Source organism: Canis lupus, chromosome 4, assembly GCF_048164855.1.
Source record: "Canis lupus baileyi chromosome 4, mCanLup2.hap1, whole genome shotgun sequence".
NCBI lineage: Eukaryota > Metazoa > Chordata > Mammalia > Carnivora > Canidae > Canis > Canis lupus.
This window is the reverse complement of record NC_132841.1, coordinates 30,363,527-30,507,705: the sequence shown is the minus strand read 5'-3', so window position 1 is coordinate 30,507,705 and position 144,179 is coordinate 30,363,527. Positions and strand designations below refer to the sequence as shown.

Genomic DNA, 144,179 nt, shown 5'->3' with positions numbered 1-144,179 from the left:
GACTTCAGTTGTTCTGACAAATGCTCTGCATCTTCCATCTTGTCAGACATTCCCCCCTTCACATCCTCCCATGACTTAGACTACAGAGGTCTAAGTTAGACCTTCCAAACCGCCTCCTCTCAGCCTTACTGCAGCTGATTGCCTGGTGGGATGAGACGAGCCATAGCAGAGTGGGGGTTTTTTATGCGTGACACCCCCTTCTCTCTGGAGAGTCTGATCTTAACAACAGTAGGGAGTGGACTCCATGTGGTGGCCTTTGCTGAAGCCCACCTGGCTCCCACAGTGACTCAGCACAGGGTGGACACCCACATTCATTGTGATCACCAAGCAGGGGGGCTTTGGGGCCTCCTTAGCCAATACATCTCTTCACATTGAATTCTGCATGAGTCTCATGATCAAAGTTCAAGTATGTCTGGCACATATGCTCACAAAGTGGCATGGAGCTAAGGAAATAATTGTCTGTGTGGGTCTCTTCCCTTCTGAGGACCAGCATGAGGACAGTTCTTTCAAGACTGAGACAAGGTTCCAAGTATCTTAGGAGGTGATAATTAGCTTCCTGCCCCCACAGGTTCGGGCCTGTGAGAGCAGAGGAGGGGAAGGGCCGCTCCCACTCCCTATGTGACCAGATGGAACCTGCCACACATTCTAAAAGAAAACAGCTCACAATTCTTTAATGCAGCACTGACACACTCCACACACAAGTCTCTTACTCTTAAAAAAAAAAAAATCTAAACTTCTCTAAATCAGACATAACTAAATCAGAGAAACTTTTCCTCCAAGACTAAAAAAAAAAAAAGCAAGATTAGTCAATACAGCCATCTCATAAATACACATCATCTACAGATAAGCCATATATATCTGCATGCGATTATTCTCATCCTAGTAGCTGAGAAGATGGGATCTCTGACAGACGAGGATCATACACTGAAAACATCAAAATTTAGAACAGGAAAGATCATAAGAGGTTGACCAGTCCATTTCAAACTGTTCTTATTAGAGATGGGAAAACTGAGATCCTGGCCTGCAAGACATAACTAAAGCCCCAAGTATATGGAGATAACATGTTTTTAAGATTTAATTATTTTTATTTTAGAGAGAGAGTGCCCATGCGCAACATGGGGAGGGACTGAGGGAGAGGGAGAGAGAGAACCTGAAGCAGACTCCCCACTGAACACAGAACCTGACCTGGGGCCCAATCCCAGGACCCTGAGATCATGACCCTGACTGAAACCAAGAGTCAGATGCTTAACCAACTGAGCCACCCAAGTGCCCCAAACAGAGACAACATTTTTGAGGAATCTCTTTCCATTGTCATACTCCTGACCATGTAGGGCTTTGGAATGATTCTAGAAGTTGCATCTAAAGAGCCACATACCTAGAGTTTTGTAAAGAGATTCATTCCACAGTATATTTTGAGGGGCTGTTGAGTTCTGAGCAGGAAGAGTTATGAGGAAAAGTCCTCACCCAGGCAGATGAGATCCTTCTTTTGCCGATGTGATAGTCTCCTAAAGAGCAATAGCCACTATCACAGCAAAGATAATTTCAGATAATCAGTTATCTAATGGCCATAGAAAAGATGATATTGCATAGAACACCAAGGGCAGGAACGGGATAGGGATGCTACATATAAGGGCCAATCAAGCAAGGTTTATTTGAAGAAGGAACATTCAAACAAATCTGAAGAATGAAACAGATCCAAATATGTGATGAACTCTGCAGCCAGAAGGAATTGCAAGTACCAAGGTCCTGAGGCAGGGAAGAACCCATGAACTAGTGGAGGGTAGTTTGAGGCAAGGATGCAACTGGAGGATTTTAAGAGGCATGGCCTCATTTACAGGATGCTTGCTACAGAGTGGAAAATGGAGAAAAAGAAGCAAAGCCGTAGCTGTCAGAGAAATCAGTTTGGGTGACCATGCAGTGACCCTAGAAACAGAGGTGGCTTGGACCAGAGTTGTAACCATGGCAATGGAGAGGCAGATGTGTTCTCCTAGAAAGTGCCTGCCGAGGGAAGTCAAAGCCTGTCTACCCAGTCTCCAGTGGAAAGGAAGCAAGAGCTCCGCTTCCAGTGTCTCCCATGGAGCCATCCAGATCCACATGAAGGAGGTCCACTCCCACTGAGGCTGTCCCTCTAGTGACAAACATTGGTCTGTCCATTCAGCCACATCCAGACACCAGCAATTCTCCACATTTTAAACATCTACCTCATTTGTGTACAACCCACTCAAGAATGGCCAAGGAATAATAACCAATACCATCTGGACTCCTTCAGCGGGGAGCAGATGTGATAGTTCTCTGATATTTCATAGAGCACTGATGATTGGACAGCCATGGCAGCCTCGTTCCTGCTCCATAAGGTTCTGCTTTCAGCTCCATCTCAATCAGGCAACTGGTCTTCCTGTCCACAAGTGGCAGAGAGAAACTCCCATCACCCTATGAGGCAGACAAGGGAGCACCCCCAGGATCTAGAGAGCAATGGCCAGAATGAGTTGGTAGACAGAAAGAGCGTATATTCAGGGCCAAACCAAGGACAAAGGTAGCAGTTCTGAGGTCTCCCAAAGGGTGTAAATAGGGAGGACCTGATTTAAATGATGTCCTACTGGACCTGAAGGGGCACTGCTCATTGGGCCAGATCTGTGTGATGGTTCCCCCCACCTGGAGTGAGTAGGAATTGAAGGCTGGCTTCAGATTCCCTCCGTGGCCCTCCTTATCAATCGCACACACATGTGGAAGGGGAAAGGAATCTGCTTTTCCTCTCAGGGTATGAGAAACACTAGAACCAGGAGATATAAGAATAAGATGGCCCTCCAGAAATGAAACCATCACAAACACTATGACAGGCCATCCATGTCCCCTGTCTCGAAATGGGCTATAAACAGCATGAGATGAAAGCTCAGAGCATTCATATTAAAAAGGCAGAAAAAGAGAAAAAATCCCCAGGGAGAGGTTGTCCTGACCCACAACTACAACCTCCTCAGGATGAGTCATAATCCGTGTCAACGGAGGGATGGAGACTCCTGGGTGACTCTAGACACCACGTCTCACCTTGAGATGATCCCACACTTCCCCCCACACCGTATTCAAATGCACCGCCTAGACAAATGGAAACATGTGGCGTGCACAGTGGCAGAAAAGAAAAAGAAGCCTGTAACCAAGAAGTGATTTAGGGTCCCAGAGTAGGCCAACCGCCGTGGAGGAGAGTCAGTCTTCTGTGAGGAGCTCCACTGGTACCTGCCATCTCCCAAGTGTCTGAGACTCACATCAGGAGAATCCTCTGCGCTCTTGATCCTGGGCTTAATGTGGAGCAGTGACCATGCAGGGACTCATCCATGGCTCTTGCATTAATGGAGGAAAGTGACAGCGCTTCCAGAGCTCCGTTTGGCTAATTTATCACACAGCGTGACCCATTGACAGCTACAGCTGTGTGGCATCTACTGTAAGCCTACCGAAAGCAGAGGTTTTAAAACATACCATTAATCATGTGGAAAATTTCTAGAAAGGATTGGAAGAAATGGCTAGTGTAGACAAGCAAGTATTTTGAAGCCAGTGGACTAAAGGAATGAGTAGAACATCACTACACTGAGATCTGTGGAAATGCAGAGATGCAGAACAAAGGCACTTTCCATCTCAAACGTGGAAAAAGACACCTCCCCAGGCCAGGGACTTGCCATCACCTTCTCCTCTTTATGCCTTCTGGTCTGTCTCTATTCTAGACTATAAGCTGTTTGAGAGAAAGTTCTTGTTTTAGTCATTGTTTCCAGCTTCTAGAGCAGTGCTTAGCCTACAGTACGGGCTTCATAGACATTTGCCAAATTGAAATAGATTCTGGTGATGAGCCTGCCCTAACTAGATCCATACAAACATCCAGGCCTCTGCCTGATAGCCTTCAGTGATTCCAAGAGGAGAGAAATTTATTACTTTCTGAAGATGTGCAGACATTCTGACCCTGCAGCAGAGGGTCACGAGAGGAGCCCAGCTTGGCGCCGCGAACCACAGGCGGACCAGCAGCAAGCAGACTTGTTCCCATCAGAGACCTACCACTTGCTCCTGGTATGACTCAGCTGAGTGGTTTCCTGACATGAAATCTCAGTGTCTCCACCTCTCAAATGAGGACATAGAAATCCCACTTCTTCCATTAAGAAAAAAAAAAAAAAATCTTCCAAGGACAAGCACTAGTCAGAAGGTAAAAAAGCATAGGTTTTGCTCCTAGCTCTGTTCCTACTTGGCCTCGCGGGGCTCCTATTTTCTCTTAAGTAAAAGGAGGGCCCCTTACTACTCTACTCTTCTGTGCATTACAGATATGTAAGTAGCTATTTTAGAGTTGATGTCATATATATATATATATATATATATATATATATATATATATATATATATTGAAAGTTGTTTTATAGGCGTTGTAGTAAGCTTTCCCATTTAGCACCTCAAAAAAAAAAAACTGGGTTTGTAAAAAATCCTAATAAAATGTTTATAATTAGACACACTTGTGAACACAGTATGATTCCAGCACTGAGGCAAGATGATTTCTCCACTATTTCAATAATAGTTAGAAATAATTAAGCACTATAACACTGAAAAGTATAGTTTTATATCTCAAAATGCATATACTTTAACAGACTAAAACAGATTGTTGCCCCTTGGAGTCCACATGTTAAATTATTATTATTCTGATTTTCACACCATGATTATAATGCGTTCCATTTAGCGCTGCAGATTGTATTTGCTAGGTAGTTCTAGATAATTTATTACTTACCCACTCAGTGGCTCTCACACAGCACCTGAGCAAAAGCTAGGGACAAACTGTAAGCCTTGACTCTAAACAGACTTAATTTTCAATACTCGAAAGCAGAGCCTTATTCGGCCTGAACAGAGCCGGCATGGCTTAATTCCTTTGTCACAATCTCCCTGGATAATAATTCCTTAATTGCTTCTTAGATGGAAATATTAATCATGGGGCAGCCTTTAATAAGACCAAAATTATGGTGTTTCTTATCCCCAAAGGCTAATGGGGAAAAAAATTGTTCTTCGCTTCCTTTCTTCTCTCTCCTGATACACAGCTCGTGTGGCACCAATCAGTTTCCCTCTGAATTACATTTAAGCTAATGTGTCATCTATCCTCAGAAATTCTGAGTTCCTTGAGGAAGGGAATCATGTCTGATTCATCTCTGCATTTGTCACAGAATATGGATCCAGTTACTGGGACAGCCTGGCTGCAGACAAACACAACTGATTTAAGCAAATTGGGGAAACTGCCTTGACAATCCTGTCACTGCTTCTAGTGGATTGTGTGATGGTGGGTCAGTGGGCTGGTTGGGCAAGGTGGGTTTGGGGGAGAAGGTGGGGCTTCGGAAGGTTCATCATTCGCTGATGAATGGTAATTAAGCCTCCACCGCAAGGAAGCTTCTGTGCTCTGCACTAGAGACGCAGAATTAAAGGTATGTATTTCCTGCCCTCCAGCAACTCATTATGTTAGGGAAGAGAGGCTCATGCTTATAAAGATAAATTAACAGAGCAAATGATTAAACACCATAATAGAGGCAAGAACAGTCTGTTTGTCCTACAGATACTGTCCAGACTGGCTCTAGTGGTGTGACACGTGTGTGGAGAGTTTACACTTGGTGTCCCAGTGTAATGGTGTTAGAGATCCTTTTGTGACCCTATCCTGCAGATGCTTAAGATCTCTGGGGTGAGAAGTGTGTTCACAGAGGAGGGGAGCAAATCAGTTTGCATACTTGAGCGGCTAATCAGTCTCCCAACCTTGCTGCCAGGGTAAGATTGGGTGCCCCACACAGAGACCTTTTAAACAGAACTACTTCCAGGGTTCTTGGTTAAATACGGAAAGCAACCACTTGATCTGCTATTAAATTTCAGTTGGAAAAACGAATGCTGTGACTGGATTTTTGCACTGTATGTGCAGAGACTTCGTTGAAACACAGGAAACGTAGTTTGGAAAAGGCTGATTTAGGGAACTATCTCACTGAGACGATCCATGCGAATGGCAGAGCAAGGGGCAAGTCCTATATCTCAAAAGTAAGAGGTCAAAAGATGAAAATAGGCGTCTGAAAAGAAGACAAAAGAAGTCAGGAGAGAGAAAATGTGTGTGGGGGTGGTTATCAGAATTTAATATTTAACAAATATAGGGAGAACTTGCCAAAATTTGTGTTGGTTATGAATTTGGGGAAAAATTAAATGAGTTTCTCCTTCGAGCACATACTAACTAAACTTTTAAATGAATTACAGAGCTACCTGTTAAGATATTAAATTCCAATTATAGGAAAAAAATAGACTATAAACTTGATATCAAGTATGTAAATTTAGAAGTAATAGAAGAAATCACAAAGAATAGATCATCAGATTTAATTACATACAATTAAAGTTTCTGCATAGTGAAAGAAACCAAAATAAAGAGGCAGATGAGAAAAGAAATGCTTCTGTAAATATATCTTTAGAAAAAAACAAAGAGGTAATAATTTTATTCTGTGCGGAACAAAGAAACACCAATTTTAAAAAGAAAACAATTAAATTGTAGATGAATAAGTAAAATGTTCTCAATAGAGTAAAACGTATGATTATCATTATTCTATTATTCTATTTATGATTATTAAATAGTATTTAACAATGATCACTGCCTCGAATTATGGTAAGTGTTGAATATATGACTCTGAGCCCTTTTTGCAACAACTACTTGATAATGGATTTGACTCCCAAGAAGTGATCAAAATTAAAAATCACACATGAAAGGGTGCGTGGGTGGCTCAGTCAGTTAAGTGTCCAACTCTTAATTTCGGCTCAGGTCATGATCTCAGGTTGTGGGATCGAGCCCCGTGTCAGGATCCATGCTCAGTGGGACATGCTTGAGATGACCCCTCTCACTGCCCCCTGTCCCTCCCTCTACTCATGCACGTGCACTCTCTCTATCTCTAAAAAATAATAAAAAAATAATAATGTAATTTTTTAATCAGATATGAAGCCGTGGTGAGAGATGAGTGGTAATTATGGGATCTATTTAAACATAAAACTAAAACTCCATTATTTTGGAACTAAAAGACCAGAATACAAATGTCAAAAGTTGAGACATGAAGGAAATGGAGACAGAAAAAAAAGGGCTCATTTTTCTTTTGCCGTAGAGCAAAAATAAAGGGCTTACAATTTAAAAGACATTTTAAAAACTAACTCCCACCTGTTAATATTTTATAAGCTGTTTCTTTCTTAACTCTGGAAGAGCTTTTGGGAAGGGAACACTGGCATGCAATAAAGCAACGGTCATCTGAATTTCAGCCCTTCCTTCGCGTTCAAGGAATGTGCTATCACATTCAAGGAAAATTAATTTTAATGCTTTTAATGTAAAGATGGCCATTTAAGACTGGCCCCTATTTCTCCCCATTCTTCAGAGTCAGGGCACAGCCTGGCAGGATGGGGTCCTCTCACAGAGCAGCTCCTCTCCTAAGAGAGGTCTTGAAATAAGCAGACATGCAGTTTGGGAAAATTTTATATGAAACTAAAATTATAAGTTATTGAAGCTGCTAAAACCACCCCGGTTGTTGGAGAAAAACAGGAAGAAGTGAAGGAGAGAGGTGGCAAATGAAAGCACCCAAGGGAAGGGAGCGTTATCATCTCCCTTGCGTAGAGAGAGAAAGCCAGAGAGAACATAGGGGCATCTTGGGCTTTCCTAATTAAAATAAAGGAACAGGAGAGTAAGAAATATACTCTGTTGCATCAGCAGAAATAAAGACTGAGAGAAACAGGAAAGAATAAAATAAAATAATGGCAAGCTTTAAATAAAATGATGGGTAGACGGTGCATCTGGGTGACTCAGTCAGCTGAGCACCTGACTCTTGGTTTCAGCTCAGGTCATGACCTTGGGTCATGAGATCGAGCCCCCGGCAGGCTCTGTGCTCAGTGCAGAGTCTGCTTGAGATTTTTTCCTCCTCCCTCTCCCCCCACCCCCCTCCTCCCCTCTCCTTGTCCCTGTTCACGTGCATGCTCTCTCTGTCAAGTAAATAAATAAATATAATTGTTTTTAAATGACAGGGATAAAATCAAAGCCATCACCCACCTATCATCTGGCATTTCCAAATCGACACACAGACAATTAGGTTGTGTTAAAAACAACACCATATCCTATGTTATTAAGGAGAAACCCCTCGAGAAGAGTGGCAAATGTTGAACACAAGGGAGGCAGAAAGTACTGGCAAATGAAAATATGCAAGCAAACAAGAAGCAACAACAATCATCTCAGCATCACAAACAAACCTCAATCTCAAGCCATAAAGCATCTACCTTACAGGAGAGATGGCATAAGGGTAAGAGATACAATCCATGAGGGCATCGTACAGTCACATGCAACTTACAGCAAATAATAGCATTGAAAACAAGATCTCCTATAAATATGTTAAAATTTGAGTCCGATGCAATTTGAATTTAAAATATAAATATGCTTTTGAAATGTTACAGATTAAGCTGGACAAAAAATGACAAAGGATGAAGATTTGGTTAAGGATATCTGCATGGACTGATGAACTGATTGGCTGACTCCTGTCTTACAACCAAGGAACTTTTAAATACTGATTCCATCTTTAGCTAAAGGAAAAGCTTGGTGAAATTAAAAAATCTATGGGGTGTCTGGGTGGCTCAGGGGGTTAAGCATCTGCCTTCGGCTCATGTCATGATCCCATAGTCCTGGGTATCGAGCCCAGAGTCGGGCTCCCTGCTCAGAGGGAAGTCTGCTTCTCCCTCTCCCTCTTTCCTATTTATGTCCTCTCTCCCTCTCTCTCAAATAAATAAATCTTTAAAAAAAATTAAAAACCTACAAGCTATAGTCTGACCATGACTCAATTGTATTAGAAAACAACAATTCAAGTATCATCATAAAAAATAGAGTTCTTGAAAGTTACGAAAATCTCTTGGGCTAGATTAAAAAGGAAATTGAATCCACAAAATATTTTCAAAATAGATGCAAAGAATAGGGTTAAATCCAACTGATATGGGAATATAACACCTGGAAGTCACTACTGGTTGAGGGTGAGTCAGACTGCCTGGACCTGTGTGATCCTGAAAAGGGTCCTTAACCTCTCTGTGCTCCAGAGTTCTCACCATCGCCAAAGACTGAATAACAGCCTTCCCCATAGAGCTGTGGTGAAGATTAAATAAGTAGGCACATAAAATCCCTAGGAGTCTAACCCAAGAAGTTCTTGAATGATTTGAATGATTTGTACCTAGTTGTCTTCATTCCTCTCTCTACCTACCTTCTTTCTTCATCCCTCTCCCTTCCCACTTTTTAAATTCTCTACAATGTGTTTCTATTACTTTTGTCATAAAAAAAATTACATAAAAATGTCTGATGGAACTATTTCATTGCTCATCACACTATTAATGAAATTCAAAGGAAAAAAAAAAAAAGACTCCGGTTAAATCAGATATACGATCATCCCTTAGGTCAGCACAATCTGGTAGTCACGCTCCCTTCTGCGGCAGAGGTGGGTCGGGGTGGGGAGTGGCTGCAAATCAGCCTAGAATGGCTTAATTTGTGGCCACTCCAAATAGGGGAAAGGGCCCTGGTTTCTGAGAAGGCTCCTACTGGGACAGCCCATGATTTCCATCAGGAGAGCTAGTCTTCTTTGTTGCAGGGAGAGATGTAGCAGGATAGAAAGTAGAACTGGCCAATGAGCCTTCCAGATGTTTGCTTCCAAAAGCTTAGTTTATGAAGCAGGAAGGGAAGATATTGGGGTACGGTCTTCCCCCCAAACCCCTTATGACCACCTCCAGACTGAAAACCGAGTCTGCAGAGGATGAACAGTGAGAAAAAGTGCATGATCTGTGGGTCCCAAGGCAGGAAGCATCCGGGAAGCACGGCGGGCAACTGAAAACACTCTAGGAAGACCTGGCTTTGGGCCAGAGCAGCCAGCCTCCAAGATGGCCCCACGCACCCAGGGGCGCAGAGGGGCACAGAGGAGTACAGGGCCCAGAAGGCCATGCCCACTGGAAAGGTCAGTGACCAGGAGTACCCGACCTCTAACAACAAACCATGCAAGGACCAGGGGGGCACCCACAACCAGACATTGGTCCTACGGAAGCCCTGGGATTCTGACACATTTCTTCACGTCAGGCAACTCCCAGCAAAGAGTGAGATCAAGGTTCCCAGTTGCCCAACAGGGGCTCGAAATGAAACTTATTTTGGAAAAGAAAGCAATACTTCCTTGCACACCTGGGTTCGCAGAGTGAGACCGACTCTTGCCGCAGGACTCCTCCCCAGCCCCAGGGCACACCCTATGCCACACCGTGGACCCTTGTGACCTCCTACCCGGCCCGCACGGGAACTTCTGGCATCTGCAATCAGCATTTCTTTCTCTTTTTTTTTTTTTTTGTTTTTTTGTTTTTTAGATTTTATTTATTTATTCATGAGAGGCACAGAGAGAGAGGCAGAGACACAGAGAGGCAGAGGGAGAAGCAGGCTCCCTGCAGGGAGCCCAATGTGGGACTTGATCCCAGGACCCCAGGGTCACACCCTGAGTTGAGCAGATGCTCAACTGTTGAGGAGCCCCCCAGCGATCCCCATAATCAGCATTTCTTAACAGCACGAATGGCCCCACAGGGACTTCTCTCCAGTGTGTTCTGCAGACCTTTCCAGGAGACAGGCCTCAGAGGGTTAATTAAGTTGGACTTTGCTCTGTGATGCGCCGTGAAGCTCGGGTGCCTCTGCTCCCCTTTCCCTTCTCCCACTTTACGGGCAGGGCTGAGAACAGAAGCAGGTCCTGCGGCCGCCCCGTGGGCCATGAGTGGGCTGGTCCTCACCCTCCCGGGAGCTGGGGACACCTGCCCCCCAGGACACACAGCCCGCACTGCGGCCCCACGCACGCTCGGGAGTTGGGCCCCCAGGCTCGGACCTGCTCGAGTTCTGCCGCTGGTGGCCCGAGAGTGACCTGCTTGTTGAAGAGACACAGCTCCCAAGACACAATCACAGACGTCCACGCTCTTCCCCCCCCCACCTCCCCCTGCATCCTGCGCACCGACCTTCCCCCTCTGCACCTGTTCTCGGGCTTCACATGCAGCCCGGAGCCCACCGGGACTTACCAACCTCTCCCCCGTCCCCGTGGAACTGTCGCATGAACACGACAACCCGATTTATTAACCATCGCATCTACGATGGGTTACACGAAGCGCCTTGTGGGTGTGGTCTCTCTGACACAGCGACCTTCTAGAGACATCACCCAGCCGCGGTGCAGGTGACAAAACCGGGCCCCAAGGCTGCCTGGCACCCAGAGTCCTGGATCCACGCTCTGTCTCAATCCAGATCAAAACCTACATAAAGCCGTGACTGCTTCCCCTTAACTAAAATTGTCTAATGCCCTTTAAATTTGCTCAGTGGGATTAGTTTTTTCATCTGCCCCTAGGATTAATTCTCGGGCCTTCCCTGGTCATTTCTGCTTATTGTGAAGTCCCGCAGCCACCTGAAGTCACAAAGCTCAGTCCCGATGTTGAAATTAGAAGGTCCGGCTCTGTAAAATAATTAACACTTCGATCTTAATTTGAAAATCACCACCTAATCCTCCCCCTCTGCTAGAGTCTCCTGCGGCTACAAAGCTTCTCTGGTCTGGCTCACCGCTTTCCCCACATGCTACCCACTGGGTCTTTCCATCTCGGAATATTTTGAATTATGGAGACTTCCGAGCACACATGACTAAAGGAGAAGAATGGAATGAATCCGTTACTCGCCTTCAGCAGTTATCGCCTCACCGGCCAAAGGCAAGTCCTGTTCCGACCTCCCCCCTGCACCCCAGTGATCAGATCCAGATCACTGGGGTGCAGGGTGGGGTGCACCCACACCAGAGCGTCTGCCATTGGACCCCGGGGTCCCAGGATCGATCCCACGTCGGGCTCCCTGCATGGAGCCTGCTTCTCCCTCTGCCTGTGTCTCTGCCTCTCTCTGTGTCTCCACCAACCCCACCGCCAGTGGCAGCCCTGACCCAGGGAGAAGGGACTAGAACAGGAAGTCCTCCCTGAGCTGTGGGCCGCAAGCCCTCCCGCGGCCTGGCCACAGGTTACAGCAGGCCTCTTCCTAGATGAGGAGCTTTGGCGGCCTCTCCGGGGACCCCTTCCGTGAGCAGCTCCCCTCCGCTGCTCCCTCCATGTGGATGGACACGTCCCTCTCCTGCCGAGTGGCTGGATCCTCCGGCGGGACCCCCCTCCCCGGGAGTATGGGGGTCCAGGGTGTTTCCTGCTCAGATCCTGTCAACTGTTCAGGCAGCCCCGTGGCGCAGGAAGGGCCATGGCCCAGACCAGCTCCCTCACTGGCAAGGCCTTCCCCGTTCTGCGGAAAACGCCCAGCCCAGCCCCCACAAATCCTGTTCATCACCTCTGGGCCGCCTCCAGCTGGCCCAACCGCGGGGAGCCTACCTGACACCCCCTAATTTCTCAGCAGGTGCCTCAGGAAGCGGGCACGGTAGCCCACAGGGGTGTGTCGCACTATGCTTGAAGTGAGGGACAGGTGTCCCAACACCTTTCCGAAAACTTATTTCTCCTTTTCGACCCTTTTATGTTCTATTATATCCTCAATGTGAAGAAAATCGGCAATACTTACCGTGTGGTCCTGGAAAACTATTGAAGGAGCTCTAAGCCAGGGCTCTGCTTCCCTCATCGGGAAAGCCTTGCCTTATTATTATTAATAATGATGGTTTTAAAAAGTCAGCTGAACTGGGGCACCCCAGTGGCTCAGCGGTTGAACATCTGCCATTGGCTCAGGTCGTGACCCGGGGTCCTGGGATCAAGTCCCATGTCGGGCTCCCTGCATGGAGCCTGCTTCTCCCTCTGCCTGTGTCTCTGCCTCTCTCTCTGTGTCTCTCCTGAATAAATACATAAAATCTTTAATTAAAAAAGTCAGCTGAATCAATAATGTGCTTAGGGATATAGTTGATTTACTTCTGGGTTCAAGTTCCTCAGGTCCTTGTAGACAAGGTACATACTGCTTCTAGACTGGCCTTAAACGGTTCTTGGACATTTACATTGGAATTCAGCTGTGGTGTAAGCTCTGGGATACAGCATCCATTGGTTTTGCCAAAATTTGGTTCCTCAACCAAAACTGAGACGGAAAGGATCCTATTGGAACGCCGAGGCGTGTAAGAAAAGATCAAGGACCTACTCGGACCTACACGAAGAAATTACGAAGATCCAGGTTCTAGAAAGTTTCAAGAAACAGGTTGCCTGGGCTCGAGTTTTTGTTCCTCTGAGACGGTCATTTGCAAACCCTGTAAGGCCTCTGCTGCCCTTTGAGTGTTGGCCCCGGCCGGGCAGCCTCACACTCACCACCCGCGCCCCCCCGGCTCCTGCCCGTCAGAGCAAGCAGGCCTGCTGTCCAGCCTCACAGGCTGCGTTCCCTCACTTTGTCACCAAAGTGACAAAGGAGTCACTTTGTCCTTCACCCAGGCAACAGATGCCTGAGGAGTTCGTGTGTAAACACCCTATGCCCCTCGCTCTGTACGGGGGTCGCACGGAGATGAAGGTCCCCCATTGGCTTCCCAGTGAGACACAGGCCAAAACCCCCTCCATGGCCCATAGGGAAGCTCCTTCCAGGTCCCCTGCAACTCCTAAAGAGAAGGCTGCCACGGGGACACCTGGCGGGCTCCGTGGTTGGGCGTCTGCCTTTGGCTCAGGTCGTGAAGGGCACGCGATGAGCAAAGGGTCATTGGAAGCCAGATGAGGAGAGGCCTGTCCCCGAGTCAGCGTCACACCCTTTCAAAGGGACTCCAGGTGGGCCGTCAGAGACTCTCACCCAACTCTTCCCAGACCACACACTTGGGCTCTCTCTTATTCATTGTCTAGATCATTCGCCTCAGACCCCGACCCGCAAAGAGGTGCTTGAAGGCTCTCAGGCCTGTCCCCACTGCCGGGGTGACAAGGACGCCATGGTGCGGGTGCTGCAAAGGCTGCGCCCGTCCACTCCTTGCTCTGGTCTCACCCTCCAGGAGCCAGCACAGGGGCCCAGGGCACCCAAGCACCTGCTCGGGGGATGGGGGGGAGGCCAAGACGCCAGCCCAGTGCACAAGTGCCATAGGGCAGAGGCCGTGAGCTCAGAACACTCGTGACCCAGCAGGGAGACGGGCAAGAAAACCAGTGACAGGCCAATGTGGCTTCAAGGCTTCGGGTGAGCACCCTGACTCTACGGAACGAGAAGGACCCCTGAAAATAAAAAAATAAGGTAAAAATAGGTGAGTTCGCTTGGGAAAACCATTTCTTCTTTCCAGACTTCCATCCCCCCACCTTGAAAGCACAAACTCCAATCTTCTTCATGGGGTTCGGAGGACACAGCAAGCACATCTGTGAAAACAGTTTGTAAAATGCGGAGTGTGATCCAGTGAAAGAGATTGGGTGATACTTGACTAAATGACACGTTCATGGTATGTAGTCCTCACTATACGTTAATGGTTATGCTAATTACATGACATTATCCTTCCACCATCATATATAAAGTTCATCACACGCCAAACCCGATCCCTCCGTAAATCCTGCCGGCCATGACCTCGGAACACCGCCAGAAGCCCCCCACATGTCTCCACACCTGCGTACCCACCCCGGCACTGGGCCCAAGGCCTCCTCACTCCCTGCTCCCACCGCCCAACAGCAGCCTGTTCCCAGCAGCTGATTTTTTTTAATCGCGATAAAAATAGTAGATGATCATTTAAACATAAGGCAACCATGTCATTCAGCGGTGGGAATGTGATGGGGGCCCGCCCCCCACGTTTCCAGAAGAGCCTCTCGGGCTGTCGCCTGGCCCCCTGCCGCTCTCTGACCACCCTCCCCACTGGTCCGTCCCACTCCAGCAAGGCCGGCCTCCCATGGCTCAGAGCAGGTGGACTTGCATGTGCCGCTGGAACGTTCCGCCCCAAATACCTGATAGCTCCGTCCTCCACCTCCTTCAGGGCCCTGCTTGCCCGCCACCACTGGAGAGGCGTCCAGCTCCCAGGCCTGGGACCGAAGGCAAGCTGCCACCTGCACTCAAGCCCTCGTCCTGCCCCCTGGGCTCTCCTTCATCTCTGCAGAGCATGGCCACCATCTCGTCGGGCGGAGAGCCCGTTGCTCACGGACGCCCGCCTTCCTCAACTAGACCGTCGTCTCCTTGACGGCATGAATCTTGTTTTGTTCATCAGAACAGTTCATCGGATTATTAGGTAACGGCTGGATGAACAGGTTCCCTGGGAGCCTCGTCAAAGCCACCTTAGGGATCCTCTGTGTGCCGCCAACACCGGCTGGCCCAGTGCCCTGGAGAGAGACACATCTCTCAAGGGTCTCCTGGACAACAGAAGCTTCCCAGGGACTGGCCCTGAAACCCGCCCCACCACCCTCTGTGTCCATGCACCAGCTTCTGGAACCGTTTCAGCTAGTTCCCTGCCAACTCCCATAGACTCCCTCGGTTTGCCAAAAGGCAGCCTCCTCCAGGCAGGCTGCCCTGCTCTCCCCTGTGCTCTCTGCAGACCTCCCCTTCAGAGTGAGTGACTTCTCCAGCTGCCTGTGCATCGTCTGCCCTGCACTGAGGGCACCTGCTGAGCAGCGTCCCCGACACCCCTATTTTGCATGGGGCTTTTGCAAATCCACAGCCCTTCCGTGCTGGTGGGACCCGTGCCGCACTCCCTGTTTGCGTGAGTGAGTGAACGAAGGAAGGACAAAGCGATCAATCAACCAAGTCATCAGCACGAGTCCACGTAACCCCTGAGCGTACAGTCTCACAGGTGTCAGATGTAACATCAGCCAAACCGGAGGTTTCATCCTTCGCCTGGATGCATAGACGTGGCCTGCATCATTTCCTTCAAGTGTCCTCATGCACGGGCTCCCTCTGGTCCCGCAACAGCTGTGCAGCAGCACAACCCAGCCCACCCCCGGGCTCTGCTCACCCTCCTCAATGCCCTTTCTGCAGGTTAGAGCGCTCGGGAGCTGAGAGAGGCACAGCCTGTGGGCAGCGCTGCTGATCGCCCCACCCCCCGGGCCCCACTGCCACCCGGGGCTGACCAGGGGGCTGAGCAGGCAGGCTAGGTGGCCCGGCAGGCGCCCCCCACGGCTCTTCCCTCCCCCCACCCCCTGCACAGCCACTCGAGAAAGCCCCATCTCTCTCTCCCCGGCCGCACACCTGCCGCACACCCAGCCGCAGCCACCAGCCCCGCCACCGGCGGCCACCAGTCTTCGCCTTCGGCCGCTGCTGCTCCCAAAAGAAGAAATAAAAGCAAATAAAATTCGGGCTGCCGCTATTGATCTCAGCCATTTCTGGGCGTTGCTACAGCAACCAGGGGCTTGACAGTCAATACTGTCCCTCCTCCCCACGCCTCATCGTGCGGCCGAGGACGGGGACCATGCAGCCCCGGCACCAGGTGCTGGCACGCGGCCTCATCCAAGGCCCCGGAGGCTGGAGCCACCGGGGGCCAGAGCCCGGCCATCGGCACCCCGTGGCCCGTTAACAGCAGCCCCCACCCCGCCCGGTGGGCCCCACGGTGCCACATAAGGGAGGCTGAGCAAGGGCCCTGCTATGATACACTCGTGGAAGAGAGGGGAGAGGAGAGGAAAGTGACCTGGGACATTCTCAGGTCTTACAACCGGGGCTGTGCCGGCTTCCTTCCCAGGGCCTGGCTCAGCCCTGCAGCCCCAGCAGAGAAGCCAGAGACCTTTGATCAGGGTGGCCCTGCCCTGTCCCTGCTCAGGCTCCTCAGGGACCTGGCCCCAGCCCCACTCCATCTGGGGACTGGCCTCCCACTTGTCCCGTGCTATCCTTGGCCTTTGCTGCCGAGGATTCCAGAAGGAGTCCGGTTAAAAGATGCATGCTGAGTTGTGAGGCACCAGAGGTCACTCAGGGGCTCGTGGGGAGCAGCGCTTTAGGTGGGACAGGTGGGCTCGAGGGAACGCGGCGACCCAGCTGGAGCCCCAGCTCACAGCCAGATAACAACCGCAGGGATGAGAACGGTGCAGGCCAACTCCAGCTCACGAGGTGCGGGTTGGGGTGCAGGCCTGGGTGTCGGTCTGGGTGTGGGCTGGGATGGGGGCCAGGGTGCAGGCCTAAGTGGGGGCCGGGGTGGGGTCCAGAGTGCAGACCACATACAGACTGGGGTGGGGGCCAGGGTGCAGGAAGCGTACGGACCGGGGTGGGGGCCAGGGTGCAGGCCGGGGTGGGGGCCAGGGTGGGGCCAGGGTGCAGGCCGGGGTGGTGGCTGGGGTGGGGGCTGGAGTGTGGCCGGGTACAGACCAGGGTGGGGGCCAGGGTGCGGGCAGGGGTCCCAGCCGGGGTCAGGCCGCAGCTCAGCAAGGCACAGTCGAATCCCACTGGCGTGTGAGCACCAGATGGTTAAAAAGCAAACCCTGGGCTGCGGCTGGAATACACGGTTGATGGTGCAATAAAGGGCATATCTTTAGGGGGAATGACTTCCGGGGAATAAGTAGCAAGCTCAGAGCTGTTCTGTTTCCACCGTGCGGGCAGGGGCCTGGATCTCTGCCACACAAAGTCACCACTTTTCACAGAAGTGTCTACGCCTGCAGAAAGGCCGCCACCAAGGGGGAACACAGCAGTGGGGGTCCCGGGCAGCCTGGTGCGGCCCACAGCCCAGCTCCCACCAGCCCTTCCACTTCCCTCCTCCGATCCCTCAAGTCTCAAGATAAATGCTTCTCCCTGAATGTTTCCTCCAAGATGCTCTCCCTGTCCATTTCTGGTCTCCCCTCCCCTCGGAGGCTGTAAGACCTTGAGAAATAAAACCATGAGGACTCGGGCCATTTCTGCTCAGTCCTCTCTCAGCCTTGGGGATGCGAGCCCAAGCCTCCACTTGCAGGAGTCGGGGGGGGGGGGGGCTGGATCCTCCCCCACGTGAGCCTCTCATTCTCGCGGCCTGGGCCAACCCCCTCCCTCTCTGGCCTCAGCTTCCCCGCCTCATATGCAGGGCCTGAGGGCTGACACCGAGTCCACAGTTCCTCCGGAGCACAGATGTGTCCTTAAGGCCAGAAACTATGGAGTTTGGGATACGATGCAAATGCAACATGCACTTAGTAATAAACATTAACGCTTCCCGAACAGTTGTACATGTTACAAAGAACTGCAAGTGTTCCAAAGGCAACGCGTGCCTTGTTCAGTTAATTCTCCCAGCATCTTGTGGGGGAGGCCCCTTCACTGTTCTCATTTTACAAAGAAGGAAGCTGAGACACAGAGAGGGCAAGTAACTTGCCCAAAGTCACACAGCTTTGGAATCAGTGGAACCTAATGCCCCAGGCAGACCGAGAGCCACCAGGTTTCATCTTCAGGCCCCTATGCTCGCCAAGACCCACACTCCAGACACCATGGGAATAAGATAACAAAGCAGAGGTCAGGCAGGCCCTGTCTCCCCAGACTCTCCCAGCCACCACCTCCTCTGCACCCTCAGTGGAACAGTGAGGACCAGAGGGCTACAGGGTTGGAGAACAGGAGGGCTAGGGCTGGGGTCCAGCCAGGTCACACGAGCACAGACCAGCTGGAGTGCTACATTTTTGGAACAACTTCCAACCTGACCAAAAAAAGTCACTGCCCAGCCCCCTGCCCCCACTAACACTTGAATCTTGAGTCTCGGTGGCCTGAACAGCAGGTCCCTCTTGGAAAGCAGGGCGGGCACCCCTGCGGCCCTCCAGCCACCAGTATGAGCTCTCCCACTCCCCACTCGCTGCCAGGAACTCCTTTTTTCCCCCTATTTAAATGCAATTCTGCATTATTGGGAACCAAGCGCGTGCCAAGTTAGTGTTACGTGACCCAGTTGAGAAAATTGTCCTGTGCACAGGCGACGGTAGTAACAGCTGCTTAGATACGGTGCATCAGACCCTGGCCCTAGTGCTTTACATTCTTCAGTCCCCAGAGTAAACTCATGAACAAATGATGAATCGCTACCACCTCCAGTTTACGGAAGAGGACTCTGGGGCACAGAAAGGAGAAGAAATTTGCCCAGGTCACACCCCTAGTTTTGGAAGAGTCTGGATTCCATCCGGCACCTGTACCTGCCATGGCCATGCTGCGGCCGATGCTCTGTAGCACACGGGGAAGAGCGCCAGCACAGGGAAGACCTGAGTCCTCCCCAGACCTTTAGACATAGGAATTCAGTCCAAATGGGCAAAATTCAGGAAAATGCTTGCAATGGATTGGCTTAGCCCGGGACTCCCCGCATCTTGAGGACAGCTTCAGAGAGGATGCAGTTGGCCAGCTGCTGGGAGAGGGGCCAAGGTTTTCAGGCAGAGGGTTTCTTTATTGGCTCCTGTGGAGCCTTTCACCCTGTTCCAGAGACAGCGCTGGGTGGGGAGAGAGCAGAGCCTCCTGGTTGGCCCTGGAGCCCGGCCCGCTGGCCACCGCTGACCCCAGGCCCAGATGCCGCACCGCAGCTTGGCCTCTGTCCAGCATACCCACGGGTGGAGGCCTGGCTTCCAGGTGAGGCCAAATCCCCTCTTTCCCACTCCCCAGGAGGGACGGCGCCAGGCGGGCACCCTCACCCTGCCCTGGAGACTCCGCAGGCCCCGCAGTTGGGGAAGAGCTCAGGCCACATTTTTCCAGCCGGCGCTGCTCGCATCACCGGAGGGATGGTGCCACCTGCTGGAGAAATGGAAAGTCTTCTCTCCGGCCGCTGCACCTTCCTGTGGCCACCTGGCCCCTGGTCCCCTCCTTCCTACCTCCTCCACCCTGACCCTGACCCTGGCCGGAGAGGAAGCTTCAAGGGAAAGCTCGGGCAGCGGGCATCTGGGTCTTCCGTGGGCTCAATCAGCTGGACTGTTCATTTATTCATCTGCTTTTCTTGTTTCTGCTTCTCAGGGCTCCGACACCATCCTCATCATCACCCCTTGGTCAGGGACCCCAAGCCCTTAACCTCTGTGAACCTCAGGTTCCCCATCTACTAAGATACAGGGCTGTTGCAATGATGCACCTGTTTCAGGAACTCAGTGAGGTGGGAAAGGGGACTGGTGATGGTTGCACACCCACCCCAGTAAAGCCATGTGCTGGCTGCACGTGCCATGGCAGGCCCGTGACAGCGGGGAAACGTGTGCCTGTCGATAGGCTCAGGTTCTCAAATATTCCCGGAGATACCGTTTCCTCGGTAAAATATGTGCGGGAGAACAAAGCCCTTTTGAGATAAGGGTTTATTCACCTTAATCACATATGAGACTTGCAGGGCCTAAGACTCAAAGCAAAGCCCAAGCGAAACAACAAATTACTGCACAACATTGACTCTCAGGGTTTTATCAGAACCATGAGGTTATACCTGAGATGCCAAGCTCTGCTCTGTTTCACTTAATAAATGTTCTTTTTCTTCCTTTTCTCTTTGGCCCTGTGCTCCCTAATGAGCCCATTCTTTCCCATCTGCTATGGGCTGAATTGTGTCTCCCCTCCCAGAATTCACATGTCAAAGCCCTAACTCCCAGTATCTCAGAATACGCCTGTATTTGGAGAGAGGGCCTTCGCGGAGGTCATTAAGCTAAAATGAGGCCATTAGTCTGGGACCTAATCCAACCTGATTTGTGTCCTAGGGGAAATTTTTAAATCCCAAAGGTAAGCCACAGGCTAAAAACGAATTTTTCAAAACAAAGGGTTTGCGTTCAGAATATATAAAGAAATTTTTTAAAAATGAGCAAAAAAACTAATTAAAACATGGATGAAAGATTAGAACTGGCATTACCCAAAAGAAGATATACAAACGGCTAATAAGCCCCTTGTTCAACGTCGCTAGTCCTCAGAGATATGGCAATTGCAACCACGAGGGGACTCCTACACACGCGTTAGGATGGCCAACGTTAAAAAGACCGTCAAAACCAGGAGCTGGTGAGCTGGTGAGGACGTGAAGCCACTGGAACTCTCTCCTACGTTGTTGCCACCGACACAGACATCTTGCAGAACGATGTGACATTGTCTTGTAATAGCAACTATTCCTTCCCCGTACCGTCAAGCCATTCCATTCCCAGGCATTTACCCTAGAGAAACTTCTGCAAGCCTATGTCCCCCTGAAACGTGGATGCAAATATTCATGACGGCGTGGTTCATAAAGGACAAAAACTGGAAGCAGATCATATCCATACCACGGAACGCTATGGAGCGATAAAAGGGAACAAAATATTAACACAGACAACAATAGGAATGACCCTCAGAAACGTTATGCTGAATAAGAGGAGTCAAAGAAGGCCACGGATGGGATGATTCTATTTGCATGACATTCTAGAAAAGGCAATATCACTATAGTGACAGCAGGTCGATGTCTGCCCGGGACTGGGGAGCTGGGGAGGGGGCAGCTGGGGGTAGAGGAATGGGATCAGTGGGAGCCAAGAGGCTCCAGGAACCTCGTCACGGTAAAGGGGCCGCTCTCAATACGGGGTGGGATGGTGGTGACAGGATTGCATATACTTGGCCAAATTCATGAAAGTGTGCTTTGGAAATGGGTATTATTACATATAAGTATTTCCATAATAAATAAAAAGAAGAAAAAATAAAAAATAAAATAAATAGATAGATAGATAGATAGATAGATGATAGATAGATCACCCTTCCCCCATCAAAAAAAGAGGAAATGTGGCCTCAGAAAGTGACAGCAGGGCTGAAGCAGAGGGGAGACCATGAGGGCAAGAAGGCAGCCACCTGCCAGCCCAGGAGAGAGGCCTCAGGAGAAACCAGACCTGCCGACATCCTCCAGAACTACGAGAAAATAAATTTCCATGGGGTGAACCCCCCCTACACTGCCACCCTGTGCTCCTTTGTTAAGGCAGCCCTAGCCGACCAATACAACCACGTTAGCACAAGGAGGACAGCTGCTGCTCAAGGAGCCAGGACTTCTGTCCACAAGGAGGTCGGACAGGTAACGTGACTCGCCCCAGGGCGTGGACAGCAGGCCAGCCGGGGCCCACATGTCTGCTTTCTGGCCTCAGTTCCAGGCCCGGTGTGGGGTACTGAACCCTGCAGTCCTACAGGACCTGCCTGAGGCCTGAATCTCTGCTTCTCTGCATCCCTATCAGAGAGCCACCACGTCCCCCTGCAGAGGAGGCGTCACATAGAAACCACAGGGCCTAGAGGCAGGGGTCACAGAAGGGCAGGGTCACCCCTCCACGGGGCTCTAAAGAGAGGCTGAAGTTTATGGCTGTGTGAGATGTTTACAACAGAAACATTTGTTTCTCAAACTGCTCTTGGGTTGCTAAAGTGAATTTCCTCTAAAGCTGAAAAGTGCCCATCCATCTGCTTGATGGTACCTTCCCCAGAGGCACAGAAAGCAGAGGCCGGCCAACCGAGCATAAGGCCAGGCCGGGAAGGAGGTGACAAATCAAGCCACAGCTGGGGTGGGTGCTGTGGCTGTCCCTCCACAGGCAAATTGGCTAAATTTTTGAACTGAATATAGTACAAAATAATAATAACAACCACAATCATGGGCTCTGATTTGTGACTTTATGCCAAAAATTCTACAAAGATTTGCAAAATCAATCACATTTGAAATATCTGATACTGATAATAGTATCGTTTCGTTAAAGCACGCCAAAATCGTTCCAGAGTCTGCAGCATTGAAATCAAGAGTTGCCAGATTGCAGCTGGAGCCTACGCTGGGTCCAGATCCGGGCACTGGGGGCTTCTAGCTCAACAAACGGGGACCTGGGCAGGGCGGGCCGGGGTCACACACATACTGCAGGGGACGCCCTCAGGCCAGTCCCGGAAAGCCACAGGTTCCTAAAGGGAACAGCAGTCCCATCGGATGACAGCCTTGCTTGCCCTTAAAAGGGCTGATGCTCCAGAGCCAGGCGTGGGCCGCACGTCTGCGGGTCCTGAGGCAGGTTAGACCAAAGCATTAGCAGGTTTCTTTCCGGAAACTTCCTGCCCTTCCCCGGCTGCCCAAGGGCACCCCAGCTGAGCTGGCTCCAGGGCAGGCAGGAGCCCATCCCGGGGAAAGACAGCAACTCTCCACTGCACTTTCATCAAAGCAGGAGGTTTTATTTTGCTCCGTGGATGTATTGGAGACCGAGGGAGCTGGAGGGAAGGCAGACAGTGGCTGACAGGAACAGTCTAGAAATGGGAGGAGGAAGCTAAGTCTTTGCAGAGGGAAGGAGAAGAAAACCCAGCAAGTCAGAGGGTCTGGAGCCGATCAGAAGGACCCAGGCTTGGGGCACTTGGGGGGCTCAGTGGTTGAGCAACTGCCTTTAGCTCAGGACACGATGCCCAGGTCCTGGGATCGAGTCCCACATCGGGCTCCTCATAGGGAGCCTGCTTCTCCCTTTGCCTGTGTTTCTCATGAATAAATAAGTAAAATCTTAAAAAAGAGAATGGATGGATGGAAGGAAGGAAGGAAGGAAGGAAGGAAGGAAGGAAGGAAGGAAGAAGAAAGAAAGAAAGAAAGAAAGAAAGAAAGAAAGAAAGAAAGAAAGAAAGAAAGAAAGAAAGAAAGAAAGAAAAAAAGAAAAGAGAAGAGAAGAGAAGGAAAGAAAAAAGAAAAGAAAAGAAAAGAAAAGAAAAGAAAAGAAAAGAAAAGAAAAGAAAAGAAAAGAAAAGAAAAAAAAGAAAGAAAAGAACGAACCCAGGCTCAAGCAGCCTCTAAGGCAACCCCCTCAGCAACCAGTCCTGCAGACAGGAGCCCTGGACCCTTGCAAATCCCTGTGGACTGAGGGGCAGGGCACCTGGCCACCATCGGCCCCCTGGTGGGGATGGGAGTAAACAGACAGAGCCTTGTCCCTGAGCACCTTGGAACGTCCCTCTTGTCCAGGCCCCGGGGGTCCTGCCCCAGTGTTCCAGGGGGTGTAAGGCCTGGTAGCCAGAAGGAGGAGGAGCCATCCACCCCATCCAGTCTTGCCACAGACACCACAGTGCTGGCTGGCACCACGAGGCCCTCAGAACACCCCACCCCCCCACCTCTACCCCCCACCCCCCGGTATGGGGCCACAGTGCGCAGTGCCCAGTAGGAGCTGCTGGTTTATGGTGAGGCCTAGAGGGAGCAGAGAAGCAGGGAGTTCCGGGGGGTGAGCCACACTGCAGTAAACGGCCTGAAGCAGAGGTGCTGGTGAGCTGGGGGGAGCTCCAGGGGGGCCGGGGTGAAGAGGGGAAGGCCCAGACCCCGGGTGAGCAGCTGTGCCGGGGACCCTAAATGCAGAGGGTCCCTGTCAGCATCACCCCATGTGTCCCCCCGACCACACTAGGAAGGAACCGGGCGCCCTAGGAACTGGGCTGATCCAAGCCATGGGTGAGCGTGCACTTGCCCGTGTGGGAGAAGTCATGTGTTAGGGTTACAGCACGTCTGATGGGAGTAAGACTAGTGTCAGGCACATCACAAACCATGCAAGCGACAAAGGAACGTGTGATGTTTAATTCCAGGAAAACGAGAAGGTGCACAAGGAAGACACTGCCATCATCGGACCAACTTGAACCGCCGCGAACAGTATTTTTCATTAAATTCAGAGGATTTGGGTGGCTGAGGAAACAAAAAAGAGGGTGGGGACAGGCGACAGGACAGCTGACTCCAGTCTGTAGATGATTCCCTTACGCCGAGAAATCGAGAAACAGTAGGATTGAACTTGTAATTCAGGAAAATAAAGCTAATACTAGAAAGAGCAGCTAAAGAATGGAGAGAGGTTGTGTCCGGGGAGTGGCATCGGGTGGGCAGAGTCAGGGGGAGGCAGGGGCCCACTGGGTCCTGCACAGTCCCCGGCATGATCCTCTGACCTATGAACTGTCCACTCTGGGTCTCAGTTTCCCCATTTGTACCATGACGGTGCCAACTAAGTGGTCTTTAGCGGCCGTGCAGTTCTCTGGGGTTGAGTCTTGGGCTTGTGGATGGATCACACTGGCTGTGATCATGGGAGCCTGAGTGTCACACACACCCTGGCCACACCTGCCCGTCCCCCATCCCACATCTCAGAATGGTGCTCGAGCTCCAACAGGCACATGGTCTCCCCGGGGCAGCCTCAGCCTTTCCCTAACTCAGCCAGAGGGAACCCTGCCCACCTGCTCCCAGGCTGGGGGCCCGGCCACAGGAAGGCACCTGTCGCCTGGCACCAAGGGTACTAGCGGAGGCATCCCGCCACGCGGGGCAATCGCGGCCCATAGACACCAGCCATCACCCCTCAGGGGGGGGACTAGTTTGTGTCTGCAAACTCCTCCCTGCATTCTGAGGGGCGTCCTCGAGCTCCCCCATCCTGCGGCCCATGTTCCACCCCGACAAGCAGACCTTATGAGAACCTGTGGACGGAACGTGCCTATCAATGTGGAATGAATGAACACATTAGTGGATGAATGATGAATGAATGAATGAATGAATGAATGAATGAATTAAATCCCATCCCAGTTTGTTCTCTGGGCACTGAATGTCCTCCCCAGGCTCCAGACTCGAAGGAATCCAGGCAACGAAGAGATGCAAGGCAGACGGAAAGCGACATGCGCACCCCACTCAGAACGAGGAAGAGACACTGAGAAAGAGCAGAGTCTCCTTTGTGTGGCCTCCCCCTGGTGACGAAACAGGTGTGGGGAAAGTGAGGCAAGGGGTCCCTGCAGGGAGGTAACTCTCTCCAAGCCGTCCAGGGAATCTCCCAGCCTGGCACCCAGCGTGGCTGCATGGAGCCATGTGGCCAACGGGCCCTTTCTTTTAGCCACCCAGCCAGCTGGCGACCGTCGACACTTGGAGGCACTGGTGACGCTCTGAGGGCGCATGCACCCAGCTTATGTCACCGACCTCTCATATATTTTTTCATTCAATCCTGGGAGTGGCCTCATGACACAGGAATCATGACCCTAACTTGCAAATGGGGACACGGGACACTGTCCGGGCTGGCCTATCTCCCCTCTGCTCACACAGCCAGTGGGCGTCACTGAGGGGGAGGGGGTCAACCCAAAACCCCGGTCCTAGTGCAACGCTCTCGTCCTGCCCATCTCCTGACTTGCACAAGACCTGCTTTGCACGGACCTTGGCCTGGCAGAGGAGGGACACTGGGGGGTCGGCCCCCGGCAGGGAGTGCGTTCCTTAGGTGGCCTGTCTGAACCCGGCCATCTCCACCTCCCAGGCTGGGAACTGGAGGGAAGATTCCAGCAGTTTGTTGGTCAAAGGCGGGGGGGTGGGGGGGGGTTGTTGAGAGAGAAGCCTGAGAGGGGGGACCAGTGTACCCACATGCCTTCCAAATGGGGAGCTCGGGCACCCTGCCTTTACTCTGTATCCTTATGAATGGGTCTCTCCACTTTTTCCTGTTTCCGAATATTTTAAATGCACTTAAATAAAGGGATTGTTTAACAATTTCTGCCGTTTTTTTGGTATCTGTTTGGAGGGTTGTTTTGTTTTCCCCCCCTTTTAATTTTGTTTTTGTTTGACAGTGTTGAATCACCAAAATATTGTAAAGCACTTTTCTGGCTCACTAATTGATACACCCCTGCCTAATTGCCTGCTGTTTCATTTCTTCCTTGTTAAAATGACACGCGGTTTTCAGTGTTGTTGCTTCCAAAAAACAAACGGTGTTGCTTCACTGCCCCTCCATCTGCGCCTCCACCAGGATGACAGCACGCAGCACAAACCCCACCAGTCACTGGTCCTGGGCCGAGGGAGCAGGAGCCCACAAGGAGGGGGCAGGGGACAGTGGGCTGCCGAGAAAGGTCCCCGCATTCCCGAAGGCCCCTCCCCAGCACCCCTGCCAGACATCATCTCGCCCATCTCCTGACACCCTTGGCAGGTCTTACTTGTCTGTGCCCCGAATTGCCAAAGGATTTTTAAAGCTCCTAGGAGACTCCAACCAGGAAGCACAGCCTTCAACCAACTGGCCTCATGCATGCCATAGTCCTGCGCCCCACAGGCCCCCAGCACAGATGACAGTCCCCCCGACTCGATGCTAGTAGATGTCTGCACCCTTTCCAGCATCCTACCCTGCTAACCTCTAGCTTGGACCTCACCTCTAGCTGCATGAGCTCACCTTGAACCATACACAGTGTACAGCATAGATTATGGCCACAGCCTTTGTCGGCCTCGGGATGCCCTAGACCAATCTTGTCCGGCTCTGTCCGGGGCCTTATCCATGAGCCCTGCCTCTCCTAGCCTTACGCAGGTCCCAGAATAGGGAAGCAAACCCCAGTGCTTGGCAACATGAGAACATCCACAGAGCACATTTTTCTGAGCACACCTCTGCCTTTTCCAGAGCACCTTGCCAAAACCAGAGGTTGATTGGGAGCCAGCGTTACGATCCTGACCTCCTGCACCAGAGAAGAGAAAATACTGAGGCCCAATGAGAGGAAAGCAGAGTCCAAGGCCACAGCATGAGTCAGTGGCAGAGCTGGGACCAGACCAGGAGCCAGACTTCTACCGTGGTGCTGCACTAATTCCAGGCTTTATTCTCTCCACCTCTCCCAGAACATCCATCTGTTCTCTCTTTCGGCGGACCACGTTGTTGCATTCTCCAGAGTCAGGCTCATGAGTTCAGAATTTATCCTGCAGTTTTCTCAAGTTTTCTTGAGCTTAAGAATTATCTGGAGTGTTTATTCAAAGCACTGGATTGCTGGAGCCTAAGCCAGACATACTGGTTTAGAATTTCTGGGGGAAAGTCCTGATTTCCCAGTACTCCTTGTCATCAAAAAAGCTTTAAAAAAAAACTTTGTAGAGGAAACTGAAAGTCATCGAAATTTTTAGAGCAGGGTCATAACAGAAATAGTTATGCTTCTGAAAGATTAACCATGGGGCCCCGTGGAAGCCAGAAGCATCAAACTGTGAAAAGGTGCCTGGGAAGGCATCTCCAAGATCTGAGTGGACAGAGAAGTGCAGCCCCTGCAGCTCATGACCCCACCTTCTTGGCCCCCGTTGAGAGGAACAGCATGCACACATGACTCAGTGGGGGACAGTTGGGTTGTCCCTCACAAGGATTCAGAGCCAGTGTCTGAATGACTCTCCTTCATCAACTTGGTCTAATCTGGCCCAGATCAAAGCCCGCCCCTACCCTGATGTCCTGAGCCAGGTGGCATCTCATCTTCCTTTGAGTACTCCCATCAGCTGTCCTTGGCTTCTCTTCCAATCCTAGTTGCCCCCTTCCACTTTAAATCAGGGAGGTATATATCTATTTCACCATTAGACTATAAAAGCTGGTAGGAACTGAGACTCCAGCTCATTCAACTGTGTTTCTATTCAAGACTCCTTGGACACAGACTACAGCACAACTGCCTGGGCATCCAAAAGTATTTCTCTGACAACGTCTTCACTTTTTTCATTGAAACTCTGAACTCTCTAAACTTCCTTTCAGCCAATTTTCTAAGTGGCCAGGAGGTTTCCTATATGAGCTTTGTGAATGAGACCTTGCAGCTACCGTGAGACACCTGCAGGCTACCTCTTGCCCTCCAGAAGCTGTTACAATATCTCTTTTACCTACTGAAAGAGTGGGGACATGGCCCCGCACCTGGCTTGGCCCAGTTGCTGCTCATTAGGTGCTGAAGCTCAATGCTGGGTGCATGGCAAGTCAACGTTGCTGCCATCCCCAATTCCAAATCTATCTATGCCTTATCACTTCTATGTCCCACAGAGACACACTCAACACAGTTATTCGTTCAATATAGATTACCGTGGGTCTGCTTGGTCCCAGGGCCACTGCTTGGTACCAGCGCCATTAAGATACAACCCATTCAGACTCACTTCATTTAAGGTTCAAACATCTGCTGAAAGCATCTGGAGTGAAGGACTGTCTTTCTTGAAATCCCACTCCACCCACCCCCCAAAAGGACTCCCTTGGCATGAAGTCATGCATATGCACCATGATGCTGTATTCCCCTCTCAAAAGTCCATGTCAAGAGAGACCCAACACCTTCCTCTGAATTAATGCTAGGGTCAAGTCCACCTCCAGACCGTCCTCTAGACATACTAACTCCTAGAGTAGACATAGCTTAAGCCCACACTAACAAATACCTCTTGAATATTGAGTGACTGTCTTTCCCACACAAATCCTATACAGACCAAGACATTCCCTTCAGTCTGCTTGTTGACGCTTTACACACATCCTCCTACATCACAATAACTAAGAAGGCTTCGTGGCTCTTAAAAGACTTTCAACAATATAGTTGAGGGCCTCGTGGCATCAGGAAGAAATAATTAGGGAGGACAATTACATTAATCCTCTTTTACAGATGAGGCAAGTGAGATTCAGAGAAGTTAAGAGCTTCTCAGAGCTGGAAGGATTAGAGGTGGTATTTGAATCCAGCTTCTTTGCTCCTAATTGCTGTGAGTTTCCAACCCAGCTTTTCTAGGAAGGAGGAAAAGGCACCTGATAAGTACATGCTCTGTTTCAGGTCTTACATCTTGTCTAATCCTTGCAGTAGCCCCATGAGCCAGAAGTCATCACCCACATTTTGTAAGCGAGGTGACTGAGATACAAGGAGGTCAAGTGATTTGCCAAGATCACCCTACAAATAGGTGATGGGGACATGGTTTCCAATTGAGGTCACCAGGATCTGAAACTGATGACTTTGCCATTCACCACATTGTCCTGTCACATAGAAAACTCGATATCTTATGACTGTTTCATCAGAAAACCAGCCCTCATGCTACTGTAATCCTCATAAATTACCTCCCCAATCAATTAAATAATAAGCAGCAAAGGGTGCTTTAATTCCCAGGCTTCCAGCCAGCCGAGTAGAGCGCTCGTAGCTGATCTGCTGTTCCCGTGTAATGTCCCACAAATTCCCAGCTGAATAACCACAAAGTTTTAAAAGCTAACAAGCACATTAGCCCAAACAGAGACATCTTGAAAGAGGACTTGAAAGCCCTTCCACGTCACAAAAAGTACCAAAAAATCACCAAACTTGTAGGAGTTTGCCTGGAAATGGAAAGGGTCATTGTGCAATCATATTTGGAGAAACTTTATTAAGACACAAATTATATCAGCTACAAACTCATTTTTCAGATTAGGCAGTGGCACAGACTTACTTCGACCTTCCCTCCCCTTGTCTTCCTTTCCCTACTGGGAAGAGAAACAGGGGAAGGGAAGTGGCCGGTGAGGCAGACTTGAGATCGGGGTATATGCAAAGTATCTGGGCCACAGGATAGAATGTGCCAGGACCTCATCTGGAGACCACAGGAACCCCTCTAGGGTGGGTCCTAACAGACACTGCCTCGCTCTTCTTCCCAGGTTTCCACCGCTCATTCCTCCCACCACGGTCCTGTCCTGTGGGCCTAATGGGGCAGTGAGAGGACACCCAGGACACCAGCCCACCGGGCGGTTGCGAGAAGTGACTCCTCCAAGCCCCGGGGCCGCCTCCTCCAGGCCTGGAGCACAGGCCCGGCGCCCCCCCACTTCCCAGTCCCCTCGTGCATGGGTTTGGCCACGCTTCCCGCTTCATCTCTTCCGACGTGCCTTCCATAATTCAGAGATTCTTGGGTTTTGCCTCCAGGGGGTTCACTTACTTTCCCTGCAAGAGATTCCCTGAGGATTTCAGCCCAGACTCCTAGCGCACTGAGTCTCCCTTCTCAAGCTCCCAGGCCGTGTCTCCAGCACCACCCTGACGCCAGCTTTCCCCTGGGGAGCGAACTACTCCTCCTAAAACACTGCAGGTTTGAAACCCAGTTATGTGCCAACAACAGAGGCAGGTAAAAGGACAGCTGGATTCAAGAGGGACCCTATAAAAATCAAGACAGGACTTGAGTGGCCAGGGAAAGTTTTCTGAAAAGGCAGCAGCATCTTATCATGTCCCAAATGGAGCTCATTGTCTTCCCCAGCCGTCTTCTCCTCACCGATGCTCTGTCCCAGTTAATGGACTCATCAGTCAGGTAGTCACTCAGTCCAGAAAGCAGGGGGCAGCCCCGAACTCCTGCATACAATCAGCAGTCACGTGCTGTCAATTTTGTCCCTTGGTATGCCTCAAATGTGCCCCCTTCTCTCTGTCGCTAGATGACATTGCCTGACTCCAGCCCTTCTCATCCTCCATGTGGATGATGGCAGTGGCTTCCTCACTGGGCTGCCCGCTGTGGTTTCCCCCTGAGTAATCCAATCCTCTTCAACTCTGCTCCCTCAGGGGTTTCCAGGGAATTCAGACTCTAACCTCTGTAGCTTTGGGTCCAGGCAGCCCCTAGAGCTGCACAGACTCTAAGCATGTTCCCATCGATATTCAACGAGATAGAGCCACTCCCAGGTGCACAGACAGCCGTGCTAGTTCGCACCCATATTCCTCAGTGGAGTCTGTCCCCTTCATCTAAATTCCCCTGTTCACGTCCCCCTAAAACCTTGCCAATCCCTACTCCTCTTCAAAGTCCACTTCAGGTACAGTCTAACGTACGAACACTCACCTACCACCTCCAATCTCTCCTTAGCACCAATTAGTCCTTCCTCTATAGGCTTTATAGACTTAAGCAAATGTGCTTACCTCCTGGCTGTCTTCCTGTCAAGAGTCAAGGGCTTGCTTTCTTTGTCACGCATCTGGAAGGCCTGTCCCACTGACTGATGGAACTCAATTCAACTAACCAACTCACTGTAGAAAACTTGAAGTTCATCAGTTTATGGAAAGAGTCTGAGTATATACTTCTCTATCATCCCCAATAATGATATTTAAAGGTAACGGATGATGACATATTTGAAGTTATGGTAAAATAACTCACTCCCATTCTAGATACTAGCAAATGGCATAAGATACCCTGAGATGAAGGGGAGAAAACTATTGAATGGGGCAGCAATCATGGAACATGTTGGCTGGTGCCAAAATGTGACAAATTTTTATGGGAAATATTTTTGAATATTACTCTGTGAGACAGGATATGATTCTCCAACATGGGGAGCAAAGAAGACAATGACCATAAAAGTCTAAAGGTAGGCAGGCCAGTGCTGGGTTGGTATATGCAGAATCATCTATCACTACCATTCCTAAAGGACAGCCCTCATGCTCATGTCCCAACACGAAGCTCCAGCCATCCCATCCACATTCCAAGAAGGAAGGAAAGAAGGAGAGGCAAGGCACTCCAGAAGCTACTATAAAACAATACCATTAAGCCCAATTGCCTGGAACCTAATTACATGACCTCACCTAACTATAAAGGAAGATGGGAAATGTAGTCTTACTCAAGCAAAGTTTCTGTGAAACAGAAATGGATATTAGGGTAAGCACATACTGCCTCTCCCACAAGTACTTAATATTAAGTATATTATAAATACTGTTACTGTATAAATATACCACCATTCCTGCAAAAGAAAATGTATACATTTATATATGAATGTATGCTCATTCAGAAGGACTCCAACCTTTATTAACAAGCCTGGCAAGTGAAAAAGTATGAAAATGAATGACCATTAAATTCCTCATGTCTTGGAGTCAAGTGAGGAGGGAGGAAGTGAGTTTTATCATTAATCATGATAATCACGAAAACATGGTTATTTGGAGTGCACATTACATTTAATGTGGAATTGCTGAAGGCATTGAGTCTACAGTTAGACACAAGGCAAGGACACCCATTTTCACAACTCTTACTTAACACTACAAGAGATGATAGTCAATCAATTAGACAAAAGGAGGAATTCAAAATAAGAGAAAAATACGGCTTTTACATCAACAGAGGAAAAAAAAACCCTACTCAAAACAGAAAAGAGAGAAGAACATGTAAAACAAATGGAAAGTATGACATAAGATGGCAGAGATAAGTTCTGATCTAATAATAACCAAGGAACCAAATTGGTTAAATTTACCAATTTAAAATGAGACTCTCACATTGGATTAAAGAAAATAATATCCACCAACATGTTGTCTTAGACATATTTCAAGCCAAAACAGAGAAAAGCTAAAAAAAAAAATTTAAAGGGGGAGAAATACACCAGGCAAATATGAAGCCATAGAAAGCTGGGAGAGCAATCTCAATATCTGACAAGATGGAATTCAAAACCCAAGAGTGACATTACATAATGATCAAAAGAAACAGTAAATATATATATATAATTATGAATATTTCTGTACCTTACAATATAATTGTAATAATAATTCAAAATATATAAAGCAGTAACTGACAGGACTGTGGGAAGAAATATATAAATCAACAATTACAGTTGAGAATTTAATATCTCCATCTCAGGAAGAGATAAATAAAGCCACAAAAATTGAGCAAAAATAGAGAATATCTGAATAATGCAATTATTCAAGACAGAGGACTTCACCCCGGATAAATACAGATTATGCATTCTTTCCAATTACATATTTAACCTACACCAAGAAATCATCATCTAGACGACCATGAAATGTCAATAAATTCTAAGAGGTATGTTCTACTATCATAGAGGCATATATGTTCTCTACTCATACTCCAATAACATCCGAGAATACCAGCAAAAAATTAAGCTCAAAATTCTATGTACCAAGAAATAGAATTGCATACAACTATTACCCTTTGAGCTAGCAAATCATAACTGAAGTTAATAAATGCTCTAAAACACAGTAACAGCTAAGATGCTCCACTTCAAATTGTGTGGGAATAGCTGAAGCAGAACTTTTCAGATACTCATAAATTCATCAAAAAAAATAAAAACAGAAATTGAAAACATTCAATTCAAGAAATTGCAAAAAAAAAAATAACAGAGCAAATAAAACAAATAAAAAGCAAAAAGAAGGTAAAAATAAACGAAATTGATAATAAAAACAGAAGACATTTTACAAAACCAAAAGCTAGTTCTTTGAAGAAATTAACAACATAGAACTTTGGCAACACTGAACAGGACAAAAGGAGAAAATTAAAATAAACCAAAGACAGAACAAAATAGGAAACACCTACAGGCACAATATAAATAAAATGATAAGAAACAAGACAACTACACACTAATAAACCTCAAAAACAGAGATAAAAAGAGTAGATTTCTTGGTAATGCTTCTGTCAGGAGCAGAACATGGGTCTGACCCAGTGAGCAGCATTGCCCACCTCCCCAAACACCTGCTCCACAGACTAAGGGTCTGAGCCCAAATGCCAGAAGCCCACCTGTCATCCTTCATACCCCAAGGCTCATGTCTGGGAGGACGTCCACCCTGCATCACTCCAGTCCCAGAATTTTCCAAAGCTCAAATCTGACCGGATAGTACCCTCGTTTAAAACCCTTTGGTGGCTCTGAGAAACTCACAGCCAAGGGGAGCCCATGGAGACATGAAAACTAAATGTAACATAGTATCTCTGATAAAATAAATCCTGACACAGAAAAGGAACCTTAGGTAAAAACTCAGGAAGTCTGAATAAAGTATGGACTTTAGTTAATATTTCAATATTGGTTCACTCATTGTAATCAATGTACCATATTAATATAAGACGTTAATGATAGGGGAAATTGCGTTATGTGGTCCATGGGAATACTCTGTTCTATCTCAGCAATTTTTCTGTAAATCTAAAAACCACTATAAAATAAAAAATATTTAAATTAAAAAGAATGTGGGAGGAAAAAAAAAAAACCTCCAGTGATTGAACTCAATTCCCTTATCTTGGGAAATGTAGCCCTTCGTTGTGCACTGGCATTCCCGGGCAGATGGAGACCAGGGGCCAGGGCAGCACTAAAGAGAGGTGAGAAACCTGCTTCTCATCATTACACGGGAATGTGGATGGGAACACTTCAAATACAGGGCTCTGGAAAGAAAGAAAAAAGAAATGGCTTTGGCTTGGGAAGGGCCCTAATTTTGATCAGCAAAACATTCCCCAAAGGGAGCCTTGGCTTGCCTTAGGAATATGGAATCACAGCTGTAGGGACATCTGCTGATCTACACCCTAAGCTTGAGACCCCACAGAATTGTAGCAGCCCAAGCTGGAACCCCAACACTGGCCCAGTAGGGGCCCCCTCCACCATCCAGAACATCGAGACACCATCAATCATGGTTTAGTCGTCTCTCAAGAGCCTACCTGGCTCAGATGCTGCTCCCCATGGCTGCAGCCCCAGAGCATTTTCAGATCCCCCCTCAATCCTTGGGCCAGTCTTACCAAACGTAGACCATAGCCCTAGGTCTTTGTCCAAGCTTGCCCCTTTCGGGTCAAGTTCCTAAGGCTTGGTCCAAACCAACTCAAAGATTGCCACAATTTTATAAGAGAGTGCTAGAACAGAATAGATGACTTCTACCAACCTTTCCAGCTCTAAAAGATCCTCTGAATTTCTCCATCAACTCTACAAAGCTGGACTCTTAAATCCTCTTCTCCTTCCTCTTCCAGGCTCCTCATTTTCAATTCCTCTGCAGTTCTGCTGGAAGTGAATGAAACCCCCTAAGAGCCTCCTGCTTTCTCTCTACCCAGACCCCATACATAAAAAAGAGAATTCTATGCCTGAAAACCCAGTTATGGACTACAGGAGAAATGCCAGGTGGCCACACATAGAAGCTACTTTGGCAAGTTACATTTCATCCACATCCCCCTCATTCATCTTTTGGCAAAGAGCAGAGAGAGAGGATTTAGAATGAGGAGGATTCCATCAAGTCAGGCAAAATTAATTAGCTGCAATTTCACTGCTGAGCTGCCAGGTAAATTTCACAGTGTAATCACTCCAAGCTCCTGCATTAACACGACAATAACACCTTCTAAGCATTCAATATCCCATTTCCGTCCATGCATGGTCAAGCCTAAGAATTAGGTACTAGCCCAGCTGCCATGCTTGGTTTGGATCTGAGAAGAATCAAATTTCGTAGAATGTTTCTCATAAAGAAACACAATAACTGCTATCTCTGCTTTTCCTCCTCTCTACTCACCTCCCCCCTCTGGAAGGAGGTTGGACTCCTGTCTCCAGGCCAGTGGCAGGCAGGGTGCTAGTGCAGAAAGCACATGGGAGTAGACCATGAACCCACCATGTAACTTGGGACTATGCCACTTGGGACTCTCCAGGCCTTAGCTTCCTCACCTGAAAATGGGAACAGTAGCGCAGTCTCGTGGGCCTCCAAGCCTGATAGGAGGTTATGGAGTATTGCTTACACTTTGCTAGCTGAACAGTGCTCTAGTCACCAAGCGTCATAACGAAAAACAGCCCGAGTGGGAAGACTCGGTTATTTAGAAAAGAGAGCTCGCACACTCACCCGCCACATCCACCTCCCAGCCAGAGGCCTGGCTGAATGGCAGGATCAGCATGAGTACTGGCAGCTGTAGATGTGCGTGGGGCGTCTATCCCCCACTGCCCAGAGCTGATGTTCAAGGAAAACCCACGTTATTCCTCAGCTAATATTCCTTAGCTGTTATTCTTCAGAAAGAGCTGACCTATCTGTCATTGGACGTTCACCAAAACATCGATAGCTAGTGTTTTTCTCTAATGGCTTAAGGGAAGAAACACGGCAACCCCGTAATTAACCCAAGAGGTTGACAAGATAGCTTGCACGGTAGCCTAGACAACCACAAGGAATGTAACCCCAGGATCGGGTCACTTATACACAGTTACACACAGTTACGGGGACAAGCCTTGGGGCCAGGCCAGCCAGAGTTTGAATCCAGGCTCTGCAACCTCATTTTCCTGTGGTCTCCTCACCCTTATATGGGTGATAATAGCCACGTCGTCATTGAATTATTGCGATGCACTTAACACTGCGCCTGGCCTATCATTAGAGCTCCGTGTTAGCCTTATACAGCAATAACCCCATGGCATCCCCCCAACTGCAGCTTATTGATTACGTGATTTCCATTGAAGAACATGGAAGATACAGGAAGAAAAACTTGAGGTGATTAGGGGGCTTGTAGCATTTGGATTATACTTAATGGCCCAGAAAGCATAGAGAGAAATAAAGCTTGGACCCCAGTAGTAACCTCTCACACATGAGAAGAAGCAAAATGAACTATAAAGGGGACATCCCCCCACCCTGACCACGGCTCACCAGCCTGAACAGGTGCCTGCCTCAGAGAAACACTAGCTACTGGGGAATCTTCCCTGTGTCCAAGGAAATCTTCTCAGGAGACCAGTGTAGGCTCGAGGGCTGCCCTCTGTTGCTACACAGAGCAGTTCTACATCTGCTTCCAAAGGGTAGCCCTACAGAAAGTACCTCTTGTCTCTGCTAAGGACTTTCCATGTCTTCCTCGGTCCCTAGTGACCAAACAGAAACTGTGTGGCCCGGTACTTAATTGCAACGGCTCTGAAGCCAGATGGATGTGGAGTAAATCCAGTTTGGCCCTGGACCAGCTATTTTGTCTTCCTAAGACTTAACACCTCTACAGTAGTGAGGAGAATTTAATAGAAAAGACACCTCATAGAGTCTGTTGCACAACGTGAACAGTGGTCTTAACTCATATTAAGCACTTACTAAATGTTAGTAATTTTTATAAAATGGAGAATTTACAGGAGAAGATAGCTCATAGCGTTTTATGCACAATGCAAACATGTCTTAATGCATATTAAGCATTCCATTAAATACTAGCAATTGTTCTTCCTTCAAACTCTTTTATGTTTATGATTCTGACACCTTTAACCATTCACACACATATAAGAGCCTCCCTGTAAATAACTAGTTTCTTCCTACCTCACTGGCTGATAATACTCAGTGTCCTTTGTTAACTCGGGCTCTTTGGAAGTCTCCAAATGGTGGGTGCCTGGGCTTTGTCCTAGGCCCTCAGACCTCCTCCATCCACCCCTGGCATTTAATAACATCCTTATGTCTAAGATTGCTCCCAACCATGTCCACTATAGCTCAGATATTTCCATTGAGCTCCACACTCATATATCCAATTATTCACTAGACATTTCCATTTGGATATTATGTAGTAAAAAAGTTAAGCTTGCCCCCCCCCCTCAAAGGTCTAGTCTTTACTGTTCACTTCTAGGAGCTTACCTCCTTAAGCCCTTGGAATGTCCTAATAGGAGTGTCTTTACTTGCCCAAGAGCCTTGGATCACACCAAATAGTCTAGCAACGTGACTTAGGTTACATGGTATCAGCACAACCAGAGAGATTGGAAATTAAAATCAGCTCCATGAATAGTCACCCGTGCCTATGCCCGTGGAATGCCAAGGCCTGGATGAGCTTCCTGGTTGACAATACTCCATGCGTTTTGTCACACATTGATACTGGGAGAGAGATGCTGTCTTAGCTTCACAGTGGTAAGACAACGGAAGCTCCATGTTGGGCACTCCTGGACTCTGCTGTGAACTTCTTCTGTTGGCTGACTTCAATCTGCATCCTTTCCTTGTAATAAACCATAAACATGAGGATAACAGCTTTCAGTGAATGCAGAGAATCCACTAATAAATTATCAAATGTGGAGGTGGTTTTAAAAGTCCCCAAATTTGCAGCTGGGGTCAGAAGTGAGAATGATCTGCTAGACTATGTGCTTTCTAACTTCACAGTGGGCTACTCTTGTGGCTTCTAAATAGCATCTCTACCCTAATGGATCCAAACCAGAAATCTTGATCTGTCCTTTCAAAAAATCAACAAAAAATATTTTTTTTTAATCTCTAAAACATGGCTCCTAATATCTTGCTCATCTCCAACAAACCAGTGGAAGGGAACGGGACATGGAAAATAGGCACCAGGGTGGCGGAGGGGGCGGTTACAGGCCAGGATGGGAAGTGGCATCTATCACCCGCACTCCCGTGCCATGAGCTAAAACTTAATCACCCAACAACAAGAGCAGCTAGAAAATATACAAGACTTGGGTGCCCAGAGGAAGGAAGAGCTCAGTTAGCCATCCCTGCCATAGTTCCCATCCATTTAGGACTAGCACTCAATTCCTAACTTCTGTTCTTCAAACACGCTAGATTTATTCCTGCCTTAGGTTGCCCACTGCTCTTCTCCTTGCCTGGCTCTCTGCATGGCTGGCTCCTTCTTGTCATCCAGACCTCAGCTCAAATGTCACCTCCTCGAAGGGGGCTTTTCTGGACACTCAGTCTCAAGTGGCCTCTACTCACCAGCTACTTTCTGACTGTTTCAGTTTTGTCATGCACTCATATCAGCATCCGAATCCACCTTGTTATTTCTGCACCTGTTTATTACGAGTCTCTAATGTCACGTTAAGAAATCCGTGAATGGCTGACACTGGCAGATGCTCATGAATATTTTTGATTAAGTGAATGAGTGAACGAATGCTTTTCTTCCACTCTTCTCTCCAGTCCAGTGAATATCGTGATGATCACTACTCTGAACTCTTTGTCAGGTGTATTGCTTATCTCTGTTTCATTTACTTCTTTTATCCAAGGTTTTTATTTTGTTCTTTTATGTGGAGCATATTCTTTTGTCTCTTCATTTTGCTTGACTTTCTGTAGTTGTTTCTATGAATCAGACAGAACAGTGATTCCTCCTAGACTTGAATGATCTTGTGTATGGCCATCCCTTGTGTAGACAGACGGTGCATGCATGGTGACTTTGGCTGGCTGGCTGTTGCTGTAGGTGGTATGAGCTGGGGGGGCCATGCACTTTGTGCTGGGCTCGCCCTGGTGGGATGGCATGGGGGTGAAGCAGGAGTGGGCCGGGGCATCCCAGGGCTCTCTGGATAGAAGGCACCCTGCCAGGTAGCTGGAACCTAGATGGGTCATAGGCGAGGGGGTCCCAAAAATGTTCTGTGCAAGGACAGCTATAGCTGAAGTGAGTGTGAGTCAAGGTGTCCCAGGGTGCTCCATGCAGGGGACACACTCACCAAGTGACTAGAACCTAAGCAGCTGTAAGCCAGGAAGTCCCAGAGTGCTCTGTGCCAGGGGTCCCCTGGAAAGCCATCTGGAGCTGACGTGGTATGGGCCTGGAATATTCTGGGGTGCTCTGCACCTGTGTCACCTTGGCACTGTGGCCTGAGCTGTGATGAGTGCTGACCAGGGATGTCCCACTGTATGTGCACTGGGGTCACTTTGCTGGGATGGCTGGAGCTGGTGGGCCTAGGGGCCACCTGCAGGCTAGGGTGCCCAGGGCTTTCTCCTGTGTGCGTTATCAAGGCTGTGAGTGTGAAGAATGTGAAGCGTGGTGCTTGTCGGCCCCCCCACCGCCACCCCAGAGAGAGTTTCAGCAGTTCCTCCATCACCAGCAGGTTCTGGAGCTGGATCTTTCATGTGCTGGTTGCCCTTTTCAAGCATAGCTTTCTTCCTGTGCTCAGAGTGGACAAACTTGTCCCCCTCAGAGCTACACACTGCACCTTGGGTCGGAATCTGAATGACTGCTTTTCTGTGCTTGCTTTGACCGACCAAACCCCCTCTGAACAGTACAACCCAACCCACAGGATGAGCTCCCCATGGAGCAAAATCACTCCTCTTTTCTCTGGTTCTGCTATTTCTCCTAGCAGAGCCTGTGATTTCATGAGCCCTGAGAAGAAACCTCTCCAGCCTTTTTTGGGGTCGGGCCTACAACCCACCCATCTGACTGCCTTGTACCTGTCTAGCTGGTGCTGAGGGCCGAATAGTGAACCTGGGAGTTATTTGTGCTAAAATAACTTGGGAATAAATTTGTGCTAAAATATTCGTTTTATCTGAGTGATAGTTTGTCTCCGACGGTCTGTTCGATGACCTGCAGGGTTGGTTGTCCCAACCGCACTGGGTCCACACACGAACGGATGGATGCCCCTCGGGGAGAGAGAAAGGGAACTAGCGCTCTCAGTCCATCTCTCCACTTTGGCCAAACAGCAGGCAGATCTGTCCTTGTTCTGGTAATTCCAGACCAACCAAAATAGGCCCTTGAGCCCAGCTGCCCTTGACCTTCGCTGTGAGCCTCAGATTCTCGGGCCCCCGCTTCACCGGGACACTGCCTCTGTGCCCCCCCGCCCCTCCCTGCGTGTGCCCACCCCGTGGAGCGTCAGGAATTTCTGCAGGGCCTCTGCTGTCCGTCAGTGGGCTTTGCATCAAACAGGTCAAGACTTAAGCACGGCTCCTTCATCTGCTGCTGCTAAGGCCTGGGCCCTGTGTACTCTTCCATAAGATGGGGTGCTCGTGCTCATTTGCAGGGTTGTTGTGAGGATCGGGAGGACAAAATGTGTAAAGCACAGAGCCTGGCACAGAGCGGGACCCCAACAAGGAAGTCCACCTCCTTGAAATAATGCACGCTTCATGGGTCCAGCGGGTCCTTCATGGAGCTGGCACCCGGCGCCCTCTGGGGTTAGGGGGGAGCAGCCGACTGTCCCTGCTTAGGAAGGTTCCATGTGCCCAGACCTCACCAGCATCTCGTCACTCGCTACCTAGACGGGGGCACAGCGCAGACTCGTCTCCAGGGATGGGCCTCCAGCCGGTGGCAACACCCTAATGGGGTCCCGTGGGCTCAGGCTCTCCCAACGCAAGGATCAGGGCTCAGGGACGAGAGCTGACCGGAGTGTAGAGCACACCTGCTGACCCAGGGGTTCTCGCCGAATACTTCAGGTTCTGGAAGCTTCCACAGGGTTAAGCAAGAGAACCTGTCAACCCCACGAGACAGGGCCCCCCACCAGGCCTGGGGCCGTGTCCCTGGCAGAAGGCAGGCTGAGCCACAGGGACGTGGGCTGCTTCTTCCTCACTTACAGGCGGGGTGAGGCCTGGGGGCTGCGGGCTGCTTAGGCACAGCTGAGTGAAGTGCAGTCAGCATGGGGGTTGACAAGATCCACTCATGCCCCCCCACCATCTCCACCCCAGGGGGACCCCCTCTGCACGGGCTGAAGACCAAAGGCCTTCCCCACCACGGTGGCATAAATGCTCACGGAGACTTGCTCCAGGAATAGGTAGGTGGCTGGGAGAGAATGAAAGGGGAAAATCTTAGTCTTTTCACGGTAGCATTTTTTCCCCTCTCGTATTTGTAGCTGAAAGGTCACTCTCTGGGATGGATGGCTTCCTCAGGAAGGTGCTTCCTCACCCTTCCTCAGTCATGGGGTCTGCATGTCACCGGACACAGGTGACATAAAAACGTTGCAACGATGCAAGTAGCTAAAATCACACTTGCCAGGACTCCGAGGGTCCGGCCTTTTTAAGAATTGCATGTATAGGTTGCTCTGCTCCCAGATGTCCCTCCAACTCTGGCTTCTGAAAAGAGCCATCAATCCTGAGTGAGGGGCTGGGTCCCCCTCCGACCACATCCTCATCAGGAACCCCCCACCCGTCGCAACACTCAGCGGTTCCTGCAGCGACTGACTGAGCCCCGGGTTCCGTCCTACAAAGTAGAGACGTGGCAGCGAACTCACAGGGCTGGTGCCCGGGCCCCTGGAGCCACCTTCAAGGTAAATGCAGACAAGTTCTCCGGCGTAGCAGCGCGCTCTGCCAGAGTCACGCTCCAATCTGGTCTAGAAATAACTGTCTTATTTCCCCCAAAGAGGGAGTCGGGGCTTCGCGCATGAAGGCTTGGGCTTCCTTTACCCACCAGCCGAGTGCATGAGAAAGCTGCCGCATTCAAAAATCTGGGCAAGTGATCTCACACTGGTCACCGGGGGTCCCCCTGGAGCCAGTGTCTCCAGCCTGCACAAAGCCTTAAGAGACACCTGATCTGGGCGGGAGGGGGACTTACCTTGCTCTGCGACACTTGTCTATACTCAGCGAAGAGGAACTGGGCTGCCAGTAGCTCTCAATCTTGACTGCAGGTTAGAAGCGCCTGGAACTCCTAGGTCCCTATGCTCAGAGTCCACCTAAGCCAATGAAATCAGGAGATCCGGAGGTGAAAGTCGGTCCTCACTCATGTTGCGCGCCCCCCAGGTGAATGCAGGTGAGAATAACGAGTGGGAGATGAGGAGCGGGCCCTGACGGACCCTCGAGCTTGAGACCAGCTGCAGAGGTGGAAGGGCATGGGGATCTGCTCCTGCGAGCTCAAACTCATCCCAGCACACCTCCCCGGGAAGCAGGGACGTCACTAGCAGAGGGGGCGAAGGAACAGAAACAGGCAACCGCTGCGGCTGTGAAAGCCTCGGGGTACTTGTCCATGGAAAGCCCAGAAATGACTGGCCCCATTGCTTTACGAGCTGAATCTCAGAGCTGGATTCTGTGCTATTTGGGAAAATTAGGGAATGTGTCACTTTTGGTACCTGAAGCATCATGTAAGTAATTCATATTTTATATCCACTCGGTGGTCCTACAAGGTAGCAAGTGCTAAGAGGGAGGGAGACGGCTGCCACAGTAGCACAGAGGGTCCCCAAGCTGGCCAGGGCTCCCTTCCTTTTACTGGCCCCCTTGCAGCCATCCACAGGTGCCCTGCTCAGCTCCCAGCCATGCCCCAGCAGGTCATGGCCACTTGGCCAGGGCTGGCAGGGGTACAGAGGGGTATCAGAGCCCCCCGGGGAGAGGGAAGTGGTAGGTAAGAACCTCAGGTCCCAGGCACCGAGCCCCCCTCAGATTATCAGACTATTGATCCCAGGGTAGATGCGCTTGCCCAGGCTCCTCCTCCTCCTGTCCTCTTGCCCACGGTCCTCCCCACCCCATGCTCCAGCCTCCTTCCCAAAATGAGGAACTTTACCCTGAAATGACTGCTCAGCCCCTTTTCCTTCTGCAGAGAGACTCCTATCCCAGTCTTCTGAATTTCTCCCCTCGGCAGCTAAGCCTAGACCCCAATTTTCTCCTGAAGCATACGTATGGCTTTAAGAACCTTCCCTTGTTTACTGTCGGGACCATTGACTGTATTTTATAGAAATAAAAAACTATAAGCTTGTTCTCTCTATTGGCACAGCCAACAAGGAACAGCTGGCAGCTTTGTAAATGACTCCATTAAATCCCAGCTCTGTAGTGGGGCGAACCTCCCCACAGCCCAGCGCCTCTCTGCCTCCACTGCAAATGGGATCACCTGGATGGGTTTTTAAAACTGCGATGCCTGGGTCCCCACCCCCCAGAGATTGTTTTAATTAGTCTGCAATGGGTGAGGAGCGCCATGCATGAGGATTGCCTCTTCAGACCCCCTCCATGAGGCTCTGACACGTGACCAGGGCTGACAACCACTGCCATGGAGCAGATCAACATCTTCTCTGCCAGGAGCCTTGCCTCATGGCCGAGGAGCACATCCCTGAAGTGCCACAGTGGGTGGGGAGGAGGAGACAAGATAAAATCAAGCCATGTTACTCATTATCCTCCGGGGTATCTGCAGCCCCCCACCTGGTGCTTTCCCTGCCTCCGAACCCACCTTCCATTGGGTGCAGACACTGCTGGGCCACCCCCAGCTCTGTAAACAAGTGCAGTTTCCAGGATAAGTTGTCTTTACCTGGTGTGCTGCTCGGTCCACAAACCTCCTCCAAGCAGGCACGCTAGGAGGCCTGCAGCACATGTCAGAGCCAGCCCCGGCCCTTCCTCCAACAGCCGTTGTCCAGCTGGGGAGATGAGCAGCTGACCAGTATGCTCAATGCCTGTGAACTTGGTGGGGTCACAGTGGGCATTCACAGAAGGGGCCCATGGTGTATGCAACAGGGGAGACAGCTGAAGGAGGCAGACCAAAGATAGGATGGGATATAGAGAAAGCCAAAGAAAAGGCCTCTAAGAAGCCTGAGAGCAAGAGAAGGTATAACCTAAAGGGGCGGAGAGGATGGGTGAAAAGGAAAGACCAAAGGATCCTAGGGGTCACCCCCTCCAGCTAGCCCTATGGCCACCTCCTTGCCTGAGCTGTCGTGCTCTCCACTCCGGATCTGTGCATCTACCTCCCGGCTCCCTGTAGATCCCCTACTGTCAGGGGAGGGGGGAGTAGGAGGTGACCGTTGGCTGACCCGTAATTTAAACTATCAGCTCCTCTAGCCGAATTAACAAACCTTCCCTAGCATCAGCTCATCTCCAGACCACATTGAAACGTCCCCTCCCCGTGTTTCACAAATACCTTTCTTTTTTTTTTTTATACAAATACTCTTTCTGTAGGCAATTTGTTCAGCTCAAGATCCACACAGTGTCCAGTGACCTTGAGTTTCTTCCCATCTAAAACTGACTTCCCCACCCCAATTTTTTTCTGCTGTTTCTTTTTTGAAGAAGTCAGGTCATTTGTCCTAAAGAATTCCCCATTCTCAATTTGGAGTACTTTGTTCTTGTATGGGATTTAATCTTAAAAGAAAAAAAAATAGGCAAAGAATCACCAGTCCAGGTGAGAAGCAGGAAGACCTAACTGGGAAATAGTCTCTAGAGAAATAGAATAACCAAACCATGAGCTTCCTTTTCTCTTAATCCTCTCAGTTGTGGTTTGAAGAGCGGGGGAAGGTGGGATGCAACTATTTCCAGCCCAAGCCGACCCACAGTTCTAGACTTTGGGCACGTGGTGAGAAAAATAGTGGGAAGAAAGGACACCTCTGATAGAAGGGACATGACACTGAGGCTTGAACCCGCTTGAAGGAGGTGAACAATTAAAGGTGTAAAGAGAAGCATTTCTAGCGGCTCCATCCTCCACTGGAACCTTCGCTGGGGAAGATCAGAGCCTTGCTCACCCGGAGCCAGTGGCCTGCACTGCTCCCTCGGTGAACTTCCTTCAGCAGTGATGAGGGAATCTCAGCCTGGATTTCATCCAGAGCCTCGGAGAAAGCAAGAGTGCAAGAGTGGCTTCCAGAAGAGTCTACATGCTGTCTCATTAGACATCCTCTCCTGAAGGTGTAGGACCACCAGTTCCATCACGTCGTGGACGTGTCCCGCTGCACCTGCTGACGTACATGGAGAATGGAGGAGAAACAGGTCTGAATGTGCTAAGCCAAAAGTCAATCTGTGAGAAAGTTCTCGAGCCATCACGTGTGTACAATCAGTGGTGGAAGCCAGAAATCTCACTGACATTTCGTCAGAATGGAAGTTGTCTCCTTTCAAAAATATACTCGAGAGCGCAGGCTACGGACTTACACATGCACCATATGTTTCCTCTGTGTTGATGGGAATTGGGTGGAAGACAATTTTTTCGGATTTCCTGCTTGAAAAGCGCCATCCTGCAGCAGTACTACGAACAATGAGCATGTGTGCCCCGCGAGTCACACGGTTGATAAATGTGGATACACCTTAAATCTTGATCGGCTCTGTTAGAAGAAATAATAGATGATCCTTTTAATTCTTTGTATGGAAAATGGAGAGATGATTAAAAGAATATAAAGCCAAAAAAAAAAAAGTCTGAAGATGTGAGTATCACAGAGGTGTGTTAGGCAATTATTTAGTAAATATTATGCCATCTTTCTGGATTTGAGGATGTTTGTGGTATCCGGCCACTTATGCAAAATGTGTTTTGTTGTGATTTCTTTTCACATTTTAAATACTCACTTTTGTACCTGGAAAAAAAAAACCCTTAGGCAAAAAAAAAAAAAAGTGAAAGCTATAAAATAGATGAATTAAGGAGTGATAATTAGCTTTGCACAGTTTCATTTAACAAAAAAAAAAATTCCTTTAAATAGACAGTGTGTCCTCCCGGGGCGTTTTAATTATGGCTTCATAGAACGTTACAGCTTGAAAAGACCTTGCCGGTGATCCTAGGCACCTTAGTCCTCAGATAGCTGCGGCGCTAAGGCGGAGGAAGGGACCAGGAACCAAAATCACACTGTGAGTCTGTGGCAGAGGTGGAGTTAGCACCCCAGACCCCCACCCCCCCACCCCGGACCACAAGCTCTTGCTCCCACTGCTCTTACAGCCTGCAGACAAGCACCAAGCACCTGGGCCCCTTCAGGAGGCTAGTCCCACTGTGTGCTGGGAGACACACACGTTGATACCCCCCCACCTCTGTGGTCCTGCACTGCAGAGACAGCACCCCACCCCCACCCCAGCCCGAGAAAGCAGAGCAAGTCTTTCCCACCCGGGCCTGAGCCACTCCACACAGTACATCCTCCAGCCTGCCCCCCACCCTCCCACCTGTCTTTCCTGCAGTTAGGGACTCTGGCGGCTGCAGCAGGCACCTGCTGCTGGCCAAACCGAGCATCACAGGCCAGCCTGCCCTCCCTCTCACTGATTTGGCCCCCACACCCCGACCCCACCACCCCCGGGGGTAGAAAACCTATACATAAGCCATGGGGCTAACGTGAAACAACTCTCCACATAGAGGGGGAAGGAATGTTCCATGAGACTTTGTTCATGTTCAGTTGAGACTGTGGCAAACAGAATTGCATCCACGAGATCCTGAAAGGATGAGGCCCAGGTAGTGGAGCAGTGCCTTGGAATTTAACGTGGACAGACCTGATCACCTGGGGGTCTTGTTGAAATGCAAAGTCTGATTGACTGGGCCTAGGGTGGAGGCCGGGACCCCGCATTACGAACAAGTTACCAGGTGATACTGTTGCTGGCTCAAGGACCACGCCTTTCAAAGTCGCATGAAAGTGCAAGAACTATGGAGTCAGATGGAATGATCTGAATCCCCATTTTCCCACTTACAAGTTGTATGATCCCAAAGGACTTAACCATCCTGAACTCTGGATTCCATATATGTAAAATGGGCTTATCCACACCTGCCTCACCACATTTTGTGTGGATGATATGAATAGCATATATGTAAGTGCCTAGGATGGTACCTGGCATGGAATGGGCAGGGGTTCAGTAAATGGTGACTAGTACCAGTACTAGTATACAAATTTTCTCCCATCGGGTTCATGTCCTCAGCAGCTCACTGCCCGTGGATACTAGTAAAAAGGCTTTGAGTCACACAGACATGGAAATCATAGCATCTCACACCTATGGACGTCATTGCCATTTATTAGCCCCCTGGCTGCCAAGGTTAGATCCACTTATAACCGTGAACCTTGAGGCTTTGGGTCAGTTCGAGCTGGATCCTTAACAGTGGTCTCAGGCGTCCTGATGGATGTACACCTTCTCTCACATCCAAACTGGAAAGACACAGAAGAAATAAGATTGATGCCTCATGGCCACACTGGAGGTGAGCCGTATTTCACGTGTGCTCCGGGCAGACACTGGAATGTGACCTGCAAACAGAATCTTCAGTGAGCCCGTAGGGACAGACTCAACGCTGTGGAGCTGGAAGGTCCGGATTCACATAGCAGCATTCATGTTCTGTCATTGGGCCACCTCAGAAAACCTTTAAGTCATCAGAGCCTCATTTCTGCATCTATAAAATGAGATGATGAACATAATGCATCCAAATTAGACACAGAGTGTGAACTGCTTTGAAAACGATCATCCCCAAATAATTTTTTTAAAAGAGAAGAAGAAGAGGAGGAGGAAAGAAAAGAAGAGAGATCATCCCCGTTGCCTTGGCTGTGTCAGAGGGGTTGGAATTCAAGATAAGTCAGGACCTTTGCTCCAAAGTTAGTTCTGAATCCAAGGATTCAGGAAGTTAGAGGCAAATAGATGTGATGGAAATGTTTGTTTGAAAATAAAATATACTACAATTTATTTTATGGCTAAAGAGTTTAGGTCACTGAGCATCAAAGACCCATCTCCCCCTCTGGGTTATATTCAGAAGAAAAAGCAACAGAAACATAAGGCTCATCTCCATGGTCGGGCCCATGAGATCCTTCTGCACTGGCCTCTCCAGCTCATCCCTGACTCCAATAAACATCACACTTCTGTAGTTCCTGGTGCCCTTTCCACCTCCAAGGCTCTTCACATGCACCCCTCCCTTGGCCTTTCCCTCCATCTTCCCCAAAGGACCCAAGGGCCAGACGGTGCTCTTGGCTGCAACAGAATCTGCCTCCAGGTGACTTAAGCCTACAGAGGCTGTCAGGGAGCTCCCAGCATCACCAAGCAACCTGAGCAGGTGGTTGGGAACGAAGGAAAGCCACAGTCAGAACCATGGCCAAGCTCACAGTGCAAAACAGTGCAGGGGTGACCCCTCTGCTGCCATCACCAAGCACCAGAGGCCATAGGAGTATGCACCGCCAATGCCTCCACCACCACCACCTCCCACAGGCTGACTCTGCCCCCAACTGCCACCATCACCAATCCAAGATAGGTGACCCATCAGCTGCAGTGCCAAGTTTCAGATAGATCTGTCCAATTGGGCAAGTCTGGGCTTAAATTTAAATTAAATTAAATTGGACTTAAATTGGGCTTTTCAACTCCCATGGTGGGACACGCATCCTGCGTCCTAGCCAGACCCACTCAGGTCAAGTCCTCAGATGCAGGCAGCCGGAGAGGTAGCGGACTCTGCAACCCTTCATGATCATCACAGTGGTGCCAAAACTTCCCTGACGCCCTTTTCTCCCCGAGTGTGTCACACGCACACATCCACACACAGTCCCTGACCTGGGCTCCCAGCACCCCTTAAACTTAATCATATGGTTTTGTATTTTCCTAACTAGTTTTCTGTGACCGCCTTAGGACAAACTGCCCAGCAGCAGACCTTAAGAAGAATCAGGTGATTTACGAAGGCAGTTCTCCAGGGGAGATCAGTGTGGGGAGGAGGGGGTAGCAGAACAGGAGGAGGAGGAGCGGAGCAAGGACGAGATCACAGGCAAAGGTGAAGCAGAGAGTGGTTTCAGGGGAACTCGGGATAATCTAAGCCTCAGAGTTGTCCCAACCCAAGACTAGGACCTGAGCTCTCATACCTCCTGCCCCACAGGCACTGACTGGCTGCAGCCAGGTTGGGAGAAGGAGAGTGGGAATATAAACTCCAAAGCGCATCCTTGCAAAGTGGCTCCAGTTACCTAGTAGAGCAGCAGCGGGTACCTGGGTGGCTCAGTGGGGTAAGTGGCTCTTGACTTCAGTTAAGTGTCTTGATGTCAGGTCAGGTCATGATCTCAAAGTCCTGGGATGGAACCTGTGTGGGGGTCCGTGCTCAGTAGGATGTCTGCTTCTCCCTCTCCCTCTGTCCCTCCCCCCTGAGCTCTCTATTGCACGCTAATAAATAAGTAAAATCTTTAAAAAAAAAAAAAAAAAGAGCAGCAAGTATAAGCTTTAAAAAAATGACATTGAGAGCAGTGATGGTAAAATGGGGTCCAAGGGGTAAACATGAGCTCTGACACTATGTCCTCCAATGACTCTACTAGACCCCAATGATCCCAGCTAAACCCCCTCAGAAGCACTGCCTGTGGTTGATTTGTCACTATGTTCCCAGCGCCCTAAGTAGGGCAGCAGCTGAGCAGGCATCCAGAAAATGTCCAAGAAGTGGATAAATGTTGGCCAGAATGGGCATATTTCTTTCCAGTGGGCAAAATGAAGCGACAGGGATGTGCACAGATCAGTTGGGGGGGTGGGGGCGTCGGGCAAGCAAGCACAGATGAGGGATTCCAATCTGGATTCACATTCCCTGTGTTATCTTGCAAGTCCTGGCCACGCTGTCTCTGTGAAAGGAAAGAATTCTCGGAGCTTCCAAGGTCAAAGGACCCCTGTCATTTGGAAGGATCCAGGGTGGAGTGGACGTTTGTGTCTAGAAGGTGAACAAGCATATGGAGTTCTCAGACCCAGCTCGCCTACAACTACCCACCCTCTTAGGAGGACGACAGAAGCTGGAGCTAATGCAGATGGCTTCCAGAAGTCACATAAAATACCCAAAGGACACGGGTGATTTGCTACAGCAGCTCAGTACTCTTTACCTACTAGCAAGTGGAAGGCAGGGCTGGACAGGCCCCTAAGTCCCTGACAGATGTGCTTTCACGGGAGAGCCCCCAGAGGAATTCATCCAGGCTGACTCTGGAAACAGGGCTATTTTTAATCCTATGCCTCTGAGTTGGCAACCTCAGAGAAAGAGCAGAGCCTCGGGACAAGCTCTCTCTCCCATTTTAGGATGAAGAAGCAGGGTGGAGTGACTTAGCAGAGGCCTGATCTGGGATGCTAAAGAGATCTGGGTGCTTCCAGTCTAAGGCATAGACATGCCAGACCACCGAGAGAGGAGACCACACCGTGAGGCCCTCCTTGGGGTCACATGACCCAAGTCATGTCATCAGCAAGTCGATGCCTCTAACACTGCCGTTGGCTTCTGGAGTTAAGGGCCACTGTGACGGGTATGGGTACGTGACAACTGACTGGGCCACAGGGCCAGATATGTGATCAAATATGATTCTGGATCCTCCTGTGAGGGTGTTTCTGGCCGAGATCGACATTTAAATCAGTAGACTTTGAATAAAGCAGACTGCTTTTCATAATGAGGGTGGGCCTCATCCAATCAGTGGAAGGCCTGGATAGAACCAAAGACTGACTTCCCCTTAGCAAGAAGAAATTCTGCAGAAGACAGTCTTTGGACTGAACTGCAGCTTCAGGTTCCTTCCGGGTCATCCAGCCCAGTGACAAACCCTGCAGATTTATGATAGATAGATAGATAGATAGATAGATAGATAGATAGATAGATAGAGGCTACATGGAAATATCTAGAAGGTTGGACCCAGGAGGTTGCACAGTCTCCATGCATCTGGATCTTGAGGGCTCAGAGAGCAGACAAATCTTTTCCTGGGTGCCTTTGAGAGAAGGTGAGCCTGCTGGGGCTTTGAAGCCAGAACAAGACTATCAGTAGGGGGCAGTGTGAAGCTCCCGGGCTGGGAACCGGATAGGACCTTCCACCGCGGTCCAGCAGGAAAGCAGGACAGATAGGGCTACATCCAGTGGATGTTGACTAGGAAAGAACATCTCCCACCAGCCCCATCCCACACCAACCCCCTGATGCTGTAAATCCACCCAACTAAGAAGACAGGATTGTGAATTGACTGATTTTAACCAGAACAGCTAAAGTATTGCGACAAAATACAAAAATTAGCATTCTTTTTTTAAAAAGATGTATTTATTCATGAGACACAGAGAGAGAGGCAGAGACACAGGCAGAGGGAGAAGCAGGCTCCCTGCAGGGATCCCAACGCAGGACTCGATCCCGGGACCCCGGGATCACATCCTGAGCCAAAGGCAGACGCTCCACCCCTGAGCCACCCAGGTGCCCCCCAAAATCAGCATTCTAATAAATAACTAAATCCATAAAAATATCTGTGAACGAGTAGCCCAGAGTCTGACTCTAGCACACATTTTTAGGAACAAATCCTACACTTCCCCAAGTTTGCCTGACAAAATATCGTTTTCCATTAACAGCTTAGCAATTTGTTCAAGAGGCATGGAATCCCTGAGCAAATGGGCCATGGGGAAACTAATTAATGACACTCTGCATTAGACACATTCATAACCTTAAAAAGCAGACGCTAACTCATAGCTGAAACAGAAATGCAAAATCATTTTAGGAGCAACGTCACGTTTATTACTTAGCGCATACCAGGGGAGGAATACTTTGTGTTAAAAGCGCTTACCTGACACGTCTATAAAACAATAGAGCCCAGACTGGTGGATGGAGCCCACGCAGCCCTTAAAGAGAAGCTGTCGGTATTCACAATAGAGATTTATGTTCTCAATTAAGCAATTCAATTATTGGTTTAAGGGAGGGACCCTTTGTCCCAGCAATTTAAAAAGCCCTGAACACCACTTTTTAAAGCCAGTTGTACTCAAAAAAGTATGACGGTGACTCAAAAAGGAGAAAAAGTTAGAGACCCATTTCATGGGGGTTTTTCTCCTGCCTCTGTTACATCTTCAGATGGAATCATTTTTTGGTGCCATTGAATATGAATCTGCCTTTGTCCAGAGGCCCTGAGAGTGGTCAGGAGAAGATTGGGGCCTGCTGGCATCTATCTTAGTTAGAGCCCTAATGGGAGACCCATTAGACCCCTCCCCAATGGGAGGCCCCAGGCTGGGGTCCTTGAGGAGGTTTCAGTCGCAAGGGTGGGGGTGTAGGGCAGCCACACTGCACAATGCAGCGACCCGTGGTGTAGCAGCTTCCCACCGTCGCCCCGATGACACCGCTGTCACCCCGATGACACTGCCATCACCCTGATGACAGAGGGGGAAGCAGTGTGTCTTACTTTTCATAAATCCAGAGAAACTGGAAATGAGGGGAGAGACCTGATTGTTCCCAAAGAACTTTGCATATTTCTGTTCAACAATGAACAACCAGGAGAAAGATGAGGCTGTAAAGAATACCCAGGCCACATATAAGGAGGTGGGTCCCTCCCCTCATCGAATTACCCAGCAGCTCCCCAGGGGGTAGAGAACCGGCAAAGAACACGAAATGAAAGGCAGTCATTTCAGCCAATCAGAAGAAACCAAACAGAAAACCCACCAAAACTCAGTGAAGAGGCGAGAATAAAGGATGAGCACTGGGTGTTATGCTATCTTGAACTCCAATTAAAAAAAAAGGAGAAACTACCCAGAGATGTGCCAACGTAGGACACAAAAGGGAGTCTGCAATACCAGTACCGAGGAAAGGATTCGGAAGAGAGATCTCTGGTCTATACTGGGCTTTTGGTCATCATCCAAGTTACAGTCCCAGACTGCTGTTGCCCCTGAGGCTTGCAGGAGTGTCCGAGGGCCTTGGCTGACGGCGGAGCATCCGGGCAGGACGGGTCCCTGTGAGGAGCTGCAAGGAGCAGGGTTGTGACAAAGGAGGGGCAGAGGACAGTAGGCTGCAGAGCGACTCTCGGGCCTTCAGTCTCACAACACACACAGCCCACACTTGGGTCTGAACGACCCCTGTGGATCACTGTTAGCTCACACACACGGGCGCAGACACTTAGGCACTTTCACACGTCTCTACCTTTGCCTGTGCCACTCGTTTCCTCTTCCTGGCAGCCGCTTCTATTCTTCTGCCATTGAAATTCAGACTTATAGCCATAACCCCAAAGAATGAGTTCGTCCACTAAACTCTGCTTGCTGTCTCCTCCTGCCTGCAGGACAGGGGAGGGGGGAGTAGGAGAGGTGTAAACGCCCCTTACAAATGGGGTAAGGGCCCAGCAGAAATGAGCTCAGCCCCATTCTGCAGGGGGTGGGTGGTCCTGAGGCCTCAGCTGCCCTTCAGGGGGTCCCTTTGATCACAGGGCCTCTGACATTGGGTGTCCCTGGGGCAAGAAATTTCCCTTCGGAAGAGCAGCTGGCACAGCATTTCTGCATCTGCCTCTGGCCCTGCAACCTCACCACCCTCCGCTGTATGCAGTCGGCTAGGGGATGAGCTCATCCTCTGAGAGGAGGCTGTAAATGCATGTACTAGTGGTCACGCGGGGGACTGACGGCTGCTCTCAGCGTGCTCAAAGGGGAGAAGACATTCAGCTCTGACCAGGTGCTTGTCGTAGATCCCACGCTTTACAGATATTGTCCTTTTAAAGCCCACCAGCTGAAAGCCATCCAGAGCACACACGAAGCCCACATTAGGTTTGTTAGCTTGTTGCAGCCAGGGTAGCACGTGTTGGAGGAATCGGGGATCATCTCAGGAGGTGGGAGTTAAGCAAGATTACTTATGGAGATCGAGGATGGCCTTGGCAGGGCTTGGTCAGAGCGTAAACTAGGGAGTTGTAGAGCTCATGAATCCTACAGATGCACACCCATGTGTGTAGCGGGATTATTCTCAATCGCCAAAAGGTAGGGGCAGCCCGCATGTCCACTGATGGATGAATGGATGGAGTAAATGTGGCGCATGCCTGCAAGGGGACATCATTCAGCTTTAAAAATTAGAAAGACAATTGTCACACATGCCACTACATGGGTAAACCTGGAAGAAATGTGCTGAGTGACAAAAAAAAAAAAAAGCCAGATACCAAATTACCAAATGATTTCACTTGCAAAAACTACCTGGAGTTATCGTATTAATACGAACAGAAAGTAGGGCCAGAGGGAGGGGATAACAGGGAGTTACGGTGTAATGGGTACCGAGTGTCAGTGTTGCAAGATGAGGTGTTTCCTGCACGGGTGGAGGTGACAATTGCACTAAAATGGTCAGTTGAGTATTACATATATTTTACCACCATAAAAACGAGCCCTGCAGAGTTCCTGCCGTCCAGCTCGTCTGATGTCCCGTGAGAACCACAGGCCTGCACAAACACTGGAGCTCAGTTTCTATTGAGGGCTCTGGCTTAGCTCAAGGAGTCATAGAACAGCTTTGCCAGGACGTGGTTTCTGTTTCAATTCTCAGTTCGCCCATCTCACACTAGCTGTTAGCAGAGCTATCTCCTGTGTCTTCAGTCTCGTTGGCTTTTTTGTTTGTTCGCTCCTCCCAACACCTGAAAGTAGCGGATTTCAGATTCCAACCCAAAGCGGCCATAATGCTCAGCCCGGGCTTTTCGACAACAGGTTAAAGCAGGTCTTCAAAACCTGCAAAGTCCATTTGTCCTTAATCCAAGTCAACAACATCCACTGTTGCACACATCATAAAACACACAAGTCAGTACGGCTTTGTCAGGCCTCAGGACCACACAGACTGAAGGACATGGCTAAGTGTAAGACGTATGATAAATTCTAGAAAGTAAATGACTCTACGCCTATGGAAAGTATCTATATAACTACAATAGGACCAGCTTACGTTGGGTTAAAATCCTTTGACAAAGAAATGAGCCTCCTTTTCTGTCACTGGAGATGGGGTGAGACATAACCTACATAAAATGGCACCGCCGCCCAAAAATGTAACACATTTACCTCGGCTTCTCTGAAGTATAAACATGGTGTTAGAATCTCTCCTAAGAGTAGATTTAGATAAAGCAGAGCAAGAAAACAAAATAATTTCTAACATATGCACATAATTTAAAGCCAGGGTCAGGAAGCTTTTTCTGTAAAGGGCCAGATAGTAAATAGTTGAGGCTTTGCAGGCCCTGCATGGCCAATGACACGACGTCAACAAATGAGCGTGGCTATATTCCAAGGAAACTTTCTTTATGGGTGCTGAAATTCGAATGTAATATAATTTTCACAGGTCATAAAATATTATTCTTCTTTTTAATTTTGTCCCAACCATTTGAAAATATAAAAACCACTCTTGGCTCTCAGGCTGGAGAAAGACAGGGCAGCAGGCCCAGTTTGGCCTGGGGCTCCCGTCTGCCTCGCCCTACTTTCAAGGCTTGCTTCTCAAAGTGTGACACAGAGTCCAGCAGCATCGGCAGCACCCGGGAGCTTGTTAGAAACACAGAACCTCAAGCCCCACCGCAGATCAACTAACGAGAATCTGCATTTGTTTTTTTAAGATTTTATTTATTTATTTGAGAGAAAGAGAGAGAGAGAACATGAGTGGGGGGGTAGGCATAGGGAGAGGGAGAAGCAGACTCCCCGCTGAGCAGGGAGCCTGATGGAAGACTCGATCTCAGAACCCTGGACCATGACCTGAGCTGAAATCAAGAGTCCAACACTCAACCGACTAAGGCACCCAGGCACCCTGTTTTCTTCTGATTTTATTTTATTTTTTAAGATTTTATTTATTCATTCATGAGAGACATAGAGACAGAGGCAGAGGGAGAAGCAGGCTCCCTGCAGGGAGCCCGATGTGGAACTCGATCCCGGGACCTCGGGGTCACGCCCTGAGCTCAAGGCAGACACCTAACTGACTGAGCCACCCAGGCACCCCAAGCAGAATCTGCATTCTAAGAACACCCCCTTTGTGTCCGATTTGCACATCCCAGTTTGAGAAGCCCTGCTTTAAGGTCTACACAGACTCCAAAGCCAGACTGGTGAATCCCAGTTCTATAATACGCCTTCCTTGACAGCTGACCCTGGGGAAGTTCTAAACTTCCCTGTGCCTCAGTTTCTCCACGCACAAGGTAGAGAGGAGAGTATTGTCTGCCTTGCCATGACGGCAAGAATTACACACACACGCACACACATACACACCGCTTAAACAGTGTCTGTCACTACTATTATAAAATCTCACCTTATGTGACAGTTGACCCTTGAACAACATGGGCTTCAACTGTGCAGGCCCATTTATACATGGATTTTTCCCAATAAATACTGTGCAGTATGTGAGATGTATTTTATCTTCAGCATGATTTTCTTTTTTTTTAATATTTTATTTATTTATTCATGAGAGACACAGAGAGAGAGAGAGAGAGAGAGAGGCAGAGATACAGGCAGAGAAGCAGGCCCCATGCAGGGAGCCTGATGTGGGACTCGATCCCGGGACTCCAGGATCATGCCCTGGGATGAAGGTGGCCCTAAACCGCTGAGCCACCCGGGCTGCCCTTCAGCATGATTTTCTTAATAACATGTTCTTTCCTCTCCCGTCCTGTGTCGTCAGGATGCAGTATGTAGTACATCTCACATACGAAGTCGGTGTTACCAGTAAGGCTTCTGCCGACAGCAGGCTGTTCACAGTTAAGTTTTGGGGGGAGTCAAAAGTTATACGTGACTTTTCAAGTGCACAGTGTGGGGGGGGGGGCGGCACCCCTCGCCCTCACATGGTTCCAAGGTCGCCTGCATTTTCCCAGCCACCATCTGAGTGAGACAGACATGGTTTACTCCATGTCACAAAAGAAACCGTGACCCAGAGAATCAGAGATGCTTGCCTAGGATCACAAAATAAATTCCAGTTTTCTGGCTCTAAATTCAGTCCTGAGGCTGATGAAGGGCTCAAGGGGACAGGAAGGGGGCCACCTTCCCCAGGCGCCTAAGTCTTCATGTCCAGGGCTCCATTCTAGCTCTGAAGAGCCGCTTGCAGCCCGTGCCTCTTGGACCCTGACACCCCATGTGTCCAGCTCTCCAGCTCTGCTATGCAGGGCCCCCTCCCCCGACCAGGACCCCATGCTACCTTTCCATTCAGTGCCATTTATCTTCCATTAACTTGCATGGTGTTTTTTACAACTTTTCTTTCTAGTTATAGACTGTAAATCTTCTCTCTGCTGAGTCTTGTAGCTGACTGACAATTTTTCATTATATTTGTAGGGCTCAGGGAAAAAAAAAAGGCAATCCCTTTATTTGAGAATCCTGACATTTATTAGCATAATAAAACTCTCAAGATGAAATTGCAGTTTTCCAGACAGTAATTTCATTTGCAGGACAACTTACAAGGAATTTATTTTAAGGCCAGGTAAAACCTAAAATATATGAGACATGCAGAAGGTGCAGGCCCCAAATAAAATGAAATAAATGTGTTAGGCATAGAAAACTCAGCTGCTGTCTCTCACATATTAATTAGGGGTGACAGGAACAACAGCTCAGGGGTTCAGGTTCTCAGCCCGGCTTAGTCGCCTCACAGAGCTGCTGCTGGTGCTTGGAATAAGAAGTTTCTTCCAACACCTTGAAAGTCATCACACCACATTCCCCTGCCCCATCACTGTTAAGCCTAAAATAATTGTTGCTGTTTCTGGGGTTGTTATCCGCAATGCCTTCCATTTAGACAGAGCTTTCACACTGCTCATTTAACTGACCCACCAAAAAAACTCGTGGCGGCTACACAGAAAATCCTCTCCTCGGGTAGACTGAGCCTTCACGAGCTTGAATGTCTTGAACAAAGTCATGTAGTTAGTAAGTAGCACGGCCAAAACTAAAATTCGGTTCCTCTAAGGCAACTAGAACAGAAGTCTAATAGAAGGAAATCTGACCATAATCGGTTATGGTTTGAAAGCACCTTGGCAGCGTTCAAGAAGCAGGTTTCTCCTTCCCCTTCTCTTTGTTCTATTCATTCTGGGGCCCTGGGAGACAGCAGACAGAAGCCAGGTTGTGAGGCTGACATTATCGAATGCATTAGTATGATGGGCCCTTATCCTGGCTTCCCTAAAAGGCAGAGCCTGCAGCGAAGGCCAATGTGCTGCCACTTAATCGCTCCTGCCCGGGGAGCCGGAGAGGGAGGCAGAGAGGAGCAGGGATGGACAGGAGGGGGCGGACCTCATCTGGCCACTCCTTGTTTTCTTCACAAGTTGCTCCGTCTTGCAGGACTCTCTTTTCAGAAGTTGTAGAACTGCCTGTCCGAACAGCCCCCCAGCAGGAGGAGGGGAGAAGAGGTAACCTACCTGCTGCTGTCTCCCATTGACCCAAGGTTCACCCCATGCGGAGTTAATCACCTGCTTTTGACGGTTGCACAGGTGTTTTCTGCATCTGCAGCAATAGGAGACGAGGGCCCCAAAGTACCGCATGGGGCAGGGTGGCATTGGCTCATCCGACATGAAGCGGAAGGGCCCCGTAAGAAAGAACAGAGTCGGTGCAGAATGAATTGCAGTTCTGGTGACCAGGGTGAAGCAAGTGGCCAAAGATGTGAAGAGTAGGGGAGGAAAGAGGTGAAGTAGAGCAGAAGAGATGTGGGACATGACTATCAAATGAGGTAAGCCCGTCCACTGACAATGCACAGGGCCCATCCATCCTTTCACTCCCGCCAAATACGGTGCCACTAGTATTAAAAGGCAAGTTAAGTTCCAGGGTGGGGACTTGAACACAAGTCTGCTTGATTCCACTGTCATATTCCCATCCTAACATGCTGCCTCCATGCATATATCCATAAAGGTGAGCACCTGAGTTTGCATGAAGACAGCATCCCTGAGTTACTGCAGAGTCACTGGAAGATTCTTGTTGATATGAAAACCATACTCAGATTCAGTGAAGACAAAGATCAGAATCAAAAGGACTATGAAGGCAGATGTAGTTATTCGGGTAACCTACATAACGAGGGCCAAATCCTAGACAGCAAAGGCTTTCTTGGATTTATAATTCACCCCAGGTTTGGGGCACATCTATGAGAATACACGAAACCGCTGCCTCATTATTGCACAACCAGGGTCAAGATAGGATTCCTAGACCAGGGGACGGTGGCAGAGAAGAGGCAAATAAGGAAGGCAGCGCAGTGTCAGTCACCTATTCTGAAAGGTGGGTCTCAGAAGCCTTGGGCAATCATCCCAATGACAAAATCAATGAGGGCAATAATGTACATCATTAAAGATGTGGCATCTATATTTTCCACACAAATCCTTTGCAATATTTCCTCTATACTTTCCATGACCTTATAGACAGAACAGGTAGGATGTTTCCTTACTAGGAAACTTCGCTGCTGAGTGTTGGGAAACTTTCAGAAGAACTGCATTCATTCAACAAACATTTATTGAATGTCTTCCATTTGTTAAATTCAGAGTTCGGCACTGGAATTATTTTGGATTATTAAAACATGACGACCCGTGTGCTCTAGAAGCTCAGTTTAGGGTGGCGCTGGCAAATAGGCTTCATTCTCTGAAGTCATAACTAAACTCTTCATGAAAGAGTTGCAACAGCTCTTAGCAATTTCTGTCCTGGGCATCGGGACGGGGACCAATAGCACATATGCCATATATTTCATATCCCTTGAGACATACTAATCTACTTGATCCTCTGGATGGTGGGGATCTTCCAGGAGTTCATAGGGATTTGAGCTGGGAAGTTCTTGAGTTCAAAAAAAATGGATGCCCAAAGAAGGCCCATTGATAAGGGGAGTGGGGGGGAATCATTCAAACAACAGATGGTAGTCTGGTGGGCTGTCCCTCTGTCCACAGGGTTCCTGTAGCAGCTCTCCCCCTGAAACAGTGATAATTTCCTCCTAAAAGGAAAAAACAAAAAAGGAAGAATTACTTATAACCAAGCAAGGGAAATAAACATCTACCAGAGAGAGGCCAGTTCAAGATAGAAAGTCTATGAATATGTATCTGCCTCCTCCTCACTCAAATTTATAGAAATGACAGGAAAAAAAATCTGCTTTTAAACAGAAATAAGCCATATTGAGAAATGGAAATAAATCCAATATGGGAAAATAAGAAGGAAGGCCATCAACAAAGCTAAATGTTAAAGAATCTTTGAAGACCAAAAGACCTACAGGATGCGATTGTCAGAGGAGCTAAGGTGGGGCGGGGGCTGGAGTAAGGATCAGAGGGACAGGCTGGCGAACCCCAGACAGCAAAGGTCTTTGCCACAGGCAGACCGGGAAGTGAGGAGAGACACCACCCTTCCTTGGGAGGCCAAAGAGACCACAAAAGCTCAGATATTCCCATACCCAAAAGATTAACTACTCATTGACAACTCCAACCCTTACAGGATGGAGAGAATGGATTTGGGAAACAGGGACTGGACCCATTGATGGATAAATAGGAAATTCAAAGTTCAGACACCACCTCATGGCTCAAAGTTTATACACACTTAAGGAAATCCTATTCATAAAAGAAAGATGCCAAACTCAACAACAGAACTGACTCCCAAGAAAATACCAGGTTTATAAAACAAATGGAAAGAGCCTTTAAGGGATGAGTATTAATCTCCTCAGTAGAATAAGAAGGTGAATCATCCATGAAATAAGAACAGGCTATTATTCATAGGGTGCCTGGGTGGTGCAGCCAGTTAAATGTTGGACTCTTGATTTCAGCTTAGTTCATGATCTCAGGGTCATGAGATCAAGCCCCACATCGGGCTCCACATTCAGTGCATAGTCTGCTTGGGATTCTCTCTCCCTCTCCCTTCGCCCCTCCAGCTCATGCTCACTCGCTCACTCACTCTTTCAAAATAAATAAATATTTTTTTAAAGTATGGGCTATTTTTTTTATTAAAGAACCTATAAATGAAAAGAGTGCCCATTTAAATAAAAATAAAAATGTCAATAGAAGACCTGAGGAGCAGAAGAGACATAACAAAAGCATAATTTAGTTGCTGCAAGAATTGACATGTCAGTAAGAAAGGAGACATCTAAGTAGAAAAAGGACAAAGGATAGGAATGGACAATCCACGTAAGAACTCCAAGTGGCCATTAAACATATGAAAGGATCCTCTGTGTCAGTAGTAATTGGAGAAATGCAAGCTAAACAACAGTGAGATAGAGCATCTGCCCATCTGATGGGAAAAAATTAAAATGACTGATAAGCTCCAGGGTTGGCAGCAGTGTGGGGAAACAGCCTCATCTAGTTTTGGCAGACACAGGAATTGGCGCTACATGTTTGGAGGCCAATCTGGCAGATCTTTTCAAATTAAAATGTGCATAATCTTCCATCTAGCAATCCCAGTATGACGGATCCATCCCAGAGAAATACTTGCACCTGTGCCCAACGTGACATAGACGAACAAATCTCCACAGCCCTATTCGTGGTCGTGGAGACCTGTGTCAGTGGCCATCAGAGAATACCACGGGGCAGGCATGAGGATGCGGGACACGCACCGACTAGAAGCATTTTGGTAACAGCCAATGTCCTGATAACTCACAAATGTCAGGTGTACTGTCTCAGCACGTTGCACAGTGACAGCTCAGTGAAACCTGCCAGTGACCCCAAGGAGGTGAGTAAGATTCTGAAACCCACCTGACAGAGGAAACTAAAACATGAAAATTTCAGGAGTTCCCCAAAGTCACACACAGTAATGAGGTTGGGATTTCAAATTTAGCAGCCTGCTTCCAGCGACCATGCTTGGAACAAAAATACGCCATTTGATATATTGATCCTGCTAAAAAATCAAATTGCTGAGCTACTGGTAAAGAATTGTTGGTTCGTCCCATGCCGCTACCCTTATGTGTTAGAATTCCCCTGACTAAACTTGTACATTTCAGTTTTTTGGGAAAATTCTTTTTTTTTTTTAAACCCCCATCTTCTTGGTGTATTTGTAGGGTGGAGAATTGCATTAAATTTATAGTTTAATTAGGAAAAAAAAAAGAATTGTCCAGCTTATGTGGAAAATAACAAAACTATGCATTTCCTTATGTACATAAATTTCTGTGTTAATGCCCGGGAAACACTTGGATAGTGTTTGGCAAACTAATGGCAAACTAATACTTCAAGGTGGAGGGTGGAAATGGAGATTTGAAGTGAACACGCATTCACCTTGTGTCATACTTGATTCTTCTTCGAATGTAATCATAAATTAATTGTGTGATTAAAACTTTAATTTATACACGCTGGCCACGAGATCGCCACATGTGCATTGAACTCCCTCTTGAGAGGGAGAAACTAAATTGGAAGTCCCCGGCCCTGGATCTGGAAGAGAATAAAGACCTCCAAGGACACCTTTTCTAGGCTTCCCATGCAGGAACCACAGTATGGCATCTCTGAGGGTTGACCTTTTTCCTTTGCTTGAACACTCCAAAGCAGGGAAACCAGACAGCGTGGCACAGAGGAAAAGGCACAATCTTTAGGAGGCAGACAGCCTGAGGATTAACTCTTGGACCGAGTGGTGCCAGTCGTGAAAACTTAGGGAAGCTACCCAAGCTCCCTGGCTTTGGTTTCCTGATGTGTGATATGGGACCAGGATGCCTCCCTCGCGGAGCTAACATGAAGAGGCAGTGAGAACATGGGTGGACAGAACTAGGCATACGCCTGCCACAGAGAAGGTGCCAGTACCCACACATGCCCTCCCTTTGTCTTTCCTAGAGTTATTCGAAAGCTCTTCCCAACACAGGGAGAAATCTGCCCTTACCCCGGTTAGTCCAATGTCCCAGGAGTCCTCTCCACCCAGGGTCTAGGTACTTGTACAAGGGTCATTTTCCATGTGCTTTACTTAGAAAGGAGGTTAAGGACTGTCCCTAGAGCCCTGGGGACACCCAAGAAGAAAAAGCAAAACAAATCCAAGAGTCCCTATTATAGCAAAAACCCAACGAGATGGTCCAGTAATTCTGTGACCCTTTCGACAGCTGCAAAGCTCCAGTAGAGGGGGCAGCTACCAGGGCTCTGTCTCCCAGAATCCCTCTCCGGCCCTGGTGGCTCACCAATTTCCACCTTTGGCTTGTTCCCATGACTCCTGTGTGAACAGCCCCATTAACACAAAAGTCGTTTCTGTCTACATAGATTGTTTGGAAGGCAACACCTTCCCTAATGAGATGTCTACAGTAAGGGGACAAATAAGGAAGAGCGTTCCAGAAAACAAGAACTTCACAGTTCAAGAAACAGCACTTCACAGTTACGGAGTCTGTGGCAGACATTGCTTCATGGGATCCGAACTAAGTATTATCTACACCCATTTGCCTGGCCAGGAAACTAAAGTTCAGTGAGACTAAGGAACCTGCCCAAGGTCACGCATGTACCACACACGTACAGATCCTCGTAGTTGGAACAAGAGACATGGGAACTCTACTAGGAAAGCTTCCCAAGCTGCAGGGTTGACAGCTAGGCTTAGGCTAACTGCGAAGCTGCCAGAGGCCTGCCTAGAATGTCCTCAAGCAGGAGTCGGGGGGATGAGTTGCAGGTGAGCTGCGGGCTTGGACAGAAGGTGGGCTAGCTCTTCCCTAAGGGGTGACAGCAGGGAGCACTCAGACACTTGAGGTGAGAGGAGCTTAGAGGCCAGGGTTGGGGGTGCCTGCATTAGTCAGAGGGCAAGCCAGAGAGAAGAACAGCAGGCCCCGGGGCCTGTCTAGACGAGCTCTGCTCTCATGCACCCCAATGTTCCATATCCTTGTGATCCTATGGACCTTCGGGGCCTGCCTGCGCCCCCTCCACCTCATCTCTTAGAATACCTGCAGTCTGGGGCTCCTTCCCCTTAAGTTTCTACCAGTCCTGTCTCCTGACCAGCACCCCTCTGAAGGATACCTTGTGGAAATCAATGAGGTCGGTGAGCGTGGCGTGGCGATTGGGGTCCACTCCCAGGAAGCTGTAAAAATCCCCAGAGGCATCCACAAGAAAGTGCTTGAACCCTTTCTGCAGGCGATAGGAGAGGGTGTAACCCCAGATTTTCTCACTGACCCGGACCAAAAAGGCTCCCTCCGTCATGTTCTCAAGGAGATCTTCTGCATCTTCTCGGCTAATAATTCCTGGTTTAAAAAAGAAAAAAAAAAAAAAAAAAGTCAGTAGGTTCAGCAAACCCTTCCCCTGCCACTCTCCCCGACTCATCCCTGCCCCGCATCCTCCTTCCAGGGTGTCAGGAAAGAGGGGGCCTCAGGAGCTGTCCGGCACTTGCCTCATCCCACCGAGGACTCATCTTGGTCCAGAGCAACCAGCTGTGAGCCTGGGGGCAGACTTTCTACCAGGACCTGAGTTTAGCACGCTTTCCTCCAAATTAAGCCACACTAATTTGGATTAATTGGGTAAGCAAAGATTTAGCAAAGAGCCAGAATTAGAGCATCTATCGATTACAAATACAAGTCAACAAGCACTGCCCTGCGGAGAACCTAAGAGCCCTGCTTTAATGACAACAGCAGAGTAGCTCACGATGACGGCCCCAGCTGTCCGCCCGGCGCCCGAGAGTGAGCACCTGAACACACTATGTCCTCCAGAGTAAAAGACTTCCTCCATCCATCTGTGGCCGTCAGGAAAACAGCTCAAAGGCACGATTTTCTCAGGCTCTGCTAGTCCTTCACCATCTGCTTGCACCGCGGTGTGAAAGTCGGAGCCGGCCCTAGAGTTGCTTATTTGTCGGTGGGCAATCCCCAGAAAGGTTCATCCAGAGAGAGCCCAGGAAGCCGTACTCGTGGGCACCAGCCTCCCAGGGCAGGGAAGGGCGGGGAGAAGGCAAGAGCCGGAAAGCCTAGACGGCCTGCTCGGCTGCCTTCATCCGGACCGCGTGATGTTCAGCCAACACCTCGACTTCTCCAACGTCCTCTGACGTCTAAGCGATCATCTTCATCCGTCTACATCAAGGGCACATTATGACTTTCTGGTCAGGTAAGGAATTTGAAGGCATTTTGTAAACTGAGAAACACCATGGGAATGCTGGCACCTGTTACCATGTTTGTGGGAAGAGGAGAAACCTATTGTCCTTGTCACACCCCCACTTGGTTGCCCTCTGCAGACATTCGGTGGGTCATTTATCGACAGTCAGGTAGCAAAGGGGTGGAAGGTCCTGCGCCCTTGAGAGTCACTGCACACCTGTGACTTCTCCCCCACTGCACCCCGGAGCCACTCTCAAGCTTTCCCGTAGGTACCCCCTGTCCCCCCACCGCCCCCGTCATTGCTCACCTACTACAGGCCTTTTTTTGTGCCCAGAGGACACAGAGGCAACCACACTGTGACATGTCCCTCTTTTAAAGACAGCCAACACAAACGCAGGCCATCTCTTTCCTCCTTGCCCAGGACTTACCAAGAAGCAATCAAGTGAGCCACCCTCTCCCCAACCAAGCTATGTAAGTAGGAAACCAGGGAGAGGGGAGGGGGAAGGAAGTGGGAACCCCCCTCCAAGATCCGCACATAATCCCCACATAGGCAGGAGGATGCACCCTGGGGCTGCCCACCCCCCACCCCACCCCACCCCCAGGACGTTAGTGCCTTCAGCCAGGGATCAACAGTGGCCAAAGGGGGACCAAGACAGCCACCTGGAATCTGTCGGAAGACTCAGCACCGTCCCTCACCCACCTCCCTGCCCCAGTGCCTGAAGACCTGGACCCCACAGGTGGCTGGGGTGGGGAGAAAAGTCAGGAGAGACAGATGAGACCCAAGGGCCGGGAGGAAGAAGAACCAGAAAATGTCCACAGCCCCCACCTCAAGCTAAAGCTCCGAACTGACTGGAATGTGGGGCGGAGGGAAGTGTTGCATCGGGTAAGAGATCGAACAATCAAACCTGAGCAGGACTCGACTTTCTAATATCTGAAAGTGGCTGGTACACCAAAAGGACAAAGTCCTGTCTCTACCATCTAGAACCTGTGAACAGCCTCCCTGGACTGCGGCTGAGTCCAAGCTTGGGAACGAGGGACACTGGGCTCCGGGGTCCCCACCCCCCACCCCCACCCACCTGGCAGGGCTCACTCACTCACTCACCCACCACGTGCACCATGACTGGCGCCTCACCACAGGCCCTTTGTGCAGAAGCTTCATCCCCAGCCCTCTTCGTCCCAACGGACCCTGAATCCTCCCTCACCGAACCCCTTCTCCTCGCTCCCGGGAGGCCCAGGCTGTGGCTCACCTGCCCTCCACCTTTGTGCAGGTAAGAAACAGAGGTCCCTCTGAGTGGTGGAATTTGAAAAGGGTGCCTCCCTGGGCCAAAATGGCCCAAACCCACATTTCTGCATTTCAATCCCTCCTCCCCACAGTCAGCCCACACGGCAGGGCCCCTTTATTCAGGGTGCAACCTGCTGAACTCTGTCAGGAAGGAGTCAGGAAGCCTCCTCCTACCCAGGAGGCTGCCCAGATGCTGCAGTCCATTAGCAAACAGGCTGGGAAGGGCTCAGGGACAGAGCCCGGGCAGCCGCAGGAGCGGAGCGGGCTGTCAGGCTCCCTCAAAGGAGCCGCTCCTGCAAGGAGCAATGTCCGGAGCTCAGGGCCTCCAGCTACTGCTCAGGATCCAGCTCCCAAGCATCGAAGCATCGTTTCCCCAGGCTGCTTCCAGCACAGGGGGTACAGGACCCAGTGTCCTTGACTCAGGGCGCGGGGCCCACTATTCCCACCCAGGGTGGGGCCCCCCAGTGAGCAGTGGCTGCTGGGGGGGGGGCAGTTCCCATCAGCTAGAGCGAGACTTTCCCTGAGCCAGGCTCCTCCCAACGGCCCTTCCTTCCCACCCTCCCTTCATGGGCATCAGACCTGCACCACGTCCAAACACTCTCCCCACCTTCTCCTGCTCCCTCTCCCCTTTATTCTCCATGGACATTTCTTCCAGTAAATCTCTTGCACTTCTGCTTCCTGGAAGACCCAACCTGCCACACCAAAGGTGGACCTCTGTGCCCCAAGTACCTGGAATGTTGGGGGGCTTGTTTGGAGCAATAATCAAAAGCATGGACTGAAATCACAGCCCAGGCAGGATGCCCGGGGTGGCTCAGTCAGTTAAGTGTCTTGCCTTTGGCTCAGATCGTGATCCCGGGGTCCAGGGATCGAGCCCCACGTCAGGCTCCCTGCTCTGTGCAGAGTCTGTTTCTCCATCTCCCTATTCCCCTTCCCTTGTTCACGTGCTCTCTCTCCCTCTCTCTTGCTTGTTCTTTCTCTGTATCTCAAATAAATAAATAAAATCTTTTTTAAAAAATAAAAATAGAATCACAGCTCAGAGAGTTGTCCCCTCGGTGGCCTTGGGCAGGTTACCTAAGTCTCTCTGAAACCCAACGTCCTCATCTATTAAGTGGTCCCAGTAACACTACCCACATGGTGAGGCTGTTCGAGCCCATGTCAAGTAACGCGTGAGCATGGCCACCACAGTGCCTGAGGACATGATGACTATCTAAGGTACATAACTAGTCTGTGTTGGCTGCACCCAGGGACCCGCTCCTGCACCAGGGATGCATGTCACCTGGTGCAATGGTCATAGCACCACGAGGCTGTGCTGCTCACACCCACGCCCCCAAATCTCCCAGAGAGAAGCTGTCGAGGGTGACTTCTTCTGATGGGGACTGTGTAGGGCCCTGGGCCCCAGCCTGCACTGCCCCTGGAAGACCATCCAGGCATCTGGAACACTAAACATCTGTGAAATCTGCCCCCACTCTTTGATACTTACCTAGAAATCAAAATTATAATCTGGCCCAAGGCCACAAGTAATATAGCCTCACAGTTCAGGATGGTGGAGACCGTTCCACAGACAACCTGACGCCCGGGAGAATTGCTTGGTGGCTGGGAGGCCTGTAGGATACCTACCAGGAGAAGCTGTTTCCTTCTCCTGCCCGTTCACACTCTGCCCTCCTCATCCGTGTTCTGTCTCCCCAGATCGGCTCGAAACCAAGTGTATTGGGAACTAAGCACTAATCATGCCGCCTCCCATCCCACCTCAGCCCCTTCTAAACACTCCACCACTTGTTGGCTAAGGAAACAAAGGGGGAGGTCTCACCTTACCCCTTCCTACCGGGGAGTGAGCACTTGGCTCCCCAGACATCACGGAAGCTTTCTACCTCTGCCAACGACCAGGGCTGGCTGAGGGGTGCGGCCTTAACCACACGGGGCTCCGGGGTAGCTGTTCTGGAATGCTTACTGGAGGACGCAACAGCAGATGCCTTCTGGGCCAATTCTCAGCCGCCAACAATGGGCAATGCAGTTTATCCCATGATTTCTTTCCTTCCTCCCTTCAGGAGCTATGTACGCAGCACTCTCTAGGAGCCAGGCCCCATGCTGGGCACCTGGGAGTCGGCCCTGAATGAGAAACAGTTCCTGCCTTCCAGAAGCTTTGACTCTGGACAGAAATAAAGATTGGCCAATTTTTTTTGTTGTTAAAAAAAAAAAAAAAAACAAAGGCTCATCATAACCGGTGGTGATCAAGGTCACAGGGGCTGTGGGGAGCATCTGGGGGAAGCAGCCCACCCCACTCTGGTGCCAGGGCTGGAAATGACCGCTAGAGCGAGACCAGGAAGGTTAAGGCAGAGGTGCGAGGCAAGGATGTGTCCGCAGAAGAGATGAGCACATGGCTCTTTGTGACAGGAGGGAGCGCCAAAGTAGGAGACGGGACGTAGCGGGGGCAAGATATGCAGGGAGTGGAGGTTGGCTGGGGCCAGGCCCCAAGGATTCTGGACTTCATGTCGTGGGCGATGAGAAACTACTGATGTTCCCTAAACAGAAGAAGAAGAAGGTGAGAATGTTCAAGGATGAAAAGGTGGCCTCGGGGGGTATGAGTGAGAGGCACCCAAGCCAGGGATCTCAAGGCTGTGAGGGTTTCTTCATCTAAGGATTGCTGCATGGCTACATGTGCACAGCGGTGGCACTGGATTCCAGCTCCCAGACCGCCAGTCGGCTGGGGATGGCTTCTATGCAGAGGCGGGGGGGGCGGGGGGGGCAAAAGGACACATCTGGGGTTACGTAAGAAGCCCCATGTCACAGCCAGCCCTGGGCACCGTCTGGGGACCCTGTGGTCCTCATCTCCCTCGGTCCTCCCGACATCCCGATCATCATCAGTCCATACCTGAAGACACGGAGGGTCAGCAAGAAAAGGGACTTACCCAATGTCACAGAGCTAGTGAGAAGTAGAGCCAACATCTGAACTCAGGTCCTCGGACTCCAAGTCCAGTGCTCTTTGCTCTACAGCGTGTTATCTCATGCACAGGACAAGTAAGTGCTGTCAAAGACACAGAAGGAGGAGATTGCTGCGGCCTCTGGAAGTTAGGGCAGGCCTGAGAGCACCAACCAAGGGGGATGCCAAGCAGGGCTCTGGGGGATATCCCGGGGGACAAGCAGTAAGCAGTGCCCATGAGGTGGGGGGAGGACAAGGGGGGTGATGAGTGAGGAGTCACAGCCCAGACCAAGAAGGGGTCCCCTCAGCGCATGCATATAAATGTGACCTAAGAGAAGCTCAATCGAAGTCTCAGGACAGGAGACACGAAGGAAGGGCCGGAAGGGCCAGCGCCTGTAGGATCTGGATCCCAGGGCACACAGGCGAGGAGAGGAGGTGGGATTTAAGGAGAATGACTGGGGAGCCATCGGAGACGCATCACCCTGAAACTGCACAAGGCGACCTCGTGTCAGCCAGAGAGAAAACGCAGATTGTCCACAGAGCGAACAATGAGACTGATGGTTAACTTCTTGGTTGCAACAGCAGAAGCCAGAGGACAACCGGATAAGATTTTCAGTGTGCTGAGAAAATAATAATAATAATAATAATAATAATAATAATAATAATAATAACAGTTATTGAAAGTTATTGAAAGTTATTGAAAGTAGTTAATGAAACGGTCTTTCAAGGAGAAGGACGAAATAGAGAGATCTTCAGAAAAAAAAAAAAAAAAAAAAAAAAAAACAAGAAAATGGACTCCCAAGGATAATCTAAAGGATGTGCTTCAGGTAGAAGAAATTTGATCCCGGACAGAGAATCTGACGGGCTGCAAGGAAAGATGAGCACAGAGCCTGCAGGGTAATTTAAAAATATATACTGACCTGCAAAACAATACCAATAATGGATAATTTGAGGATTTTTAAAAAGAATTCTAATAATGACAACATCGGATCAGTTGAGAATAGAATCACTGGACTTAAAAAATTCAAAAAAATGTTGAGGGGGCACCTGGCTGGCTCCATGCCTCTTGATCTCAGGGTCATGAGTTCAAGCCCCACGTTGGGTGCAGAGATTACTTAAATACCGAAAACTCTTAGTAATTTAAAAAATAAAAATTCCGTGTGTTTAGGAAGAGGGTAAAGACGGATATCAACTTGGAATCGGTGAAATAGGCATGTTAAATCCTCTAAAGTAAACGCTGAAAGATAGGCACTGACAGTGGTACAGCCTCCAAACAACAGAGGTGGAAAAATGCAGTGAGGGCACGTTTGTTTTGTTTTGTTTTGTTTTGTTTTGTTTTTTTCCCAATGAAGCGTGAAACAAGCTAATTATTAAAAAATAACTACACTCTAGTTCCATCTCTATTAAATTGAAAAGCACACGAGGCCAAAGGCCATAGCATTTGGAGATTAATACATAAACAATAAACGAAGCGACGAGCTGCTGGAGAAGATACGCCTTCAGGAGAGGGATCCCGCCTGGGGGAAGGAACAGGACCACCACGGGGAGGAGCACACAGGTGCTCCCAGGATGGGTCGTGCTTCCCCTTCTGAAGCTTCCCTCACGCCCTTCCCATCTGCAGGTGCACACACTGTATATACTCAATATTTAATATTTTAGGTATTTAAATATCACGGCTCTGCACCTCCCCACACATCACGCTATGACATTCATTCAAAGTCGGTCAATGTCCTTTGAGGGATGGGGAGGTTATCACCCGGGGGGGGCGGGGAAGTATCACTAATGAGCTTTAAATGTCAGTGTTGGCTGTTTGGAGTCTCCGGGGCACGGCTCTCAGCCCGGGCCCGCTCTGACAGAGTCTTGTTTAATTCATTTTGGGTACAAGCGTCAGTAATGTTTACAGTCTTTTCAGGTAATCCCAACATGCAGCCAAGTTTGAGACTTGCTGAGCCACAGTGTAAACAGTCCTGCGAGCCAGGGTTGGCAAAGATGCACAAAAGTGATTTTTTCAGCCTATGAACTTCCTCTATATTTAGGGTAAATACTTGGGGGATCTGAACACAGTCCTGCAGACCCGCTCCAGAGGGGAAAGGGGTAGGTCCTGTGAGAAGTCCTCGCCAGGCAGGGAAGAGCAGAGGGGAAGAAGGATTAAAGAGAGGCCCCCGCTCACGTTCCTGCACCCCACAGCCCACAGAGAAAGTAGAAGAGCCCTGTTCCCCTATTTTGGGGCAAATCTAGCAGGTGCTGTGTGCCTGCATAATGTAGCCACAATTAGGTAAAATGATGTATTTGCAAACAGAACAGCCTGAAGACGATGTTTGCCAGGCTCCCCAAGTCCCTGGGAGTCCTGGAGGGGATCCGGGGCTCCTATCACATCCTGGGGGATGGGGGTGTGGAACGTGGAGAGAGAGCAGCCCTCATGCAGGGCTGCTGGGAACCGGGACCCGGCCAGCCTGCTGGAGAGCCACTGGCACCCCTAATCAAATTAACTGCACGTATGCCCTCTGGTCCAACAATCCCATGCCTGTGATACATTAGAAAGAAATCCTCACACAGGTCCATAAGGGTCCAGGGCAAGGAATGTAATTGGCTCCCAGATTAATTTGTGGTGCTGATAAGTTGAGGGCAACCTGGGTGCCCACGACTCCAGGAGAGGATGAGCAAAATTAGGTAGATGCACCCCATGGAATACTGAGCAGCAATTAGAAATAATAGGCCAGAGTTAGAAACAGCGGGGCTCTCCTAACACATGCTCCACGAGATAAAGTGAGAAGCACAAATGATATTTAAAGCACCTCACCTTCCTGTAAATGTCCTTAAGTGCATGGCAGGAGGGGCATCTGGGTGGCGGCGGCGGCATTTCCCAAATAAAAATAAACAGGAGCAAGGGCGCCCAGGTGGCTCAGCGGTTGAGCACCTGCCTTCCGCTCAGGGCGAGACCCCAGGATCCTGGGATCGAGTCCCGCACCGGGGTCCCCGCAGGGAGCCCGCTTCTCCCTCTGCCTGGGTCTCTGCCTCTCCCTGTGTGTCTCATGAATAAATAAATAAAATCTTTAAAAAAAGTAATAAAAGCAGAAGCAGAACAAGTCAAGAACAAAACCCAAAGTCCAAGGACCACGTTTCCAACAAAACCAAGTCGTGGCAAGTCAGTCCCATGAACCCCAGATACAAACGGTGGTGGGAACAAACAATCAACACAAGACCTTCGTGACACCAAGTGTTTCCACAGGAAGAAGAAAGGAGCACGGGTGACCAACAGACCCGAGGACAGTCAACAGGAATTCCCTGGAAAGCAGGAGGCCGGCTTAAGAACAACAGCTGACACTCGGGATTCGCCTTCCCCAACCCCGGGGAAGGGCAAGAGGCCCATGGGGACACCCTCCAGGGCCAACTTCGCTCCCTGGGGGAGGACTCAAAATTGAGTAAAGTAGGGGAACAGAGGGGCCAGAAGGAGAAGGTCCAGACCCACGTGAGGGAGGGGAACCCCAGGAACCAAGCTGCCGCATTTGTGGACACATCACAAACACAACAGAAGAGGAGGCTCCGTAAAATCCAAATCAGCGTCCTGGCCCTTGTGTCCCTTGAAAGGTTCAGGAAAACTAATTTCGCATAAAAATTAGCCACAAAAAAAGCATCAAGGTCGAATCACATGTAACATTACGAGGAGGAAGAAAAGAAAATATAGGGAGCAGGCTCACCTCCCTCGGGTGCTAGACACACAACCTATACACGAGAACCCTTCGGACAGAGACGCGTGGTCACCAGGACAGCTGCGGACGGAGGAGGACCGGGAGTGTGGGTTGAGCATAAGGACAGTAAGAAAATACGCAAAATGCAGGGCAGCCTGGTTTCTTTCCATAAAGATAATAAAGTATGAGGACAGGGGACAGAAGAGGCAGCCAGGGAGCTGAACCTGTAAGACGTAAGGGTTTTTTTGTTGTTGTTGTTGTTGTTGTTTGGAAAATAAACATCATTAAGAACACAGCCCAGAAAAGAGGCAAGGTGACCCCAGAACCTAGGCTTTGGGGGGGGTGGAGGGTCTTCCCTAATAGTTCATTGATGGCAGCCAAGGCAGGCAAGTCAAGTTGGGGGAATGATCAGTGTAAGAAGGGAGCCCCCAGGCCCCAGCTACACTCAGCATCCAACGCTTCCGGGGGTTCCCAGCAGTGGACCCCTAGAGGCCGAGGCCGAGGCCCAGAGGTGAGCGGCCCACCAGGGGCTTTCTTGGCTCCCGCCAAGCCATGGGCTCCCCTGCACTCAGGTGCCATCGGAGGGCGGGGGTGGGGTATTGGAATGACCCCGGGTGCCCACAAGGGAGCACATGGAGACGGGGGACACCGGGCACCTGCTAGAGAGTCACCAGCTCAGGCCGAAGGAGGCTCCTCAGCCGGAGGAACTGGACACGTCGAGGGTTACTTGTTTAGGCAGCAGCAGGGAGCGGAGGCCCCGACAGGCAAGACCACTTCTGAAAGCAGGTAGACAAGAAAGGACACTTGTGTGCCTTTCCCGCAGCACCTGGAAAGTCTGGGGGCGACACAGAGACCAGGTCGTCTCCAGACACTGTCGGGCCACGACATCCCGGGGGAGCTGGGAACCAGGGACCGCAGACAGCCCGACGGATCTGCCAATGACGACCGAGGCTGTAACAGAGAGTCCCAGGGGGCGTCTGGGGCCCGCACCCCGCGAGGTGCGGCTCCGGCCCCCCAGGCACCTCCCCGCGCCCCACTCAGGCACCCGGCTGCTCGCAGGTTCCACGGGTGCTCGCCGCCGCCGGCCCCAGGAAAGGGGGGGCCCTTGGTAAGGCGGCCTCGGCCGGAAGGGGCCCAGCAACCCACACCTTCTGGATTTTCGGTTCTGGCCCCCCTCACCTGCACGGCGGTCCCTGAAATCACTGGCTCCGAGTTTAACCTGAGTCACCAAACGAGCCTGTTTCGTTCCTCTATTAGTGCTTCTCCCCGAAAAGAAAGGCGTGCGGGGGGCCCACCACGCCGTCTACGTCTCAGGGGCCTCAGTGTCCCCAAGTGCCTCTGTCCCAGGGCTGTCACCGCGGCTCTGCCCCGGGCCCACTCCTCGGGACAGGAGCTACTTCCCATTCATCTCTGTCACCTCCCTTCCTTTTTTTTTTTTTAATTTTAAAGATTATATTTATTTATGTATCCATGAGAGACCCAGAGAGAGAGGCAGAGACACAGGCAGAGGGAGAAGCAGGCTCCCTGCGGGGGGCCCGATGCGGGACTCGATCCTGGGACCTCGGGGTCACACCCTGAGCCACAGGCAGATGCTCAGCCACTGAGCCCCCCAGGTGCCCCGTGTGACCCCCCTTTCTTATCTCCAGGCTCTCCAGACGCTGTTCCGATAGGGGCCGAAGCACTAGGCCTCTGTCCTCTGCAGTTTCTCCCAGGCTCCCAGAGCCACCGAGCTTGTGGGGTGAACAGGCTCACAGGCCTTTAGTTTTTGGGGCTCCTGCGGGGCTCCCGTGGGGAGCTGCTGAGACCGCGGCTCCCCTGGACATGCTTGTCGCTTCCAGGTCCAGCCCTGCCTGCGACTGCCGGCCCCAAGCAGGCCAGACAGCGCCCCAGGCCTGGGTAGCACCAACCTCACCGACAGCACATGTCCAGGACTTGGGTCATGCCTGTCTTCCTGACCAGACTGACTGTCCCTAGAGCACAGCCAGGCCGGGTGTGCCCCTCTCGAGGGACCAGGTGCCCTTCTTCCGGCACGAGAGGGCTGCGGGGACCTCCTTGTGGGACGTCAAGTCTGCACGGCTGCAATGGGATGGACTCTGTTCTCCCCCGTGAACGGCCGTGTGCCTCAAGCCTGGCCAGTCAGGGTGACTGGTTCAGGAGCAAGCACGTGACCAAAGCAGACCCGACAAGGCAGGACGTGGGGACGAGCACCAGGGAAGAGCGTGCCCTCCGCCTGCTGGACGTCAACACGAGCAGCCGAGGTGCTGCCTGGAGTGACGTCAACATTAGAGCAACAGAGCTGAGAGATGGAGAAAGGCCTGCTGCTGAGACCTTAAGTTCCCTGGATCAAGCAAAGCCTGAAGCCGACCCTACCTTTGGATTTTTCAGTCACATGAACAGATAAATTTCCTTTTTTGACTCTATCAGGATTTTTTTTTTCCTGTTACTTGCAAAGGAACGTAAGTTCCGTGAGGACAGGGAAGCTGTCTGTCGGATTCACCAGCGCCTGCCCTCTACTTAGCACAGCATCTAACACAACAGGAGCTTAATACTAACGATCAATAGATTGGTTACAGAAATGCCTTATACAGGGAGCCTGTGTCCTCAGGCCCCCGCCCGGGTGATTCGACAATTCCCAGCACCGCTTCACTCCATCCACTGCACGAGGACTTGCAGACTGTCGGAGACGTGAAGGTCACCCTTCAGGGATTCTGGGGGAGGGTGACGCCGGCCTAAGAAGGAGCAGACACTTGCCCCCGCCAAGAGCAGGGCATGGCGGCTGCAACCCCCAGCCCCACGGCCCTGAGATGCCGAAGAGCCATCTCTTCCTCCTGCAGGAGATGTTCTGGCCTGGGGAGGCACTGGCTTCCCTGAGTCCCGCGTGCCCCGGGCCATTACTCAACACTGTCCCTCGCCCGTGAGATGGTGACAAGGCCGCTTGGCCTCAGAGCTGGGAGCCTGGACTCCAGAGCCTGCCCACCAGGGCTTGAACCCCACAGGCCCCACTTACCAACAGTGAGCCTCGGGCCGGTGGCCTCGACTCTCTGCTGCACCTCAGCTTTCTCATCTGTGAAATGGGACCAATGCTAGCAGGAAGCACACGGTGCTGCCACAAGGGCTAAACAAGTTAGTGCATGTGAGCAAGCGTCTGGCGGGCTATGAACCTTCCTGTGTACCCACCTAAGTGCCAGTATTACCACCTCTTCCAGAGAGCTGTGCCAGGAGTCAATAAGGTGTTTACTTGGCATAGCCAGCACCAAGTAAAAGTTTAATAAATCATCTGTTAAGTCATAAAAGCCAGCCTGACTCCCCAGGGGAGGCCAACCAACCATGCCCCATGGAGAGCACCCAGTGTACACCTGAGGACCAGTACAAGCCTAAGTGCCCCCTTTCCAGGGATGCCCCGATCTGAGCAGAGCTCCTGTGCACCTTGAGACGGCCACAGGCCCATACAGGGTATAGGGCTTGGAAGCAGAGCGGAGACCCCGGTGTCGGCCTCTCTTGTCCCTCAGCCACATACCCTCAATCTGCGTCCAGCCCTGCACCTGACAACCTCCTCGTACTGCAGAGAAGCCCAAAATACTCGGACCCCCTCTTGCAGAGAAGCAGGGGAGGAGGGGAGAAAATCCTAAAGACCTAGTCTCCCCCAAAAAGACTACTCCACTGAATAGGACATGGTTCCACAAAATGGACTAGAGTTTATTTTTCCCCTACAACCCAGAAAGGAAGAAGGGGGTGGTGATAACTTCGTGATATGGTGAGAAACGGAGAAAAGTAAAGGAACTCCACTTGCTGTGTACACCGAAGCTTACAACCTGAGTGCGCAAATGTGGGTAAGGCCCCACTGCCTGCCGGGGGCGGGGTACTCGTGCACGTCTCAGGAGGAGCCGTACGCTGGCTGCATATGCCAGCCGCATCGCCTCCCCTCCGGGAAGCGGTTCTAAGCTGTCCCATGGGGAGGAGACACCCCTGCGGGCTGGTGACAGGCAGGGTGACTCGCAACACCCAAAAGCAGCAGCATCGTTTGCAATGTAACGTGTAAGCAAATGCTCCGGCGTGTAAACCTATAAAGAACTTAATTACTGAACAGAAGGCAATTTGAGTCTGATAAACTTTTAATAATGACACATAAATATTAATGAGCCTTCATTTCCAAAAAAAGGCTTCTCCACGACTGTAAAGACTAGACTTTATTCTCTAGCAGGTGTCAGAGCCACCGCCTTGGTTTCTCAGATAAGCAGAGACAAGACGCTCAAGGTGGGAGGGGAGAGGGGGAGAGTCAGGCCGCCCGGCCTCATCGCCATCAGACTGGACTGTCCACGCTGCCACGGTTTTGACCGAGGCCTGTCTGGCTTCTGCTGACACAGCCCAGCAGCGGGTGCTCGTGCCTCCTGCAGGTAGCTTGTTCCTCAACGGGACAACTAACAGCTCAAGAGCTCATCAGACTGTGCCACAGTCAGCACCACGTGCTCCGTGTCCCGACCTCGAGGCGTCTCCCAGGTTGAGGGACATTAGTGGTGTGAAGACAGCTGCTGCACCCCCGACGCCAAGTCTTCCTTCTCAAGCCCATGCCTGCCCTTCAGGAAAATGTGAGCCCAGTGTCACTGGCATGAGCTGGGGCACTGGGTGCCAGGCCCGGGATGAGCTCGGGACTGGGGAACAGGTGGGAAACTAGAATCCGGAGCCTGGAGCAAAGAGTACCCCCCAAATAGCTTGCTTTTGTTGAAGAAGGGTCTAACTCATGATAGGAACCTCCCAGAGTTAGGAAGACAGCAGCATCTTCTGTAACCACCAGCGATATGACGGGACTATCAGAAGAATATGAAATCAATTACACCAACAGGCACCATGGTCTGGGGTCACTCTGCTTTTTTTTTTTTTTTTTTAAATTCCAAATAGAAAAGAAAAATTCTGTTCTCTCAAATCCAACTAGATGGCCAAGCCCTGTCCCTCCCCACATGTTTTAGTTACCCCCACCTGTGCATCAGAAAACAAAAAACTCAGCAAAACAACCAAAATAAAAGTGTTAAGTGGACAAGGCACAAAAGGCTGGAGTCCAAAGCACGGAACTGCAGACCGCCGCAAGGAAAGAGTTAAGGTCTTGAAAACACCACGACGACCTGTGCTTTCCTCAAGCAAAAAAAAAATAATGCTGCTGCTCTTTGTAATCCTTTTTTTTTTTTTTTTGAGACTTTATACCCAGTGCACAATTTTTTTTAAGACAGAGGGAAAAGATTCCTTTATTTCTTAGTTGGAATAGCTTAAGCAAGAACTTAAGAGGAAAGTAGGTCAACTGACCTACTTTTTCCCTCTTTTAGAAATTTTTGCATTTGGGATCCGGGTTGGTGGGAAATTTCCACTCCACATTCTGCTCGGGAGAGGAAAATCAGCCATCTGACTTGACATGATGGATCTGCGACATGCCAACCATCCTTCCAAATGACCCATGTGTTACTCTCACAGCTTTCAAAACACATTTCAAGATGGGGATCATAGTCATAATGTAAAAAAAAAAAAAAAATTCAATTTGTGCTTTTTTGGGGGGGAGGCTACATAAGTATCATCTTTATGCAGTCATTTGATGTCACATTTTTCATTGCTTCCAAGTGACAACGGTGGCACAGCCTCAGGGTGGGAGGCCACCACGGACAGATTCAAATCCTAACAGGCATCTCCAAAGGCTACTGTGTTTATTTACTCCCTATAACAAATGGAAGCCGGGAATGTTCTAAAACACTTAATAAATATTATACACTTAATCCTCATAACATCACTACAAGGTGGGTACTATTACTTTCTCCACCTCCCACGTCTCTTCAGCAACTCCTTGCTTAACATGGATTCAGCGCCTGGGTCCTCGTTGCCCGGGTCCCCCACTCTGGCTGCCACCTCTCGACGAGCTCCAAGGCCTCACCTTTCCCCATCCTCCCACTGACCGTGGACACCACGCCTGGGGCCTCAGCTGGCTCCCTCTCTCCATCTCGGCCCCAGAAATGCAACCTTCTGGGCTAATCCCAAAGGCCAAACAGGATATCCCCAGACTCTCCCTCCAGCGGGGCCGGGAGACTGACTAGCGGCAGCTCCACTGCACAAGATCACAGAATGAGCAGGGGTGAGATTCAGAATAAAGAACTCGGGCTGAGTCTGAAAGAGGCTTGACTGACCATGCAGTAGGGGACAGTGAATCCAGAGGGAAGACCTTGGGCCCCAATCTCCCTCCCTGGGTGGCGGTATATTCAAGGAACCGCCCAAATAGAGGCGGCAAGACCAGGATCCAGAAGGCCTGCCTCTTGTTCCCGCATCTTGCTCCTGGGCGAGCTGGGTGCTAGGGGTCGGGGTCTCGAGCTCTCTGGGCCTGAGCATGGTCACCTGCAGAAAGCAAACCATGCCCAGGTCATCAGCATGGTCACCTGCAGAAAGCAAACTGTGCCCGGGTCAAGAGCCGTTGAGAGTCCCGTGAGCTGGTGGGCACCAGGCCACCCTGCCCGTGGGCACGGCCGCGCGAACACGCGAGGTGGCGCAGCAGCATCTGCAGGGAGGCCCCGACGGCCGCGCCCGCCGCCAGCCCCAGGCCTGCCCACCCAGGGCGCTGCCTCCCCGCGGACAGCCCGCCTGGTGACTGCCGTCCACCTGCCGCTCCTGGAGGGGCCATCGGCGGGGTCTCTGCCGCCCGCCCTCTCCGCTCCTAGACCAAAACCGCCACTAGCAGTAGAGAAGTGCGCAAGGGGAAGAAGGCCACGGCCATGGAGAACACCCTTCATCCTCAGCCCCGGACCCCAGGCACCCACTAGTGGCATGCCCCACGGTCCCCAGGGCACCTGATCCCCCGAGAAAGCCCAGGGAGGCGCAGCAGGAGCAGAGCCCGTGGTCCTGGAGGGACGCAGCAGGCGTGCGCTCGAGTCACGCTGCATCCCAGGGACAGAGAGCCTAGTGGTCCCCGTTCCCCCCCCCCGGGGTGTGCTGCGACCCCAAGTGAACACCCCTTCACTGCGGTGTTCTCTTGCAATGAAGCGCGTTTCTTTGCACATGCTCGCCCGGGCCCCAGCTCTGTCCTCGTTCACATTCCTCCTTTCTCAAGACAGAACTCCAGAGACTGAGGAGCAGCGGCTCTGTCCTCCCATCTATCCCACACCGGGGCGTCCCTTTTCCAAGACACACATCCCCCGGTGTGGTCCCTAAAAATGACCACAGTGACCTCTGTTTCCCCGCCCTCCCTCCACACATTTAGATGTGCTGTGATCAAGAGCAAGCGAATGAGCACGGGGTGTCATGCCGTATGTTGGCAAACTGAACTCCAATAAAAAAAATACCAAAAAAAAGAGCAAGGTGAATAAGGGGTCTGGAGGCGTGGGCCATTCCAGAAGCCCGCAGCTCTAGGACCTTCCACGTTCCTGGCCTCTCAATATGCTCGGCAGCCACAGTGTGGAAAGGTAGCACGCAGCGCCCCTTGCACTTGGGAGCTCAGGCTTTGTGTGTGAGGCCACCCCTGACCGCGGGGCTCCCTACAGGCCGCATGGTCTATGTGGGGGGTCCCTCCTCCCCGATGGAGCCCCCACTTTGTGCTTTGCCTGGAAAGGCATGACCAGAACACTCCACCTGAACGCCGGGCTCAAGACCCACACCCAGGGCCCGAGCAGGGTTTACCAACACCAACCACGTCAGCCACGGCCCAGCACCGTCCCCCAAGCCTGAGGGCAAGCTGCGAGACAGCCAGGGGGTTGTCGCCAAGACAATAACCACGGGTCACACTGTGACCACTCTCCGAGGAGAGAAAACCGGAGGAGAAACAGGTCTCCCTGAGTCAGTGCTCAGACAGAGGATGTTCTTAATAATTTTAGATCCATGCTGAAGTCCAAAAATAGATTTTTCTCCCCCAAAGCCAAGATCACATGCACCAGGTTTCCTCAGGAGTATTTTTGGAGAACTAGAAGTCTCTCTTACAACCCCTGGAACATTTAACAATGAACAAAGGAGGAAGGAGGGATAACTTTACCGTTTTCTCTTTTTAACAGAGGAGACGACTGCGAGGGCCTTGGTCCCAGCGGGAAGCCCGTTCTCCTGCCCCTCTCCCTGCCTCCCCGCACCCCTGTGCTCTGGTCCCCAGCGTGGGCGGGGCCTCGGGGGGACAGACATCAGCGCCCACCCTGCCATGGCTCATCACGGGGGACAAAACACATCTGTTGGCTTGATCTTCACGAGTCCTGCAAAGTCAGGGTTAAAATCCCAATTTCAGAGATGGGGATTGAAAGGACACACCCAAGGTCACAGAGCTGCTAGGTTCTAGAGTGGGCCCGTGTCTTCAGACGCCTTGTCTGCACTGCTCTTTGGAGTGTCGACACACCCCACTGTGTTTGAGGGAAGGAATTAGGAGTCAGAGCGGTTGCTTTTAACCTGCACCCAAAATCCAGCTGAACTGGGGTGCCCGGGGGGCTCAGTCGGTTGAATGTCCAGCTCTTGATTTCAGCTCAGGCCATGATCTTGGGGTCGTGGGATCATCCATTCTCCACTTAGAGTCTGTTTGAGATTCTCTCCCTCCCACACCCTCCTCTCCTCCATGCTCTCATGCTTATGCTCTCTCTTTCTCTCTCTCTCTCTCTCTCAAATAAATATTTTTTTGAATATTTAAAACCCAGCTGAGTTAACTAGGATCATTCTACCCAGGAAAAAACGGATTTATAGTGGGGTTGTAACAGATTACATTATCAGCTCAAACTCTCCTCCGCTCCCTGTCTTCACACCCTTGGACACACAGCGTGGCTGGTCCTTACAGGAGAGAAGCAGGATACACTTTCCCACCCCAAACTCTGTGACATATTGTGGCCAATGTCATGAGGTGAAAGCAATGGGGTCCTGCTTCAAAGAGGAGGTTCACAAGCCGAGAAGGCCACTTGCCCTCTGGCCCCTGGGAGGAGCGTGGTAGATTCAGGGAGCAGAGTTGCCCCTGCTAAGACATCCGGCTGAGACCAGTTGAGAGCAGAGCCCCCAGCCAACCCCCTAGGAGGCAAAGACCCCCTAACAGTAAAAAGGGTGCAGGCTGCCCGTGGGCAGGATGGGCAGCAGACCCATCCCAGGAAGGACTGGTGGGGTGCCGGGTGGGGGGGGCCTCAAGGATGCAGTCAAGGAATGCCTCCCCTGGGGAAGAAGTTGGAGCACATCAGGAGCTCCAGACTTTGGGATTTTGGGGATGAACAAAGTTACTCTCAAGAATTTGGAAACCAGGAGTCCTGGATGGCTCAGCAGCTGAGCATCTGCCTTTGGTCACCATCCTGGGTCCTGGGATCGAGTCTCAAATCGGGCTCCCCATGGGGAGCTGCTTCTCCCTCTGCCTGTGTCTCTGCCTCTCTCTCTGGGTCTCTCAGGAATAAGTAAATAAAATCTTTATTAAAAAAAAAAGACAACTGAAGATATCTTTATAAAAATAAAAATAAAATAAAAAATCACATTTTTTTTTCCATCCAGGTAGAAGGGAAAAGTAGAGATGGAGTTGAGGAGCTCTGCGATGCCTCTCCTGCAGGCCGCCACACGCGCTGCAGGCCCCCCGGGCCCCTGGCCCAAGCCTCCCCCGCAGAACAGCGGAGCTGCACTAAGAGGCTGCCCTCGAGCTTCCAGGATTCCAATGGACCGAGGAAAAGGAAAGCAGCAATTCAGAGGCCGCTCTCTCGGGGCTGCAGGGACACATACCTGGGACAGAGGCGAGAAACAGGGACCCCCCCGGGACTGTCTGGGGATGTGTGGCTCAGCCACCCGGTGAATGGTGACTCTCTTCTTTCTGGGCCCTAAAGAGCCTCTCCATCCTGTAGGATATGTGGAGGCCTGAAGGAAGGGGGTTGCAAGCGGACAGCTCCAGCTTAACCTCACTCGTCAGGCCCTGAGGAGACCCACACACTGACCAGGGACCAGGGCAGAGAAGCAATGGCTGCCCTTTGGGACTGGGAAGACTGGGATCTCATCTGATACTTCATTCCCACCTTCATTCATTCTTCCTGCAGACACTTAACTATGGTAAGCACTCGGGGCAAAAATGAACAAGGTCCTTAGTTTCGCAGGCTTACACACAGGTAGAGCAGAAGACAGCAAATAATAAGGTGAATATCGATTGGGTGAGCACTCTTAAAGAGGGACGTATAGTGGGTGAGAGCCACTGTTAAAGGCTGCTTTAGATAAGGATTCAGGAAAGAACTCTTCCAGAAGGGGATATTTGAGATGAGAAATAAGAATGCAGCATCCATGCAAAAAGCTAGGAGAACAGCAATGCCAAGCAGCTCAGAAATAAGTACAAAGGGCCTGGGGTAGAAAAGAAAATGGCTTGTTTGAGACAGAGAAAAAAAAAAAAAAAAAGCCAAAGCTGTGGAAGCAAGGTGGACAAGGGGAAAATTGTGCTAGGAGGCCGGAGCAGGAAGCCTGGAGTTTGAGATTCCTTGCAAATATAAACAGAAGGAAGCAGTGCATATTAAGCAGGAAAGTAACAGGATCTGATTTATCTTTAAAATATATTCTTAGGATGCTGTGCGAAGAATAAATTGTAGAGGGGCCCGAGTGAAACAGGCAGACCGGTGAAGACACCCTTGCACAACCAGGTGGTGTCTCTGTGACCTCCATGACCTTGGGCAGTCCCTGAACAATGCTACATCTCAGCCACCCCAGCTGTAGGGTGGCTACTACCTACACTTCATGGTTCACAAGCTTTTTGGGCTCCTGAAGCTGTGGATGGAGGTGCACACGGCCTTGCTCACCCCTGCACGCCAGTTGCCTTCTCTGGAGCCGGAGCCACGCCCACAGCTTGCCCATGAAGGCCTCCCCATGAGCCCTGAAGAGTGTGTGGTCATTAGTGCCCATCACAACACTGAGGTCAGCTCTCCATCTGGAGGGAACTGGAAACACCTGGAAGCTGCCCAGGAAGCAAGTGGGGAGTTGACGTTGAAAGGGGAGACAAGACCAAGGCCAGGGTGCAGGCTGGCCAAGCTCCCAGGAGGCCAGAAGAAGAGATACAAAGGCACTCAGGGGTCTGATGGATACAAACTGTGGCAGAAGAGATCAATTCTACCCCAGGGAGTCCACAGGCAAACCTGGGCTCAGCGCTGATAAGGGAGGGACGACTCAGGGAGGAAGGCCGCAGGCAGCTGACCCAGAGAAGCCTGACAGTGTGGCCAGGCTGCTGGGGGACACGAGCCCCTGGGGAGCAGAGAGGAGATGTCTCAGGCAAGTGTCTCCTGGATAAGCCAGCACCCAGGGGACCAGCCCACTGTCTGGGGACACACGAGCAAGCTCAGCTCAGATCACCTGAGCCTGGCCCATTCCCGAAGAACTGCCTGGTTGATTCAAAAACTTACGAATAAACAATACATGCTTATTTGTTTTCAGCTCCTGAGTTTTGGGGTGATTTGTTACATAGCAATAGCTAACCGATCCAGACGAGTCTGGTGGCCGGTAGCGACTCCCGTTTCCCCGTAGCAAGTCTCTGCTGAAATCGCAATCCTGTTTCCCTGTTTGAGGCCGCTGCAGGTTCAGATCACTGGACTGGGGTCAGGAGCTTGAGGTATGTTCTTGAACTTGACCTCACAAGTCTATTGGTGATGTTAGGAAAACCTCCTCCCCGATCTGGACCTGTGTCCTTGTCTGTGAAACAGAGAGTTAGATAGTTCCAGGGAGCCTTCCAGCTCTCATGCTCTATGCTTGGGTGGCTCTGACCTCTTCATTCAGCCATTCGGTCCTCTGATCAACAAGTGTTTGTTCGGAGCCTGCTGTGTGCCGGCCCACGGTCAGGATCAGGGATGCGGGCTCAGACGACAAGACGTGGGCCCTGCCCAGCAGGAGCTCATGGTACACGGAGAGCTCACTGTCTTGTGAGTATAGAGAAGACCTCTGAGGAGCCCCTGACGGCCAAGGAGGCTGTGAGTGAAAGCAGTGGGCAAGAGCGTGGTCCTCCCTCCCCAGCAGAGAGCGGGGAACGCACATTTGGGATCCCCGGCGCCTCCAGTCCCCTGGACTCCTGCTCAGAGATGTTTGCCTGGGTCCCTAAGGCCTTGATGAAGGCCACTCAGTAGTTCAGCTCATGCCCTGGAGGAATCAAAACCTGTGCCTTGAACTCAGCACATTTAACGAGCAAACAGAGGACAGCCATGGGACCTCTCTCCACCCAGGCGACCCCGGAGAGCCAAACCCTAGAGCTGGGAGACTGGCTGGTCTATGTGGGGGTGGCACGGAAATACCAAGGTCCAAAGTCCTCGACTCCCCCTGATGCCAGCACCCCTTCAGGACCTCCTCCCGACCTCAGAGAGAGGCAGACGTGGAAACTGTCTGCTCCAGGGGCCCGGTAAGCCATCCTACCATGGAACCAGGGGGCGATGGATTTGGTGTTCCTCTCAAAGCCAGCTCGGCGAGGCAGCTGCTCCTCCTTAAACCAGCGGACAATGACTTCCCTGGACACGGGTCTCAGTGGGCGCTCCCAAGTCCTGCTGAGAAGGGAGAGGAAGTGTGGAGACTCAGGAAAGGGAGGGGAGGGCAGAGGACAGAGGAGGAGAGGGGAGGGAAGGCCACTATGAGGATGAGTAATGCCCACACTCGTGCCTGTGGCAAGAATGGAGTCCAGGTGCATGAAGCCACTTTGCAGATGATAATACACCAAATATTCTTATTTTTCCCAAAAGAGCATTGTTATCACTTGCTTTGAAAAAAGTCACACAGGTGGGCATGGAGAAGAGGACGGGAGGGATGTCTGAGGGAAAGAAAAGGCATTTTTCCCCTCTAGAACTGCAGGGCACAAGCATCAGCATCCACGAAGGAAGAGCCTCACGTACCCAGAGTAGCAGAGCCACCTGGAGAGGCCACTCCCCAGCCTCCCTCCCGGGGGGCCCGTGTGTAGAATGAATGTCCCCAAGGTTATTCACTAAGGGTACCCTTGGTAATAACCAAAGATTTCAAACAACTTAATGTTAAAACATTAACAGAGTTTCTGATAAATCATTTCTAGCTCATCTGTGGAGTAGAATACGATGCAGCTATAAAAAAGGAAAACTGGACCAGGGTGCCTGGCGGGCTCAGTCAGTGGAGCACAGGATGCTTGGTCTGGGAATGCTGAGTTCAAGCACTGCATCGGGTGTAGAGATTACTTAAAAAATAAAATCTTTTGGGATGCCTGGGTGGCTCTGTGCTTGAGAGTCTACCTTTGGCTCAGGTCATGGTCCTGGAGACCTGGGATTGAGTCCCACATTGGGCTCCCTACATGGAGCTTGCTTCTCCCTCTGGCTGTGTCTCTGCCTCTCTCTCTCTCTCTCTCTATGTCTATCATGAATAAATTAAAAAAAAATCTTTAAAAAAAATCTTTAAAAATAATAAGATAAAAAAGAAAACTAAATAAAAATAAATGAATAGCTAAAAACTGATATGAAAAGACCTCCAAAATATAGTTCAATGGAAATAAAAGCCAAGACACAGAGCCATGTGTATAGTGAGCAACCTTTGCTGCAAAAATACATAAATAAAAAGCCAGGGATATGACTTTTCACGTCACCAACTCCTCAAAGGAACTGGACGGGCGCACGCACACTGAGGACGGTGCCCCCCTGTGGGGCAAGGAAGAGCCAAGGAGATGGAGGCAGGAATGCGAGGCAGTTGTTTCCCATACGTCTTTTTAAATTTCCTGGTTTGTTAATCATATAAATGAAAAGGAAGGAAGGAAGGGAGGGAGGAAACGCAGGTACGGCCAGCCCTCCCTAGACCGCGGGGGGAGGGCGAAGGGGCCTACGAATGATCCTCAGTCCCAATTAGGGCAAAACTCAGAAGGGACTGGCCTCTTCTGCAGGTTCACGGTGGTTCGGGAGGCCGCGGGCACCCACCGCCCAGCCTCACGGGGCCGCAGTCGCCCGGCAGTGCCAGACATGCAAGGGACCAGCCGGGCGCCGGCGGATGGTGGGGGGGCTCCAGGCGGCCTCACGGGCAGTCGCCTCAGTGCCCTGGCCAAGCCGCCCGGGAGACGCCGGTGCGTAAGGCCCTGCACCAGCCACGCTCATCTGCCAACCTGCTAGCAGATCGGGGAATGCATCAGCGCCGGCTGCGCTCGGGACAAGGAGCCAGCCCTGCTTCCCAAGCGGCTGGGCCACTTTTAACCCTCTTGAGGTCTTACAGTACAAGTTCTTAGGGACGCCCGGGGGCTCAGTGGTTGAGCGTCCGCCTTTGGCCCAGGGCACGATCCCTGGGTCCCAGAATCGAGTCCCACATTGGGCTCCCTGCAGGGAGCCTGCTTCTCCCTCTGCCTGTGTCTCTGCCTCTCTCTCTGTGTGTCTCATGAATAAACACATAAAATCTTTTAAAAATTAAAAAAAAAAAACGAGTTCTCAGCCTGGAGTCTGTGATCTATAAGAGCTTGGAATTACATGCAAATATTTTGGGGCATTTTCATGTGCACATCTTGGAGGGTACACAGCGTTCTTTAAGTGTTCAAAGGAACCCTGGACCCTGGATTTCCAGACTCCCAGAACTCCTGGGCTAATCAACATCTGGAACCAGACTCCTCACCACCCGCTCCGGCCCTGTTATGCAGACTTGAACACTGAGGCCCACGGGGGGGGGGGGGGGGGGGGATGACCAGCTCCCAATGTCACAGCAGCTGGAGCAGAGCTGGATGGAGCCCCCGGCCGCACTGCACCTGCAGAGCCCCAGACCCACCTGACAGGTATGGCGAGCGGGGGCGGCGGCCCCGGGCCTGGGAGGTGGTGGTAGAGTCTGGCCTCCTGCTCGTGGCTCTGGCCGAGCTCTTGGAACATGGAGCTGAGGCCGGCGACCGTGCCCTTCTGGATGGCTCGCAGCGAGTGGCGCCGGTACTCGTCCCTGGCTCGCTGAGCTCCGCGGCTCCTCTCCTCGTCCGCGGCCTTGGACCTGCGCACTGGAAAGGGGTGCAGGGCGCGCTCACCCAGACTGGAAGCCCAGGCCGGGCGCCCAGCAGGTCGGGACTGGGCCCGCAGCCCCCCGCACTCACCCGGAAGCCCACGATTTGGCTGGATCCACCCCCACGGGCCGGATGGAGGGCCATTCCTCCAGGTGGAGGCAGTCCCGACAGTGTGGGCTCATCTCCCCGTTCCAGGAGGAGCACGCAACCTTCGGATGGAAATGTGCACCCCTGTATGTATGTCCTCCTGGGAGTACCCTGCATGGAGCGGCTTCTCAAACCACGTGCCCGCCCGCCAGCCTCAGTGGCACCTGGTTAGGGGATCGGCCTCTCCAGACTCCACTGCCATCCCCCTCACTGGGTGGAGGCTCTGTCCCTGCCAACCCTCGTTCCATGCTTCCCCTGCGATATCTCATTACAGACGCTCCCCCCAACCACCGAGGGCAGAGGGCCCGTCACTGTTTCTACATCAGAAACCCGGCCTCCAGAAGGGGACATAACTTGCCCCAAAATAAACAGCCAACGAGGGGCAGAGCCAGGGTGGGAACCCGAGCGAGGCTGGCTCTAGAACCCAAGCGGCTCCCACCACCCCCTGCAACCTGCCTCTCCACCTCTCAAGCCTCCTTCATTTGAAAACCAGGTGTGCCTGACACCAGAGCCCCTGCTCCTTCCTGCAAAAAGCCAAAAGGGCATTTAAGACCGGCCAGTCCGACCTCCTCATGTGGCTCATGTGGAATCTGAGGCCCAAGGAAGGACGGTAACTTGCCCAGCTGGGTCGGTGGCCGGGCCGAGCCAGCAGCCATCCTTCCTGCCATCACCGGGCACGCTGTTGGAAAACAGTGGTGTCCTGGGCCCCGCGCCCTTTTTCTGGGCTGCGGTGACCTTGACAGCTGATGCCTGAGTGTGTTGGAGAGAGAGGATCCTTTGGCAGCTCCTCACTCCCAGATCACAAACTCCAGATGCCCCTCTCTCCGGCCTTCCAGATTTTTCCATCCCGCCCAAGGCAGGGCCCTGTCTCAGCCAAGTGGCCTCGGAAAGACATCTGTGTGGTTGCTGCTTCTGAAACTCAAAAGGGCGTCCTAGAACTGGGGAAACACCAAGAGAAGGAACGCAGCCTGCTGGAGGCCAGGTCTGGAATCAAAAGCAGTTCTTTCGTAGTCTGATTGCGTCCTGTGCAGGCCCCTATCTGCTCCTAACATCAGATTCTTTTTGTAGAGAACTCTCGGAGCCGGGCGTGTTCTAATTGCGCACGACTGCTGATTGCGTGCGGCGCCCAGGCGGGTCGCCTTCCCCTCTGGGAGCAAACTCTTACCCACGGTCTAGTCCTCCTGCACCTCCGTTCCACTCGTGCGTAACAAACACCTACCACCTACCCACACGGGAGGACTGTGCTCTGTCGGTGTCTGGAGGGTACAAGGTAAACAGCCTGGTCCTGAAAGAAAGCACTTCTCCCTCTCACGTTGTCAAAGCCCTTTTCTTGAAACATGATAGAACATCTCCCCAGCTCCGAGGCAGGCAGTGTGAAGTCATAAAGCTCAGAAAGGTTTATGGAATGGAGGTCACGTGCAGAGGATCCAGTAGGCTGAGCAACACCCCCCTGCACCCCATCCCAGGGCCGGTGGGGGCCATCGTCTGCTCTGGTCATTGCTATATCCCTTCGTACGTATGTGTCAGTCACCAGGCGGTACCCGTTCTTGGATGACCAGGCCCGATTATAGGTATTTAAGCCTGAGCTGGGTGCAGATGTGACAAAGACCTTCCCTTCAAGGTGCTCCGAGGCTACCTGGGAAAAGAAGACAAATGTCTCTAACACCATGGAATCTGGGACAGATAAAGTATTGTTAGGGTTTAGGGCGTCGCAGCTCTCGTCTTTGGTGAGGGAGCCAACAGCCATCACAGGAGAGGAAGCATCTGGAAAGGTCAGTAGGAGTTCTCCAGAGACAGAAGCCATCCCAGGGAGGAACCTAGGTATCCGGGGCCCAGCTGGTTCATCGGCACGTTGTGGATCTGAGAACAGGGCAAGGCCTGCCTCGCGTCGCCATGGGAGAGGCAGACGAGGCCGGGATCCCCCCTGGGCCACCAGCCAGCACACTAAACACAGAAGCTGGGGCCCCACGACAGCCAGCGACCCCTGAGAGCTTACTGAAGGACAGCGACCACCCCCCCCCGCTTTGTGACAGGTTGCAGAAAGAAGTCATAGGCAAACTGGGAAGACGGGCTTTGGGGGCTCGACCAGGTGAAGCCCCGAGCCTCCCGACCCACAGACACTCAACCCAGCCTCCTGAAGGCCAGCCCGGATCCGGCCATGCTCGTCCTCGGGAGCCTCGCACACAGGGTGAAGGGCACCCCCTCCCCATCCCCCACGCCCCAGCCCTCAGGAAGCGTCCTGACCGCTCTACTGCCGTCCCCGCTCTCCTTACAGGGTTTGTTTCCGAGGCATAGTCGGTACATGACATTGTGTGAGTTTAAGGTATTGAGCGTGTTCATTTGACACATTTATGTATCGTAACGACGGCCCCAGAGCCTTAGCCAACACCTCCGGCACGTCCCTGGGGCCAGAACGGTTAGATCGAGGCTCCGAGCACCTCGACGTGTCTGCCGGGCCCTGCAGTCGGTCAGCACGACTGCCGTGGCTCCGGAGCCCCTGCTTCCCAGCGGGTCCGTGCACCTCGGCCAGCGTGTCCCCCCCCCCGCCACCCCCCCAGCCAGTGCCTGGACCCCGCCATCCGGGCAGGGTGTCACGCCGCATTGGCCTTCCTCTGGCTCATAAGCTCACGCGGCACATCGCCCGCCAGGTCGGCGCAGGTGGCAAGGTCTCTTTCCTTCCCGCGGCCTAACAATATTTCACCGTGTGCGCGTGCTGGCGTGTGTGTGCACGCACGTGTGCTCTCCAGCCACTCGTCCGCTGACAGCGGGCTGGTTTCCGTACCTCGGCCGCTGTGAACCCACGAGTGCGGGCCTCTCCGAGCTCTCCTGCCCCTCGGGGATACCTAGAAGGTGGGTGCCCGACCCTAGGGGGGTCTAAGCTTTGAGGACGTGCCATCCTGCTTCCCCCGCGGTGCCTGCCGGGTCCCTTTCCCGCCTGGGCCTGCGTCGCCCCATCCAGCTTCCCCGGGCAAGTCCCTCTGAGTCCCCTCTGGGCCTCAGGCTCCAGCTCTGTCAAGCCGGGAATGACACAGATGCCCGCCTCACGGAGCTGTCACGGAGCGTAAATGAAACGCCAGAACACTATAAACTATGAAGCGTGCTGCACGTGCGGGGTCCGAGGCCATCAGGCCTGCGACTTCGGTCCTTTCTTCTGAGCTCCCGATGCCTGAGTCTGGAGCCGGGCCGCCTGGATTCAGATCCCGGCTCCACGTCCCCGCTGCGTGACACCGGACATGTCACTTCATCACCCTGGGCCTGCGTCTCCTCCTAAGAGAAATGTAGAGAACAGCAGCCCCTACAGCGTGGAGTCCCCGTGGGGATCGAGAGCGCCGGCGGTGCGAGGAGCCAAGCCACTGCGCACGGCATCGGGTCCCCGCTGAGGGCTCCCCAACATCGTCCTCTCGGTGAGCCCTGGAGGAGCCGGTGCAGCCCTGGCTCTGGTTGGCGCACACAGGCGCCCCCCACACTGTGCTGCGAGATCCTAAAAGGATTGGATTCACAGAATCAGGAATGGATTCAGACTCCAGCCCGTGAATCTGCCACGGAAAACCTCAGCCAGAATTCGTGGGTTGTTTTCTCTTTTTTTCCTTCTGATCCAGTGAAAACAGCCAAAACTCGTGTAAGAAGCCCCATTAGGAGCAGCCACCTCCTAGCACCCGAGCCAGCAAGTGTCAGATGCTCTGAGTGGACCCCGCACCTGGGCAGGCCCGGCGCCCAATCACCCTCCTCCCACAGCTGCCCTCGGGCCCAGACAACACCCTGCAAGCCCGCACGGCACCCACGACAGGGGCGAGCACAGCCACCCCCACTTCAGGAGTGGGATCCAGAGCCTCCTTCCTCCCGCTGACAGGAGGAGCGCGGAGCCTGCAGGAAGGCACTGCCGGCTGCAGGAGCGAGGCTGACCCAAGACAGCCCTTGGGGGGCCGCCCGCAGTCACACTCCACACCACACCCAGGGGGATGCCTATATATATATATTTTCTTTTTGACTCGTTTAATCAGAAAAAATAGAAAACACGTGTCAGGAAGAGTAGGGAGAAAGTGGAACCCCTGTGCATCGTTGGTGGGCACGGACCACGGAGCAGCTGCTGTGCAAAATGGGAGAGCAGTTCCAGAAAAATCAAACATACCATTGCCATGCAAGCCAGCAAGTCCTCTGCTGGAGATACACCCCCAGAGGGCTGAAAGCGGGGCCACGGCACATTCCTGTACAGCCATATGCACAGAAGCGTGATTCACAATAGCCTAAAGGTGCGAACGACCCACATGTCCATCAAAGGACACCCAGGTAAACCAAGTATGCTAAACACACCCGGTGGGATATTATCCAGCCCTAAAAAAAGAAGGGGATTCTGGGGCACCTGGGTGGTTCTGTCGGTTAAGCATCCATCTGCCTTCGGTTCAGGTCATGATCTCAGGGTCCGAGGGTCAAGTCCCATGTTGGGCTCCCTGCCCAGGGGGCATCTGCTCCCCCCTCTTCCTCTGCTGCTCTCCCCACCCGGGTTCTCACTTGTGTGTTCTCTCTCTCTCTCAAATAAATAAAATCTTTAAAAAAAAAAAAAAAAGGAAGGGGATTCTGATTCCTACTACAACACGGATGAATCTTTTTTTCATTTTTAAAGATTTTATTTATTTATTCATGAGGGACATGAAGAGAGGCAGAGACACAGGCAGAGGGAGAAGCAGGCTCCATGCGGGGAGCCTGATGCGGGACTCAACCCCAGGACCTTGGGATCACATGCTGGGTGGAAGGCAGATGCTCAACTGCTGAGCCACCTCAATGTCCCAATGTGGGTGGATCTTTAAGACATTGTGCTAAGTGAGTAAGCCAGACACAGACACCGTACGATTCCGCTGATACTCCATGCATGGTACTCACAATAAAGACACGAAGTACAATGGTGGCTTCCAGGGGCTGGGGACAGGGTGGAATGGGGGTTTTCTGTTCAATGGGGCAGAGTTTCAGTTTGGAAAGATGAAAAAGTCCTGGAAATGGGGGGCAGTGATGGTAGCACAACACCACCAACGTACTCGATGCCACCAAACCGCAGACTTAAAAACTGGCAAATTGGTAAATTTTAAGTTGTGTATCTCACTACAGTTTTTTCTCAGATGGACATTCTGTACGATTCTGGGCTGAGGATTAAGAATCCAGAGGACCTGGGTGGCCCAGGCAGCTGGGTGTCCGACTCTTGACTTCAGCTCAGGTCGTGATCTCAGGGATGTGGGATCAAGCCCTGTGTCGGGCTCTGCACCCAACGGGAAGTCGGCCTGAGATGCCTTCCCTCTCCCTCCCCCTGTTCACGCTCACTCTCTCTCTCTCTCTAATAAATAAATAAATCTTGAAAAAAAAAAGAAGCCAGAGCACAGCGAAATGTCACCGTCCGCTAGACGTCTACCCAATGGCATCCTCGGCCCTCCGTTCTCTCACATGCAGACAAGGAGGACGGTCCCTTCCAGCTCTGATCCCCACCCCAGGGATGTGCCCACACCTGCCTGGTGGGGGGGAGGGCCAACACCCCAGAACTGAGACACCACCCTCCAGCACTGCCCAGCCTCGAACCCTCCTGCTCAGGAAGAAAGCAGGAGTCCCACAGGTTTGGGAGTCCAACCTCTCCCATATCAGACCTGGAAACCTCAGCCTCGGCGGGCTCAGGGGTGTGGAGAGAGCTGGGCGCTTGCTTGGCTTTACCTCCAACTGTCTGTCTGTCTAAACTGGGACAAGTTTTCATGTCTCTGGGCCTTACCTGGCCCTCCACGGAAAAGTAGAGAGAGCACCATCTTTTACCCAAGGGCCGCCAAAACTGCCAGACTGGTCTGGGATCAGGGCCTCATCTGTGCTCAAGGCTCCTGCTCAGCTCTCGAACATTGAAGAGAAACAGCAGAGGTTGCTATTCCTCCCGGCTGAATGGGCAAGCAGGTTACATAGTTCCAGAAACACAGCCAGGCCAGTCGCTGCACGAGGCAGGGTTCTTATCACTTGAACACAGTCGGCCAGGGCGTGCACATCTGTTCAGCACCCGTATGCTTCGGAGCCACTTTGCGTCCACTCTGTGCCACACAGGACCAAGGCTGTACATTGCACACCTCCAGGGGGTGCGGTCTCTGCAGGATCAGCATAGATGGGTGGGCATGGAGCAACTTCCTGGCAGATGCAGGGAGTGCAGTGCCCTTTTTTTGAATTTTCACAAGGTCAGCATAACAGCTGGCTGCCAGGTGATGCGAGGAGCAACGAGCGAGGCATAGTCCTGCCCTCGGAGAGCTTGCCGTCGAGCGGGAGAGCCACGCAGCAAACCACGGAGCTGTGGTGGAAAAGGACAGCTAGGCTGATGCCTGGTGGACCCGTGGGACTCAACCAACAGAGCCCGAGGAGGGGGTGTTCTGGGCAGAGCAAGAAGCTCAGCGGCAGAGGCCCAGGAGCGAGAGGGAACCCAGGCATCCCTCCTGGAATACGTCAGCTTGGCCAGAGGGAGGCTCCCATACGCACTGGGCAAGAAGTGAGGATGTAGAAACAGAAAAGGCCTTGTAGGAGACCAATAAATACTGGCCAATTAATTTTAATGCTTTACCAACAGGTGATTGGAAGCCACCGAAGTATTTTTTTAGCAGGAGAATGAGGGTGCTGTTTCCACTCCCCAAAGATTGGGTTGGCTGCCGCGTTGGGAATGAATCCAACTGGAACGAGAACGAAGGCTTGGAAAACAGAAAGGCAGGGAAAGAGCCATGGCGTCAAGTTCACACGGTACCAGGACGATGGGGTGGAAGGCTGTGAACCCAAAGAATGTTAAGGAAGTAGGATCCTCACAACTGGGTACGTTTGGGGATCAACAGTGAGCAAAATGGAGACACCAGACTGGCGGCCAAGCTTCTGCCCTTGACAGCCAGGTGATCAAGCCGGCCAGGGCAGGTGGGGGGAGATTGGGTTTTGGGTGCGTTGAGGTAGAAGTGCCCCCGGGATCCCAGGAGGAAAGGTGCAGTGGACGTGAGGTTCTGGAAGACCGTTAGCCGCTGCTAGTCATGACCTAGCCCTCTAGATGACTTGCCCATGGTTCCTTGGGCCCTTCCCACCTCAGCCCAGACAGAAAAGACTCGGTGCTTCACAGAATTCAGATGATCCAGTGACTTCCACAGAGAAACCAAGTGCTTCAGAGCAGCAGCCATTTGTAGTGTCCCCTTGGGTGAATGATACGTCCCTAAAAACTAGTGGATCATTATGTATTTTATATTGGATTTATATTGGGTGTATTTTATATTTTAAAGATGAAAAAGCACCCAGAATGATTTAAACTGTGTATGTGGGCCCTCGTGTTGGCTTCTGCTCCGTTGTCTGCTCCACGTGACCTTGGACAACTCGAATCTACGCTTCATCTCCTCATCTGTAAAGTGGGGGCCTCGTAGGGCTGCGTGCAAACGAGGTCAACGAGGTGCTGCCCAGAAGGGCCTCGGAAGTAGGAGTTGGTTCAGTATCACACCTTGTTGTTGCCCCTGGGTTGGGGGGTACCAGGTGGAGGTGGGGGTTGTGCAGGGCAGGGGCTGGGGATGGGCTGGGGAGGCTCAGGGGCTCTCATCCCACAAATGGGGAAAATGAAAACCTCGTGAAATGGGGAGTCTCCCTCGCCGGGGAAGGACAGGGGCAGCCCAGGTACCAAGGGATACGTGCGGGAGCAGTGTGCTGGGGCCCGATGACCCCAAAAGGAGCCTGCGGGGAGGGAGGCTCACCCACAGCTACACCCAGGCCAAGGGACGGGGCGCTCCCTCCCTGGGGACTCCGAGGCCTTGAAGGTTGCCGCCACCCATGTCCTGCTAGCAGCTGCCCAGGGCTGCGATCGGTGCCCCCTGGGGCCCTGGGAGCGACCTCACAAGTTCCTTAAGACCAGGGTGAGCCCGGGACCGACTCCCCTCCCAGTGTGAGCCCAGGAGTGACTCTGCTTTGGCACAACAGGAAAGCCCCCAGAGATTCTTGAGCAATTCAAGAGGAGAGGGACCCCGGAGCAGGATAGGAATCGAGCACGTGGGGGCTCCGGCTGGCCTTACTCTGAGTTATAAAGCCAGAAGTACGTGGCTTGGGGCACAGCCAGCTGGGACTGGTTTTGTCCAAAGAGAAACCGCAGCCTTTCCCGGGCCACGGGTGCACAGACCGGGCCCTGCCTTAGTGAGGCCCCCTCCGGCCCACACTCCGCTCTGCCCCCCGCCCCCCGCTGTCTCTAGGCCCACGGCGTCTGGCGAGCCCCATTACCCAGCACACGGCAGCGTAGAACCATCCAAGCACAGCCCAGACTCCAGGACACTCTCTCTCTGTGAACGGAGAGAACGGAACCGACACAACCGGACTCCATCCTGGGCCTGAGCACGCATTTTTCTCCCTCAGCTCCAACCAGGCTGCCAAGCATGAGACGAGCAGAGCCCAGGATGAGGGGCCGCAGCAGAGCTCAGGGAGGAAGGGGGTGGTTAATAAGAACACAGTTCCAATATTTGGAAATAGTCTCATTTACCAAGTCATGCTGGCTCTTCTCCAAATCTCCGGGCCACCAGACATGCCCTAACTCCGCACTCCTGCGAGTTCACAGTTGAGAAATAATTAAGTGGATTCATGCCTGGTATATGCAGAGCTGCTCAGAGGCCAGAGCCTGCTCCACTATTTGAACTGAACAACCAACTCTGCAGTCGGGTGATACTAAAGGAAACAATGCCCTTCTTTCCCCTAACTCAGAAAATTTAATTTAGGTGTTTTATCAAAAACTGGCGCTCCCAGTAGATTAATGGCCCACTATAATTTTTCATATTAAATTAACTGAGTGCAGAATGGCTTTGCTGGTTTTAAATGACAGCCTCCAGCATTTAGCTCATCGTCTTTAAGAAAGCATAAGATGAGGAACGAAAACCACGGGGCCTGCATTACGACTTTTTCTCTGTCCTTTTGGAGGCTTTTCCACTGTCCGGTGCCACGCAGAACAGTCAGGAGCAGTCAGGCAGCACCTGGGCCCGTTGATCTCCAGTCTGCATCCCTAACAAAACACCAACCCAGCCCGCCTCATCTTGTCACTACAAAAGGAGGAACACTCCTGAGTGATATTTCGTCCCTCTCACTTTATCTTCCCAACACACCTCGACTCAACACGATTAGCCCCGTTTTACAAATGAAGAGACTGAGCAGCTGGGCAAGAGTTTGCTCATGGTCACACGAGCCAGTGGCAGAGCTAGGGCAGGACTCCCAGTCCAGTGCTCTTCCTCCACACTAGAGTGGCTGCAAGTGACTTCGCTTTGTAATCGTTCACTATTTTTTCAGTATAAACCTTTGTCTTGCCTTTTTTTCCCCCATCTCTTCTTCCATTCTGAATTCAAAGGAATGAATTCTCCTTTAGCTCTTGTCCATCTTACCTGTCTAGCCTCATTTTCATCATTGTTCACCGTGAACCTCAGGCTGCAGCCCACATGGAGACATGTGCCATGTCCTGCACCCACGATGCCCTGGCTTTTGCTCAGTGCTGCTCCTTCTGCTGTGATGCTTTTCCCGCCTTCTTTGCCTCCCCAGTTTTCCCAAACCAAATGCCATTTCCTCCATGGGGCCTCTCCAAATGCTCTATATACACCATGATCACGTGGGATCGGTTCCTGGGATGCCAGAATGGCTCAGCACCACAAATCAGGAATGATGATATGCCACATTAACAAAAAGAAGAAAAAAAATCATATGATCCTCTCAATAGATGGAAATAAAGCATTTGACAAAAATCAGCATCTTTTCATGATAAATGCTCTCAACAAGTCAGGTATAGAAAGAATGTACCTCATAATAGAGCCATATATGACAATCCCATAGCCAACATCACACACAACAGTGTAAGGTTGAAAGCTTTTGCTCTAAGAGCAGGAGCAAGATAAGAAAGTGCACTGTCACCACTTTTATTCACTATGATACTGGAAGTCCTAACCAGAATAATTAAGCAAGAAAAAAAATAGTAAAAGGCATCCAAATCAGAAAGGAAGAAGTAAAATCATCTGTTTGTAGGTGGCATGATCCTACATACAGATAACCCTAAATATTTCACCCCGAAATTGTTAGAATAAATAAATTCAACAAATACAAAATCAACATACAAACATCAGTTGTATTTCTATGCAGTAATGACGAATATCCAAAAACAGAAATTGGTACAACAACCCCATTCACAATAGCATCAGGTTAGGTGACATTTCGTCCCTCTCACTTTATCCTCCCAACACACCTCCACTCAACATGATTACCCCCATTTTACAAATGAAGAGACTGAGCAGCTGAGCAAGGTGAGGGGCATTAGCAAGGGCACTTTTGATGAGCATCGGGTATTGTACGTAAGTGATGAATCACTAAATTCTACACCTGAAACTAATATTACACTGTATGTTAACTAACTGGAATTTAAATAAAAACTTGGAAAGGAAAAAAAAAGAATAAAATACAGAAATAGAATAAAATTTATTCTATTAAATTTCTATTATTCTAAATTTATTTATTTATAATTATTATAAATTTATAAATAAATTTATTTATTTATAAAAATATAAAAAATTATAAATTTATAAATAAATTTATAAATCAATAAATTTAACCAAGGAGGAGAAAGACAGGACACTAAAAACTCTAAGACATGGATAAAAATAAAATTAAAGAAGACACAAATAAAGGGAAAGATATCCTGCATTCATAGATTAGAAGGGTTTATCACTTCTCAGCCTTTTGGCAGAGATCCAGTACACAGATTAGAAGAATTCGTATTATTAAAATATACATACTACTCAAAGATTCAATGCAATCTCTATTAAAATTCCAATGGTATTTTTCACAGAAATAAAAAAAATAACAATCCTAAAATTTGTATTGACCCTCAAAAGATTCTGAATAGCTAAAGGAATCTTGAGTAAGAAGAACAAAGTTAGAAGCATCTCACTTCCTGATTTCAAACCATATTACAAAGCTATAATAGCCAAAACTGGATGGTACTGGCATAAAAACAGACACATAGACCAATGGAAAAGAATATAGAGCTCAGAAATATACAGTCAACTAATCTTCAGCAAAGGCGCCAAGAATACACAATGGGGAAAGATAATCTCTCCAATAAATGGTGCTGGGAAAACTAGATAGCCACATGCAAAAGAATGAAATTGGACCCTTATCTCCTAGCAAATACAAAAATCAACTCAAAATGGATTACATACTTAAATGTAAGATCTGAAACTGTAAAACACCTGAAAAAAAAAAAAACACATAGGAAAAAAGCTCCTTGAACGTTGGCCTTGGCGATGTTTTTTTTGGATATGACACCAAAACCAAAAGTTAACAGGTGGGATTACGTCAAATTAAAAATCTTCTGCACAGCAAAGGAAATCATCAACAAAATGAAAAGGCAACCTGTGGAATAGGAGAAATATTTGTAAACCATATATCCACTACGGGGTTAATGTCCAAAATATACAGGAATCCATACAACTCAATAGCCAGAAACAAATAGCCTAATTTAAAAATGGGCAAAAGACCCATATAGATATTTTTTTCAAAAATATGTACGGATGGCCAATAGGTACGTGAAAAAGGGCTCAACATCATTAATCACCAGGGCAATGCAAATCAAAACCACAACAAGACAACCTCTCAGCCCTGTTAGGATGTCTATAATCAAAAGACAAAAGACACCAAGCATTGGCAAGAATGGGAAGAAACTGGAGCCCTCATATATTGTCTGTAGAGATGTAAAATGGTACAGTTGCTCTGGAAGACAATATGGCAGCTGCTCAACAGTTAAACATGAGTTACCATATGACCTAGAAATTCCACTCCTAGTTATATACCCAAGAGAACTGACAGTTATATGTTCACACAAAAACACACCAGTGCTCACATTACAGGGACTCTTTTGTTGGGGTTCCTCTACCACAGACATCAATCGCTGAACAATAGCTACCTGTCCTGATTGTGTCCAGTACTATTGATGACAGTGTTGAACGGAGCTAGCTCCCGTCCATCACCACGTTTTTTGAGCTTGCTCTTATGTTTTAAGAGGTTCCAGGGGCACATTTCTGCACTGAAATCTAAAGATGTTTTAAAAACTCTAAAAAAAAATCCTATTTACAAAAACTTAGTAAATGCCATTACCTGAGTATTTACTCAGGTGTTTGTACATTTCTGTTAATTTATGAATGATTTTTTTCAGTAAAAAATACACATTCAAGAACCACCAAAGGAAAAAAAAAAAAAGAAAACAATGCTCAGATGAACATTATTCATAATAGCCCAAAAGGGGAAACAACCCAAAGGTCCATTAACTAATGAATGGATAAACAGAAATGGTGGCACATGCCTACATTAGAATTTTATTCAGCCGTAAAAAGGAGTGAAAGCCTGATACACGCTACAATGCGGATGGACCTTGAAAGCATTGCTAAATGGAAGGCTATATAATGTATGATTCTATTTATATGAAATATCCATTATGGGCAAATCCATAGGGACAGGAATTAGATTAATGGCTTGCAGAGGCATGGCGGGAGAAGAAATGATCAATGGGTCTAGAACTTCTCTTTGTGGCAAGGAAATCTCTGGAACTAGTAGTGGTGATGGTTGCAATGTGGTGAGTATCCTATAAGCCACTACGCTGTACATTTTAAAAGGGTGGATTTTATGTCATATTAATTTCATTTCCAATTTTTTTTAAGTCTGGCACATGGTTGAGAAAGGCTGAGGACCAGAGGGTGGGTGAGTAGAAGTCACCCGGCATCTGCACTCCCCGTCCTGCGGCCCTGGCTCCCATCACCTCTCGGCGCCTCCTCCTCTCTCACCCCCCAAGCCCACCTTTACGGGTCTCCCACTGCCCACCTGCGTGAACCATGCCTTCTTATTTTCTCTATGTTTTGATGTTTTGACCTCGGGGGCTTTGCTGAGCCCAGAGAGCCTGGCCCTCCCAGGGTTGGCCGATTGCTAAAGATACTAAAAGACTCACCACCCATTCATGTGCAAGCCAGCCAATCCAAAATATTCCAATCCTTCCCTCTCTCTCTAGCTCTTGCTCTCTGGTGCACACCAGGGCTGGGCTCCAGGCCACTGGAGACACCCCCCCTCCCCTGTGCCCCAGAGCCTGCAGGCATTATTCAAACCAGCCAATCCTAAACCTGCTCACCTTGCCTGGCCTCACCGGTCCCAGGCACACCATGAGAAAGGCTCCTGCCCGCACTGCCTCCAGCTCCCTCTGCCTCCTGACTGCCCTGATGCTTCCCCGTGGAGCCCCGTACGGTGCATGCCCTGCTCCTGGGGGGGGGGTGGTAAAAATTTCTTGGGGCCAGGTCATCATTTTCACATTATCCATAGGATCCAGGTGTTACCATATCTGATTCAAATGAACCCCGAGCACACGTGGAAACCCCACCCTTCAGATCTTGCTTCCACTTTCCCCTTTCCCGTCTACCTTTTCTCCCCCTACGCTCTCCAAGCTTTGGAGCCAGCCCCACCCATCGCCACCTCCCTAAGCACACCACCTCCTGTCACCAAGCCCTCACGCTGCCGGGGCCTCTGTCTCAAACACCCTCTCCCTGTCCTGCCTCTTGGCCTCACTTGTTCCTGAGAGCCCACCACGCTTCCCTTCGTAATGCTGTGCCCTGGAAGCCCATGGGGATGGCCTCTCTGTGCTCCGACAGTGCGAGGCCCTGTCTCCCTCAAAGCCAGTAGCAGCCCGCGTGGCTGTCTCCCACCTGGCCCGTGAGCTCCTCCAACACACGCACCATGATGCCCCATTTCTGGGTGCCCAGGGCTTAGCACCAAGCCAGCAGAGTATTGGTAACTCAGTAAATACAGGGTTTTCTGTTTTAGTGTAAGAAATGTCCTCTTGGGGCATCTGGGTGGCTCAGGCGCTTAAGCGTCTACCTTCAGCGCAGGTCATGATCCAGGGGGTCCTGGGGTCGAGCCCCACGTTGGGCTCTTTGCTTGGCAGGGAGCCTGCCTCTCCCTCTCCACCTGCTTCTCCCCCAGCTCATGCTCGCTCGCTCTCTCAAATAAATGAATAAATAACCTGGGAAGGAAGGAAGGAAGGAAGGAAGGAAGGAAGGAAGGAAGGAAGGAAGGAAGGAAGGAAGGAAGGAAGGAAGGAAGGAAGGAGGAATCTCCTCTGTAGGCCTGGAGGCCCTGGAGGGAGGAGCCTAGCAGGGCCCCGGGCAGGCCATCCTGGGGGGAGGCTTGGCAGCTGGATGGGTGAAGGGGTGACGCCAGCAGGTGGATGGGGGGCGAGGGCAGGGGGGAGGCGGGCTGCTCTACTCACGCTGTTCCTCCCACTCGCGCTCCTCGTGCTCACTGGTGCCGCTCTGCAGCTGGGCCTGCTTCAGGGTCCAGTAGAGCTCCTTGGCCCTCTGCTCCTCCTGGAGGCGAATCTGCTCTTCCCCTCGCTTCCTCTCCTCTTCCTCTTTCCTCTAAAATACCACGGGGACAAACGCCATGAGGTGGGGAGAGAGAAGCACCTTTGTGGGTGGGCGGCGGGGTGGCGGGCACGGGGGCCGCCCGTGGAAGGGCCGCAGTCAGGCCTAGCCAGGGCTGCAGCTAGGACCGAGCAGGTCGACTCACGGATCGGGGCACAGGGGTGGCTCAGAGGCTTAAGCTGCTGGCTCTTGGTCTCAGCTCAGGTCATGATCTCAGGGTGGCAAGACCGGGCCCTGTGTTGGGCTCCCCACTGGGTGGTGGGGCATCTGCTTAGGATTCTCACCCTCTCCCTCTGCCCTTCCCACCCTAAAATAAAGAAATAAATCTTAAAAATATATCTATATGTGGAGCAATCTGTAGATTCTAAAGCTTTCTGCAAAGACAAGCGGACGCTGGGCCATCCTTGGCCACACTTGCCCCCTGGGAGGGAGAGGGCCGGGTACCTTTCGTCCTGGAGGCCAATGAGGCAGGTTATGATCATGTCTTAGCCTTGTGTCTGCATAAGGTATTTCAAGGACAAGCAGGTTTGGGGTTCCCACATCTCCACTTTCAGGCTCCAAGGAGGCTGTCGTGTGTGTGTGTGTGTGTGTGTGTGTGTGTGTGTGTGTGTTCGTCTACCTTTGTTCACAAAGTAACCGGCACATGTCAAACGTGCATAAAATGCCAAAGGCTCACAAAAAATAATAATAAATAAAAAATAAATGCCAAAGGCTCGTTTTCAAAACCAGCAATTTTTCTAAACTGCTTCACCCCAACCTACGCCACCCTCACCCGGTGCCCGGAGGCCACGTGCTCAGTGATCTTAGTTGCTCCTTCGGTGGTGACATCTTTGGCCTGAATCACGCAGCTAATTTTTCAATTGATCGATTCTAGACATTCAACTATCACCTTTCTTTTTTGGGTACGGATTTCCTATTTACCTGTCTCCCGCACAGGTACACGCCCAGATGTTTCCTCTCCTCATCCTTATGATGTCAACGTCACAATGTGTGGTGAGATCAATGACCAGGGTGACGATGGCTCACCACAAAGCCAGGTCAGGGGGCTGTGTTCACCAATTATAAGAAGTACGTTTTGTAACTTCCTAACATAACCTCCGAAACGTGGGTGTCTCTCACAACTTACAAGTTCCTTTTTTAATAGGCAATGGGATTTTATTTCTAAAATAATGATTCACAAGCAAGCGCTTAACTCATATGGCGTCTTACATTCGGTAAAATAGGGTAGTACGATGGCTTTTTCCTTCCTGAGTTCGCAATTGTTTTATTTTGAAGTTGAATATTGAATTTTCCCAAACTTCTCTACGATCAGTAGTAAAATTTCTCTGTGCTTAATATTACAGCAGCTCAACAGCAGTTATCTTTTTTCCAGGGTCGCCGCTGTCCCCAGACGCCAGCCTTCCTTCTTCCCGCCATCTCAGCTGGTTGCTACCCGGGTCTCCTGTCCATCCGTCCATGGGGCACTCATTTCTCAGCCCTCCCTGAGTTGAAGCCTTGTTTCCCTGTTCCATGTTTTTGTTGGTTGGTTGGTTTGGTTTGGTTTGGTTTGGGGTTTTGGGGGGTGGGTTTTGGTCACTTTGTCATTCTGCAGCAGCATAACTTGCAGGACTTTTCAGGTACAGACGCACAGAGAGACACTCTCTGAGTCTTGTCTGAAAACGTCTATCTGCTGCCCTCATATACAGCTGCCAATTTAGCAGAGCATAGAATTTAATTAAAAATCACTTTCCTAAAGCACAGTTTGGAAGACGTGACTTCCCAGCACCCAATGCTGCCATTCAGATTCTCAACCTCCTGCATGAGACATTAATTTTTCTCTTTATCGCGTGTGTTCTGAACATTGTTAAATGGTGTGCCGTGGCGGGGATTTTCTTTCATGGATTGTACTAGGCACTCAGGGAGCTTTCCGCCTGAAGTGTCGGATCTTTCCAGTCTAATACACCTTGGCTTACAATTTCTTGGACAATTTTTTCTCCTCTCATTGTTTTTCTTTCTAGAATTCCTGTTTGTCAAATGCTGGACTCCTTGACTTGATCCTCTAGGAGGTTTATCACTCCTCTCTTATTTTCTCTCTCCTGTTCTATTTCCTGGTTGATTTCACTGATTTTATTGTCTAAATCCGTTGCTATGTTTTGTTTTGTTTTTCAGCATTGCATTTGTCATTCCCAAGCCTTCCTCCTTATCTCTGGTTGTTCCTTTTTGCTTCATCGCACCCTGACCTGGTTTCAAGAGTGTGACGTTTCATTGCTTAGAATTTTAGAGCTTTCCTCCTCCCTATATTCTGATTTAGATCTACGTCCTCCGTTTTTTGCTTTTTGTTTTCTTTAAAATATGGTTTTTTGTGGTGCCTCTTACTGATGTTGGAGGCTTTCCTCAGATGTCTGATGTTTCCTGGCTGTCCGTATTCAAGAGAGAAAATAACTATCTGAAGACTCAAGGGTGTAGACAGGACTTCCTAGGGAGGTGGGCTTCACTCTAGGATGACTGGATGAGGGATCAGCCATTTCACCGAGGAACACTCAAGTGGAAGTATCTAGAGGCCCTTTGTCTGAGACTATATGGGTCTTCTCCTCCATCCCACCTGGGTGAAGTCTGAGCACCAGCAAACCACCTGTCTGTTGGGGAGGCAGGCTGCAGACAGGACAGCCCCAAGACCCTAGCAAGCAGAACCCCTGGCTTGTGCCCCACACTTCACGGGAACACCATGCTTTGAGATGCCTTCTCTGCAAACATCCCCATCAGGTGTCCTCCAGGAATGGCCACAAAGAGTCCTCCCGGGGTTGGCAGTGGCAGCAGAGGTATCCGGGTAGGGTACCATCCTAAGTCCAGAGTAGGTCCTGCATGAGCCCTAGTCTCTTGTTTCTCCTCCTCAGGGTGCTCTCTGACTGTCTCCTTCATGAAAGGGGTTAACCACATGGCCCCAGAAGTTCATATTTCTGGAATCATCCTGGAGCTGAATGGCTAGGCCATGGTTCCAGCAGGGGGGCTAGCAAGGAGATGAACCCTGCCGGGCAGCACCATATGTTTATCGCCTGATCATGAGATTGCGTCACCAGAAAAGAGATAACAGGCTGATTTCCTGTGGCTCAAACTGATAATTTTTTATAAATGAAGACACCCTGCAAAAATATTGGCTGGCCCTTGACATCCCAGAGGCAACCCCCGGCTGCAGGTCCTCGCTGCTAAAAGTAAGACCTGTCCTTAATCCTCCTGCTTCTCACCCGCCCCTCGCCCACTCTCTCCGCTCGGCCTGACACACTGAGCTCTGAGCCTCTGCTTCTCCCCATCTCCTCCTGCTCAGAGGGAGGGAGGCCTAGAAGAAATGGATGGAGAAGGGGACATGAGGGCCCAGCCATCCCACAGAGATACTGGTCACCCACCTGAGATCCCCTCTTCACAGGCCCTGATGCCTCTGGTCCTGAGCCCACGAGGAATCCAGAGTGAACTACCCTCTTCCCGCAGGTGCCCCCCCAAACCCCCCACTCTCACCACTCTGTCTTCCACCCTCCAAACTTTGGCAAACATTTTCTTATCTGTTCTCTTTTTGTTGTTGTTTCTTTCAATTTCTTTTTTTTTTTGTACATGTTTAATTGGACTTTGGTTTGCCAACGTATAGTGTAACAACCAGTGCTCATCCCGTCAAGTGCCCCCTCAGTGCCCGTCACCCAGTCACCCCCACCCCCCGTCCACCTCCCCTTCCACTACCCCCTTGTTCTCATGTTATCTGTTCTCTCTTCTCATTTTCTATCTCCTTGTGCTTTACAAGGTTTTCAGTCCTTTGCTACCATTTAAATGGATCGACAAGAGTGTGGGGTTGGGGGGCGGTGGGTAACTGAGATGTTAATCGCTCATTTGATAAAAAAGGACAAAGTTTTCTGTTTCTTCTGAAACAGTATAGATTAAGGATTTTCTTTTAATTCAGCAATCAATTTTTAGTCTTGAAAAATCGGCAAAATTCCCACTTCCTAATGAATCCCTCTCAAGAGTTGGGCATGAGGACAAAAGAAGCTGTGTGGCTTCACGAGGTCACTCACCAAATACTCGCAGAGCACCCAGAGGCTCAGGCCTGTGTCGGGCTCTGGGGACACAGCAGTGGCCAAGACACACACAGGCCCCTCCTGGCGCTTGCCTTCCGGGGGTGAGACACACCAGACAAATAAAAATCAGGAAATACCAGAAAACAAACAGCGTGCAGAGAATTAAAACAGGGTAAACAACTGGAAGAATTTAGGAGGCTACCTTAGGCCGTGTGACCAGGAGTCCTCTCAGAAGGGGATATGGGATCTGACAAACAGTAGAGAAGGAGCCCATAAGTGAGTTATCGGGGACATGAAATTTCCAGGCAGAGAAAACCACAAGCACCACGGGCCCAGCACTGCAAATGGCCTTGGCCTATTTGAGTATAGAGTCATCCACTGTGGTTGGAAGAGGAGAAGTCAAAACTATATGTTGATGAGTTCGAGATACCATCCGACATCCCGGAGGCCTGCTATTAGCCGCGGGATGCGGGAGTCTAGGGCTTACGGGGGAGATCTGCTGAAGATTCCAGCTCAGGAGTCATCTGCATGGGGAAGATGTTTCTCAGCCACGGGACCTAGTGCTATCTTCACCGAGAAAGCATGCAGATCAAGAGAAAACAACCAAAAATGAGGTACGGAGCTGAAAGTACAGCGCAGGGAATATAGTCAATAAACTGGTAATAATGTTGTAGGGGGACAGATGGTGACTCCACTTACCAAGGTGCGCACTGCGTAATGCAGAGAATTGTGCAATCACGATGTTGCACACCTGAACCTAATACAACGCTGTAGGTCGATTATACTTCAACAATAACAATGAGAGAGAGAACAACCAGAGCATCTCGAGCCACTGCACCATTGAAAAGTTGAGAGGAAGAGCTGGAGCCAGGAAAGGAGGCTGAGAAGGAAGGCCTTCTCAGCGAAAAACACAGAAAGGGTGAGGTCTGTTGGGGAAGCCAAGAAAGAGAACGTTTCAAGTAAAAGGGAGCAGTAAACTGAGCTGCAGGCCCCAAGACATCACGGAAGATAAGGACAGAGAAGTGACAAGGGACGGCAGGCAGGTCATGGCCTCAGGATGTGATGAGAGAGTGGCCCTGGTGGAGTGGAGAGGCAGCCATCCGGCAGTGGGGGGGAGCAAGTGGAGATGACCTCAGATGGCCCTTTAGGGACATATTCTGCAGAGAGAAGCAGAGGCAGGAGTGGCAGGTGGAGGGGACGTGGGGTCAGGAGGGAGATGGACTCGGGTAGCAAATGCTAGAGCTGGGAGTTGACAATGGATGCGAAACGGGAACAAAAACTGGAGCAAAGGGGCAGCCCTGGTGGCTCAGTGGTTTAGCACCGCCTTCAGCCCAGGGTGTGATCCTGGAGACCCAGGATCGAGTCCCACATCGGGTTCCCTGCATGGAGCCTGCTTCTCCCTCTGCCTGTGTCTCTGCCTCTCTCTCTCTGTGTCTCTCACGAATAAATAAATAAATAAAATATTTTTTTAAAAAGACTGAATAACGTTCCATTATATACAGATTAGATGGATACACAGAATGTCTATATGTCAGATTTTACTTATCCACTCAATGCTCAGCAGACACTCAGGTTGTGTTCGGCAAATGGGGACAAAGTTTCAGTCATGCAGGATGAGTACCCTCTGGATTTACCGCATGGTGCCTACAGTTCATACCATCCCTGCTGTATACTTGAAGTCTGCTAGGACAGTAGATCTTCAGTGTTCCTGCCACACACAGAGAAGGTCACCAGGTAAGGTGACGGATGTGCTGATTGTCTTGATTATGGCCATCATTTCGCAACGTGTGCGTATACGAAAACATTGCACATCTTAAATATGTACGATTTTTCTTTGGAAGTTGTAGCTCAGTGAATTGGGGCGGGGGCAGGAACCACCCACAAATGAATAAATCGATAAATGGCAGAGCCGCTGCTCACTCAGGCCCCTTCACGCAGAGCGAACGGCACACTGGGGGCCAGACACCTGCCTCCACCTCCACCTTGGGGGGAAGCAACCGGCCACTTCCAAGTGACCAGGACAAGCTTCTCACGGGGACAGGGGAGGCCGCAGGGGAACATTTCACAGCTCCAGATAAAGAGCACAGCTTCCCGCCCCCCGCGGCTGACATCGCCAGAAGAACGTCTCAGAAGCCGCTGGCCCTTCCACAGCCCTGATGGAAAGTCCACCCAAAGGGCAGCCGCTGGGGCAGAGCGGCCCAGAGGCCGACAGACCAGCGCCCCCTGCTCCTACCTTAGGGAGCCGCGCCCCCCCACACACCCCCAGCCCTCGGCCGCCCGCCTCTTGCCCCTTTCCTGATAAGCAGTTCACCCCACGGACCCCGACGCCCGGGCCCCTCACCCAGAGACACAGGCTTTTCTGGAAGGCCTGGTCATTTTGGTAGTGTCGGGGAGCAGGACTCCCTGTCCCCTTCAAGGGTTCTGCTCGCTGGACAAGGACTCCAAGTGACAGGAGACAGATTCACGGGAGAAAGTCAGGCCGGGTGGCTCAGCAGTTTAGCACCGCCTGGGGCCCAGGGTGTGGTCCTGGAGACCCAGATCGAGTCCCGCGTCGGGCTCCCTGCATGGGGCCTGCTTCTCCCTCTGCCTGGGTCTCTGCCTCAATCTCTCTCTCTCTCTCTCTGTGTCTCTCATGAATAAATAAATAAAATCTTAAAAAAAAAAAAAAGAAAGAAAGAAAGAAAGTCAGCCATAGCAGCGTCTACATACAAGACAGACACATGGATGGGGAAGCCCGGCAGGCCAAACACGGGATGTGCCATCCCGAACTCAGGACAAGGGGGTGGGGGCCTGGGATTTCAAAAGAAAGGGATGCAGTCCGCAGGGGCATAAAGAGAAGAGCAGAGGCCTGGTAAGAAGACGTCTGCCCGCCACACGGAGGTCCCGCAGCTAAAACTGATCCCCATTAGTAATCCCCATTCTGGAAGCGATCCCTCGGTCAGACCCTTCCAGCGAGTTAGAGGAGGGCAGGGCTTTCCCCCGAGCCCTCAGGGTCTCAAGCTCAGAACAGTCCGAGCCAACGTGGCGCGTCCCGGAGGCAGGAGGGCTGCCCTGAGCGCCTGCAGCTGCTCCTGGGGCCCGAAGATGCGTCCTGCTTCTTGAGGTGACGTGCTCTGCAAGGGCAGGGCCACACCTGGGTCACTCATTCCCCCGGTGACAGCCCCAGCTCGGGGCCTAGCAGGCAGCAGGTGCTGCATAGACGCTGACCAGGGCAGTGAGCGAACGGACGCACAAACGAGGGTGAGACGGGGCTTGTGCTGATCGTTGGGAGGGGAAGGGTAAGCCTCGCCGGGTTGCCTCGTGCGGGAGAAGCTCAGGTCACGTCTGCCACGCTCTCATAGAAACCTCGGGAAAGTGGAAGGTGTGCCCACCGCTCATAACCCTATTATGGGGCGGTTTCTATGGTGGTGCGGGTGTCAGCAAGGGCCCAGCTTCAGGGAGGACAGAGCAAAAAGGGAGTGAGTGGCCTCGAAGAGCAAATGGTGCAGAACGAGAGGATGACATAGTCGCATCACCAGTGCCGGGTTCTTGTCGAGCGCACCAGGAGGGGGGAGACCGAGGCAAAGGCAGGGAGCAGAAGTCTTATCATCAGTGTCCTGTGGCTCCAAGTGGAGGCAGGAGCAGCCCAAAGCAGCCTTAAGACGTAAGAAAGCAGAGGAGGGGCGCCTGGGGGGCTCAGGGCTTGAGCCTCTGCCTCCGGCCCAGGGTGTGGCCCCGGGGTCCCGGGTTCAAGTTCCACATCATACTCCCCACACAGAGCCTGCTTCTCCCTCTGCCTGTGTCTCTGCCTCTCTCTCTGGGTCTCTCATGAATAAATAAATAAAATCTCTTAAAAAAATAAGAAATCAAAGAAAATATGCAAATTATATCTGGCCTCCTGCTGCCACTTCTTCCTAAAGGAACACCTTCACGTGCACACACAACGCATTCAAGCAGCGCCAGCCACAACAGAATGGGTTTTGGTTTGTTTTGTTTAACAGAATTTTTTTTTCAGAATGGTTTTTAAAAACCGGTTTCCAACTGTCTGTATCTTGTTGTTTGAAGTTCCCTCTTTAACCTTACACGGATTCTGGGTTCCTCCCCCCATTTCTTCAAGGGAATCCTCACTGTTAGGCACCGGATCACCCCCCCCCCCAACCGGGCCCAGCCACACACCCTCCTCCCCGCGGCCTCCCCATGGTCCTCGCGGCCCAGCTCCGAATCAGCGCCAAGCTCTGCTGATTTTGCCTCTGCCCTCCTGTGTGTCCATCCCTCTGAGTCCCGCCACGGTCAGGCTGCACTGGCTGCCCCCTCGGCCCCCGCAAAAATCTCCCCACTGTCCCCCCTTCCCGGCCTTCAGGCCAGAACATCACACCGTGGCCACCGGGCCTTCTTGTAGGGGTGCACTCAGCCGTGTTCCTCTGTGTCCAGATGCTCACAGGCTGCCACCTCCTCCCCACAGCCCCGAGGGCCCACTGCCCACCCCGCCAGGTTCCCGTCTGGCTTCCCCCACCACGTGCTTCTCTCTCCCCACAGCAGACCAGTCACCATTGCACACACCTCCTGGCCGTGTCCCATGGACACGTGGGCCCCGCTCACGCCCAGACTCCGGCAGGGGCTCCTTCGTGCCCATGGTTGAAAGACCCAATAAAAACGACCTAAGCCAACCTCTAACCCAACGCATAAACCCTTCGGCGAAGCTGTCCTCGTCACCCATTACCGAGTAACAGACTCCCAGAAAACATACTGGCTTAAAACACTAATCATTTTATTTGCTTTGTGGTTCCACAGGTTCATAATTTGGGCAGGGCCTGGCAGGTGGCCCTTCTGCTCCACACAGTTGCCTCTGAGGTCAGTGACTTGACTGGGGTCATCCACCAGGAGAACCAAGGCTTCACTCTCGTGTCTGGTGCCTCAATGGCCTCCACACAGGCCCTGCATCTCTGCCCGGCTTGCCCGGGTTCCCTTACTTTACACAGTGATGGACCAAGGCTGGAGGGCCTCTGGTGGGGCAGCTCCCAAAAGTGAGCCCTGCAAGGGGGGCAGATTCTACAAATCTCCGATAGCCTGTCCTCCAAAGTTAGAGTCCTTTCTACTGCATCTGCAGATCAAAGCTGGTCACAAGGCCACAGCAGACGCAAGGGATGAGAAGTAAACCCACCTCTCGCAGAGGGAAGTGGCAAAGGACTGGCCACCAGCCATAGTTAATCCAGCACAGAAACTTCTGAGATGCTGCTCGGTGCCAAAACAGGTCCTGTGATGAACATCTCATCACAATGCAAGGGCAGTGCATTTACGGAAAATACCCTCGCTCATAAACCTGGACCTTCCCATCCCAGAGTCCTTGAGCCGACGGTCCTGGCAGACACTGCCCCAGGGACCCCCCACCAGGGCTTCCCAGGTGCTGCCTGCATGTCTGAGGCTCCTCAAAATGCAGACGTACCAAGTCAGGATTATAAAGTTTGAACCTTCACATTCATCAAATTCATTTTTAAAACAAGAACAACCTTATCATTACCATAGCCTTCCTTGTAAATAATACCAAAAGCCTGCATTTGGGTCCCTTGGTGAGCCCTGTGGCTTTACGAAGTCCTCCATGACCCCCCACGCAGAGCACCCCACAATTTATCATCTCTGTCTCACTGAGGTTCTCAAGGAGGTCATCAACCAGAAAACCCCTCTGTAATCTCCTCATGAATTGAGCCCCAGGACACCAGTTCCACGGAGCCACCTTCCCAGCATCTGGGACTCAGCTCACCCCTGCAGAGGAGGGAGGCCAGGGATTAGAACAGGTGATTCTTGCTCTTAGAGATACATAAAAGTATTGCTTGTCCTCTCCAGCAGACTTACATAATCCTATGCAAATTCCAACAATATAAACTAAAACATCTCTCCGCTATGGATTGATTGGATTTTAAGACGATTATGGAATCATTGTTCAACAGGTGTGATAACGATTGTTGTGGCTCCACAGGGAAAGGTCCACGGTCCTGGGAGATGCACACTGAAGTGCACAGGGTTTAGTCAGGAGTCGCCAAAGTTAGGCTCCCAGGCCAGATCTGTCCTCTGTCTATTAAAGTCTTCTGGGGGCACCTGGGTGGCTCAGTTGGTTAAGCATCTGCTTCTCCCTCTCTCCCTAACATTCCCCCCTCGCTCGTGCTCTCTCTCTCTTTCTTTGTCAAATAAAGTCTTTTAAAAATAAAGTCTTATTAAAAGGCAGCCACACTCATTTGCTCACATATTATCTGCAGCTGCTTCTGTGCAGCTGATTGAGTAGTTGTGACAGAGGCAGCGGGGCTGAAAAAACCTAATATATTAACTATCTGGACCTTTACGGAAAAGAGTTTGCTAAGCCCTGGCTAGAATTTATGAAGTCTACATCTTTGTTTTAAACTGTTTGGCAAAACCGTTTAGCAGTAGCCACAGAAATATACATGTGCGTGTATATCTATCTGTGTGTACAGATAGATACAGTTATAGAGGAGAGGAGAAAAGAGACAATGGAAATATGACAAGATATTAATAACTGGTGAATTTTAGTGGCAACTCTATGAGTACTTCTTTCAGTTTTGCTGCAAGTTTGAAATTACTTTTAAATAAAATGTTTTGAGAGTAAATATGGCTTCCCTTACAGACTCAAGAGAATCTCATATATATATAGGATATATATATATATCATTAGTATATCATATATATATGGCTCGAGGGAAAATTCAGTAAGATCAATAACAATATAAATATGTAACCAGCCATTGCAATAGGTCTTAAAGCAACAAGAACAATCTTATTCACAATCAAACAAAAAATATCAAACCTACAGTTTAAGAAGAAAAAAAAATGTGGAGCATTTAAGTAAAATAATAAATTTTACCGAAGTCCAAAGGATGGAAGCACATCAGCATATATAAATTATTGTGAATGTTTGGGATTGGGTGGCCAGTGCATTTACAGGTGTTTATTTTTTTTCAGGTTTTTTTTAATAATAAATTTATTTTTTATTGGTGTTTAATTTGCCAACATACAGAATAACACCCAGTGCTCATCCCGTCAAGTGCCCCCCTCAGCGCCCATCACCCATTCACCCCCACCCCCATAACAAAACAAAAACACTTTACCAAACACAGAAAGAAGCTTTGAGTAATAGGAAGATAATATTACATCCTGAGCAAGGAAACTGAATGATTTAGTATTGAAAAAAATATGTCCATCTTCCACAAATACAACTATCACACTGATATAATTCCAATTAAAATTACCATGTATTTTTGTTGTTGTTGTTGTTGTTGTTGTTGTTGTCTGGGGGAGGATAGTGATAAAATGAATCAAATGTACCTCTAGTAGAATAAAATGGGTAAAATCAGCCAAAGACATTTTGAAAATGAAGAGCAATGATAGGTTCTTACCTTAGCAGATGTGAAAACTCATTTTAAAAGCCACAATCACTAAACAAGCAAATGTGGCTCTAGAATAATCAAAGGAGAAAAATCTATGAAGAGATCCAAAGGTATGTGAGAAGAATTGAGGCTGCAAGTGCAATGAGAAGAGAGAGGATAGATTATATCTTTGTAAACAAAGATGGAACAATTTGCTAAGGAATTGGAAGGAAAAAAAGTTATAGCCCTATATCATACCACTCTCCAAAGTGGGAGAAAATGAAGTACAAAAAAATAAAATCATGAGTGATATACAAAACACTGTGGATTAGTATTATTAGAAGCTTGTGGTGGCACAGAGCTTAGCATGAAACAAATCATTTTTTTAAAGCCTGATATAGTTGGCTAATAAAACTTTTAATCTTCTGTACACCTGAAAGCACAATAACCAAAATTAAGAAAAAACAACACCGAGAGACACTTGGGTGGCTCAGTCGGTTGAGCATCTGACTCTTGATTCCAGCTCAGGTCATGATCTCAAGGTTGTGAGATCAAGCCCCATGTGGGGCTCTGGGCATGCAGCCTGCCTAAGATTCTCTCTCTCCCTCTCTCTCTCTGCCCTTCCTCTGCTCATGCACACACTCTCCCTCTCCCTCACTCTCAAAAGAAAAAAAATAATAACTGAGAAAAATATTTGCCATATAAATGATCCTAAGGGGCCACTGTCCCCATGTCTTATCAGTATAGGAAAAAATATTATTAAAATGTTTAAATGAATATACAATCCATAAAATAATATGATTGTTGGAATTCAGCGTGATTATTATTTTCTTCTTTTCACTTATGTATTTTTTGCATTTTCTAAACCCCCCCCCAAAAAATGTATTATTCCTGTAGGAAAAAAAATTGCATAATAGGAACCAGGAAAAAATAATTTTCTTCAGGCAACCTAAGCAGTGTAAAGCTCCTTTACCAGCTCCCAACTGTCCCAGAATGAGTAGGGATGCAAGGTTCCCAAGAACTCCCTATCCAGGGCCAGAAATGTGCATTTGTCATCTTCTTGAACCCTCCAAAATACTCAAGTTGGATGCAGTTATTACCCTAATATTATAAACAAGAAAATGAAGGCTCAGAGACATTCGGCAAGTGTCCCAAGTTCACACAGCACTAAGCAGTGGAATTGGAACTGGATCCCAGGCTGGTCTGACCCCAAATTCCACACTTTCTGGGCCCCTTTCCAGGTCGCTTGGGTTGGGAGACAGCAGGTCTGAGTTCTTTTTTTTTTTAGGTCTGAGTTCTGATTCTGCCCCTGTCCCCTCTGCCACCACGTCCTTGGCAAGTCTCTTCCTCTGTTTAACACTCAGTTTCCTCATCTGTCCAATGAGAAGTGGATTGGCCCAAATGGGGTGTCAGATTCCTTCCTGCTCAGACATGTGAGATTTCTGTTCTTATAAAGCACTCAGGCCTCGCTCTGTGTGTCTCTCATGAATAAATAAATAAACCAAATCTTTAAAAAAAGAATCTTAAAAATAAATAAAGCTCTCAGTACCAACAAATGGCCAAACCAGGGATGGGCGCCAGTAGCCCGGGCGCGAGCGTTGGTGGCCGCTCAGAGATGCCCCGTGCGCGGGCTCACCTTGAATTCCTCACGGATGCGCTCCTCCAGGACTTTGGCAGCCTTCCTGTCCTCCATCTCCACTTTCCACTTCTCCGCCAGGATCCGGGCTTTCTCATTGGCCAGAGCATCCCGAAACTTCTTGGTGATTTCTGCCTCCTTCTGTCTCCTTCCAAGAGAACACCAGGAGGTATAAGCCCGAGTAGGAAACCGAAGGACCACGTAACAACAGAACTGTGAGTAAAAACCATGAGCATCATTTCCCGGTCTTAGACTGGCAGACACCTAAACTAAGCAAAACTCGATGTTGGCAAAGTTTGGGGCAAAAAAGAGTCACTGTCCTGGATGGTAGTGCAAATCAGCTGAATTTTTCTGGAAGCCAGGGAGGAAGAAAGACTCAGAAATCCTTTTTCTCACTCAGTTTCACAAAGGTGTAGGTAGAAGATGTTCAGCAGAGGCTTTTTATAACATAATAAATGGCAAACAACCTAAATGTCCATCAACAGGACCAATAAGTTGAGTTTCTCAGGTAACAGGAAAGCATACGTGATCTCAAATAACACTGGGAATCTCTATCGATCAATTCTTCAAGGTGCTGCCTAAACGCTCACTGTGATTATCTTAGGTGGTGGGTGTTGAGTTGCTGTTACAATTTGACAATTAAAATAGTGTCTTTAGGGCAGCCCGGTGGCTCAGTGGTTTAGTGCCGCCGTCAGCCTGGGGTGTGATCCCGGAGACCTGGGATCAAGTCCCACGTCAGACTCCCTGCATGGAGCCTGCTTCTCCCTCTGCCTGTGTCTCTACCTCTCTCTCTCTTTCTCCCATTAATAAATAAAAAACCTTTAAATAAATTTAAAATAAATAAATGAATAATATATTAAAAAGTAATAAAATAAAATACTGTCTTTAAAAGCTGGGGGGAAGGCAGCCCGGGTGGCTCAGCAATTTAATGCCACCTTCGGCCCAGGGCTTGATCCTGGGGTCCCGGGATCGAGTCCCACATTGGGCTCCCTGCATGGAGGCTGCTTCTCCCTCTGCCTGTGTCTCTGCCTCTGTGTGTGTGTGTGTGTGTGTGTGTGTGTGTGTATCTCTCATGAATAAATAAATAAAATCTTAAAAATAAAATAAAATAAAATAAAATAAAAGCTAGGGGGTGGGGAGTGTTGGAATCAACTGCCTATGGATTTCCAAGTTTGGCAAAAAAAAAAAAAAAAAGTTAGGAGTTGTTCATGAAAGTCGTCTGACTCCACATCGCAGTGGGGGCTCAATTATCCGCATAATTGAAAGAAAGGGAAAGAAACAAGCTGAAAGGGAAAGAAACAAGCAGACGACAAAAGTGAATCCAAACTCATATACTATCCCAGGGATAAGCCACTGAGAAAGGAGAAGTAGGTCATCTGTATTATCTCAGGAAATCCAACTACGTCCAGATGGGAAGGGTGTGCCCACACCACAGATGCCACAACTGAGACCCCAGATCAGCTCACTACTGGCTGGTGGGGCCAGGATTTGAACCCATGAGACCCACCCAGTGGAGGCTCTGATGCTGTGGTCCCCTACTCTTGGCTGAGCCCAACGGGTGCTGCCTGGCACCTTCTTCCTCCCACCCACAACCTATTGTCCTTCAGCTTGGACCCAGCCTAGGCGCCCAGACACCCCGGCACCCATCTGCACCTCTCACCAGAGCTCCTCGGCCTCCCTCTGAGCCTGCAGCCGCGCCCGCTCGGCGATCAGCTCCTCCGAGATCTCTTCATAGGGCTTGTCGCCAGGGCCTTCTCCCATGATCCAGACCCAGACTTCACCGTCTGCCCCCAAGAGCCACTGGATGTGCTTGTCACTCACTGCTTCACAGCAGAAGGAAGGGGGAAGGGACAGGTGTGAGTTCCAATTGGCCCAGGATGAGTGAGTGGGGTTGGCGGATGCTGACCCCACCTGTCTGCAGGCCGCTGCCATCCGCAGAAATCATTCCAGAGGGACGCCGGCCCGAGCGCCGTCCACCTCCCCCCCCCCCCCCAGGAAGCGACACAGCTGCCAAGTCAGCCGGTGTAGACGGTGCCCAAGGCCGGCCTCCGAGATGCTCCGCAGACAGCGCGGCGGGTGACAGCGCCGGCGCCTCCTCTCCCTCCCTGCTGTCCCCTGTCTGCAGACAAGCAGTCAGAGACACAGAGCCCGGCCCGGACCCACATCAGCCTGCAAGGGGAGCAAGGATTAAGCCTGGGGCCTACTAAGCCACTGAGATTTCTCGGTTTGCCCACGGCGACTGATGCCATCGATTCCCAGGACTAAAAAGGAAAATATCCCTGGCGCAGGGTAAATGCAAGCCGGGTGGCATTGCCCTGGCAGGGAGGTGGCCCGAGAAGCTGGCCCAAGGGACAGCCAGGGGACTGTGTCACACACAAGAGCAAGACATTTGACAAAATTGCAGGCGCTGCAACTGAGAAGGCGGACCCTCGCACCTCCCAACCTTGCCGCTCTCGGGCAGGAAACTGGAAAACAGAACCTGGCTCGTGAGGGAGTGTCGGCTGCTAGCAGCTGCGAAGGGGAAGAAATGAGCTCAAGAAAGAACTGAATGCTTTGCAAGTAGAAATGAAAGGGGATAGAGAGAACACAGAAATTTGAGACTTTGTAGGATTGGAAAAACCATCCCCTTCTAGGGCCCAAATTACAAGAGACTGGATTTTTTTTTTTAAGGTTTGCCTGATGGTGCCCAATAAAATTTCTAAGGTAATTAAAGTGACCTAAGGCACCGAACACGGTGAGAATGTGCTCCACAGACATCCACCCACAGGGAGGTAACGGAGCAAGTGCTTCAGTTCCTGCGTTCTTGGGTTTGCCGAAGGCCGTGCTTCCCAGAGGTGGCTCCCAGCCTTTGAGCCAGCATGGTGGGCTCATTCCTGGGGGACACCAGACTCTCCGATGAGGATGATGACAAACCTCCCTTGGGCTGCATGGCTCCCCCAAAACACCCCCTCCCCCCTACCTAGAATACCTCAGCCTTCCCCGCCTCCTTCACTCCAGGCCAGACTTTGTTGTAATATGACGGCTCTCACACACTCCTCTAGCACCCTGCTCCCTTTCCTCCCACAGGGAAGTTTCATTTCCTATATAAAACCCATGTTTGTGTAACCCCACCCTTGTCTTTACTCCTCAGAGGAGTCAGGCTAACACAAGTACATTCAGAATGCCACCCCTCATGCTTATTTTTCAAAGAGTCTAAGATAGATAGATGCCCTTGGGTTGAAAACAAAAGCATAGGGAAATAGAGGCAGAGAATTACAGTCAACTTGCAAAATACGTCCAGAAAAGAATTTCAGATGTCATTACTGGGACATGGAAGCAAAGAGATCAGAAACCTACTAAATTTTTGAGTCTGGACTTAAAAAAAAAAAGCCTTTGATTGTTCAAGATGTCAGCCACCCTTGGGTCCCCAAGCTCAATGAATGAACAGAAGGTGGGTTTCAAAGCCTATGTCAGTTGAAGGAGTGCATGGTCCTCAAAACTCACTTGAGATGAGGCCAAGGGGAGCAATGCACAAAGAGGAGCCTCCTCGAGGGCACAGTCCTACCCTGATTCTCCTTCCAGGGCAAGAGAACCATAGAGCTGACCTCTAGGACTTCAGGAATGCTATCAACTAGTGACTGAGGGGGGCTCACATTCTCCCCATTTCCATAGTGGACGTCCTGACCCTACCCTTCCACTGTGTACCGTGTCATAGAGGTGGGGTGTGCTTAGATAACACGCCTTTTCAGCCACATCCAGACGCTGTAGAAATTAATGCAGAGGCCGTGCAGACTGTGAACACTGAGCTGGACACAGTGACTGCATGAGACTCGAGAACATCCCCCTTACGGAGGTGCTGGGCGTATTCATATGGAGGAGGAGAACACAACGTGAGAGAGACCAGAACAACAATCTGTGACAGCGACCATACTGTCTGGCGAGCTTTCCCTACTGGGGTCCTTGAGCCCACCAGATGACCACGTCCAAGTCCATGTGGCCATGGGAATGAACGCTAGACTACAGGTATCAGAGGAAGTGATTTGTACACTTTCAGGCTGCGACTTTTGCAGCTGATGTGGGAAGGAAGGAAGGTGGAGAAGCAGCAGCAGCCTCAACCCTGGTGGACACTGTTGCCCAGGTAAGGACTTTGGATTTCATCCCAAGTGAAACAGAAGCCACGAGAACTGGGAGATGGGAGAAAGTGACATCTCATGCACGTCTCAGAATGTCCGTTCTGCCCGTTGGGTGGAAAACAGATGGGGGACGGGGGCAAGAAAACCTGTACTCCCGTTGGCATTTGTTAACAGCTCCTGTGAAGGACAATCATTTCTTGGACTAAGGTGGTACAACGGAGGAGGCATAAAGCAGTTAAGATTTAGGACATATTCTGAAGGAAAAAGCAATATTTCCTTAAATTCTGGATGCGAATTGTGAGAGAAAGAGAACGAGAAAACTCCAATGTTCCAAGATTAAGCAACAGAATGTATGGTTTGGCCACATGGAAGAAACAACTTGGAGAAATCAATGATTCTGTTTGGGTCAAATTAAGTTTGAGATGCTTATTGGACATCCCGTCGGCAGTTGAAGGAAACAGAATTGAGAGGAGAGGATAGAATTAAGATACAAAGCTTTGGAGTCATCGGTGTATAGATATTTAAAGCCACAAAACTGGATGAGAACACAGAGAGTGAGTAGAGATAGAAAAGAGAAGAGGTCCAAAGCTGGTGGTCCGGGATGCTTCAACACTTAGACAGGAGGAAGACCTCCCAAAGGAGAGAAGGACAAAGAAGCCTATGAACAGAAGAACAATCCTAAAAGAGGAATATCCCAGAAGCCAAGGAGAAAGAATTTCAGGAATTAAGGCAGCATCGACTGTGTCAAAGGCTGCTCAGGGGTCAATAAGATGAAGACAAAAGACTGACCACTGAATTTGGCACCATGGAGGTCATGGTCCGTGAGTTGGTGAAAAGGAATCCTTGGAAACTTGAAAACTTTTAGAGGGAAATATAAAATCACATCTTTATAACTTTGGGGAAGGGAAGAATTTCTTCTACAAGACATTAAAAGAATAGACTATGAGAGACAATGCTGATAAATTTGAATACAGATTGAAGCTTAAAATTTCTACACAAAAGGGCACACCATAAAGACAATTAAAAATCAAGCCACCAGCTGAGAGAAGGTAGCTGAATACACATAACTGTCCAATGATTGCAACAATTAATTAAAGCAATAATAACAGCTCACATCTACAGAGGGCTTATCAGCTAATCACGGTTCAACATATTTTACATCTATTAACTTATTAATGTCTAGAACAAGCTTTCCCTACTGGGGTCCTGTGAGAAAAATAAGCCCTATAAAACATAATTTGAATGATGATTTTCCTCGGTTCTCCCAAAGATGGTATGTAGATAGTACTAGCCTTGAAGCATCGTAGAAAAGTTAACCCATTACATACAATGGGTCTTTAGGGAAGCTGTTCTCAATTAACTTGCTTTTGGGACCCCTTTGCATTCTTTAAAAATATTGAGTATCTCAAATGCTTTTTTTTTTTTTAGTTGTATCTACCAATATTTACCATATTCAAAACTAACACTGGAAAAAAATGTAATGTTTCTTTAAAATAATGGCAAATCCATTACATACTTACATATAGCATTTTTATGAAAAATAGCTATCTGTTCTAGAACAAAAATATTTTGTTGGAAGAGTGGCCTTGTTCTACATTTTTGCAAATCTACTTGATGTCCAGCTTAATAGAAACCAGCTGGATTCTCATATCTGCTTCTACATTCACTCTGTTGCAATATGTAATTTTAGTTGTAGTATATAAAAATTTTTTTATATAAAAAATGTTTGACTTCACATGGAACTGGAGGGTATTATGCTGAGTGAAATGAGTCAATCGGAGAAGGACAAACATTGTGTGTTCTCATTCATTTGGGGAATATAGATAATAGTGGAAGGGAATAGAAGGGAAGGGAGAGGAAATGGGTAGGAAATATCGGAAAGGGAGACAGAACATAGAGACTCTTAACTCTGGGAAAGAAACTGGGGGTGGTGGAGGGGGAGGAGGGGGAGGTGTGGGGGTGAATGGGTGATGGGCACTGAGGGGGACGCTTGACAGGATGAGCACTGGGTGTTATTCTGTATGTTGGCAAATTGAACACCAATAAAAAATAAATTTAGTATAAAAAAATTTTTTTTGACTTCACACATACAGTCAGAAAAGGGAAGTAAATAGAAAAATTGATAGTTCTTCAGATATTTATTGATACTTTTCTTTAATACTACAATGAAATTCAAATGGTAGTTTCTTAAAAGTTGTAATGTGGAACTTGAAAAAAATAAATGAATTTATTGTACTTTGTTATATTAGAACTGATTGGTCATGTTAATTTCCTACTTTTGAATCAATGGATCGAGGTAATATAAGATGTTACCATTCAGGGAACTAGGTGAAGGCTATGTGGGAACTCTCTGAACCATTTTGCAACGTTTGCCTAAGGCTAAAGTTATTTCAAAATAAAAGTTTAAAATTTTAAAAAGCAAAATAAAATAAAAATCCATTGGTTTATTTTGTGCTTCAAATGAATCTGTCACTAATGCATAATCTTACAATGTTATTCATTATTCATTGATCCTTTGGAAAATATGGCTTCATTGAGTCAAGCAGGTATTGCAAATGTGAACACATTTTATTTCATAATATCAGAAAATCATGTTTGTTGATATCACTATGAATCTCATGAGAAAAGCCTTTATGCATTGAGAATTTAATAAACTCTTGATGACCCAAGTTTTCCAAAACTTCTAATTTTTGCTTGAAAGCTGAGATTTTATTGTTGGCATAAATTCTACCAGTTGCTTTTCTTGAAGTGACAGGTTCATTTTATTCATTTTCAAATACCCAAGTCTTACAAAAGATGGGTTGTCTGTCAGTCTTCCTTCAAGTAAAAATTATATTCTAGGGATAAAGAGGCTAGAGCAGCACATGGAAATCCCACAGTGCTTTTCCTCAAGAAACTCATCATACTTCAGCACGCAGCAGAAATGCTTTATGCATACTTCCCATTTTGTCCTACAATAAAATGAATAAGGTTTACCGTTTCATCAAGGAGTGAAACCATCACTAACTTTAATCTGAGGCGCATGATGCTGGAAAAATACAATGACTACCGCTACTAAGATACCAGCAGATTTACCCAGTCTTGGTTTTGCATCATTAGTACAAGTATAAACACAGTGAATAGGTCAGAGAACATCTCAGTGTTACTGTAAGAATAATTTTAACCTTGTTGACCCGGAGAGTCTCACACCTCCAGGAATCCAGGGACCACAGCTCAAGAACCACTGCTTTTTTCACAGAATCTTGATTGAAGGGAGAAAAAGGAAACTATCTGGAATAGGAGTGTCTGGGTGGCTCAGTTAAGTGTCCAACTCTTGGTTTCAGCTCAGGTCATGATCTCAGGGTCATGAGATCGAGGCCCACGTCGTCGGGCTATGGGCTCAGGGGGGAGACTGCTGGAGATTCTTTCCCACGCTCTGCCCTTCCCCCTACTCGTGCTCCCTTGCTCTCACTCTCTCATAAATAAATAAGTAAATAAATAAATAAATAAATAAATAAAGTCTTTAAAAAACAGTAATAATATTTATCTGAAATATACAAAGAATGTTTATAAACCAGTAAGAAAATGACAAACAACCCCACAGAAGAAAGAGCAACAGATATTGTCCCAAATGCTATCAGTTACTTACCAATTACCCCTCCACCCTCCTTGCACTGCTTCCTTGCATTTAGTATGCAGAGTTTAATCAAAACAGCAATCTGCTTGATTAAAATTCTCATCTTCTGTCTTCCTTCCAGGGAAGGGTGCCCATGTGACAAAGTTCTGGCCAATTATTATAGGTAGAAGATAATGAGAGAGCTGTGAGAAATGTTTCCTACCCTGATACAAATAACACCCAGCCTTTCCTCCCCCTTTTCGTCATGGCTGGAACACAGATGTGATGCTAAAACACACAATAACTACCTGAAGACCTAAAATACTAAGCCACCATCTAAAAATCAGGAAAGAAGAGCCGGCAATATTACTAACGTCACAGAGCCAATAACCCAGTTCAGGTCTGCCTATTTCTAGACTCCTTTTGGTTACATGGAAAACAAATCCTGAAAGTCCCTGGTGAGTGGATTTTCTGTTCCTTCCAGGTTAACACATTTTCATCGGGTTATTGATATGAATAGACATCTCATGGAACAGGAAACATAATAAACTAACATATCAAAGATAGTTTACTTTATCACTAATTAGATTCAAGCTTATAAAAACAAGAATGAACTATCATTTCACTCCTACAAGATTGGAAAGAACCTTGTAAAAAGTCTGATGAGGCAAGTGTTGGAAAGAATACAGAGCAACAATAATAGTTACAAATTCCTGATGGTAGAAAGTACCAATACAATCACTTTGAAGATCTTTGGAAATATTTAGTTAAGTTGAAAATGCTATACATTATCACTAAGGAATAGCACTTCAGGTATATAACTCACAGAGTCTCTTTCACATGTGCCCAGAGAAAACTGAAAGAGAAAACAGTATTCCAATGTAACACTGCTCAAACTATGAAAAATTGGAAACATAAATACCCAATAAAGAAAAATAGACAAATAAATCATGATATGTTTTTATAATGTAACACTCTACAGGAAAAAAAATAAATACTTTTGAACATACTAAATATATGTCTTTTAAAAATACAGAACCGTAAAATTAAATTCAGGTTGCATATGGCTTAATGTCATTCATATAATGATTAAGTGACATAATGCCTACAAAATCTATATTGCAGCATGGCAAAGATATAAGCATGATATACATTGAATTTAATTAGGGTTGCAAATTGGGAGGGATATGAGGAGTAAAATTTTAGGAAGACATCAATGTAGGTCTCACCATATATAAAGGGCTTGAATAAAAACAGAAGAGGCACTAATGTCAACATTTAATAATTAATTTAATAATATTAAACGTTATGGGTCCAAACACAAGAAACAACAAGTGTTGGAGAGGATGTGAAGAAATAGAAGCCCTCCTGCCTTGTTGGTGGGAATGCAAACTGGTGCAGCCACTGTGGAAAATGGTAGGGAGATTCTTCAAAAAGTTAAAAATAGAACTACCCTATGATCCAGTAATTGTACTACTGGTATTTAATTCAAATGGATACATGCACCCTTATGTTTATAGCAGCATTATTTACAATAGCCAAATCATGGAAATAGCCCATGTGTCATCCATCAATAGATGAATGGATAAAGAAGAGAGAGAGAGAGAGAGAAGAAAGTTATTCAACCACTTTTTTTATTTTTTAAGCTATTATTTGTTCATCTGAGAGAGAGAAAGAGAGAGCATAAGCTTGGATGGGGGAGGCAGAAAGAGAGGGAGAAGCAGACTCCTTGCTGAGCCAAGAGAGCGACATGGGGCTCCATCCCAGGACCAGGAGATTATGACCTGAACCAAAGGCAGACACTTAACCATCTGAGCCACCAGGCACCCAATGTTCTTTAATTATTTAAAAAAAAAAAAAAAAGAATGAAATCTTGCCATTTGCAACATGGATGAGCTAGCTAATATAATGCTAAAGAAAGTAAGTCAGTCAAACAAAAACAAATACCATATAATTTCACTCATATGTGGAATTTAAGAAACAAAATAAATAAGCAAAGGAAGAAAAAAAAAGGAGAAAGAGACAAACCAAGAAACAGACTCTTAACTATACAGAACAAATTGATGGTTATAAGAGGGGGTGAATGGGAAGATGGGTGAAATAGGTGACAGGGATTAAGGAGGGCACTTGTCCTGATGAGCACTGGGTGATGTATGGACGTGTTGAATCATTACATTGCACATCTGAAACTAATATAACCCTGTATGTTAACTGTACTGGAACTCAGAAAAAAGATATTGTGGGTCCACGAGTACTTATTATATTATTCTCTATTTTGCCTATATGTTCAAATATTTTATAATGAGAAATATTTAAAGTTTTATTTTATAAAGATCTGACGTAAGGGGCACCTGGGTGGCTCTGTCAGTTTCTTGGTTTTGGCTCAGGTCATGATCTCAGGGTCATGAGGGCTCTAGGCTTAGCTCAGCGTCTGCTTGGGCCTTTCTCTCCCTCTCCTTCTGCCCTTCCCCCCTGCTTACTCACACTCTCTCTCTCTCTCTCCTTCTCCAAAATAAATAAATAAATCTTAAGAGAAAGATGTAACATGAATAAACTAAGTTTTCAATCTAAAACATTTTTTAAAACAAAATAAGATAAAAGAAAGTTAGGGAAAATAATTAATGAAGGAAAAAGCTAATATTAGTGAAATGCAAAGCATGTATAAGCCCAAACATTTGTTATTTGAAAAATGCAAAATAAGAAATCACCTAGATAACATAAAGATAACATAAAACATGGAATTATTACAAGAGAATATTATGTGCTGTTCTATGTTAATAAATTTGAAAACATAGATACAGATATAGGCATAAATGTTCATCATCTTAAGTTAGACAATGATTTCTTAGATATGACACCATTTCATAGATAGATAGATAGATAAATAGATAGATAGATAGATAGATATAAAATTAGACTTCACTAAAATTTAAGACATTTGTGTTACAAAGCATACCACCAAGAAAGTAAAAGGGCATAGCATAGGTGACTCAGTCAATTAAGTGTAACTCTTGGTTTCGGCTCAGGTCATGATCTCAGGGTTGTGAAATTGAGCCCTGAATTGGGTTCTATGGAGTCTGCTGGAGATTCTCACCCCCTTCTCCTTCCCCTGCTTGTGCACATGCATGCATGATGAGAAGAAAGAAAAAAAAGAAAAGAAAGAAAGAGAAAGAAAGAAAGAAAGAAAGAAAGAAAGAAAGAAAGAAAGAAAGAAAGAAAGAAAGAAAGAAAGAAAGAAAGAAAGAAACCCATAGACTGGGAGAAAATATTTGCAAATCGTATATCTGATAAGGGACTTGTACCTAGAGTATATAAAAACTCTTACAACTCAATAGTAAAACACAACCCTGTCAAAAAAGCAGCAAAGGATCTAAATAGATATTTCTCCAAAGAAGATATACCAGGGGTCAATAAACTCAAGAAAAAACACTCAACATCATTATTCATCAAGGAAATCAAAATCAAAATCACAATGATCTAACACTTCACGTCCACCAGGATGGCATTAATCAAAAACACAGATAATAGCAAAGGTTGGTGGGGATGTGGAGAAATTGGAATTCTCATACAGCTGGTGGGAATGTAAATGGCACAACTATTTTGGAAAACAGGCTGCTAGGTCCTCAAGTGATTAAACATAAGGTGACCAAATGACCCAGCAATTCCACTCCTAGGTACACACCCAAGAGAAATAAAAACAGATGTCCACACAAAAATTTATACTGAATATTTATAGAAGCATTATTCATAATATCAAAACCCTGAAAACAACCTAAATGTTCATTAAGAGATGAACAGATTAAAAAAAAAAAGGTACATCTGAACAATGGAATATTATTCAGCCATTAAAAGGAATGGTATACTATGGAAGGATCATGAAAACATCATGCTAAGTGCAAGAAGCCAGTCACAAAATCCACATACTTATATGATCCCATTCATATCAAAGCCCAGAATTGAGATACTATAGAGACATAAAGTAGATTAGTGGTTGCTAAGGACTGAAGAAGGGAGAAGGGGATTTAGGGGAGTGATAAAGTGTATGGGTTTTCTTGAGGTGATGAAAATACTCTAAAATTGACTGTGGTGATGGTTGCACATATTGGTGAATTTACTAAAAATTATTTAATCGTACACGTTACATAAGTGACTTTCAAGGTGCATAAATTATATCTCAATAAAATTTTTTAAGAAAAATTTGTTTCTAGTAATTCATAAGCAGGGGAAAAAATCAGTTAGGGTATAAGTTGGTTAATAGTCTAAACACTGTCAACCAACTTAATTTTGACATTTGTAGACTAATTGACATTTGTAGAACACTTCACACTACAGCAGAACTCTTTCTTTTTCGAGCGAACACAGAACATTCACCAAAGATAGATCATATTCTTAGCCATTTAAAAAAAACTCAGCAAATTTTAAATGTTTGAAGTCATCTCTGGCATTTACTCTGACCACAATGGAATTAATCTAGAAATCAATAACAAGACGTCTGGAAGAAATCCCTTCAAATATTCAGAAATAACACAATATAACTCTAAACACCCCAGGGATAAAAGAAGAAATCACAAGATGAATTAGAAAATATTTTAACTGAAGAAAAATGAAAATACAACATGTAAAACCCATGGGTTGTAACTAAACCAGTGCATTAAGAGAAATGTATAGCATTGAATGTTTATATTTTCTTTTAAAAGAAGTATCTCAAAAAAAAAAAGTATCTCAAATCAAAGGTCTAACCTTCTACATTAAGACACTATAAAATAAAGAACAAATTAAATCCAAAAATAAAAGAAAGAAATAATAGAGATAATAGAAATCAGTAGAACAGAAAATGGGAAAAAAATCAGGCAAATAAAAATTGATTCTTTGAAACCACTAGTAAAATTATTAAATTTCTCACTAGACTGACTGATCAAAATTGCAAGAAAAAACACAATTTGCCAATATCAGGCATGAAAGAGGGGTCACTACTGCAGATCCCACAGACACAGGAATTTATAAAGAATTTAATGCCAATAATCTAGTAACTGAGATTAAATAAAGAAATTCTTTAAAAGACATAAAATACCAAAGTTCACTCAAGAAGAAATATACAATCTGAATAGCTTTGTGTCCAATAAAGAATTTGAATTCATACTTTAAAATCTGGCCACAACAAAACTGTGGGCCCAGGAGACACCACTGATGAATTCTACCAAATATTTAAGGAAGAAATAATATGAATTCTATACAAACTCTTCCAAAAAATGAAGAAGAGAGAGTATTTTTCAACTCATTTTTATAAGGTAAACATTATCCTGATACTAAACTAAAGATATTTCAAGAAAACTACAAACCACTATCCCTCACAAACACAGATTTTAAAGATTTTTAATAGAACATTAGCAAATTGTATTCAGAAATATATAAAAAGGATAATGTATCATGACTATACAAGGTTTAACCCAGGAATTCAAGGTTGATTCAACGTTCAAAAATCTAAGTAACTTGTCATAAGAGCTGACTAAAAAAAACTATAATCAACTCAAAAGATGCAAAAAAAACTTTTGACATATCCAATGTCCATTCCTAATAAAAATTCTCAGCAAAATACTAATAATGGAGAAGTTCCTCCCCCTAATAAAATATATCTAGGAAAAAATCTTTGGTTAATATCATACTTAATGATCAAATATTGAAATTTCACCCTAAGATTGGGAATAAGACCAGGTTGTCTGCTGTCACCACATTTATTCAACATTGTACTGAAGATCCTAACCAGTGCAATAAGGCAAGAAAAAGAAATTAAAAATGTACACATATTGGAAAGGAAGAAATAATATGGTCTCTATTTGCATATGGTATGATCACCTATATATAAAATCTTAAAGAATCTACGGAAAAGACTATTTGAACTAATGGGTGATTTTTAGCAAAGTCACAGAAAATAAGGTAATCAAAACACAAATATCAATTTATATATTTTATCAATAAACAGGTAAAAATTAAATTTTAAGATACCACTTACAATGGCATCAAAAAATATGAAATAGAGATAAATTTAACAAAAGATGTTCTCTAATCTACAAAAGTTGCTGAGCGGATTGCCTGGGTGGCTCAGTGGTTGCGTGTCTGCCTTCAGGGCATGATTGCAGTGTCCTAGGATTGAGTTCCACATCAGGCTCCCCACAGGGACCCTGCTTCTCCCTCTGCCTATGTCTCTGCCTCTCTCTCTCTCTCTCTCTCTCTCTGTGTGTGTGTCTCATGAACAAATAAATAAAATCTTCATTAAAAAGTTGCTGAGAGAATAAAGACCTAAATAAATGGAACATTATACCTTTTCCATGGACTGGAAAATTCAACTATATTAATATGTCAACTCACCCCAAACTGGTCTACAGTTTCAATGCAATCCCAGATTCCTAGCAAGCTTTTTATAGAAATTGACAAGCTGATTATAAAATTGACAAGCAAAACTCCTAGAGTAGCCAAAACAATGTTGAAAAAGAACAACATACGACTCACACAATTCAGTTTCAAGATTCACTACAAAGCTATAGTTTCAAGATTTACTATGAAGCTACAGATAGAGTGGTATTTGTGTAAGGAAGGTATATGCAGCAGTGAAACAGAACGGAGTCTAGAAATAGACCTACACATATATGGTCAAATGCTTTTCACCAAAGATGCCACGGTAATTCAAAGGAGAAAGGATTTTTTTTCCCAGCAAATAGGACCTAGACCCATACTTTACCCCACATATATGCCCATGTTCTACCTGTCAATGAGTAGGAAAGGTAATATCATCCCCTTTACATTACAATTTCCCTCCACATAGAATGGGTGTACCAGAGATAGGATGATCAACAGTCCCAGTTTGCCTGGAACTAAGGAAATTCCCAAGATGCAGACATTTCACTTGTAAACTGGATAAAGTCTGGGTTGACCAAGCCAAGAGGGTTTACCCTAAGGAGAGATATCACACGTTTACCCATCATAGCCAACTTCCTTTAAAGCTCTGCCTTCCATAGCTCATCACTCTGAGAAGCAGCACTCTTACCTTCCCCATGACCCCAGCATCTTTGCTCACAGATGTGAACCAGAGCTGGGCCAATCAGACACCCACTGAATGGAATCTGAACTGAGAGACAGAAAGGGTGGGGTTATTTGATAATAATGGATCTTGGAAGTAAAGGCCACCTAGATTCAGACCTGGGATAGCATTAGGATTGTGTCTACCAATGAACAGCCTTGGGAGCTGGTGTGGTGTGCAGAGAGAAGCACCGACAGGAAACCAAGAGAAAAACAACCCTGGCTGCAGCTTCCTGATTCCAGACTATACTTGCCATTCTTGGATTCTGGGAGGTAGCTTAGGAGCATCTTCCTTTAGCCAGCACATCCTTACCAAGGTGTCTGGCTACCCCAGCCAGACAGAGGACTTCTAGCATCTCTCACAGTAGATGCACACAGTAGGTGCTTACTACATGCAGGTAGAATCAATTATAAGCTGTGATGGTTAATTTTACATGTCAACATGGCTAGACCACGTGCCCAGTTGTTTGGGCAAATGCTAGTCTAGATGTTGCTGTGCAGATGTGATTACCATTTACAATTGGTTGACTTAAGAGCAGATTGCCCTCTGTGATGTGGGTGGGCCTCACCTAATTAGTCAAAAACCTTAAGAGAGTGAAAAACAGGCTTCTCCAAGAAGGAATTCTGCCTCAAGACTGTAATATAGAAATCCTGCCTAAGTTTCTAGTCTGCTGCTGTGCCCTACAGATTACAGACTAGCCAGGCCCATGATCATGTGAGCCAATTCCTTAAAATAAATCTAGATAGATGGTAGATAGATAGATAGATAGATAGATAGATAGATAGATAGATGATAGATTGATAGATCAATAGATAAATAGATGATAGGTAGATGATAGATGATAGATGATAGATAAATCATAGATGATAGATCAATAGATAAATAGATGATAGATAGATAGATAGATAGATAGATAGATAGATAGATAGATAGATGATAAATATCTCCTAAGAGTAGGGCCACTTCTGATGAAATGGTGTTTTCAACAAATCCTACAAGGAAGGAGTTGCCCCAACACCTGGTGTGTTCTCTTAATATAAGTGCTTTTTGTTCTAAGCTGTGAACATTAATCTTTTGGGAAAAACAAACAGGAAAGAAGTCCACTAGGTGAGAAATGTGCTTTTGCTAATGTTTATCAGGTTCTTAAACATACCAGGCTCTGCTGGGAGCATCTCTTTTAATCTTGCCCACAGATCTGGGATATAGGTCCTATTACCATCGTCCCCAGTGTATGTAAAAAGAAACTGAGGCTCAGGAAAGCTTGAGTAATTTGCCAGGGTCAAGTTAATAAGTGGAACACACTTACAGTTCAGAGCCAAAATTTGAACCCAGGCCCTCTGACCACTGCACAACCCACCTTTGGCATAAAGGGTGTGCACGTTGGCATGGAGTGGCCATAAGGTGCGTTGTCAACAATGCCGGGCTGCTTACGTTGTTTATTCAGAACTGTCCTTGCCATAGGTCTGCGACAGACTTGGGGTCAGGTCACACTAAACCACCGCCCCCCATCACTCACTTTAACCTTGTGAGTGTAAAATGGCTCCTGAAGTGGCTCCCCAAGCTCCAGGCCATGTCGTCACAGAAGGCGTGCCCTCTCCTGTGAGAATAAGGGACAAATCCAAGATCTGCCACCAAGACCACCATGCCCCTGTCTGCTGAGACTCGGTGTCACTATCACTGCGAAATCCACAATAGCCCACCTTCAAGCCCACCCCCCAAGTCAGACACACCCCAATCAATGGGCCAGTGGGGTCTCTGGACCCCAGTCTTACTCCTTTCTTATCAGCATAAGCATCCTGGCACAAAACATCTATTTATCTAGAACAGCATCCAAGGCACAAAATAACCTCCGGGTCACACGGATCCCGGGGTAGGACGACTCTCTAAATCTTCAGCACCTCACGAGCCTGACTGTGAGCACCCTATGGTGGTATCAGAAAATGGACATATCAGTGAAATGATAGGATAAAAATAAATGACCACAGGGGCACCTGGGTGCCTCAGTTGGTTAAACGTCCAGCTCTTGGTTTCGGCGCAGGTTGTGATCTCGGGGCGTGAGATCGAGCCCCACGTGGGGGGCTCCGCACTCAGCATGGAGTCTGCTTGAGATTCCTTCTCCCTCTCCATCTGCCCCTCCCGCTACAATAAATCAATCTTTAAAAATAAATTAATGAAATAAAATAAAAGACCCTGAGGCCTAAAGTCATATAATTTTGCAAGAAGGCGGGAGAAACAGGTGTGAAAATTGCCCCCAAGGAATTCAGATCCCGAAGCCAAATGCAAAATCTCATACCAAATGGGAAAACCATTTGCTAATTTGTACGTGAGAAAAAAACCTGGAAAGCAGTCATGCCAGCCACTTGGAGAGATTAGCTGAGGGACGGGCAGCCGTCTGCAACCTGTTACTTGGACGCGGCTGCCCTGGGCCAGGGCTGAGAGCTGGGATCGGGTGACAGGCAGTCCGCAGATAACCAGCTGGTGGCCTTTCTCAGAAACTGCCCCTCCTGACCTCCAGCCTGGAAGGGGAGGTAGGGAGCTGGAGGAGGTAGGGAGCAGGGAGGTGGCCAGCAGGGTGGCCCCCGTGGCAAGGGGAGAGAAATTAAACGTGATCACGGCCCACCAGGCTTCCCTGGCAGCGGGCAGGAGAGGGGCTTCCCTCCCTCCAGAGCTGAGCAAACCCAGCTGCTCAAAGGCCTTGAGCTTTGGCAGCAGCCGGGGCAGGACGGGGATCCGCCCGCAAAGCCCAGTTCTCTGCTGGGCCACCGAGCCCTGGCCGGCTGTGTGGCCCCAGGCACTTCTGGAACGTGCAGAAATACGGGGAAAGGACAAGCTCGGCTCCCCCTTATGTGCCCCCTCGGCCGAGCTGCGGGGACCTCTCTGCCCGGGTCAGCACCAGCAGTGCTCCTGCCACGCTTCTTGGCCATTTGCCTACCTTACCGTGACGACTTGCACTGGTGCGGTTACTAGTGATGTTGGGCTTTTCACTCTCTAAAAGTGCTGGCCCTGGACATGGGGGGGTGCCACGGACCCCGGAGCCCTTGGCCAGGGGGAGCCGCCTCAGTCAGCAGCAGGCCCTCCGGCTTGGGGAAGGCGGGAAGGGAGAGGGGACAAGGTGCTGAGCTACAACGGAACCAGAGGCCCCCAGCCCGGGCCCTGCAGGCAGGGTGGGCCCGGAACTTTGCTCCTCCAGCCCCACAGCCACTGGGACAGGCCTCCCCCCACTGCAGGTGAAGGAACTGGGCTGCCAGGACACAGAGTGACATCGCCCTTAGGAGCTCTCTCCCCAGCACAGCTGTCCCACCGTGAGGCACCTCCCGGCAAGCCAGAAAGTAGGGCCCCATTAGTCAAGTCCACAAACCTGGGTAGAGCACCTACAGGTGGAAGCCCACGTTGGGGCCCTCAGTCCAAGCGGGTGGAACGGAAGGGTCTGGCCCTAGATCCCAACTCTACGCCCCAAAGCACCAACAAAACACATACAATACACACACACACAGACACACACACACACACACACACACACACGGCTCTCCGAGAATTCTAACCTTTGTTCCACTGCCTTGGCCAGGACTAGGGCCCATGCCCAGCCACACACTCACAAACAGAGTGATCCCAGGCCACCCAATGCCACACCTCCAACTATCGGCAGATCACAGCGATTCATAGACTAGTCCTGCACCCACTATAACATCACATCTTTTCCCGATCCATGAGAAGGGTGCTTATCAGCCTCCCAAGTACCAAGAGTAGCCTTTCAATGAAGGAACTGAGGGCAGCCCGGGTGGCTCAGCGGTTTAGCACCACCTTTGGCCCAGGTCGTGATCCTGGAGACCCGAGATCGAGTCCCACGTGGAGCCTGCTTCTCCCTCTGCCTGTGTCTCTGCCTCTCTCCCTCAATCCTCTCTGTGTGTTCTCATGAATAAATAAATAATATCTTTTAAAAAAAATGAAGGAACTGAATTTCTGCCAATTGGTCCTAAACACACACACACACACACACACGCAAAGGGTGATATTTGACAGACACAGGCAAGGCCCCAACCCCCACTATGGTCGGTCAAGACTCCAAAAACATTGAGGTTGGCCAGGCCACGATGCAGCTGGTCCAGAGCCTAGGTCTAATGGTGGAGCATCTGGAAGAGGCTGAGCCAGTGTCCACAGGATCTCCATCAGAGCCGGGGGGTGCAGAGTGGGGAGGAAAGGAAAGAGAGGAATAGGACTTAGCCCTTAGGTGCTCCACAGGAGCTTTCCCCACTTGTTGAAGAAGCTTTATGAACCCTCCCAACGACCGTTGAGAAGGAGTGGCTATTCCCATTGCACAGGTGACTTTCAAAGGTCAAAACAGATCCAAGATGAAAATCCAGGTGACCTGGTTCCATTCCACCCGGCTAGAGGCGTTTCGAAAAAGGCATCAACCCAACCAAAGGGTAAAGAACTGATCAGTGACTATTATTTTCCACCCCTGAGCACCTCAGAAAATGAGCTAATAGAGCATCCGTTCGGGGGTGAAAGTCTAGAAGAATGAGCACGGTCCACCTGCCCCCAGGTATACCCCAAGAGCTGCAGGGGCCTATCTATAAGTCATGGGTGCTAGGACACCTCTTGGCTCAGGTGGACAGCCCTGGGTCACCACGGACACACTTCTCGTGGTGTTTCTTCTTGCCGGACTTCTGAGCTCCCAGTAGGAAGCTTGTTGCACCCCCACAGCTCATCTGCTACCCTAACTGACCCCTCAGACCCACACTCAGCTCCAGTTTACCAAATATCTTGACTCAAGGGACTTTTTACCTCTGGTCTACCCTGCACTAATTAGTGTCCTCTACAGGAGTCTGCACAGCCTGCCTCACCCCTAGACACCTCTTCTCTCCTCCTCACGTACATTCTCTGAAACAAACTCCAACATTGCCCTCCCCAGAACTGTCCCTCGAATATTTGCATACTGATGGGAAAATGTTCTTAACAAAAGGACCAGGCGCTAGTGGCAGGTAATGTGACACCGTGAGAAACCCAGGGGAGACTGTCAGTGCCCCCCACACACACACTACACCTTCCTAGACACTCTGCCCCTTGCACCCAGGAAGGGGGCTGTGACCAACACCTCCAACTATGGTCCAGAAATCTGGGGCATCCTCTCCCCTGACTCTCCTCCACCTTTATCCTGGGCAGTCAGGGCCTCCCACATCACCCCAGTGCATCAACTGACACACTGTTGGAATTCATGAAGGAGCTGAAGAAGTCAACTTGCCAAGGTCAACGGTATCCCACCACGTTATGTCAGCAAGGCCACGGAGACCACAGAAGATGGTGACTTCCATGTGACATGCTGAGAACCCCCCACAGTGAGGCCGATGCTGCTGGGTTGGCCAAATTCCTTGGGCAATAGGGTGAAGGGGGAATAAAACATTCATCACTTTCCCCTCAGAGGAAAAAAAAATGTGAGGAGCAATGACACCGGTACCAAGTGAATTTAATGTCCAAGTAATTATTGTCATTATGATTTGATGAAGAAACCCCTACTATAAGCAGAAGATGTAAATCTTGAAAGATCAAAGAAGGTAAATGAAATCAAACATGCTTGATTGTACCAAGAAAGTCACGGAGAAAAATATTTTTAAATCCTTAAATTTCTCATCCTCAGTATATAATGTTTTATTCCTGATAAGGACAGATAAAATGGACTCAAGCACTTTTTTAAAAAAATAAGGTCTTTAAAAAATATTTACGTAAGTAATCTCTATACCCAGCATGGGGTTCGAACTCATGACCCTGAGATGAAGAGTCACATGCTCTTCCGACTGAGCCATCCTGGCACCCACTAAAATAAGCTTTATTTTTTTTAACATTTAATTTATTTATTCATGAGAGACACACAGAGGCAGAGACACAGGCAGAGGGAGAAGCAGGCTCCATGCAGGGAGCCTGACGCAGGACTCGATCCCAGGACCCTGGGATCACATCTTGGGCCAAAGGCAGATGCTCAACCACTGAGCCACCTGGGCGTCCCTAAAATAAGCTTTAAAACAGCATGTGCTCTTTAATATGGCATCAAAAAGCTAGAGGGAAAAAAAGATAGAGGTAATATGCCCTAAGAAGGGGCCCTGGGTGGCTCAGTCGGGTTAGTGTCTGCCTTCAGCTCCGGTCATGATCCCAGAGTCCTGGGATCGAGCCCCGCATCAGGCTCCCTGCTCAGTGGAGAGCCTGCTTCTCCCCCTCTGCCCCCCCCCCCCGGTGCTCTCTCTCACTCTCTCTTTCAAATAAATAAATAAAATATTTTACGTTATATATATTTCAGTGTGTTAAGCATCTGCCTTCAGTGGGGGGCATGGTCTTGAGGTCCTGGGATGGGGCCCCCTGTGGAGCCTGCATCAGGTCTGCGCTTAGCAGGGAGTCTGCTTCTCCCTCTCCTTCCCCCTGGCCCCGCTCATGCTCTCTCTTTCTCAAAGAAATAAATAAAATCTTTCAAAAGCAAAAAAAAAAAAAAAAAAAAAAAAAAAGACGCAAGGGGGAAAAAGTCATATTGGTTAAACTCACATCCAAGTCAAAATCCTGAAACAAAGAAGGAGACTGACATGAGGTATAAGTCCGAGTGAAAAGGTGGCACAACCGCCACCACTGATGTGTGACGATAGACGCAGTCCAGCTTCTATGACGCATCCCCCAACACAAGGACGCTGTGACTTTCATTCTTTTGCTGAGGACCTTCAGGGTCTAGAGGAGGGAGGGGTCCTGCTGCAGAGCGCACAGCCCTTCCTGTTCGTCCCCATCCCCCTGGTTCAGCTCCTGTGACACAGCTCGAGTGTGCAAGCTGCACACCCACGGCCCCCTGCCGCACCCAGCTACTGGCACAGAAGCCGGCGACACTCGTAGCCTCGTGGCCCTTTCAGGCTAATGGAAGAGACAGGCCACGAACAAGCAAACAGATATCTATCTTTTAAAAAAGCAACAAATCAATCAATCAATCAATCAATATAAATAAATAAATAAATAAATAAATAAATAAATAAATAAATAAAATAAAAAGCAACAAATCCACAGAGAGAGAACGCAGATCTGTGGTCGCCAAGGGCCGAGGGGGGTGGGATGGGGAGCGAGTGCTTCCTGGGTAAGGGGTTTCCTTTCTGGGCTGAAAATGTTCTGGAACTAGATGGTGGCCGTGGTTGCACAACATTTTTTTTGCAGATTTTTTTTTTTTAAATTTAAGAGAGAGGGTGCAAGCACAACCCAGGGGAGGGGCAGAGGGAGAAGGAGAATCTGAAGCAGAGTGGAGCTGAGTTCGAGCCCCCGGAGCCTAGGCGTGGCTCATCCCACGACCCCGAGATGGTGACCAGACACGTAACTGGCTGAGCCACCCGGACGCCCCCTATACAACATTTTGGGTGTGCTGTCACTGAAACGAGCACTTTAAAATGGTTAAAATGGGAAATCTTCTGGTGTGTTAGAAACATACTGGTAGCCGTGGTAGGTTGTGGAAAGCAAGCTTGCCAGGGGTGGCAAGAGAAGGACGGGGTGCAGAGCGGGTGGTCAGGGAAGAACTGAGCCCCGTGAGGATGTGGGGGAGAGCACTCCCCACAGAGAGTCACCCCAGGGTGGAGAGTGGGGAGGATGGGGCACGGGCCAGCAGGAGGCATCCTATGTCCTCCGAGAACAGGGGGGCCGTGCAGGTCTGGACATGAGTGAGCTCATCGGTGTCACGAAGGTTCTTTGGCTTCCGGGTGGAGAAAGGGTTGCAGAGGGTGAACGCGGGGCAGGGGACCAGGGCCGTGCCGGGGATGGGTGCAGGGAGCGGGGTTCCCGGCAGGGCTGGGGCTCCGGGTCAGCAGTGCCCAGTAGGATGGGGGCCCTGGGCTAGGAGGCCCTGGACGGTTCCCCGGGCACAGAGAGAGGCAGACCGGGGGCAAGGAGCGGGTCTGGGGGCTGTCACTGGGGTGTGGGCCAGGCCCCCTGGTGGTGCCGAGGCTGGGCCAGATGTGCAGCCCAAGCGGCTTGATCCTGAGACACAGACACGATGCTATGGGGCCGCTCTGGTGACACCCAGGCCAAGCCAACAGAGCGAGGTGGGCCTGGGATGGGCGGGCTGCAGGGGAGGGGGGCGGAGGGGCCTGAGCCCAGCAGTGTGTGGGGGCCACAAGGAGGTGGGGGGAGCCCGGCCCTGAGCCAGCTTGTGGGCGACAAGAGTGAGTGTCAGGCGGCGGGCTCAGCCAGGGGGCGGCTGGGGAACACGAGGGGCTCCGGGCCCAAGACGTCCAGCCGGAACAGGTGGTCACAGAGGAACCAGTCAACACTGACAGGCACTGTGGGTCAGGCAGAAAGGACAGGTCGGTGTGAACACGTGTGCCCCGAGTCCTGTCCCAGGCGACCCCTAGGCCCACCCTGGAGAGACAGGGCCCACCGAGCAGGCCCAGAGCGGCCGGCGCTTGTGAGGCTCCTGGCGTTGGTGCGGGTTTTTGGGGGGAAGGGACACTTGCCAGAGGGAGAGGATGCAGAGGTCCTGGCAACGTTGGAGGGGCTTGGCCTGAATTGAGCAGGACCACAGTTTGGAGCTTTGTACCCACAGTCTCAACAAGCCCCGTCAGGTGTCGAATCTTGTCGGAAATGTGACAAAAAGGCAAATGTGACAACGGTAGATGGGGAAACAAAGCTGAGGGTCTGTGTCTTCCACAGCAGGGAAGATTCTCACCGAGGCATAAAGTGAAAACAAAAAAGACGTGCCTATGGGGCCAGGGGAGTGATGTGTGCCCAGCCACGAGCCCAGCTTTCCCCCAGCTCGTTTCCCTGTGGACCCCACCGGCGGGTCCAAGATTAGTAAAGCCCTCAGGGTTCTGTACCCCCGTGTCCCCAGGGTTTACTGCCAGGAATGCCTGGAGAACAGAAAAGTTCTCAGGGACAGGGCACAGCCTACAGGAGCCCTGGGGACAGCAAGGGCCGGTCTGCTAGGAGCTGGGAGGTGCTCCCGGAAAAGAGACAGCAGGACGGAGGCCTTAGGGGACAAGACAGGACTGGGGCAAAGCATCCCCGCGGGCTCATGAGGACGGAGTAAGTCGAGTAAGTCGCGCGGGGAGCCCAAGGGGCTGGCACACAGCTCGGCAAGCACAGCAGGGGCTTCCTTCCGGACACACGGGGGAATGGGGTGGCGGCGGTGCAGGCCAGGAGGAGAAAGGATGCAGCCCGTGGGGCAGGTCCCCACCCACTCCTGCCCTGAGCCACCGCACGGCTGCACACCCGTGTCCCATGACCTGTCCACCCACGGCCGCAAGGGCCAAAGCTCTGTCCAGTTCACCAAACTCAGCGCTTCAGGATGTTGCATAAGGGAAGGGGTAAGTGAAGAAGGGAACGGGTGAATGCACGCTCAGATCATCTGTGGGATTAGAGTCTGAGCTCAGAAGTGAATGAATGGAAAAACCTCACTCCCCAGCCCCACGGTCAAAGCCACGGGATGTGCTTCCCGACTCCACCTCTTAGCACGTAGGTGCCTTGGGGTGGATTGAGTCACTTCGTGAGCCTCGGCTTCCCCAGCAGAAACGGGGTCGCAGCACACTGTGCGTCCCAGACCTTGCTGAGGCCTGGCCAGCCCCAGCCCCACCCCCCCAGGGCTTCCCCGCCATCCACCCAGACACTTCCGCAGCCAGGCCTGAAGCAAAGAGCTGAGGCTTGAACGAGATGCCGACCTGGAGACACACACACACACACTCCCCCGTGTGTTTCCCTCTCCTCTCCATTCTTTATAAGTCAGAAAATTAATCACGCAGAAAAGACTCTGCTGCACCAGAAACCCAAATGAGTTTAATGTATAATTTACACATGAAAATGTAGATGTCAATGTGTGACAAATTGCCATAAAAATGTTTTTGCAGTTAAATTTTTAGGCATCTGTCTTCGTCCCAGAAGAGCCACCGTACAGACGGCGTGAGGCTCCAGGGCTCGGGCCGGGTGGGGCCGCAAGCAGCCTGTCATTCTCACGAGCTGGTGATGCAGCTGCCAGCACAGCCTGGCCCGGAAGGCCCGGCCCGGCCCCAGCCATGCGCTGCCAAGCCAGAGCTGTCCCCCTCGGGGTCCTGCTGTGTGTCTCAGCCAAAACACAGATGTACCCGTACGCCAGCTGTGCGCTGGGCCAAAGGATAAAAGACAGAATGGAGTGTGGTCTCACGTCCCCGTGGCTTTGAGGCCCCTGGGAGGGCCAAGCAAGCAGATGATGATAAGTGACAGGGTGGCAAGCACTTAGGGCAGGAGTGGGCGCTACATGCCAAGCACCTGCCAAGATGCAAGTTCGTCCCTGCTCCAGGAGCATCCCCCAAAGGCTCCAGGGGGCAGGGACTAGTCCTGGAGGTGCTTGTCAGGAGGGTGAAGTGGGGGACATTCCCGACAGGAAAGAGCACTCGTGCTCAGGCGGAGGCTAAACAGAGCAAGCCTGTCCCGATGCATGTGAGCGTGGCCTGCTGCACGCTGCTAGGTCGCCAAGGGGCCTGCACGCCCAGCGAGATACAGGATTTTGTCCTGGATTGAAAACTTCCAACAGGCCAAGTCTACACTCCACTCTGCTGAACCGTGGAGAGGCCAAGAGGAGGGCTGTTGGGGACAGTGACGAGGAGAGACGAGGAGACGGTCCTGCCTACTGTAAAGGGCCACATGCACGTAAGGTGCCATCCCCCGCAGGACCCCGAGTCCTCTACCAGGTCCTGACTCCTGCAGGGGTATTTTCATCCCGGGTGCACCAGCCCGCGGGCTCAGGACTGCATATAAACCACCCAAAACGGGCAGCCCTGGTTGCCCAGTGGTTTGGCACCGCCTTTGGCCCGGGGTGTGGTCCTGGAGACCTGGAATTGAGTCTCCCGTTGGGCTTCCTGTGTGGAGCCTGCTTCTCCCCCTGCCTGCGTCTCTGCCCCCCCCCCCCATGTCATAAATAAATTTTTTTAAAAAGAAAGTAAACCACCCAAAACGCAGGCTGGGCCCCTGCTTCTCCTCTGCACCTGCTACTGCCCTTTGGGGCGGGTCATTGTCTGCGCAGGACATTCCCCGACAGCCTCTTGCCAGATGCCCAGCAAGGCTCCAGGCACAGCCCCAAGCTTCCTCTCACACGCAGATAGCGGGGAGCGGCCGGGGGCCCGGGCCGGCCCTAGCTGGGAACCACGGTGCTGGCGCGCACAAGGCAGGCAGGAAGGGCACGTCCCCGTTGCACCCTGCCCTCCTTGGTGGAACCGCTGGCGAAGGTCAAGAATACGCCCTCTCCCTCTGCGAGCGATCATAGCCTGTGTCCGAGCCCGAGCTGAGATCCCACTGGTGACTTCCCCGGAACTTGGGCCTCCCACGACAGGACAAAGCCCCCCTTCCCCAATCCCATCAGGAGCTCCCTCTGCAGCCTTGGAGCCTCACAGACCTGGGGTCAAAACACAGAGGCCAGGCTAGCGTGGCCAGACACTCACAGAACAAGGGTTTGAGCCCCCAGCCCTCATCACACGGGTGCTCGTTTTAAAGAACACAGTCTGGCACCAATAACTTCTCCACCTCCTGGAGGCCTGGGGCCGACCCCTGGGTGACTCGCAGCCACATACCTCGCTTGACTTTCGGGGGCCTGAGACCCTCCGCCTGGGCCAGGGCCTCCCACGCCTCGCGCTCCCTCCAGCGCCTCAGCTGCTCCTCTCGCATTTTGTAGAAGAGGATGTGCTTCTGCACATCGCTGAGCTCGGCCAGGAGTTCGGGGTCGATGTACATGTCATGAAGGATCTGCTGCAGCATGATGTCCCCCAGAGTGCACCCCCCAGGGCAGCCAGCCAGGGAACCCCTGCCAGGTGGGACACCCCAGGCCACTCCTCACCCCCGGCTCGTCACTGCAGGACCACTCGGGGAGCCCCTTCTCTGTGTCGCATCGTCACTCTCCCTCAGCTCCCAGCCAGGGACAGACTCATCTCCCCTGCCCGGGAAGCAACGGGGGCCAGGCAGCAGGAAGCCAATTGGCAGCCGGGACCCTGCAAGGGGTGGGAGGCAGGCATCGGGAGCAATCTAGTCCTCCTGTAGGGTCACCAGGAGCCACATCCCAGCAGCGCCCGTGTCTTGGCTTCCCCTGGGGTTTAGGGCCAACGGGGAGGGTCAGAGCCTCCAGCTCTGCAGGGCGGTGTCCGGACCCGGCCCTGCCTGAGCCGACAGGTGTTGAGTGATCCGTTAGTGGAAGGTAACGATGACACCAGCTGTATCGATGACACTGCCCGGGGCCAGCCAGGAACTGATCTCTCCTCCACGGGTAAGAGGAGGCGGTGGTGGGTCCTAATTCGGTACTAATTCCGTGACTTTTGAGCCAACCTCAAACAGGCCAGAGGAGCCAGCCAGGAGTTTCCAGGCTCCTCGGCCTCTCCCTCTACCTGCTTCCCCTGGCCAACCTTCTTTTCCAGGACGTTTGGCATCCTGAGGTAATGCTTTTAAAACGCTGCCCTCCCACTGGGTTGGAGCTCAGAAAGGTAAGGAAAGACAGTCAGTAGGTAGGCATGAGGAAGGGGCTTTACCAGGGAATTCAAGGACACAGAGGAGCCCCACGTCATCTCTCCTTTCCCTAGAACGAGGTCGTAAAGCCCTGCCTGTGCTGACAGATTAACCCTCCAGGGGTCGGTTTGGGTGGTTGCCTTGATCTTCATGTTGTTGCTTGCAGGTGCCTGGAGATCACCAAACAGAAGGCTGTTTCTCGGGCGCCCTGAATCTGAAGCACCTGGGACAGGGCGGGATGTTGCCTTCAGGTGGGTTAGGACTGGGCCTAAGAGGTGCTCCCAGCTGCTCCCAGCTACTCCCAGCTGCCCCCTGTATTCCAACAAAGCCACTGGGCTCCAGAAGGTAAGCAACCTGCCTACGGCTACCCCGACCCCTAAGCTGCCACCTTGGGACTCTACCCAGTATTCGAATTTGACATGGGCAACTGTGAATCTTCCGATGGCTTAAAAATGTAACCCGACCAGGAGAGGACCACCCAACGGGGTCTGGCAGTGTGGCCTGGTAGGACTGACGATCTTCGGGGCCCCTTCCCTCCCCATGAGGGACAAAGGTGGATCAGACACCCAAGGGTGATGGAACGCAAGTGTGATGGGGTGCCCTTCTCTCGCTGCTAGGTCAACACACAACAGGAGAATAAGGAGGCTGTTGGGATGCGCTTCAAGCTGCAGGGTCAAATGCAAGCGTGGAGGGCCAGGGTGTGGTTGGCTAGCTGCAGGGTGACCTCGATCTTGCAGCATCCCCACTCGGCCCTGTCCCCTGTCCTCCCAACCCCGGCTGGGCCCGCCTCGGGCCCAGCCCCCTGCGTCCTAACTGTGTCTGGGCGGGAGAACTGAGGCCAGAGCAGAGACAATGGGCACAGGCCATGGACGGAGCCCAGCCTCCAGCTGGCAGCCTCCTTCTTTCTTTAGAGGTTGGAGGTGCAGCCAGACACCTGCAGCAAGACGGGGGTGGAGAGTACAGAGAGCAGGGCCCGGAGAGCAGGACGTGGAGGGCAGGGTGCGGGGAGCAGGGTGCGGGGAGCTGGATGTGGAGAGCAGGGCCCAGAGGGCAGGGTGCGGAGAGCAGGGCAGGGCAGGGCTGGGAGGGCAGGGTCTGGAGAGCAGGGCACAGGGTGCGGAGGGCAGGGCGTGGAGGGCAGGGCGCGGAGGGCAGGGTCCAGCAGGGTCTGGAGGCAGGGCGCGGGGGGGCAGGGCAGGATGAGGGGCCGGGGCAGGGCGCGGAGAGCAGGGTCCGGAGAGCAGGGTCCAGAGAGCAGAGTCCAGAGAGCAGGGCCAGGAGGGCAGGACGCGGAGGGCAGGGCGCGCAGGGCAGGGCCCGGGGAGCAGGACCCCGGGGAGCGGGTGGCAGGTGCGCCTCCGTCGGGCGGGCCCGGGCCCCTTGCGGGGACCCCTGTGACCACCCTGCGGGGGGCGGGCGGAGGCAGCGACCCCATAGTGCCTGTTGTGAGCCGCGGGGGGCACGGTGCTCGGGGGCCACCCCAAGCCAAGCGCAGCTCCGTGGGGAGGGAGGCCCTGGAGCCTGGCCCTCTCCGCCCTGGGTCCTGTGGGGGAGGCCGCTCCGCCCGGCCTGGGGCGCCTCCTGGAGGAGCCGGATGCCACCTGCAGGGAGCCCGGGGACCAGGCGCCCCCCTG

At 49.8% G+C, this 144,179-nt stretch overlaps 1 protein-coding gene across 2 annotated transcripts; it reads right to left on the bottom strand.

Moving 5' to 3' along the window:
* Positions 1-58,388: 58,388 nt before the first annotated feature.
* Positions 58,389-141,807, bottom strand: SH2D4B (SH2 domain containing 4B). Of its 2 annotated transcripts, XM_072823801.1 has the most exons (8): positions 141,624-141,807; positions 116,959-117,121; positions 115,299-115,446; positions 102,120-102,267; positions 87,469-87,685; positions 85,132-85,259; positions 63,862-64,082; positions 58,389-59,909 (listed from the first exon to the last, which is right to left on the bottom strand). In XM_072823801.1, exons 1-8 carry the CDS (start codon positions 141,805-141,807, stop codon positions 59,817-59,819), a joined length of 1,302 nt encoding a protein of 433 aa, XP_072679902.1. In that variant the 3' UTR covers positions 58,389-59,816. The 2 variants fall into 2 exon arrangements, with proteins under 2 accessions (XP_072679902.1, XP_072679903.1); XM_072823802.1 differs by lacking the exon at positions 63,862-64,082 and having other exon boundaries at positions 85,132-85,256.
* Positions 141,808-144,179: the final 2,372 nt, after the last annotated feature.

Coding starts and splice junctions, on each gene's coding strand:
- SH2D4B (XM_072823801.1), bottom strand. CDS start 141,807: ATGCTGCAGCAGATCCTTCATGACATGTACATCGACCCCGAACTCCTG. Junction 117,122..141,623: donor GCCCCCGAAAGTCAAGCGAG/GTATGTGGCTGC, acceptor TCTGCTGTGAAG/CAGTGAGTGACAAGCACATC. Junction 87,686..102,119: donor GCGCGAGTGGGAGGAACAGC/GTGAGTAGAGCA, acceptor ACCCCTTTCCAG/TGCGCAGGTCCAAGGCCGCG.